A 144,179-nucleotide genomic window follows, 5' to 3' on the forward strand; every position below is an offset into this window, starting at 1 on the left:
TAATTGGTTGCTGTAAATCAGAGACAAAACATTTCAGCCTGTCCATGACTGCTCTATTTATGAAACTGTGTGTGCTACCACTATCTACCAAGACAAATATATCTTTCCCGTAAATCTTGCCTTGAAGACGAAGAGTGTTGGGGGTCTTAGATCCTGTCCAAGCATCCAAGGAGATAGTACAAATAGTGGCAGCAGCACGTGAACCATTCTTATCACCCATATTTACATCTACATGACCACTGGGGTCAAATGGAAAGGTGTCAACCGGGTCAAAGAATTCTTCTTGCCCACATTCCTCTTCAACCTCATTATTTTCGGTCGTGATTGCAAAGGCACTTGCATCCTCATGATCCTCATCAGATTCATCAAAGACTAACATGCTATGTACCCTTGCTTTTGCATTCCTATAAGCATAATTAGATGCATACTCAGCTGTATACTTTCCCCCGCATTTAAAGCAAAGTCCTTTTTCTTTCCTCTCCTTGTAGAGGTCCATCGGGATAGAGCGTTGACCACCAAAAGCTAAAGCATTTTTATCCTTACTGTCATCTTGTCTATTTTTAGCTCTTCCTTGATTTGCAGTCCTGAAATTACTGTTTTGCCTAGAGGCATTAAAGGTGGGGTATGTGGGGATCTTCGGGATGCTGAAAGGCATATTTCCACCACCATAACCTGCCCCAAACTGCCCGGGCCTTACAGGACTTCTTTGCTGCCCAAAATGTGACTGCATAGGCCCTCTTTGCTGCCCAAACAGTGGTGGCTGAGACACCCCTCTTTGTTGTCCATGCTGGAATGAAGCATCTCGGCAGTACTTACAAGAGTACCTCTTAGCCAACTCAATAGCTTTGAAAAAATCTGATGGACTTTGGGCTGAAACATCAGTCGAGAGTTGGGGATCCAAACCATAAATGTACTTGTGAAGCTTTGCATCGTCACTAATGGACTCAACATACATTGTGAGACTGCGGAATTGGTTTGTGTAGTCACGCACCATCATCCCACGTTGCTCTAAGCCATACCATTGCCTTGCAAGCTTCTCCTTCTCAATCGGAGATACAAAGACTTGAATCATAAGAGCTTTGAATGCATCCCAAGTGTCAACAAGCTGTTGATTTTCCCTCTTTATGTACCACCACCATGTGTGGGCAAAGCCCTCTAAGTATATCGTGGCAAAGTGTATCTTTTGATCATCATTTCTTGGCATTATGTCAAAGTAGTCTTCAAGCTTCGAGATCTACTCTTCTAATTCAACCGGGGAGGACGACTGGCCATTGAACTTTGAGAAAATGATTTTTTCTCTCAACTCCCTTTCATGGTTGGGGGGTTGTCCCATATACCCAAAGTGGGGCTGATCCATTGGGCTGCCACCAGTGTTTGAGTGTTCCTTCCAAAAGACGGTTGAGCATGCATAGGTGGCATGGGCGCAGATAGTGGCTTAGAGTTACTTCTCATCCCATTGTTTGTGGGCTCCTCATGCCTTTTTGAGGGCTCTCCTTGCTCAAAGCTGATGTTGCGAATGCCCATTCTTCCCAAAATACCTTGGGTACTTGCATAGGTTGCATTCACGGATGGGATGGTCACTCTTTCAACTTGCATACTTGGTCTATCCTCTTTTTCCTTGCCTTTCATTTGGGAATCCATCCACATTGAGAAATTGGCTAGAAGTGCTTCTATGGTAGAGGTCATTTGGCACATCTCCGTCACCATTTGAGCTTGACCTTCCATTATTTCCCTATGCCTCTCCGCATGTCTAGTCTCGTGTGAACTGAGGGTATGATTGAGTGCACTAAGACTTCCCATGAAGTGAGAGAGGTCTTCCTCTTCAATCTCAAATTTGGTGTCATCCCTCGGGGTGCACGCATCCCTTATCAGTTGTTGCTGAACATCTTCATTTTCTTTGTTTTTCCCCCTGTTACCCGCCATGTCTAGGTGTAGTCCCGTGAGACCACCTGTCACTGTTTTGGCTATAACTAGAGCTAGACAACTCCGAATGTGGGACTGTTCTGTGTAGTCCAGTACCATGTCTACACCTAGGAAAGGCCTGTTTTGGGCTATAGGTATTTGGTATGCTCCAAGTGGGTATCCAAAACTAAGTGGGGTTCTTGGCAAGGCCTAAGGGTACTCTTCAAGGTCAGCACCTCAATTCTTGGGAGTGAAAACACCTCTGCAAATGCAAGTAATTTCTCTACAACACCCTAAAACAGTCACAAGAGGGCTGAAATTGGGTTCCCCTTCTATTGCACTGTGGGATTCACTGTTTGCTTGGCATCATACATCACTTTAGCATCCCTTAGCATGTTTGGCATCACTTCAGCATTACTGAGCATAAGGGTAAGCATTCCCATGACCATATCCAACAAGATAGGCTATATGACTGCATAGGTGTATCCCATAATGCATATATCCATCTTCAATCCAAGTGAAGCAATACATTCCCATAAATCACTGCATACATAGCTGCATGTGTATCTAAAGATACATTTTCTGAAGTACAACCATACATCCCATGCACACAAGAGTTTTTCATGCCATAGTCATCAAAATTTCCATCATGCCAAGTCAATTTCTCAATTTCCCAAGAAATACCTGCACCTGCAAACAAGTTTTGGGCTCCGGATCACCAGGAGGTGGGCAAAATTCCCCCCGGGCCGGGTTGTGCACCCCTTCGGGGTCTTTGATGGCAAGGGGGGGTCACCCCTTTTTTGTCTTGCCACCTCGCCTGTGGTATCGGGCTTTTCCTCACCCGGAATATACATGGTAGACATTTATTAATTAAACACCTAGTATGAGATGCATTTTAGGAATGGAAATTTTGGGCTTTTCATGAAGTGCATGGAATTGGAATTGGAAATAGGGATAGAGAGCTTACCGACAGTGACTCACTGCCAACTCACCCTTATACAATGGATTTATTAATCGATTCTTGGCTGAGGCCAATTCACAAGAAGCCAAACGGGTTATGGGTAAGCAAAAGTATAATCTCAATGAAGCTTCAACATGAATAAAATCCATTCCAATGCCATAAGATCAAATGAGAATGACTGAGATTAATATTCAGCATGCATACAATGTTTGGGACTCCTATTACCTACTTGGACTCATGCATCCTCTCAAACAAGTGGATAGGATTCAACAAGAGGCTTAATGGGAGAGAATGAGAGCCAAGAATCGGTTACCTTGTGTTGTTGGATGAAGATTGCAGCCACTAATGCCACTTCAGTCCTTCATGAGAGCTCCAATTTGATCCCGCATGCTCCATAGCTCCAAAATAGTTGTACTTCGTCAAGAAGAGATTAATTCAAGCTTGGGGAAGAAGGATTCTTCAATGGGGGAAGGGCATTGCTTGCATAGATTGATCAAGGGAAAGATTCCTTCCAAATGAGCACTCCATAATGCCTTCTTGCTTCCAAGAAGCCTTCAAATCTTGAGAATGAGCTCCAAGGTGGCTGTAGCTTGGAGATAGGATGGCTCAGGACCTTCCCATGAAGAGCTCTTGATGAAATTGAAGCTCTACTTCCATAGCCATGGCTGCCCACAAATGCATGTCTTCAAATCTTGCTTTTAATCTTCTTCCCGTGCTTCTTGATGACCAAATCTTGAGCTAGGCTTGAAGAGTGAACTCCCGGGACCAAGAAAAGACCAAAATCTTCAAGATTCTTGAGCTTGATGCCAAGCTTTCATGGCTACCATGGACTGCACATGATCAGGGTTTCTGAGGTGGAAGAGAAGTCCAAGAAGATGAGAAAGGAGGCTTCAATCTTGCCCAAAGGACCTGCAAGAAGCTGGGAATGAGAGCCAAGAAGGAGAGGAAGCCTGTGGTGCTATCATTCTGGCCTGGAATCAGCCCGCATTTTGCACCGAAAAATGCAGGGGGCTCCTTGGAGGGGAGAGGAGGTACCACACAGCACTTCCACCACTTGCCCTATAGCTCAGGGGCTTAAGGAAACCCTGAGAAGGAAGGTAAACTCCATGGAAGAGGGAGAGCAAGGTTTGTGGCTAATTACCTCCATGGGAGCTTGCAAGAAGCTTGAGAAAGGGGGAGAGAGAAGAGTCTCCCTGAAAAGTAACCCCAACTAGACTTTCTTCTAAGTCCTGTGACCACAGTTACTAAGAGTTTACCTTCAAAATGGGCCAAAAATGACCCACAAGCTGCCAAAGTCGGTCTTCCTTCCTCCAAACTTGGTCGAAGCCGCCATTAATGCTCCTGCCTGCAGTCCTTGTGGTCCAGAAATCTTTGGGAACTCCCCTACTACTCCCTGTACCTGTGTATCTGTGACTCAAAATTCCATGTGACTAGAAAGTTGTAACTGGGTAAAATGAAGGACTAACTAGGACCAAGAACCTAGGCTCTGATACCAATTGTCAAGGAGAGGGACTGGGAGAGAGAAAGAAGAGAGAGAAGATTGCAGAGAAGAAGAAGAAGAAGAGCAGAAGAGAGAGAAAGACATGTATGAGGAGAGAGAAAGACCGAAAGAGAGAGAGGGAAGACATGGAAGCTTGGAGAGCAAGGTGAAGGAGAAAGAAGACTTTTATTAATTATCTGATGATCAAAAATTAAGTCTCTCTCACCTTATATACCCAGCCAGTGTAGCTAGTATTTCCCCGTTATTAAGTCCCTCTCTCTTACAAAAATAGGAAAAAATCCTGCAAAACCCCAAACAAAACCACAGCTAAGAAGGATATCATGGAAAAGTCGCAACAGAAAAAAAACAGGACCGGACCAAACTTCCCCAAACAAACCACAGCTTCGTGATATGCATGACAATCAAGCACCCTGATCATTGTAATCAAGTATGCAAAAAGAAATATATAAGTTCCAGTATACTGTAGCCCAGAACTGACTCGGCCGAAAATAGAATGACTGACTTAGACCATCATGGACAAATACAACCGACCTCTGGACTAAGGAATCCCAATCCATGTAATCATTGAGCGTACACCTAAAGTGTGGTGAAGTGAGGGGGTGATCACTATCGCATTCATTTTCATCAATGAAAAATTAGTTTACAATTCATTTTTAATTAAACCCTTAATGTATGGTGGATCGATTTCGTAACCCAATCCCACTCTGACAAAATAACTAACTAGCTGGACTTAGGGTCTCTAAAAATGCAGTTCATTTTTACAATTATATGATGTTTTGCACAAACTGCATGCATGCGTGACTTCAAGGGGTTTATTTTTAATTACAATTTAAATGTATCTATAGCACGTGTGCATATGCACTGTGAATGGATTTTAGAAATTAGGTGGGTTATGGTGTAACATTGCTCATGCCACTATGGGGTTCCTTTTATAATTAACGATAGGGTTCATTTTAATTACAATTTATGATGTGTAGTGTGTTCATTTGGTGGGTGCAACAATCGGTACATTTTAAATTACAATTAATGGTATGTTATGGTCTACGTGGAAGAGGGAAAAAGGAAAGGAACTTGGCAGTGGGTGGACACCCGCAAGGTCTGAAACATACTCCGTGTCCAAAGAATCCACACAAAAGAGAAAATTACAAATCCACAAGTGGTAACAACAAGGCGACTAGGGAACAGTCTGCCTCCTGTCAAGTACAAACCAACACACGAATACCATGATGCACCAAAGAAAAGGATGGGGGACTTGTGCAATGTGGATAATCACATCCTTAGGGAAGGGGGATTGGAAAATTTTGATGGATTTGTTTTAAGATTTATCAGCCATTTAATAGGATTTTGGGTGACATGTTTCGTTTAACATTAAAGTTGTGTGATTGGTTTTGTTTTAGTTTGATGTTTATGTTTTGTTTTTGTTTTTTTAATTGTGGAAATGGGTGGTGGAAATGTGAAAAATGTAGATAAGATTGGTTTTTAGGTTGTGTGTTTGTGGTTGTTGTTTGTTTGTTTCTTTTTTTAAAATAAATTTATGTGTGGAGGCAATAAAGGGTTTGTGTTTGGATCATTTTGTTTTTCAAGTGATGTGTCAAAAGTTCAAAATGAGTGTGAATGAATTAGGTATTGGGTTCGGGGTTTTTTTTGTTTTTGTTTGTTTGTGTGTGTGATGTTTTGTTGGTTTTTTTTTCTTTAAATGAGTTTGGCATTTATATAGGCAATGCAAGCTCATGAAATATTGAAGAACATGTGAAAGAGTGTATGAAATTTTTTTGGAAAAGTTTTCAGATTTTTAGTGATTTTTTTGACTTTTTTTGAATTGTGAAAGGATTTTGAATTTTTAAAATACTTTTTTATTATCTATTCATGTGTGTTCATCAAAGAAAAATGATTCCAAAAATCAACATTGATTAATAATTTTTTAGATATTTTTTTGTACTTTTATTTGAATTTTTTGTAGATTTTTTATGTTTTTCTTTTCTTTTTTTAATTGTTTTATGGTTTTTTTGTGCTTTTAATGGATTTTTTAATGGGTTCCAGTTGGAAAAGTACATGTGAACAGGTGCTAGCACATATGAACTGTGTAGGGATGACTACGACGCGTGAACAACTACTAACGTCTGCACCTCTACACAAACAAGATTGGACGTGCGTCCTCGAGCGTGAACACTCGCGAAATAGGCCATGAGCTAGTCATGGACACAATCTAGGACGCCCACGTGTGCAATAACACCCATGAATGTGGCACGAAGACCCATAAGCTTTCGCAAGCATGTTAGGGGAAAGCGTAAGTGGTGGGGGAAAAGGGGAAATGTTGGCGACAGGGGGGCGGCGGGTGGGGGGAATGGTGGGAAAGGGAGCAAAGGGAGGGGTGGGGAAAAAGGGGGGGATGAGGTGGGAATGGGAAAGCGGGGGGGGGGGGTGTTGGTGGGGGGTTTTGGGACAAGAGGGGTGTAGCAGGGGGTAGGAAAGGGGGACGGGGTGGGAGGGTGGGGATGGCGGGCGTGCGGGAGGATCGGGATGGGTTTGCAGGAGTAGCACAGCAGGCAAGTGCGACGGCGGCGGCAAAGGCAGCGACAACGGCTCGGCAAGGGTAAGGGAGGGCCACAACGGCGGTGTGGGGCAAAGGGGAGAAGAAGAAGAAGAAGAAGAAGAAGAAGAAGAAGAAGAAGAAGAAGAGGAAGGAAGGGAAGAAGGAAGAGGAGAAGAAGGAGGAAGAGAGGAAGGAGGAGGAGGATGAGAGAGAGGAATAAGAAAGAGAGGAGAGAGAGGGGAGAGAGGGGCAATGGGGGAGAGGAGAGGGTATGCAAAGAGGGGGGAAGATAAGAGAAAGAAAAAAAGAAAGAAAGAAGGGAGAGAGAGGAGAGAGGAGGGAAGGAAGGGGAAGGAAGGAACCGTCGGGGAGGGGGGAGGATAAGAGTATTTTTTAAATTTTAAAAATAAATAAATGTAAAGAAAAATCAAAGCTAGCCCCCTGTCCTGCGCACAAGCGCAGGGCGAGGGTAAAAAAATTTGTAGTGGCAGGACTCGTACACGATTGAGACACTGTCAGGGGGGCGAACAATGTGAAAAATGCATCAGCAAACGTGTAAATTGAAAAATGATGATGTTTACGCGCAATGCGAGAGGCACACACACACGTAGAAACACAAAAAAATTAATAAAACGCAAACGGTGCATCAGATTGAAATGCCGTAAAAATGAAAAATGTGCCACATGGAAGGGGGAAGACATGGAAAAATACAACAAGGAGTCTGGTGAGAATGCAGGGCATTCACATGGGAAAAATGAGAAAATCGAGCCCAAAAATGCATATGGGAATTAATATCGAAGAATCTATTCATCGGAACAAAATGTGGGAAGAATGACAGATGTGCCAAGAAGGTGGTTGAAAATCATGTCACTTCAGAACACAATTTCGATCAAGATAAGATGCGTTCACATAGGAAAAATCAAACAATCGTACCCGAAAAGAAATTCAAAAATTAATAGTGAATGATCCGTCGACTAGAATGGAGGGCAGTCAAAAGCAAAAATGTCAGGATATAGATTATCTTCAAGGTTGACACATGGAAACTCAATTCCGATGGGGTTAGGAGGCATTCACATGGAAAAAACAATAAAACGAAGCTTGAAAACACCTATAAAAATTAATAACAAAAAATCCATAGGGTGGAACAAGGCAGTGGAAAAAGGAGAAATAGGAAAGAGGGGGGGTCACTCAAGGAATCCACTGAGAATTGAATTCCGAGGAGAATAGGACAAGTTCACATGGAAAAAGGATGAAAATACGCATGAAAAAGACACAAAAACCCACAAAAATTAGTAACGGACAAATTGTATGTCGGAATGATAGTGTGTAAAAAGAAAAAATGTCATATGGAAGGAGTAGGATAGGGCTATCACATCAGATCAGTGTTATGGAACAATAAAGGAGCATTCACATGGAGAAACATCCAATGTGCGGGAATCATTTCAAAAATTAATAACTTTCAATCTGTTGCTTCAGAACAAGGGGTGTAGAAAGGAAAACGTACAATATAAAGGGATACACCTAGATGTAAGGTTGGATTTGGGTTTTTGTAAATTTAGGGTGCGTTCACATGGAAAAAAGACCAAAACGCCGTGTAAAGAAAATAACAATAGGAATGGTCTCATAGGTAAGGGAGACAAGGGCTAGTGGGTGGGCAAGGGACCCATTAAGGTAAAGTGAAGACATGGGATATACGCAAATTTCGTGAATGACATATGCAAGATGTATGCTCGGTACGCCCAGGGACGCATCCCCACACTTAAAACTTTACTGGGTAGGGTGAAATGACTCTGCAGAAACACAAGACGTGTCACTGGATTGTACATTAACGTGCCCACACTTAAAACATGACCATCACTTGCAAATAGAAGGTGTAGGGTTAGAAAAACTTGGCCCAGTTTACCAAGCATTGCAGTTGACTGTTGGCATCGCGTCCTATGTCGTAGTTACCCCTTCTACAAGACTTTTTATCATCATCCCTCAAATATACAAAAAGGAAATGCAGCCAACAATCAAGTTCATGAAGGTGGAATGTATGATAAGAGAAGATTCGTGACATCCCAAACCAAGAGCATGTTTCAAATGATCAACCCTCATCTTATGGTTTTGGGCCACCTACTTTTAGGCAAAACTCATGGAACAAATATTTATGGAGGCAACATTCTTATGGGCAGTCATCTTACAATGAAAAAGAATAATCTTGAATTGTAATTCACCTTCAAAATGGGAGGAGTGGATTAATAATCTTGAATTGTAATTCACCCTTTATCCTAGAAGTGAAGAAGCCAATATTTATTTTGCGGCTCTTCATCTTGAAGGTTATGCCCATACTTGATGGTGTTACATGCACAAGATTGGGCAAAACTTTGTCACTTGGGAGGAGTTCAAGCAAGCAATGATTGATGACTTTTTTTTCTCATTTGGAAAAAGAAAAGCTCCAAAGAAGATGGTATGCATGTGCTCAAAGAGGAATGTCCCCATTAAAGACTATTCCAACACCTACTTGAATCTCTCCAAGTATGTTGAAGGCATTTCAGATTTTGCTAAGCTGAATAAATGTATTTTTGGTCTTGACCTGCCCTATCATCAGAGATAGGAGCTCAACAACCAAAGAAAGTACATGAGGCCATACAATTGGCTGAAAGATACTCCTTGAAGTACAAGAGAGATGCAAAAAATTTCTAGTAAAGGAGTATGGGCAATAATATTTCCAATCAACCTACACAATATGGGCAAGTTTTCAACCAATCAAGAGACTCTTTTAAGCAAGAAAATAGAGGTTATAACTAAGAAAAAATACGGATCTAGAGCATGGCAGATGCTATGGTGGATGGAAGATGAAGACCAAAGTCATGATGACATAGACAAGTAGAGACAAATTGTTACACAAGTGAATTAGGTTCCAAGATGGCAGCTTGGACTCATAAGCACAATCTTGGGACATGGCACTTAACTGAAAGTTTAAAAAATCATGATATTATATTCATTCCATATAAAAAATGGTAGTCAAGTTCAATGCTTTATAGTTGCTGGATGGGTAGCCGTCTTCCCTCTCTGTGCATATGGGATTCAGTTTACCTACGTGTCCTAAGCCTACTAAACTGCCTCATACAAAGAGGCTACAATAGGTGTGATTGCAAATATCTCAACACCCCTCCTCAATCATAACCAAAAAGTACAAGGTGTGTAGAGGCTTTAGTGAGAGCAATACATGCAAAGTGTGGGCACACCATAAATATGGCAAAACACCAGAGGCTGTTGCAGAAAAGGCTAAGTGTGGGTACCACAAACATGATGGTCATCTAGAGGGTGTAACAGGGGTCTCACAAAGTGTACAGAGGCTGTAGTACAAGGCTACATGAGGAGTTTTACAAGCTTATGTTAGGAGCATTTGGGCTAGGAATTACAAGGCTAAAAAAGTTAGTAAAAAATAAGATCAAGGACCGTGAGACCCTTGCGGATTTTAGCATTTCTTTTGACATAGATATTCTGTTTATTGTAGATGTCGATGTAGTCTAGATTGCTCTTTTGATCATGTATTTGTTCTTCACTTTGCTTGCAGCTTCAGTCTTCGTGTCCATGTCCACCTCAAGCAAATACATCTCATACTTTGGCATGTTGAATAGAGTGCCTGGAGCATCTTCAAGGTCTTCAGATAATAAGATAATTGATTGGTCTTTGGTATGGGCATCTACATTTCTTCTTGCTTTCTCTTCTCCACTTGTTTCGTCTGAAAGTTTCTTCTGGATTAGTGCTACCTCCAAATCTGACAAGCTCATAACTATTGTCCCTTCCATACAAATAAGCATACTCCATAGATTTACCCATGTGAACTTCTCTTGCAGAAATTTTAGGGACATGAGGAACGAGAATAGACTGGAATTTGAACTTAAGATCATGTTGGAGGTTACAGTTTTGTACTTGAGAGATAAATTGAATGTGAATTGTGCAAGGAACCAAAAGGGGCATCTAAACAGGCTAGGGGTTTCCTGTTTGATACCATCTCGCAAGATAGACAAGACAATTTGAAACTCTTGGTTATCAATGGAAGATGGATTTGGTAAGGTACATCCTTTGGCATAAGCCTCCTTAGCCTTCACGCCTTCATGGATCAGCAATGTGGCATCCCTGCCATCATCGACAATCAAGTCTAGGCCGCCACTAGGACCCCAGTCAAGAGCTCTCTCAGTGCACCACCAGTACTCTTGAAGAAACTCACCCTTCCAAGAGAACACATATGCACTGTCTCACGTGATTGCAGCAACTGCATGGTCTTGGGTAGAGAAAATGTTGCAAGAGCACCAGTGGACCTCAAGGCTAACTGCTATGAGGGTCTTGATCAAGACATCAGTCTTTGGATAGTCATGTGTAAAGATCCAGTCATGCAAGCACTACAAGCACCCTTCAGAGGTTGAGAAGGGCCAAGCTCAGTGTGGCAAGCCATAAGCCCAGGCATCTCAGTCTCTGCGAGTTCAATCTCCAGGCAACCAAAGTCAGGTTGAGACATATCCTTTACTTTGAACTCAAAACCCTTAGCACCTTTCTGGACGTTGAGATCCATTGTAGTTGGCATTCATGATCTGGTGATCCCATAACTATGGCAAACTCGAGGTCTTGCAAGCTGCAATGGATAACAAAGAGGAAATCGAGTAGAGAGAGAGAGAGAGAGAGAGAGAGAGAGAGAGAGAAGAGCTAAGCCGAGCTGAGCCATGCCCGACTGAGCTCTGAGACCATGAGAAAAAAATGTGGATCTAGAGCATGGAATATGCTATGGTTAATGGAAGATGAAGACAAAGTCATGATGACATAGACAAGTAGAGACAAACTATTACACAAGTGAATTAGGTTCCAAGATGGCAGCTTGGACTCATAAACACAATCTTGTGTAGGACTAACAAAGGCAAGACACTTAACTGAAAGTACAAAGTATCATGACACTGTATTCATTCCATATAAAAAGTGGTAGTCAAGTTCAATGCTTTATACTTGCTGGATGGGCAACTTTTCAAGCCCTCGTGAATAAAATATTGCATCCCTTCTTGTTCAAAACAATCATTGTTCTTTGATGATATTTTTATCTATAGCAAATCCAAGGATGAGTATTTGAAGCATATTCAAGAGGTTTGACACATTACAAAGACACACACTCTTTGCCAAGACGAGGAAGTGTTCTTTCATGGAAGATAAAGTTGAATACTTAGGTCATGTTGTGGGAGAGCAAGGCATTAGAGTGTATACCAACAAGGTAAAATGTATTAAAGAATGGCCTACTCCTATGAATGCAACCTCTATGAGAGGATTCCTTGGGCTATCATCCTTCTATAGGAGGTTCATCAAGAATTATGCTCATGTGGTGGCTCCATTGATAGATAGACTAAAAAAGGAGGCTTTCTTTTGGGACTCCATTGTCGATCAAAGTTTCAGTGAGCTAAAACCTCTCTTAATTTTAGCACCTATCCTTGTATACCCGAATCTCTCTAAGGAGTTTATCATATGTGCGGATGCCAGTGGAAGAGGAATTAGGGTTGTTTTATGTCAAGAACATGGAGTCATAGCTTACGAGAGCCAAAAGCTTGATGAGACAAGGAGCGTCAATTACATGTTTATGAGCAAGAGATGTTAGCAATATTGCATGCTATTAAAAAGTGGCATCATTACATTTATGGCAACCATTTCAAGGTCAAAAGTGATCATCGTGTGCTGAAATACTTTCTTTCACAACCAAATTTATATCCCAAGCAACAAATATGGTTAGCTACTCTTCAAGGATATAACTTTGAGATATCTTATATGGCTAGAAAAGACAATGTGGTGGCAGATGCCTTATCAAAAATGTGGACATGTTCTATCACTACCATTTCAACTATGTATAAGGATTGGATGCATGGCATTCAAGAAGAGTATTTGCTTGATGTGCAAGCATCCAAAATGGTGAAGGAATTTCAGCAAGGCAAAGGCGAAGAGTATCCAAATTATAAATGGCATAATGGTCTTTTATGGTATCAAGGACAAGTTTTCTTGACTCCTTAATCATCTTTCAAAGACCGCATTTTGCAAGAGATGCACTCTTCACCTTTAGCAAGACATCATGGTTTGTTCAAAACATTTGATAATATTCATAAGAGCTTTTATTGGAAAGGGATTTGGAGAGATGTTAAAGGCTATGTTATGAGTTGTATTTTGTGTCAACAAAATAAGGATTCTACACTTCTACCTGGTGGTTTGCTTCAGCCAACTACCCATTCCTCATGGGAAGTGGATTAATATTAGCATGGATTTCATAACGCGATTTCATGAAACAAAGCATGGGTGGAATAGCAATTATGTGGTGGTAGATCGGTTGACTAAATCAACCTATTTATTCCAACAAAGGCTCAATTTACAACAAAGCAACTGGTTGATCAGTTTATGGAATGTGTATTTAAGCTTCATGGAATGCCAAATGAAGATTGTGTCTGATCATAGCACCAAGTTTATGGGCAACTTTTGGAGGATTTTGTCCTCTTCTATGGGGACTACTTTGACTCCTAGTACAGCTTATCATCCACAAACGGATGAGCAAACTAAAAAGGTCAACAAATGGCTAGAAGTTTATTTGTATCATTTTTGCCATGACAGACAAAGCACATGGGACCATTGGCTTCATCTTGCAGAATTTTGTTATAATAATACTCATCACATGAGTATTGGAATGTCTCCTTTTGAAGCATTACAAGGTTCAAGTGCCTTTCTCATTGTTTCATGATTATGTAAATCCTAATGCTCGTGAAGAGTTAGAGAAGATGGAGGCTCTTATGAAGCAATTAAGAGACAATGAAGGCCTATGCAAATGAGAAAAGAAGACATGTGGATTTTGATAAAGGTGAATGAGTTTTCTTGAAGGTTCCAAAATCCCATTATGCTTCTCTTAAGGGAGGACATAATAAACTTGCTCATAGGTATTATGGTCCATATCAAATAATTAAGAGAATTGGGGATCTTGCCTATCAACTTGATTTACCTTTAACTACATGCATCCACAATGTCTTTCATGTATCTCAGCTCAAGAAGTATGTTGGCCCTGAAATCCAAGTTCTTGAAGAACTACCTCCTCTTGATGAAGATGGTTTGATCATTTATGAACCCAAAAATATTATTGGTAAGCGGGAGAAAGTTCTAAGAAACTAAGTTCTTATGGAGTATATTATTAAGTGGAAGGGTTTACCTATGGAAGAATCTTCCTAACAACATGCTTCCTATTTGAAACAATTTCCTTGGCTTCTTCAAGAGGATAGTTCATTCATTGGCCAGTAATCAACTTGTTGTAATACATTTCTGTTCTAAATTTAAATGCTTTATCTTCATCCAAATTTGATTTTGATAGCATGGATAGATACTGCATATTGTCATCTACATTTCTGTACCTCACACATGGAAATTAGACACTTCTACTTCAAGATATGGCCATATTTGTACTGCAGCCTACAACAATTTGTTCCATTTTATTCGACTTATTTGGTCTCCTTCAGCATGGAATCCTATTTTAACATGACTTCATCTATTTCAAGCTATTCTTATGCTCATCGTTGTATCTTGTTCCTAAATTTAATTTTGAGGACAAAGCTCTTCTAGGCCAGGATGGCTTGTAATAGAGTAAAAGTGCCTAAATGCCTTTGCCAATATTTAGCCTACTAAGGTTAAGTATAAAAGGCTAAGTTGTAACTAGCCTAGGACCTTTTTGCCATTTTATAGCATATTTGAGGTCTCAAAGTCCCACCGTCTAAGAGGGTGCATACTCTTGGCCACCATAGCTTGGGGTGCTTTCTATGCTGCAGCCACTCATCATTTGATTCTCAACCAACATTGGTAATATTATTTCATGCCTAGCCACCTTGGCTATGGTTTCTTGGCATTTTAGTCTGTTTCTTGTATTTTTAGTTTAATGGATTCCTATGGGAATTAAATTCTTTACACCATTGAATCTATTTTTGTTATTCAACAAATTCCTTAGTTTTTCCACTAGAATCCCTTCAGAAAATATCTACTTTTTTTACCTTCTTTCCCATCATCATTATCGCTTCAAATATCTTCATTCTATGATTTATCTTACCCCTCTTTTCAAAGTTCTTCTATTATCCCTTCACCATCTCCATCTAATTATGTTAACCTTCCTCCACAATTAGTGATGAATAGTCCTAGGTACAACAATGATATACTCTGTCAATGGCAGTGGATATTGAATGATTCTTTGATAGGACCAATGTTCAATTGGCCTATCATTCCTAGTTCCTAGGACACTTCTACGCAATGTTTTATTTCTTATATTCAATTTGCTAGAGCACATGCTTCTTTTGAGAATACTTTAGTATGATTGGCATCTTATTTTTGTTGGTATCTTACTTTTTTGCATCACAGTCTCACTTGAATACTAGAAAGAGTATTCCGAACTTGATGATTAATCCAAATGAGGATGTGACTATTTCTCAAATGGATGTTATGTATTATTTTGCACAAGCTTTTTCTACTAGGTTTATTATCTTGTTGGAAAGGATGTGTTGCTTACAATTTCTTCAAAATGTGCCTCTACATTTTGTGTATGAAGTTCAAGAAAAAATATATTCATCCTATATAGCATGTGGACACCCTATTGGACGTATTGATCCTTTTTAATGAGAATATTTCTCCTTGCTCTTCATTTTTGGGAGCATCTGCCATTTAGACTACATTGTCTTGTGTCCATGTGAATTTTTTATATGTTCTATTGTGTATATGTGGTGTTTTATCCCTCTTGCATGGAGTTGAAGATAAAGATGAAGCTGATTGAGAAGTTGACTAATGGTGGTTCATGAATCTATCTAATGGCTGGATGCTCATGGTGGAAGAAAGCAAAACTTTTATATCCTTTCAAAGTTTATCATGCTTTTTTGTCTCAAAGCTATGATAATTGATAAAGGTCTTTTCCTTCCATTGCAATTATTTATTAGATATAGGTTACATGTTAGAGTCATGATTAGAAAGTGTTTCTTGAATATGTTGAAGAAGATTTAAGCTTAAGGAAGCTGTGCGAGGGAGGTATCTGCCACCTGCCTATCGTACACAAAAGATGAATGAATTCTATGAATTGAAGCAGCTAGGATTATCCCTTGAAGCATATTATTCAAAGTTTGTTTCACTCCTAAAGTATGCACCCCAAATGGATATGACACAACCGGTGTCAAAATTCTGTGTTGGGTTGAATCCACCCATAAACACTCGATTGGAATCGATGCGCCCAACGGACCTACAAGATGCACTCATTCGAGCTGCTCCAAGAATACAGGAAGTGCAGACCAAACCAAGGAACAACAGGATTTGGCTTTACAGATATCAGAATAAGGGTATGTTTAAGGCTCAGACCAAGAGAGCGCAGGGTCAGAATCAGGGCCAAAGAAAGAAGGCTAGGGCCAATGCCGTCAACAACTTTGTTCCAACACAAAGTAATGATCGCAACCCACATTGCTTCCATTGCAACGAGCCCGGACACTTCAAGAGGGACTGTCCCAAGCTTAGCAGAGGACATCGCCAAGGGCAATTCCAAGGTCAAAATAGAGTCGCTCATGGCCAACGAACCACCATTATGGCCAGAGGAAGAACCTCCAGTGTTTCCAACAAGGATCTGGACAATGAAGAAGGTCTGTCCATGGATGCTGACATTGAGAGGGCAATGGTTCACACCACTCTTCACAAGAAGGGTCCAAATCACCAATTCTTGGTGATTCAAACTCCATCAGAATATCAAGGTAAAAGCTTCAAAACCCTAATTGACTGTGGCAGTACACATTCCTTCATTTCACCAATCTGTGCAAAAAGATTAGGGATAGCCACAATAGATGCACCTGCTTTACTTGTGGAATTAGCAAATGGTCGTGAGGTCACTTATTCTAGGCAAACTGCTAAGGTGAAATTCCTACTAGGTGGAAAGCCAACTTCTATGAGATTCAGGGTAATGAACCTAAGTGTCCACGAATGTTTACTTGGAATGGATTGGCTAATATCCAATGATACCCACATCCACTGTTGGAAGGGCCAAGTCTCCTTTCGAAATTCTAAAGGGGAACTAGTCATGACTCAAGGTGAGACTGGTAAGCCAAAAATACAGTTGGCAAAAGCAACACGGATAATAAAAGATGTTCAAAAGGGCCTAGTTGTCTATCTAATTAAACTGAATAAGCTAGATCAAAATCAGGAATCTAGAGAAGAACCTTCATGGTTAAAGGAATACGCAGACGTATTTCCTGAAGATCTGATGGAACTTTCTCCCCCAAAGGGAAGTTGACCACAAAATCAAACTTGTGCCAGGAGCTGCACCGGTCGTAAAGACGCCGTATAAGATGTCCATCTCGGAAGCTATCGAACTGAAAGAGCAACTCAAGCAACTATTAGACCAAGGCTACATCCGTCCTAGTAGTTCACCATGGGGAGCTCCACTGTTGTTCCAAAAGAAGAAAGATGGAACCCTTCGCCTATGCATTGACTACAGAGGGTTGAATCAAGCAACCATAAAAAATAAATACCCCATTCCAAGAATAGATGAATTACTTGACCCTCTTCAAGGGGCAAAGTTCTTCTCAAAGATAGATCTCAGATCTGGATATTATCAGATAAGGATCAAGGAAAAAGATATCCCGAAGACTACATTTAGTACAAGGTATGGACACTTCGAATTCCTAGTGATGTCATTCGAGCTGACGAATGCTCCTGCTACCTTCATCAAGTTAATGCAGGATATCTTTAGGCCCTATCTTGGTGACTTCGTACTCGTTTTCTTTGACAATACCCTAGTCTACTCAAAATAGGAAAAGGATCATGAACCCTAGCTTTGCATTGTTCTTGAAACAATGAGAGCACACAAGCTTCATGCCAAGAAGAAGAAGTGCGCATTTTTCAAGCGACAGATTGAATATCTGGGATTTATTGTATTAGTAGAAGGAATTTCACTAGATCTAGCTAAGGTCAAAGACGTTCTGGAATGGCCAACACCAACTTTTGTCAAAGAAATACACAGTTTTCTTGGGTTGACAGGATGGTACAGGATTTTCATCAAAGATTATGCTTTGATTGTAGCATCTCTGACTGATCTACTAAAGAAGCAAGCAGCAATTGTATGGTCACCTGCCGAACAAACCAACTTTGACAAACTAAAGCAAAGCTTAGTATTAGCACCCATCCTGAAACTTTCTGAACTTAGTAAGGATTTTGAAGTGGTAACTGACGCTAGCGCACTTGATTTAGGATGTGTACTTATGCAAGAAAGTCATCCCGTAGCATATTCTTCAAGAAAATTGAAGAGCCATGAAAGGAATTATGCTACCCACGACTTGGAGCTGTTGGCTGTTATCCATGCTCTCAAACTTTGGAGACATTACTTGCTAGGTAACAAATTTTCCTTATTAACGGACCACAAGAATCTTAAATGGATTTTCACTCAGAGTGAGCTCAATATGAGGCAATGTTGATGGATCGAAGTGTTGGAAGAATATGATTTTGAAATCAAATATAGTCCTAGAAAAGAGAATGTGGTTGCCAATGCACTCAGTCGCAAGGCATTTCTAAATTCTCTTATTTTGCAAGATCCATCAACAGCAAGGTCTCTAGCCACAAAGGTATCAATGCCAAACAACCCGATTCTTGAGCTAGCAAAAGAAGAGGCATATCATGACCCAGTCTATCAGAAAATGCTAAGGCAGATCCTCATCAAGGATCAAGATCCGAAGCTAAAGGCGAAGTATCAAGAATTCTCCATCAGTAGTGGGCTTGTCTACTTTAGGACAAGATTATGTATCCCTGCAAGCCAAACTCTCAAGCAGAAGATACTGTGGGAAGCCCATGACTCCCCTTTCTCAGGACATCCTAGTTATACCAAGACCCTTAATGTGGTCAGAAAGAGCTATTATTGGGAAAGGCTCAAGGGAGACGTACTCAAATATGTCATGGAATATTTGTCTTGTCAATGTATCAAGGCAGAATATATTAAAATGCCTGGGAAATTGCAACCACTTGACATTCCACAAATGAAATGGGATTTCATTAGTATGGACTTCATTGTTGGCCTACCCCAAGTTCAGGGAGGATACAACTCTATTATGGTTGCACTAGATATGCTCACCAAGGTCGCACATCTCATCCCTGTCAAGACGAACTATAAAGATTCAGACATCACAAGATTATTCATCAAGGAAATATTCAAACTGCATGGGTTACCCAAAAGAATCATCAGTGATCGTAACTCTCTTTTCACATCACACTTCTGGAGGGCTATCTTTGAGGCTATTGGAACTCAAATCTGTTTCATTACAGCTTACCATCCCCAAACTGATGGTCAAACAGAACGAGTCAATCAAGTCATTGAAGATATGCTTAGGGCATACTGCTGTCGCGAACCCAAAAAGTGGATTCAATACTTACCACTGGTTGAGTTTCCCTATAATGCTTCTTACCAACAGAGTATTCAGATGACCCCTTTCCAAGCATTTTATGGGCATGATTGTTGTACCCTTTTGAACTTCTCAGATCCAACTTTGAGGGTAGAAGCTTCAAGACAGAGCTACCAAGGATAGACAGAAGGCTTACGCTAACTTGAAACGGCAAGATAGATCCTTCATTGAAGATGATATGGTCTTCATCCGTGTACGCCCTAAAAAGAGCTCATTGTCCTTGGGAGAGTACAAGAAGCTAAGTTTGAGGTATTGTGGACCTTATAAGATCATCAAGTGCCTAGGGCCTAATGGTTACAAACTACAGCTGCCCACAACTCTAAAGATTCATAATGTATTCCACGTTAGTCTATTGAAAAAGTATCTACCTAGTTCGAATCATGTACTTGATGATCAACAAATTGTAATGCCTAGCCAAGGAGTCCTTGAGCTGTGGCCTGATAGAGTCCTAGATGTCAGGGAGAGGCATTTGAGATCAAGGACCTTGAGAGAATACCTCATCCAGTAGAAAGATTATCCCGAAGAGGATGACACCTGGATGGATGAAGATACTCTCAACCAACAATATCCCCAGGTCTTCTCGAGATGAGGACATCTCGATTCCTCTAAGGGGGAGAGGATGTAATATCCCCCGTGGTGCCCCGCCCATGAGAATCCCCCCTAAAATTTTTTAATTTAAAACAAATTTTTTAACTCTCCCTCTCTCCCCCTACCGTGTGCATGGCGGGGAGAGAGAGAGAGAGAGTAAGTAAGGAAGATAAGGGGGGCATGCAGTCCCCCAGGTGGGAGGGGTGGCGGCCATACCACCCTCCTCCCCCTCTTTAAAAAGGGGGGGCCTTCCCCTCCCTCCTGCAGCGTAGCCCCCCCCCCCCCCCCTCGTCGACCTGCATAGTGCCCCCTATGTCAACAGGCAGCGGCCTCCCCGTCGTTCGTGAACAGCTCCCCCCCCCTCATCGTCAGAAAACCCCCCCCTCCCTGTGGACTCCAGCAGGCGTGCCCCCCTTGGCCATGAAGAAGAAGAAGAAGAAGAAGAAGAAGAGGGGAGAGGGGAGAGAGAGAAGGAGAAGAAGAGAAGAAGAAGAAGAGGGAGAGAGAGAGAAGGAGAAGAAGAAGAAGAAGAAGAAGAAGAAGAAGAAGAAGGAGAGAGAGAGAGAGAGAAAGGAGTTTGGAAGCTTCCGATGCATCTCCTTTAGGAGGTGTTTCACCCGCAAGACCCGGCTAAATTTTTTCTTAATCCGTGACCACATCAATTCAAGTGCAAAGGCTGTGAGGATTAGTGGGAAGCTATTGTACAATTTGCAGGAAATTCCTGCACATCTAATAGCTATCCCCACACACGAAGGCTACTATATTTCCGCGAAAGATGGTACCCAAGAGGCACGCAACAAGCAACTCTGCAGGTGTTTCTACCCAAGGCGGAGGAGTGGCTGCTAATGGAGTTTCGATGATCAAGAATCAGGTTCATGATCCTGCACTCCTTGTCGATGAACTCAATATGTTAAATGCTTACGTAACCTCGTATATACAAAGCTCATGAAATACGTATCGAATAAATTCATAGGGGATTTTTACATTAGACACTCTCTAAAAATTGTTTCATTGCATTGTTTAAGAAGGTTCTCTTGAATTTAATAAAAAAGTCTAGCGCATGAGTTGCATGAATATTTGCAAACAAGGGGTGATTTCATGGAAGTCAGTTGTACTAATGGAATGACTCAGTATTACCTTCATGTCCCAAATATATTAATTATGCTCCATCGTGTATTGAATTGGAAATGGCATATCCTAGGGTCTTCTCTTGAGATTGATAGTGAAATGCATAAAGTATCACAATCATATTAGATACATGCAAGGAAAACTTCTACATGCATCGGAAAGATTCTCGCATAAACAAGCAACATGTTAAGTCGCATGCATTGAAAGGACCTTCGCATGTGTCGTACAAAACTATTGCTTGTGACTAGTATTTATCATGGGTTTCTTTCATACCTTAATTGCATGATCATGAAAATATAAGTGCATGGAAGGGTAGACATATCTTAAGGGTCTTTCTCTCAAATTGATTAGCGAAATCAAGTGATATGGTTGTCGTATCCATACTAGATGCATACGAAGGAACTATTGCATGCATGGGTAATATCAAGATTTCACGCATAGAAAGATTCCATGAAATTAATGTGCATTAGAGTGCTTGAATTCATGCTTTGTACATTGGCCTTGAAATCGCTGAGTAAATCAATACTTGTCTTAATCAACGTAGTTAGACAAGCTCAAAGAAAGGGTTAGAAAGGGGTAAACATTAGTGCATGTGAGTACTATTGAAAAAGGGGTTAAGATCAGGTATTCTTATATCACCAAAAGTATCCTTGGCAATTAGGGATCGAAGGAAAGATGACATAGATACTTCAAGGGCTCTAGGAGATAACCAGCAAGTTGACCAACCAAGGACAATGGGGTTGTCCATGATCTATTTTTGCCAAGAGACCTGAGGTAAGGATAATTCGGGTCGGCAGGGTACAAACCCTAACCCGAAGATAAAGGGGAAACAAGCAACCTAGCTTGCCAGGCCCTTGGGATCTCACCAAGTCGTGAACGATCCAAGATCGGATACTAGGAGCATCCGGGAAAAAGGAATCACACCTTAGCAGTTGGTCGTACAAACGACCTCTGAAATGATCGTGATTGTATACTTAGGTACATTGTTTGAATTTCTTTGCTCAAGAAACTAACTCAAGGCAAAACACTTAATGCTTCAGGTTAAAATCCTGGAGGGAGAGGCAGGTTCAGTTATCTCTGACTGTTTGCCTGGCCCTATCCAAGGGGGTTGTTAGCCACGCCGGGTATATGGACCTAACCCGCCACGAGAGGTCTCTCTGTGGGTGTTGCTTGGAGCGGGAGGACACTTGGGTGCCAGGGGAGGCTCTGGCTTATAAATTCCTTGCCTCTGGATCCCGCATAAGAGGCTGACGTGACTTGAGATGGGATCTTGAGACCTGTATACTAGTCTACAGGCGGAACTTGGAGCAGCAATCCTGTAGATTGCTGGGATAGCCTTGGGTCATGATACTTGATATATTCCAGGACTATGATAAATAAAGATCAAATATTTGAAAAAGGAACTTGCTTGACATTGTTTTTGTGTCAGTGCCTAAGTTACGTGAAGGAACCTGTGTTTAAATTGACTAATTAAGGAAGCTGCTTTTGCATGTCAAACATAAGGTGGTAGGTAATCAGATAACTAAGCAAATCGAGGAAAGTGGGGTGGACATGACTTGGGTCCGTCCTATGGAAGAGTGGTCCCAGTTAGCTGGGAACTTTTCTCAAAAGACGTGATAACGAGACTATGAAGACCTAGCGTCACTAGAGTTAGGATCCCGATTTATGTTGTTTTAGGGGAACGGAATGGGACTATGCCTTATGGGCAGAGAGGTTGAGCTTCACATCCCTCTCGTTTCCCATTCTCCATGAACCAAGTGCAGCATAAATCCGCTTTGACTCTATTGTTCCTACACAAAGTGGTTCATCATCTAGAGCTCGACGCTAACTACTCCCTAGAGACTTTGCTGATAGGAAGGAAACCCTGATTTCAGGTCGGTTCTAAGTGGGAATGGTCGGACACTTTTGCTCGGGGCAGACTCGGGAAGACCTAGATCACAAACCCTATGACATTCCTTGCGAGTGCCAGGCGGCGCTTTCTAGACTCTCTTCCCGATGGGCTGCTAAGACATGTCCCATAAGTGGACGAGCAGACACGTTATAGAAGTGGACTTCCTGTTATCTACATGTCATGCATAATCAAGTCTATGTATCCCAAAACTCCTATATCTTGGTTGCCATAGCAAATACACATATCTGGTCCAATGGCTATCATGGCATACATCAAACTGTCCAAGCTAATGCATAAGGAATCTTGACCATCTTAGCCCTCTACTCATGTGTCTGTGGACAATCGGCTTGTGAAACCTTCACATAAGAAGGTGATGGACATCCAATAGGCTTCACATCCTACATGCGGAAACTCTCAAGGACTTTATGAATGTACTCCCTCCGTGAGAGGTAGAGTAGTCCCTGATGCATGTCACGCTTAATGCGTATACCAAGAATGTGAGAGTAGCCCTATGACTACATAAAGGTATCAAACTTATGATACCACTTCCTAGGTTCCTACTTCAAGCCATAAAGACTTTTCTTCAACTTGCACACTAGGTGCTCCCTGCCAAGTTCTGCAAAGCCCTTAAGCTGCTCCATGTAAATCTCATCATGCAAATCCCCATGCAAAAATGCAGTCTTGACATCCATCTGATACATGTCCAAGTCCAGCTATGCGACTAAGGCCAAAACCAAGCCTAGGGTGGTCATCTTGACCACAGGAGAAAAGACTTCATCAAAGTCAACTCCATGCTCCTGTTTAAAACCCTTAGCAACAAGTCTTGCCTTAAAAGTTGGTTTGGGATGCCTAGGGATACGTTTCAGCTTGTACACCCATTTGCATGGCAAAGCCTTCTTGCCGTTAGGCAATGCAACCAAATCCCAAGTCATATTCTTATGTAGGGAGTCCATCTCAGATTGCATAGCCCTCTCCCAGGAGTAACTGTCACCCCTGCACATAGACTCATCATAGGTGAGAGGCTCTCCTACATCTATAACCAATACATAATGCATCGAGGACTCAAATCTATCAAGTGGACTTCTAGCTCTAGTAGATCATCTCATTGCAAGCTCTACTGCATGTCTAGCATCCTGTCCAGCACCTTGGCCATGTGTACCAATTGCTGTTGCAGCCTATCCAATTGGCTCTGTGCAGGAGCACGTGGCTCCTCCTAGAATATAACCCTACATATCTCTACCACCTTCTCAGGCTGCATATGCATCTTGTCTTCATAGAATACTACATCATGGCTTCAGATGACTTTCTGCGCTTGTGGATCCCAGAGGTGATAACCCATCTCGCATGCATCTCCATAGCCAAGGAAAATATATTTGACACTCTTAGGATCCAACTTAGTCTACTTGTCCTTGGGCACATGGCAGAATGCCTCACATCCAAAGACATGTAGATGCACATAAGACGAAGGTTTCCCAATCCGTACCTCCTCTGCAACCTAGAAATCCAAACCACTGGAAGGTGACCTATTTATGATATGCACAGCTATAGTGACTGTCTCGTGCCAAAAGCTCTGTGGTAGGCCTGCATGGCTAAGCATATTGCGTACACGCTCCTATAGATGGTCCTATTCATCCGCTTAGTCAAACCATTTTGGGGTGGGATATAGGGGGCGGTAAACTATCGCTTAATACCCCTCTTGTCACATACCTACTCAAAGGCACATGAGACATATTCTCCCCCATTGTCAATCCTAAGGCATTTCAATTTATGCCCAGTAGTCTGGTTCTCAACCAATGCAAGTCATCTCTGAAACACAGCCAAGACATTTGACTTAAGCTTAATGTGGTAAGCCCAAACTTTACAAGAAAAATCATCAATGAACGTCACAAAATACTTTGCACCACCCATTGACTGACAAGGTATGGGCCCATAGACATCCGAATGTACCAATGCCAGAGGTTCACTCATGCATGTCCTATCAGACTTGTTATGCATTGTCGGGACCTAAAATGGGCCCGACACTAGCTCTCTAGCACTAGCCGGACCTCTAAGACACACAAGACACCCACACGGCCAAGAGCATCTAAGGCTCACACTACACTAAACTCTAATATCGATTTTGCGTTTGTAATAGGACACAGTCCAATGTTTGCCTTCCCCTACTCCTCAGAGGGAGATCCCATAACATATAGGTATAATACCTCATATCACATACACAAGAGGCTGAAATACCGCGATGTTTCAATCTCTCGGTTGAAACACCGCGACCTCACTGTAGCTCTTCTACATCAAGGAGATTGGCCCCAAGATGCGCTGCTTCAACATAAAAACAAACATACAAGCTCCACTCTTTGATTTATTGAATGATCCATCATTTGATGTTTCCTCACTAAACTTACCCCAAGGGACTGCTCATCTAATCTATAGTAAGGACTTCCTCACACTCTTAGCGTTGGTAAATGTTTGGCATACAGGTGCTATGCATCCAAGATTTTATACCATGTGGCATGAAAAATGCAAATGTGGATGCTTATTGTGCACAAACATTTTATTAAAACAAACCAGCAAAGTGGAGTGTAAAAATTAGTCCTTCAATGTTTTTCAATCTATCGTTGTTGCATTGCTAGAGACTAACACCAAACTTAATCGTGCTACTAGTCTCTTTAGACTTAAATTTTATCGTCCTATATGACGTACACAACCAAAAGATCATACTTAACTTCATTTTCAGCACTTAAATGCTTCCACAACCCTTTTTTTTCCCTACCGTTTATATGTTGCATCGTTGCATAGGTGTAGGGTTTTGTTTTTTGTCATTTTTGACGTATAAAGCAATAAAAAAGCACTAAGATATACAAAAAAGAATGAGTTGAGTCTATACCTCATGCCTCAACCTTCCTAAACATTCACGAACATTAATCATTATTTTCCTTAATTTTTAAAGCACAAAAACCTATTTTAATCTATTTTTTCCTATTTATTTATTCATATAAATATATTATCTTTTGATCTATGATTATTGAGTGATTATGATGGCTGAAAGATGATTTTTATCAGAATTTTATTCCACATGAATCTCTTTTTCCCACCCGAAACCAACAAAATCTTCATTTTTACTCTAAAAACGCGCTTTTCGAATTGTAATTTAATTATTGTGACCATGTATCATTATGGTTTTGCATTTATTTTATGCATAACTCTCAATCATGATGCAAACAAGATCCAAACACATTTTCGTTCCATATGAAATTCATTTAGGCCAACAAACATAAAAAAGAAGCAATTTTCCTTTGTAAAAATGAGGCATACCACTTATGCGTGTGTTGCGAGTTTTTTCATCATTAATACAGACAGCCCACGGACCACCAACCAGTGATCATTCTTCAGTGCTGAACACCTTCCCTCAGCCTCCTCTTGATCTTGGAGCAATCCGATCACCGTCGGACAAGCATCCTTCAACCCCTCTTCTTCTTGATTTCACCCATATGACCTGCCATTTGGATGAGAGAGAGGGAGGAGAGAGAAATACTAAATCTAGATTGGGCCATCTAGGCAACCATCTCGTGCACGAAGCCAAATGATAGAGAGCGAAGGAATGTGGAAAATCATCGATCTAGTTTGATTGGGGGGTTACTCTCAGCCCCCCATAGCCTCCTCTTGTCAAATCGTCGCATGTCCACCATGGCTTCTCCTTTTTTTTTTGTGCATTAAAAAAAAGCCCCCCCTTCAGTGAAAATATGGGTGAGGGTGCTACCAAAGGGCACCCCCTTTCACCCCAAAAAGGCCCATTCACACCTACTTTCCTTTGGCTTCTACTGTGAGCACCGCCATTCAACTGTCCGACCTCCGATTACTGAGCCGCAAATTTTTTCCTGACCAACTCAGGGTTCCCCACTATGGGCCGCTTCCAAAAGTCCCATTGGACACTTTGAAATTTTATGAAAATTCTCCAACCGTCGCTCGGTGGGTCTTCAAAGCACTTTTGAAACCTGTCTGTTGCTTGCTTCTTAAAATCGACAATTGTCTCTGCCGCCTTCGATGACGAAATCCAATTGTCCCTTGAAATTCAAATTTTTGGCAAATTTTGAGTACTTTTTTGGGGCAAAAACCCACTGCTCATGCGTATTTTTAGTCTATCTGCCATAAAGACAATGCTCACATGAATCAAAACATGCATAGTCAAGGGGCAGTAAGTACTGCAAACCAGAAAGCATTTTCATTCCCTTCAAGGACATATGGCCCAAACGGGCATGCCAAAGAGATACATGTGTGATGGAACTAACTGACAAAACATTGTCAACAGAGGACCCATCAACTACAAGAGGATATAGGCTGCCAGCCTTGGCACCTCTAGCAAGCACAAGTCTACCAAGGGTGATCTTCCAAGCAGAATCCCCAAATGAAACATGAAATCCAAGATCATCAAGCTGCCCTACAGACATAAGATTGCATGTAAGCGTAGGTACATGACGTACATCCTGTAACAGAAAAGTACTGCCAGTAGAGAACGGCAGGCCCACATCCCTAATGCCAACAATAGCAAGTGACCTATCATCACCCAAGCGAACTAAACCAGAGACAGTGCGGTAGGAATGGAACCACTCACGGTATGGTGTAACATGAAATGAAGCACCGGAATCCAAAAGCTAGCACTGCGCATACATCGAGTGAACCTCGGTCAACGGTGTAGCATCACAAGAACTAGCTATAAGTATGTACTTCCCATCTGAGTCATCAATCTGCATGACATTTATCTCCTTGATTTTCACATTGGATTTCACAGGCATGATGCTGCTATCAGAGGACTTTTCCTATACTTTGTCTTTTCCCTTCTCTTCGCACTTCTCATTGCACAACTCATGACATTGTGGGCATATGTGACCCTTCTTGCCAATGATGACATGTCACATTAGCATTTCTTCAACGAGACTTGCTACCTGACTTACCACGCGACTTAGACCTAGATTTCTATGAGTCTCTGCCATGTCCATACCCACGGTCATTGTTTCCATTACCATCTGTGCCTCTAACAGTCAAAGCATGTGGCACACGAGAGACATCCAAGTTCTTATGGTTGATCTCTTCTTGCAAAAGAGCACTCTCTACATCAGGCAAGTTCAAAATAGTAGTAGGAGTACATAAGGCAGTGTGTAATACATCCCATGACTCACTTAGAGTCCCAAGCAAAAACAATGGAGTAACCTCATCATTAAAGGTAATGCCTTGCGAAGTCAAGTTCTTGAGAATAGCATGAAACTGGCTCAAGTAACCAATACATCTGACTTATTGGACTTTTCTTATCATAGAGGTTCTTAATTTTATCCCAAAGCTGCCAAGCACTCTATGCTTCCTCAACCACATTGCAATGCACATGTTCAGTGAGAGACAAGATGAGGGTGGACTTGTATAACTCATCAAGCTCATCCCATTCGTCAATCAGTCAAGCTGCTCGCCATGCATCCTTAGTGGCTTGATCTGAGATTTTTGCACCAATAACTACCAAACTTGGCTCTTCCAGTAGGCATAATTCGTACCATGTCCTCTAAAAGGTCGTAATAAACTGATATGAAAGGTGTTGTGAATTTTCCAGTGTTGTGGTAATTCTAATTTAAATGTATTGTCATTGATTTTGTGAATGATCTTAAAAGGTCCATAAAATCTAGAGGCTAATTTTACAATGGGGTGTTTGTCAACACTTTGTAATCTTCGCTTTTCAATTCGTAACCAAACATAATCATCAACTTTAAAACTCATAGCTTTTCTTTTCTTGTTAGCTTGTTTTGTGTATGATTGCTGGGCTTTGGCAATCATATCTTTAACTTCATCCAAAATAGTAGCAAGCATGTTAGTAATATCATCAGCAGCTTGAAACTTTGTTTGACAATGATGTAACAGGTGTAGGCAATCTATATCCATAAATAATTTCAAATGGTGCTTTCTATGTAGCTATATGTGGTGTGTTATTATATGCAAACTGAAGTAAATGTAAATATGTATCCCATGTTTGCGGTTTTGAAATTGTGTATGCACACAAAAGATCTAAAATGGTACTGTTAGTAGCTTCTGTTTGGCCATTTGTTTCAGGATGAAATGCAGATGAAAAAGCAATCTTTGTTCCTAAGTTAGCAAACAAAGTAATCCAAAAATTATTGAAAATCTAGAATCACGATAAAAAATAATAACTTTTGGCAAACCATGGCTAGTGAAAACAGTTTTCAAGAACAATTGAGCAACTTGAGATGCAGTTAAGGTTTTCTTGCATGGAATAAAATATGCTTGTTTGCTAAACCTATCAACAATAGTCCAAATCATATCATGATTAGCTTTAGTATTAGGTAAACCAGTGATAAAATCCATTGAAATCTGTTTCCAGGGTCGTTCTGGAATTGGTAAAAGCATTAATAAACCATATTGTTTACCATGGTGTCTTTTAACTCTTTGACAAATTAGGCATTCAGATACAAAATTAGATACATCAATGTCCATGTGTGGCCAATAAAAAACTTCAATCAGTGTACGCAAAGTAGATATAATTCCTCTATGACCTTGGTATGGGGGACAATGAATTTCATGTAAAACAAATGATCGAAATGGAACAATCACACATAATCTTTTTTCATAAAACATAAATCCATCAGTGTAAGACAATGAATCAATAGAAATCCAATTATTTACAACTAGTTTATTCCAATCAGCTTGAAAAGTAGGATCTTGGTCATAAGTATCTTTCATAGGGAGAAGAGAGTCAAATGATATCACAGAAATATTGTGAATAGTCGGTCTTCTACTTAAAGTATCGGCAACAACATTCTCTTTTCCGGGTTGATATTGTATAAGTGGATGAAAAATTTGAATAAAAGCAGCCCATTTAATGTGTCGGTCAGATATTTGTGGTTGACTAAGGAGACGTCTAATGCTTTGTTGGCCAGTTTTGATCATGAATTTAGATCCCATTAAATAATGTTTCCATTGACGTAAAGCTTGTACTACAGCTAGCAATTCCTTATCATAGGTAGAGTATTTAAGTTCAGTGGGTTTAAGTTTGCAACTAGAGTAGGCTATGGGATGAGAATCTTGCATAAGGACTGCTCCTATTCCAGATCCACTAGCATCAGTAACTACTAAGAAAAATTGTCTATTGAAGTCAGGTAACTGTAATACAGGAGCATGAGTTAAAGCATGTTTCAATAAATCAAAGGACTTTTGTTGATTGTCAAACCAATTATACACAATGCCTTTCTTTAATAGTTTTGTCAAAGGTAATGCAAGCAATGAGAAATTCTTCACAATTTTTCTATAAAAGCTAGCAATACCTAAGAAAGAACGTAATTCATGCACATTTTTTGGATATTGGCCAATTTAAAATTGCTTCTATCTTTTTAAGGTTAACTTTAATACCTTCAGATGAAATAATATGTCCTAAATATTCAATTTCTGTTTGAAAAAATTCACTCTTTTCTGGATTGGCATATAATTGATTCTCTTTTAATAATTTAAAAACCAAAGACAATGTTCATAATGCTCATTCTCATTCTTACTGAAAACCGATATGTCATCAAAGAAAACAATAACACAATGCTGATGCTTCAAAAATATGCGATTCATCATACGATTGAATGTGGCTGGTGCATTAGTTAAACCAAAAGGCATAACCAGGAATTCATAGTGTCCAAATTGTGTTCTAAATGCAGTTTTGAATATATCAGATGTGTCCAATCTTACTTGATGATATCCAGATTTAAGATCTATCTTGCTGAATATGGGAGATCCTTGTAGCTTGTCCATAAGATCATCTACCCTAGGAATCGAATATCTATTATTAACAGTAATTTTATTTAGGGCACCATAATCAATGCACATGCGATAGGTATTGTTTTTCTTCTTCGCTAATAAAATAGGTGCACCAAATGGAGAACTATTAGGTCTAATAAGTCCTCGGGTTAGCAATTCTTCAATTTGGGCTTGAATTTCTTTCTGTTCAATTTCGTTATGTCTATATGGTGCTTTACATGGTGGTTGTGATCCAGGAATTAAGTCTATCTTGTGATCTTCAGGATATACAGGTGGTAATCCAGGTGGTAAATCAGTAGTAAAACAATCTTAAAATTGGGAAAGAAATTGTGCGTGCCTAGGATGCATCTGGTTTTCTTTAGCTTTGATTTCATTCACCCATATTAAATAGGATTTGCTACTTTTTCGTAATGCACGTTTAGCCTAAGAATGAGTAAGCAATGGAAAATTATTGAGAGTGTGCATACCATGCAATGTGATTTGTTTTCCTTGAGAATGGATTTTCATTGAATGCGTAGAATAATCTATATTAGGATTGTATTGATGTCGCCAAGGCATTCCTAAGATAATGTCACTAGACTGCAAAGGCACAACTAAGAAATTTCTTCGTTCAATATAATCACCAATTTTAATTTCTAAATCATGCACCTCTTGTGTTCCATTGTATCTCGTACCTAGGAATGTAGCCTTGATGCAATAATGTGTAGAAACAGTATGTAAATTCAATTCGTTGACCAATTTTGTAGAAATAAAGTCGTGTGTGCTCCCATCATCATGTAAAATAGTCTTTTCTTTACCATGCACAAGACATTTCATTGTTAATAAGGAATGGGGATTTGGCATACTTGGCAAAGTATCTGTTCTCTCTCTGACATTCTGCCATGAAAGAGAGAGCGTGCTTCTCTCTCTCTCTCTCTCTCTGGCATTCTATCATGAGAGAGAGAGAGAGACGTGTCTCTGTGTGTGAGAGACGACGTGTCTCTGCGTGTGTCTCTGACGTGTGAGAGATGACGTGTCTCTGACGTCTTAGCTTCTCTCTCTCTGACATTCTGCTGTGAGAGAGAGAGAGAGAGACATCAAAGATGCACGCAGAGACGCAGTTTCTTCTCCCTGAAACCCCATCTGAGTATCACGTCCCCCACGATGACTGGATTGTAGCATTCCGTAAAGAGAGTATCACAAAAATAAATTACAAACGATGTCTTGAATAGAGAGTATCACGTCCCCCACGCTTCTGTGTGTGTGTGTGTGTGTGTGTGCCGTGAGAGAGAGAGAGAGAGAGATGTCGTGGGGCTCTCTCTCTCTCTCTCTCTCTCTCTCTCTCTCTCTCTCTCTCTCTCTCTCTCTCTCTCTCTCTCTCTCTCTCTCTCTCTCTCGGCAGAACGTGCGAGCGAAGCTTTTGAAAGAGATCATCATCAAACTTTGGATTTTGGAGGATCGAGTGGGTGAACAAGAAAAAGATTAAGCTGTCGATCATGTTTTGTGTATTTCAGAACGGGACTGGGGAGTTGGTTCAAATGTTATATTAGGATTATTCAGGCATCTGCAAATTTGGCAAGATGGTGAATTCAGAGGAGCTGATTTGATGTCCGCATTGATCATTTTGAAGGGGGATAAATTTGATGGACGGTTGATCAAGAAGAAGATGCCATGTTTGTGAAGTAGTATGACTAAAGCCGTTTAAATTATGGCTTCAATAGCTTCATAGATTATACCTCAAAATCTACTGTCGTTGACGTTGTATTGGTGTCATCTAGGATCATATAATTTTTTTTAGCTTCCCTTCAAAACACACGATATGTATTTGAAAGCTTGGTCAAGATCTCTCTCTCTCTCCCTCTCTCTCTCTCTCTCTCTCTCTCTCTCTCTCTCTCTCTACCATGAGAGAGAGAGAGAGAGGTCTGCGGATATCAAATCAGTTAGTTAGTTGATTAGTTTAGTTTATTTAGTTAGTTTAGTTAAATAGTAAGTTAGTTTAGTTAGTTTATTTAGTTAGTTGATTAGATAAGTTCAATAGTAAGTTATTTTAGATAAGTTAAATAGTAAGTTGCTTTGTTACTTTAGATTGTGTGTGACTAGATAAGTTTATTTAGTTAGTTGATTAGATAAGTTAAATAGTAACTTAGTTTAGTTAGTTTATTTAGTTAGTTGATTAGATAAGTTAAATAGTAAGTTGCTTAGTTACTTTAGATTGTGTGTGTTTGTTTGTTTTAGTTTGTTTTTTTGTTTTAGTTTATATATGTGTTATGGGTTAGTTAGTTAGTAGGTTTTACCTTAGATTAATTGCTTAGTTACTTTAGATTGTATGTTATATATGGATATAGTTCAGGGTTAGTTTGTTTTTTTGTTTTAGTTTATATATGTGTTATGGATTAGTTAGTTAGTAGGTTTTACCTTAGATTAATTGCTTAGTTGCTTTAGATTGTGTGTTACTTACATTAGATTGTGTGTTATATATGGATATAGTTTAGGGTTAGTTTGTTTTTTTGTTTTAGTTTATATATGTGTTATGGAAGAGAGAGAAAGAGAGAGAGAGAGAGAGAGAGAGAGAGAGAGAGAGAGAGAGAGAGAGGTTGGTTTGCTTAGTATGGTTTAATTTATTGGTATTTTGGTTTATTTGGTGGAGTTTGTTTGTGAGGATTGGTTGTCTAGCCAATATTCAGGTCGGTGATCTCTCTCTCTCTCTCTCTCTCTCTCTCGGGTTGTAATTTTTTTTTTGATGTATTTATTGGTTTAAATAGTAAGTTAGTTAGTTAAATAGGTTGTTAGTTTTGTTGGTTTACTTTAGTAAGTTTTTTATTGTTAGTTTGGTTAGCTTATTAGACTAGTTAGTTTAAATTATTTTTGCTTATTATCTATCGAATAGTTTAGTTAGATTGATTGGTTAGTTTAGTTTGGTTAGTTAGTTAACTTTAGTTTAGTTAGTTAGTTTTGCTTACGATCGTGTTTATTTATTTAGATTGGTAAGTTTTTTATGTTAGTTACAATAGATTAATTAGTTTAGTTTAGTTTAATTTACAGTTGGTTTAATTTTGTTGTTTTGGTTTAGTAAGTTAGTAGGTTTTAATTGTTTGTGGTTAGTTGATTGGATTAATAAGTTAGTACATATAGTTGTTTAGGGTTAGTTTGTTTTTTTTGTTTTAGTTTACTTTAAATTATTAGTTAGTTTAGTTGGTTAGTAGATAAAGTTTAGGGTTAGTTTAATCCTTTATTTTAGTTTAGTTTACTTTAAAGTTTAGGGTTAGAGAATGATGAATTAGTTTAGTTTTGTTAGTTTATTTAGTTATTCCAATTTTTTGTTTGATTTGATTAGTAAGTTAGTTAGCTAAATAGTAAGTTAGTTTAGTTGGTTTAGTTTAGTAAGTTAGTAGATAAATTGATGATTGATTAGTAAGTTAGTAGGTTTTGCCTTAGATTAGTTGCTTACCTTACTTTAGTTTGTTGGTTAGTAAGTTTTTTACTGTTAGTTAGTTGGTTAGATATGTTAGCTTATTAGATTAGTTAGTTTAAATTAGTTTAAATTATTTTTATTTATTATCGATCAAATAGTTTAGTTAGATTGATTGGTTAGTTTAGTTTTGTTAGTTAGTTAGCTTTAGTTTAGTTGGTTAGTTTTGTTTACGATCGTGTTTATGTATTTAGATTGGTAAGTTTTTTATGTTAGTTAGTTTAGTTGGTTACATTAGATTAGTTAGTTTAGTTTAGTTTGATTTACGATTGGTTTAATTTAGTTGTTTTGGTTTAGTAAGTTAGTACATATAATTGTTTAGTGTTAGTTTTTTTTTTTTTTTTAGTTTACTTTAAATTATAAGTTAGTTTAATTGGTTAGTAGATAAAACTTAGGGTTAGTTTAATCCTTTGTTTAGTTTAGTTTACTTTAAAGTTTAGGGTTAGAGAATGATAAGTTAGTTTAGTTTAGTTAGTTTATTTAGTTATTCCAATTTTTTGTTTGATTTGATTAGTAAGTTGGTTAGTTAAATAGTAAGTTAGTTTAGTTGGTTTAGTTTTGTAAATTAGTAGATAAATTGATGATTGATTAGTAAGTTAGTAGGCTTTACCTACTAACTTAGTTGCTTACCTTACTTGGTTTAGTTAGTTTAGTTGGTAGGTTACTTTAGTTTAGAGGTTGGTTAGTTAGTGCATTGGTTGGTTGGTTAGGTGTAGAGAGAGGGAGAGGGAGAAGCAGAGAGAGAGGGTTAATTGAACTTTGGGGGTATTAGACATGGGAGTTTTTGTTGTTTCTAAAATTTGAGACTATTTTATATATTTCTCAAGGCTAATGTGTGTTTTTTGTCCAGTATGGAGCCTTCTACAGCAAACAAGAATATGTCTGTAGAAGATATTATACAGTGCACTCCTAACGTGCAAATGAATGTATGCAAAATAAAGGAGGTCACAAGGAAGAAGGCTGTTCATCGTGCACTTAAGCATGTTGCAGTGGCATGATAGTTCCATTGGTTCCTTGAGGTTTATTCATCACTTGGATGGGATTGAAAAGCAAGTGAAGACACTATTTCGGCGTCAAAAAGCTTCGATTTCAATTTCTGAGAACATTGCTGTTCATCGTGCACTTAAGCATGTTGTAGGGGTATGATAGTTCCATTGGTTCCTTGAGGTTTATTCATCGCTTGGATGGGATTGAAAAGCAAGTGAAGACACTATTTCGGCGTCAAAAAGCTTCGATTTCAATTTCTGAGAACATTGGTGACCGTCTACAGAGGATTGAGAGATTGTTGGAAGAGAAATATGAAGGGCACCTTGCTGATGGAGTAATGATACAGGGCAAGTTAGAAGAGATCAGGGATTATATAGGTGACATTTATGAACATATCCAGAAAAATCGGTGGTCGCATGCTAGACCTTCGAACGATCAAGAAGAGAAGTTGAAAGATATTCTTAATAGTGCAGATCGTATAGAGGATGGAGTATGTGAGTTGATTGCACACAAGAACGAGAGCTTAGTTACACCGGAAAACATTGCTCTTGATGTGAGTTGAATTAAACAAAATGGCAATGACATCATCTCTTCGACGCTTGCCAGCTTGGAGCTATTCTCATGGGTATGGAAGATAGTTTCTTTAATTGTGATTGAATCAAAATGCTACTATATATATTTTTTGAGATGATTGTTTATATGTTTCATTGCAGCCAACATATGGGCTCTAATAGAATAAATGTGCGAAAAATGAAAGAGGTGGCAAGGGGACAAGAGATGCATGTTGCTAAATGTACAAGAGCTACAAAGATTCGAAGAAACATGAGTGCTACTTCAGGTGCTTTGGACTTTAAAAAACTTGAGGCCAAGATGAATGAGTTGATGGAAATGCAGACGAGTTTATGTGCGTGTGTTGATAGTGTGCTTGCCATGTACTTAATGGAGTTACATGAACAGGCTAAAGGTCTGTATGGTGTTGTGTGTGAGACAAAGGGCTTGGAGATAACCACGAACCTGTGATCTACCAAAGGGGTTGTCGGTTGCCGTTCTTGCAGTTTCAAATGAATGGTTGTCGGTTGCTGTTCTTGCAGTTTTAATGCTTTGTTGCAACAATTGAGCCGTCAGATGAACGGTCGCATCTAAGGAGACTATGTGTAATAGATGTGTTGCGGAAGGATCTCTTTGTATAACGCAAGAATTGCTTAGGTTGGAGCTTATAGGTTCGGATTGTCTTGCGTATTTTAAAGTGCATGGGCTAGCACTTTTTATGATAATATATGCTTCCTTTTTGTAAAGCCTATGTGGAATGTGCTAAGATGTGTAACACTTTTAATATAACAAAGCATATTTGAGTAAAATGTATTGAGTGTGTATGACGTGATGTCTCTTTTTTTATATTTACATGGAGCAGATTTGATAGTCCAATGATGGTATGTATATTTAGATTTGATATATTGCGTACACTGAATGAATGTACGCAATACATTTAGTTTTGAAATCAAACCATGCCTTTGATAAAGTGTATTGATAGTCGTTTCTGAGGTTGCGTGTTTACTTTCTTTTGTTAGTTAATTGAAATGGATTAATTGTGCATGTGTTTATTACCAAGGTTACTTCTATCTTAGCAACCAGGCTCTCTCTCTCTCTCTCTCTCTCTCTCTCTCTCTCTCTAATGGGCGGGTGCAACGTCTTTGTAGACAGATACATTGATTGGGTTGTAGACACTAACTCAAATACGGTGGTAGTGGTTTTGTGTCTTGATATTTAATCTTAATATTTAAATATTTAAATATTAAATGTATTTATACGTTGATAAAAGGTTTTGTGGCCAACTGATCAATATGGGGCATTCGCATCGAGCAACTAGCAGAGACTGTGTGTTGCGTGTTCGTAGGGACATGCTTACATCCACAAGGTATGAGCTACGTCAGGTTGCTAGACTCAGGGCTCGGAAAGGGATTTTAGATTGTGGTAGATCCATTCATAGAGATATTGAAAACCTGACGTTCCATATGGAGATTCTAAGTGGTCATCATGAACTAGGCCAACCACAGTTTGGTATAGATGTGGCTAATGTTTTGCCATCACCGAATAGAACCATTAGGGGATTTCAAGCCCCGCGACAGTTTGGTGTGGATTTGACGAATGCTTTGCCATCAGTGGGTGGTTGCAATGGTCTTAATCATGTGATTTTCGAGTCACATGTTAATAATGTTTCAATGTCTAAGTGCCAACATGGGAGAATTCTTAGTGGAGTGGTTTGTGAGAATGTGTCTCGCCATGTTGAATTTGTAAATGGGGATAATGAGCCAGCTGAACAACATGTTGGTTTAGATTTTGGAAATCACCACAATGTGAAAAATTCCGTGGCTAATGAGTCACGTGTTCATAATATTGTTGTTTTTGATCCCCATAGTGGTGGATTGTGCTCCATTTTAAATGCTTTGCCTGCAACAGATGTTCACCCAGCAACGTCAATACTACTATTTCAAGAGCCGGATGTGCATTCCATGGGGAGTCTTTGTGTGATGTGTGAAAGGTGTTTAGCTAAGTTGTGGAGATGGGAGACTCGGGTGCAAGGGTCGATTTTGTTTGGAAGGCACTGTTGTCGAAATGGAAAAGTAATGTTGCCACCATTGCAACATCCACCACAGCCATTGCATGATTTGTTGCATGGTATGCACCCTTAGAGTAGGATATTTAAAAACAGCATACGAGCATACAACAGTGCTCTTGCATTTGTATTACTCGGGGCTAATGTTGACAAGCTACTTGTTATTGGGAATGGTTACACCTTTAGAGTGCATGGCTTTGTTTATCATCGTATAAGTACTTTGCTTCCTGATGTGCAGCGTCAAGAAAGGCCAAGATTTGCACAACTCTATGTTTATGATACTGAGCATGAGTTGCTTAATAGGATAGGGGTTATCCATGATTTATTACCAAATTTGTTGGGGGAGCTTCAATGTATGATGCATCAACACAACATATATGCACATGCTTTTAGGTTAGTGGGTTTGCAATTGTAAAATAATCCCGTGCAATAACTAAGAATGAGAAATTTTTGGTGTTCAAAGAACCAGTAAATAATACTCTGCTCCTGCAGCAATTGAGGTTGCAGCTATCATGCCAGGGCAGGGTGACGAGGGTACTCTTGATCGTCGGGATATTCATGTTTACACTCGGGGTGGTTGACATGTTGCTATTTCAAACTTGCATAGAGCATATATGCCAATGCTATATGTCCTCCTTTTTCCTATGGGAGATGATGGTTGGCATATAAAGGTTTATTGACGACTATGCGGAGATGCTAGTTTTGCATACATGTGAATTGCTCTCTGTGCCCTGTTTGGTTGACGTATACTTTCTTGGAAGTATATTTTTTTCATATTTCACTATTTATTTAACTTTTGCAGATGCCTACCCTAGAGTGGCACTATTACCTAGCTTCTGACTATCAAAAGGAGCTACAGTGCACGTTACTCACTCTAGCTCCTGATAATATCATAAGAATGACACTTGCAAGGGTTATCGAGCATTTATATGATGATGTTAATATCGATATCAAGCTCCCAGTTTTTATTGAAGTTGTATATTGTGGATACACGCAATGTTTTTGGGTACATATGTACGAGGTTGACCATAATAAGAGATTTCAATGCTCTCATACTGATAAGATACCGAGGCATTGGTTCAAATATGGGTTCAAGGATTTGAGTTGTTTTGTGACACCGCATCAACGTTTGTCAGTACCTACAGAGTGGTTCACAAATGTTCGACCATGTATTATTATTGTTGGGATGGAATGATCTTTGTTAGTTGTTCCACGTACTTATATTGTAATTTTTGTTCCAATGCAGGTGGTAAAGAGAGAGATATGACTATTGCATAGCCCATGCGATTACCAATGGAAACTGTGGGATCGTTCCCTGCTTCGCCTTCACATATTTTGCTCAAGGAGGAGATTTTGTTAATGATTCCTCAAAGAAAAGGAAGCTTTCTTTTCATTAGGCATATTGGAGACATTGTTTTTTTTTGTTGGCATTGGCCATTTGCCTATGGTACTTAGAAACACGTCGGTGCCTTATGCTTGGCCTTTGTGGCTTCATTTTGACTAGGTCTCTTATAGAAATTCTTTTTGTGGTACTTGATCTTTGTCTCAATTATGTCCCATTTTAGTGTAACGTTATTGTTCCATGTACTTATATTGTGATTTTTGTTCCAATGCAAGTGGTAAAGAGAGAGGTAGGACTACTATATCGCCCATGAGATTACCAATGGAAACTATGGGATCATTCCCGGCTTCGCCTTCGCACGTTTTGCTCAACGAGGAAGATTTTGTTAATGATTACTCAAAGAAGAGGAAGCTTTGTTTCTATTAGGCATATTCGAGACATTGTCTTTTTTTGTTGGCATCGGTAATTTGCCTATGGTGCTTAGAAACAGTTGCGTGCCTTATACTTGGCCTTTGTGGCTTCGTTTTCACTAGGTCTCTTATAGAAATTCTTTTCGTGGTACTTGGTCTTTGTCTTGATTATGGCCTGTTTCAGTATTACGTTGTTGTTTCTAAGTATCGCGTGTGCAAGCATATAATTGCTTACATTGATGTCGAGAGGAAAGTTTGTAAGTATGGTGCATGGAAGAGATTGTTTCTATGTCTGGCATTTTGTGTTACAAGTTTTTTAAACTACTTTTAGTTTTAAGTTTTGTGTGTGTGTGAGACAGAGAGAGAGGGTGCTTAGAGAGAATTGGGGAGAGAGAGAGAGAGAGAGAGAGAGAGAGAGTCTCTTATAGAAATTCTTTTCGTGGTACTTGGTCTTTGTCTCGATTATGACCCGTTTTAGTATTACATTGTTGTTTTTAAGTATCGCGTGTGCAAGCATATGATTGCTTACATTGATGTCGAGAGGAAAGTTTGTAAGTATGGTGCATGGAAGAGATTGTTTCTACGTTTGACATTTTGTGTTAAATTTTTTAAACTACTTTTAGTTTTAAGTTTTGTGTGTGTGTGTGTGTGAGATAAAAAGAGAGGGTGCTTAAAGAGAATTGGGAGGAGAGAGAGAGAGAGAAATAAATCATATTGAAAATGAAGAGGAGAAATAGGAGGGAGAAAGAGGAAAAATGGATTATTGAGAGAAGTTGCCATGTTATCGCTTCGCGTACGAAACTGCCACGAAATGGCCTAGCGTTCTGTACATATATATATATAATGTATTTAGATATTCCTTAACCAATCACACACGAACACGTACTCTCGCTCGCTTGTGCTCTCCCCTTCTCTCTCCCCTCTTAGGACCCAGCATTCGTACCCGTGTTAATCCTATCATTTAACTGTACTTAGTCTCTCAAACTTGTCGTTGAACTGTGTGTCGCTTTCTCTGTGTATGGTGTCTGGCTCCTGGATATGGAGGCTCTATCTTCTTCCATTTTCGCAAGCCGGCTTCGGTCGATTTCATTCACGCCGTCGACCTCCTCTCGTTTCGCTTCCACGCCGTGCCTGCCTGCAGGCCTGAGTGTCCGAATGAGCGCAGTCATAACTGCAAAGAGCATCGCGCAAACATTCTCAGACCTCAAATCGCGCGGCAAGGTCGGAAATTTATCCATTTCATTCTCGAGGTCTCAAGGTTGAGTAGTCCCAAGGTCTCCGAAAGGGGAGAAAAGGTCTCCTTTACTAGATTTTCCTGCTTCTTTTAATTTGCATCAGACAATCATGACGATCCATCATTGCAAACGGATTATGCCAGTTGGTTTAGCTGGATCATTTCCATCATTTATTAATATTGCTGGTGTGGTTGCTTACAATGCCGATGATAGATCGGTGATGAGGTTATTATGCTTAATTTTGCAAAATGATGCCATCTAATGCGTCGAGGGCTAGTTTTCTGTATGGGAAATTAAAGATACATGCAACTTATAAGCTTCTGTGAGGGAGGCATGGGGCTGGCAGCCGCGTGCCCTCAATCGCATCTAGGTAGGTATGCAGTGCCTTCCCAGTAGAGGCTGTTGAACATTACAGGGAAAGAAAGGGGAAAGAGCCCATTTTCCCACATGGCTGCTCGCCCGTGACGCTGAATACTATAGGGGGAAATAAAGTTGAAAGAGCTCCTTTCCTCACATTGGAAAATGTCAAGACCTACTGGTGGGTCAGCAATATGAACTGCTACGCTGTAGTTTTTCATATGGGGAACTTAAGGATAGGTATGGAGGGTCCCTTGAATGCAGAGTACTATCTAGCTATATGAGTGTTATGGTACCTTTCACTTTGACAATTGTTTACACGGCTAAGCAGTGATGTCTCAAAAATGAGTTTAAGGATGTGTTGGGCAGATATGTTGACTAAACAATGCTGACAGCAACAGCTTGTTTTCAGGTTGCTCTCATACCCTATATAACTGCCGGAGATCCAAACTTGTCTACAACTGCTGAAGCGCTCATGGTTCTCGATAAGCATGGAGCTGACATTATAGAGCTTGGAGTTCCATATTCTGATCCGCTTGCAGATGGTTCTGTTATTCAGGTGCTTGAACATGTGAATTTGCAGAGTGAAAAAAATGCAAGAGTGAATTTTGATAGATTACAAATGTGTTGGGCCTTTTTGGCAGGCTGCTGCAACTCGAGCTCTTCAGAATGGCACCAATCTGGAAGCTGTATTGAACATGTTGACTGAGGTAGGTTCAAATTTCATCAGAGGATGTTTCATAAGAGGAAATCTATGTTTGCACCCCTGCACTCTTAGTTAAGATGGTGCATACAGAAGCCAACATTTATCGACTATGCTGTTCAAAGCACTCTTTAGGATGGTGGTTTGTGAGTGTGAGGGTCATCTCTCTCTTTCTTAGTTTTCTTATTTGCTTGGGTGCTGGTGGCAATATTACCAGGTGATACCTCACCTGGGAGCTCCTCTTATGCTGTTCATTTATTACAACCCCATTTTAAAGCGAGGAGTAAATGCTTTTCTAAATTCTATCAAAGCAGCAGGCATCACGGGTAGATGTTTTACCCTTGTTGAGCAGATTTCTAGTACTTGTTTTTTATGTGGCTCAGCTGATTAATCTGATCAACTGTGGCATTTTGGTTGCTTGCTTGGAGGTCTGGTTATACCTGATCTTCCTTTGGAGGAAACTGATGCACTAAGAAAGTTGACAGCTGAGTACAATATTGAATTGGTAACGGTCAATCTTGTTATGTTTGATTTTCAGCATGGTTTGACTTAGTTGTTTAGCATTTCTTATCTCTGGAAGTTGCTTATGCTGAAGGTATTGCTGACAACTCCAACCACGCCAAAGGGGCGAATGACTGAAATTTCTCAAGCATCTCAAGGTTTTGTTTATTTGGTGCGTTGTGAATAGTGGACTTTGTACTAAGTGCATTTCAGATTCTTGAACTTATTGCTGAACCAAGTGCAATTTTGGAACATCTAACTCAGAATAGCTAACTTGCTACCTTGATTGATCTAAGCTTGCCTCCCTACTATCTCCATTGTTGTGCATAGCGGCAGCAAGGTAGGAGTGCAACTTATTTGCAAGTGCGTATGTTGAGCAAGAGAGAAGAGGAGGTCAAGGGATCTGGATTCTGAGATTCAACTGCAAGTTGCTTGATTGATTCATTGTGTTTGCATGTCAATTTCATTTTGAGGGCTTCCCAATGTCTGATGATAAATGAAGCGCGTATAGAATCAGGACAGTCGAAAACAAGGGGTTCACCACTTTCACTATATACAGATGTGGCATGTGCTCTGATGACATGGCACTGCCATGTTGCAGTTTGAGAAGTACTAATTACTGGTGGCTTTAACCAGCGGATCAACTTCTCCTGCTGACTTTGTTTGATTCTGGATAGGCTGTTAGATTTGAACGGAGCTGGTGCGCAGATCGGATGCTGTACGCTCGCGTAGTGAATGCCGGAAGGTCCCCAAGAACAATAGAACTCTACTTTTTGCACAAAATTCAATGTAAAAAGCATGAACAACATGAACAAGAGACCAATTGGGTGCAATCTCCTCCCATGCCTTGTGTGAGCGCTCCACAAAGCATGTATTTTATGTATTATTCATCTTCAAGCTCAAATAATAGCCCAAATTACAAAATAGCAAGCTTTTAGCTTTTGAGTTTGCTTTAACACAAAATAGGAATAAAGCTAATGGGCGGCGCCCAAAGAGTCTAGCATGCCCAATACAATATCCAAGTAGAAATAACATAATTGTGCGCCCATGCGCATACAAAATAATAATAAATATCCAACGCCTCAATAAATAGGCGTGATAAAATATAGGCGCCATGCTTAAGGTATGCGCCCATCAAAATATAATCAATAAATCGAATACTCGCTATCCTCCAATGCTTTTCTCCGCCACTGCTGTTATCTCTACATATCAACTGAAGCATTCACAATCGTTAATAAAATAATACAATTAAATCGACAAAAGTGAATACCTAGCAGTCTTCAGTTACATCAATAAATCAACTGGTTAGAAATAAATCCTAACCTTAATTTATTACGAGTGCGCACTCTAAACTCATAAACGTTTATTAATTTAATATGCATTTTGCGGAATCACCCATGTACACACTAAATTAATGAAACGCCCGAAAAGGACAGGTGTCCCCATCAACTTCTCGCACAAAGAATCCACTTTGTGTATGAGCCCTGGTCATCAAAGTTTACGGAATCCACCGTAAAACCTCACGGAATCCACCGTGGCACGGAATCCACCGTGAAATATGCCTCCTGGCATCGTACCCTCGGGGTGGGATAGCAATTGACCTCAATTGCTATTAGCTTAATGTGGAGCTAACAGAGTGGGAAAAGCATTTAAGTCTCTAGCGTGCATCCATTGTGCTTCCTCTACAGGATGGTTCTTAAATTTAACTAGATATCTAGAATATCTTCGACCAGTTCTAGTGGTCATAAAATCAGTATCTATGATAGCTTCTGGTTCAAGTATTTCAGTCTCTTCCTTTAACAAAGGTGGGTTTTCATAAACAGGGTGTACAGGTAATTGGCCTCTAAAGGGTCTTAATAAACTAATGTGAAATGTGTTGTGAATTTTCCAGTGAGGTGGTAATTTTAACTTGAATGCATTGTCATTAATTTTATGAATGATCCTAAATAATCCATAGAATCTAGGGGCTAATTTCACAACTGGGTGTTTATCTACACTTTGTAGTCTATGTTTTTCTATTCTCAACGAAACATAGTCATCAACTTTGAAATTCATTGCTTGTCTTTTCTTATTGGCTTGTTTGGTATATGATTACTGGGCTTTAGCAATCATGTCTTTAACCTCATAAAAAATAGTATTATGCATACTAGCAATATCATCAGCACTCTGAATTCTATTTGACAAAGATGCAACAGGTGTAGATAATCTATAACCATAAATCACTTCAAAGGGTGTTTTCTTTGTAGATGTGTGTGGTGTATTGTTATATGCAAACTGTAATAAATGCAAATGTGTATTCCATGCCTGAGGTTTAGAAATAGTATAAGTACGTAAAACATCTAAAATAGTGCTATTAGTAGCTTCTGTTTGTCCATTAGTTTTAGGATGAAATGCAGATGAGAAATCAATTTTTGTGCTTAGGTTAGCAAACAGAGTAATCCAAAAGTTGTTACAAAATCTAGAATTACGATCAGAAATAATAACTTTTGGTAATACATGGTTAGTGAAAACAGTTTTAAAAAACAATTGTGCTGCTTGTGATGCTGTTAAAGTTTTCTTACATGGAATGAAATATGCTTGTTTACTAAACCTATCTACTACTGTCCAAATCATATCATGGTTAGATTTAGTATTAGGTAAACCAGTAATAAAATCCATAGAAATTTGTTCCCATGGTCTAGATGAAATAGATAAAGGCATAAGTAATCCATACTGTTTACCATGATGTCTCTTAACTCTTTGACAAATCAAACATTCAGAAACAAAGTTAGATACATCAGTGTCCATATGCGGCCAATAAAAATCTTCAGTTAATGTACGTAAAGTAGATATGATACCTCTATGACCTTGATATGGGAGACAATGAATCTTATTCAAAACAAAAGATCGGAATGGAACTGTAACACACAATCTCTTTTCATAAAGCATAAATCTATCATTATATGATAATGAATCAATAGGAATTAAGTTATTTTGAACTAATTTATTCCAATCAGCATGAAAAGTAATATCCTGATAATAAGTATCTTTCATAGCAATCAAAGAATCAAAAGATATAACAGAAATATTATGAATGACAGGTCTTCTACTTAATGCATCAACCACTACATTTTCTTTCCCGGGTTGGTATTGAATGATAGGATGAAAACTCTGGATAAAAGATGCCTATTTGATATGTCGGTCAGATATTTGGGGTTGGCTAAGTAAATGTCTAATACTTTGCTGATCGGTCTTAATCATAAATTCTGAACCCATTAAGTAGTGTTTCCACTGTCTTAATGCTTGTACAACAGCTAATAATTTTTTATCATATGTGGAATATTTCAGTTCAGAGGGTTTCAGCTTACAACTAGAATAGGCTATAGGATGATTGTCTTGCATAAGTACGGCTCCTATTCCTGATCCACTAGCATCGGTTACTACTAAAAAGAATGGTCTATTAAAATCAGACAACTGTAAGACAGGGGCATGGGTTAATGCATGTTTCAATAAGTCAAAGGATTTCTGTTGATTTTTGGACCAATGATAGACAATACCTTTCTTGAGAAGTTTGGTTAGTGGTAAAGCAAGTAATGAAAAATTACGTACAAACTTCCTATAGAAACTAGCAAGACCAAGGAATGATCGTAACTCATGCACATTTTTAGGTACAGGTCAATTCAATATTGCATCTATTTTCTTAGGGTCAACTTTAATTCCATCAGATGATACAATATGACCTAAATACTCAATTTCTGTTTTAAAGAATTCACTCTTTTCAGGATTTGCATACAGTTGATTATCTTTTAATTATTGAAAAACCAATGATAAATGCTTATAATATTCTTTCTCATTTTGACTAAACACCAAAATATCATCAAAGAAAACAATTACACAATACTGATATTTCAAAAATATACGGTTCATCATTCTACTAAATGTAGCAGGTGCATTAGTCAATTCAAATGGCATCACTAAAAATTCATAATGACCAAACTGTGTCCTAAATGTAGTCTTGAATATGTCTGACTTATCTAGTCTCACCTGATGATAACCAGACTTAAGGTCTATTTTACTAAATATAGCAGATCCTTGCAGTTTATCCATAAGGTCATCGACTCTAGGAATGTGATACCTATTCTTTACAGAATGTGATACCTATTCTTTACAGTGATCTTATTTAAAGCTCGATAGTCAATGCACATACGATAGGTATTATTCTTTTTCTTGACTAATAGAACAGGTGCACCAAATGGAGAACTACTAGGTCTAATCAATCCTCTATTTAGTAATTCCTCAACTTGACTTTGAATTTCTTTTTGCTCTATCTGGTTATGCCTATATGGTGCTTTGCAAGGTAGTTGTGTACCAGGAATCAAATCTATTTTATGGTCTTCCGGACGTGAAGGAGGTAAACCAGGTGGTAAATCTTCGGCAAAACAGTTTTTAAAATGTGCAAGAAATTCTTTATGCCTAGGGTGCATATGATTTTCTTTAACTTGCAGTTCATTTACCCAAATGAGATAAGATTTACTACTCTTGCGTAATACACGTTTAGCTTGAGTATGCGAAAGCAGTGGGAAAGCATTAGATGCATGTGGTATATACCATACAGTGTAATAGGTTTTCCTTGAAATTTAATATTAATTGAATGTATGGAATAATCTATATCTGGATTATGCTGATGACGCCAAGGCATACCTAAAATAATGTCACTCGACTGTAATGGAATAACTAGAAAATTTCTTCTTTCAGTGTATTGACCAATTTGAATCTCTAAGTCATTCACTTCCTGTGTACCATTATACCTAGTGCCTAAGAATGCTGCTTTGATGCGACAATGCGTAGGTACAGTCTGTAACTTCAATTCTTTTACTAGCTTTGTTGAAATAAAATCATGAGTGCTACCGTCATCATGCAAAATAATCTTTTCCTTTTCATGCACTAAACATTTCATAGTCAATAAAGAATGTGGAGTTGGCATACCTGGTAAAGTATTTGAAGGAGTAGTAGTGCCGTCCTCATCTTCCGTGAAATCAAGCATTTTTTCACGTTCTTCATCTTTCATTGCTCCAAGGTAGTTGATATGGGCAGGTGGCTTCTTCGAATGGCAATTTGCTGCTAAATGTCCAGGCTGGTGGCATTTATAGCATACTATTGGCTTGGCTTTGGTTACATTGTTTGCAATGGTAGGAAGTCTAGGGACATTAGGATTTGGCTGTGGAATAGGCTTGGGGTTTTGATTAACATTGGATGGTAAAGCAGGTGGTTTTGCCCAATTTTTACGGAAAGAGGATGAAGTGAAACGACCTTGATTAAATCTTTTTAAGTTTGAGTTGAATTGCTTAGATCCATAGTTACCATTGGCTTGGAATTGCTGTGGAAGTCTGTCTCTACCTCGCAGCTTGTCTTCAGTGTCGTGAGCTAATGAAATTGCGTCTTCAAGAGTAGCAGGCTTGAACATGTTAATTTCAGCGTAGTAATGCCCAAGGAGTCCAGACATATACTTGCGCTTGTGTATCGTGTCAGGTACGTCTTTAAGCATGCGTAGTTGGAGTAGTGCATTCCAAAAACGCTCTGTGGACTGAGGAATAGACTCACGATCTCGTTGCTGAAGAAGATCCCATTGTTTTATAGCTTTCTCATGAAATTGTGGAGGAAGGAAATTCTGCATAAACTTCTTCTTGAAATTCTCACAGGTAGCGGGACAATCTATACTCTTGCGTACTACAGTCCACCATAGAGATGCTCTATCCACTAAATGATTAGTGACACACTTGATTTTATCTTTTTCTGCATAGGTTTCCTCATGAAAATAGTCGTCAAACTGACTAATGAATGCAAGAACAGTTTTTCCCTCTCGAGTGCCATTGAAAGTACGGAATTTGAAATTTCTTTTACTTATCTTTGATTCCTTGCGGATAGTTTGAGCTTCGAGAGTCGCGTCTATGGTACGTCGGATAAGATCTTCAGATTGAGGTTCTTCTTTGTCCGTAGACGATCTTTGTAAATTTGCCAATTGAACTTGTAATGCTTGCTTAGCTCTTCGTTCTTAATCCAATTGCATCATAATTAAGTCCAGCTTTTGCTCCATCGTAGATTAAGGTAGCCTTCAGCCATTAAATCATCCATATGTGGTTCCGTCATCCTGCAAAACTCAAAAGACCTTTCTCACTCAAAATTAAGTTAGCGGGATGAGCGTAGCTCAAGTTCGGGAATACAAGGCTTATGTATGTTCGGGTGTGGCTTTCAAATCTTCGAAAAATCTGCGTTTTATCCTTCTTCGTATGCTGAAAATGCTTCAGCAAACCTGCGTATGCGTAGAGTACCTTCCAATGAACAACTTTGCAGTTCGGAGTTTCTGCGCAAGAGCAACCCTTCTATGAGTTTTGAACAGAAGTTAGTTTCGACTCCAATTGACTTGTCTGACTTGCAGAGTACCAGACTAATGTGACTTGCAGAGTTTGTAGACTTGCAGAACTTAGTTGCTTTATCGAACTTGCAGAACTTGACTTGAAAGAACTTTGAAGACTTGAATGGTTGAATGGCTTTAGGTGACTTATGGGATTAAGAGGCTTAATGCTTCTGACCAATCGTCGTTTTTAAGGACATGAATATGTCCTCGGCTCAATTTTTGGCGCTCAGAACATCCTGACATCCTTCATCACGAATCGTTTTTGAAGCTTTAGTTAAGCTTCTAATTGACTAAGCTTTATAACTTAAAGTTTAAAGCTTTTAAGCTTGGCAAAGAATATGGCTTATCTCTGTTCTTGACGACTTGATGTAGGAGAGATGGAAGTGGTCCTCCGCCTCTGCAAACCGGTCCCTCGCAGTTTGATGATGGAAACAGGGGTTCTTGATCGCCAGGAATCTGCCTGTATCGACCGTTCGCGACGAGATTGACCGTAGAGCCCGATCGTTCCAGGAGCTCCGCTTTCGCACAAGATGGGTAGCGATTAGAAGCTCTTGATCTCAGCTTCGCTCTGATACCATTGGTGCACAGATCGGATGCTGTATGCTCGCATAGTGAATGCCGGAAGGTCCCCAAGAACAATAGAACTCTACTTTTTGCACAAAATTCAATGTAAAAAGCATGAACGACATGAATAAGAGACCAATTGGGTGCAATCTCCCCCCATGCCTTGTGTGAGCGCTCCACAAAGCATGTATTTTATGTATTATTCATCTTCAAGCTTAAATAATAGCCCAAATTACCAAATAGCAAGCTTTTAGCTTTTGAGTTTGCTTTAACACAAAATAGGAATAAAGCTAATGGGCGGTGCCCAAAGAGTCTAGCATGCCCAATACAATATCCAAGTAGAAATAACATAATCGTGCGCCCATGCGCATATAAAATAATAATAAATATCCAACGCCTCAATAAATAGGCGTGACAAAATATAGGCGCCATGCCTAAGGTATGCGCCCATCAAAATATAATTAATAAATCGAATACTCGCTATCCTCCAATGCTTTCTTCCGCCACTGCTGCTATCTTTACACATCAACTGAAGCATTTACAATCGTTAATAAAATAATACAATTAAATCGACAAAAGTGAATACCTAGCAGTCTTCAGCTACATAAATAAATCAATTGGTTAGAAATAAATCCTAACCTTAATTTATTACAAGTGCGCACTCTAAACTCATAAACGTTTATTAATTTAATATGCATTTTGCGGAATCACCCATGTACACACTAAATTAATGAAACGCCCGAAAAAGACAGGCGTCCCCATCAACTTCTCGCACAAAGAATCCACTTTGTGTATGAGCCCCGGTCATCAAAGTTTACGGAATCCACCGCAAAACCTCACGGAATCCACCGTGAAATATGCCTCTTGGCATTAGGAGCTTATGCTTAGAATATCTAGCCTCTTTTTATATCTGGAAGTATGTCAACTGCATCATAAGAACACCGGGTTTTCAATCTTGAGTTGTTGGGAATAGTCTTCTCACTTTATCAGTTGAATTGAAGAGTTTCTTTGCTACATGAGTCCCAAGAAAGCATTCTGTATATTTTGCAGCCGGTAACAGGTTTTCCTGCTAGCTGTGTGAAGTTTCTTCCTCTTCACTGAGCTGGGGATGTTTTGAAGCAGCTGATTTCCATTCATTTACAACAGCATTTTTGTTGATTGTAGCAGCCTAAACTTACTGCCATTGCAGCAGTAGTCTGCATTTTACATCGGGGATCTTGGACTTATAGAAGCAGACAAGCATGCATACTCCTACCTGCAATCACAAACTAACAATCAATTAATTGCACTTCACTTCTTGTCTGCTTTTGTGTTCTGTTTGAGCTAGAATGCCAGCTATGATTAAAAATCCGAGTTAGTCATTTTGACTAACATGATTTTCCTGCTTATTCTACAGTGGTGCTAGGCTGTTCTTGTTGGCATTTCATGTATTGAGGGTGGGGCTCTGACAGCCCTTGCATTTCAGTTTCCGGCCTGTCATTTCTGTTTGAGTGCGTTCGCACTGTTTTTCAGCGATCTGGTTGAGTGCATTTCATTTTGCTATGAGGGGGCATCGGTTTTTTGCAGGTTGGTTGCATGAAACACAGCCACCTGATCAGGTTGGTCAGTTTTTTGGTTGGGGTGCTATAAAGCCTTTGGCTGCTGCCCGTTGTCGGAGCGTTTGGGGTTGAAAGTCTACCATGGGGGCAAGAGACAGTAGGGTGAAGGGAGATTTAGGGAGAGGAGTAGATGAAAGAGAAGGGGTTTAAAGAAATAGAAGATGTGGAAGAAAATTGATAGAGGTGAAGTCTGTTAAAAATTTTCAGCATCCTGTCATATATGGAAGACATCAGCTACGATGCTCATAACCAAATACATCCAAATAAGGTTGGGTTGAAGTCCAAGACACAGAGTCAATAGCCCAGCTCATTCACAAATACATAACATAACCCATGATCCATGCTGCTGCCATCCATTGACTGCTATAGGTATTCGTCGCAAAATTACATGTAAACTTCAATCTAGTAGTGGTAGAAGCCTTTACAATTAAAACATATATCAAATACTTCTTTCAAATCCCTATCAAAGCTAAAGAAGCACTTCAGCCCTGTTAATAACAGTATATTCCAGCCCTCAATCAAAGCTCCAAAATGCATACAAACCCAATCATAAGCCTCTCTAATAAATGCCCAAGGTTCCCTTGCTGTTTAGGGACCGTATTTAATACATACATTCACTTAGATCACTTGCAAGCTCTTCTAAATTGAGTGGACTGTGGGTTGCCCTTTTTATGATAGTTTTGAATAGTTCAAAACAGCCCATAGACCAAGAAAAATCACTTCTTTGGCTTTTCCAAGCGGTACACTAGATCCCGGGAGCAAGAACCAAGCTTTAAACATCAAGATAAGCTTTGAGAATGCAAATGAAGCAAGAAGAGATCTTTCTGGTCATGGATTCCCTGTTCTTCCTTGTTCAAAACAGCACCATAGCCCTTCTCCTCTCTCCCAAAATGCATACAAAGATACACTTTACCTTTCTCCCCCTTATTCTTGACTGTTCCCCTTGATCTTCAGTTGCATGCGTTGGAGGCTCCTCTTGTGGTCCAACACTCTCCCTACAGCCCACTTGTGTGGATTGCGGCGCAAATCTTCCTGAAGGCCCTGTTCTCTTCCACATAACTCCAAAGTTTCACACAGCATACTTAAGTTACCTAAGTCACTAACAAGGGCATATACCATGTCTTGTGCTCAAATCTAGTAGACTTGCTAAACTAAGTGACTTCCAAGAAAAAATGAACTTAAAGAGTCACTGCATTACACTTTACCTTTCTCCCCCTTATTCTTGACTATTCCCCTTGATCTTCAGTTGCATGCTTTGGAGGCTCCTCTTGCGGTCCAACGCTCTCCCTGCAGCCCACTCATGTGAATTGCGGCACAAATCATGCTGAAGGCCGTGTACTCTTCCATATAACTCCAAAGTTTCACACAGTATACTTAAAGTTACCTAAGTCACTAACAAGGGTATATACCATGTCTTGTGCTCAAACCTAGTAGACTTGCTGAACTTAGTGATTTCCAAGCAAAAATGAACTTAAAGAGTCACTGCATTACGTCCTGTAATCTATCGTGAAGCTCTTGTCGACTAAGTATGCAGACCTACATGATCCATAGCATCTCCATTTTTCACATTGTAAACATAAAATCCCATGACATCCATCCCCTCCTAACGTGCACATCCTCCGGCATGTGCCAAAGTCTTATGGATCTGCAGTGTCAGAAGAAGTATCCTCTACCATGTCAATGTCTTCATCTTCTACCTCCTCTTCTTTCATATTCTCATGTTCATGCTTAGTATCCAACTTCGTAAACTCATATGCTGAAGACTCCCTACATTTAAAGAGCTTGATATGTTTTCCAGCCAGTGGAATTCTTAGAGCTGTCCCATCCATCTCATTCAATACATAGGTAGCATTGTCAAAAACAAATCTTACCACATATGGAGCAAACTACCGCTTTGCCATCTTTTGACTGGCAATATGTTGATTTTCCAAATTGTTGTCATAAACCAGCACCCAGCCCCCTTCCTGTATAGCTCCTGGTTGAAGTTTGTGTCGCTTGTCAAACCTCTTCTTGTTCTTGATCCTTGCAGTCTTCAGCTTTTTCATGGTTTTCTCAATGTCTTCAGGTCTTCTTTATAATTGTCTAATGCGTATGACTAGTAACTCTTCTCTATTCAAACCCTCTTCCCATGGTAGCACACTCCAAGTAGCAATAGTCTCCTCAATAGGCATGATTGGTTACTGTCCATACATTAATTCAGTAGGCATATACTCTGTAACTGCACATTGAGTGGTCCTATCAGCCTATAAAGCAAAGGGTAACATTCTTGGTTACTCTTTCATCATTTCCTTGCATAACTTTGCTAATGCCTTAATGATAGGCTGATGACCCTTTCACTTTTGCCATTTGCTTTAGGATTATAGGCTGAAGTTAAAGCTAGCTTGATACCTAATCGTGAAAAGAAGTCAGAGTCTCATCCGCATCCAATTCTCCTCTATTAGCAACCACTTTACCAACACAACCATACCTGCAAAAGACTTCCTCCAATAAGAACCTGCAAACTGCTTGAGTAGTTTTTGTATTAAGAGCTCGACCTTCCACTTGATTTTTCAAGTCTTCTCGTGCAAGCACAAGATATCTCATATTCTATAAACTTGTAGGGATGGTAACCAAATTAACTACCCATTTGTAATGCATAAACAATGGAAAGGTCTGTTGCAACCCATCTCTATGCTTTACCGTGGAATGCATTTGACAGACACTGCATGATTCCGCATAATGCTCCATATCTTTATATATGTTCTGCCCATAAGTGAAAGACACATGTGTGGATCTTTATATCTTGGCAAATGTGTTCCAAACTCCTCTATGTCCAGCCCATAAGCTTTCATGAAACTCCTATATCACCTGTTGTTGAGAAGCCCTATCTCCCAATACACGTATTGGAGCTCCTTTCTTTTTCTTTGCATACTTCCATAAATATCCATCTTTCAAGAAAAACCCATAAGTGTTTCTTTTAATTCTTTTGAATTCAGCTTCAGACCACTCAACTTTCTTTGTCATGAGGTTGAGATATTGGCTTATTTTCAGCCAATCATTATCATACAATTGTTCCAAAAATTGTGTTTTCACTAAGGCATAACACTGTTGATCTCTTCTCCATGGCTGTAAGCTATTTTCTTTCTACTGAAATTCTTGTTACAACAGTTGTACCTGGTGTATTTGCTGAAGTAACAACAGCTGTATACTCGTTCCCTGCTGTCATAAAGTCATTTTCAGCACCTATCATGCTATCCTCTTCATCTTCTAGCAGCTCCTCTTCATCTTCAAACCTTGCTCGTGAAAGCATGTCAACCACGGGGTTTTTTCTACCTACAATATGTTGAAAATGAGAGTTAAGTGACTTTATATATGCAATCCACTGTAACACGGCAATATCGGGAGTCGAGCAATTTATTATCATGCCCAATAGAGGTAGACAATCAGTCTCTACCACTGCATGAGCTCCCATGAAATACTCCCTATCACACTTAAGGGCTGTCACTACACCCCAAAGCTCTTTTTTGACTTGAGAATACCGTCGTTGCCGTTCATTGAGGACCTTTTCTCCAAATAGAATGGCATATTTATTCCCATCAGTATCACCTTGATCTACTACCTAACCAATGCCAATTGGACTTGTATCCACAGTGAGAATAATAAGTTGCTCATTCTCATAATTTGCTCTCTTTAGTGTTGGGGCTGAAATCAATAAGCTCTTTAACTTTTGAACTGCCTTCGTATGCTGTTTACCCCACTAAAACTTTTGCTCTTTTCTCAAGAGCTGATATAAACTTTTAGCCATATGAGTGAAATGTGGAATCTATATTAAGTAAAAGACACATGCACCCAAAAATCTTCTCACCTCGGATACATTCGAACATGTCTCCGCATCTTGCTTATGGCATCAATCTTCACTAGAGAGGGCTTTCTTCTATATGGTCACATACGTGCCCAACAACTAATACTTCCTTCACTCCAAATATTGACTTTTCGCCTGACAGAGTCAAATGCACTTCTTCAAGATGGCTTAAAATTCTGTCACAATTCACAATATGATTAGCCACAAATCTTCTACATCCCTGCTCATTCAACTCTTCATTCTTCTCATGGATATTACACCCTTTGATCGGCACATCATCAAGAAAGGGTAAGGTCAACTGAGGAATATACTCCCTCAAAACTTTATGCATAGCATTCATCATATGCGTCATTGAATTGGTTGCTCCCTGTGAAAGCGTACATATCTTAACCAATCCAAGTGGTGTCTTCATGGTAGTGATAACTTGGCTTTCCAATACAAGCTGAAATTGATCATATCTTGAATATAAATCTCCCATAGAGTAAATTGCCTTGCCTGCAGATGCTTATGTAAATTCATCCACTATCGGGCTTGATCCAACATTCCTTATGGTGACCTTATTAACTGGTTGTAAATCCCATATAAACCTCAAAGCACCATTCTTCTTTGGAACAATAAACCACCAATTCAAATATGGAGCTGAAGAGGGCTCCGAAATCCGCATCCTAATCTTCTCGTTTAAAAGCTCCAGCAGCTTAGGCAAATATGCCCGAGGCACTGGAATAGACTTTAAATTCCATGGCACATGAGATACTGTAAAGATCACTATAGGTGCAACTATGGTTGGATCAACACATCCATTTCATCTGGCTAAAACGCAAAGGCTTTCCCATGCCTTGCCAACATCTACAAGAAACAATCTCTTTTTGCAGGCAAAAGAAAGCTTGTGTAAGCCTTCCTTCTATGGAGGGGTGGTAAATCCCTAATTACAACTTAATTACAGCAAAAAACAATTAATGTAAATCTGAAAATACAAATTTACTTACTGATCTTGGAGAATGCATACGCGATTGGCCCTAAAATTGGCACCCCTTTCGGTATTTCTTTAGCTTTATTGAAGAAAAACCTTTGCAATCCAAACTCCCCTTGTTGTCCAAAGTGAGCAGCAAGTCTTCAATCTATTTTGCCCCTTGATTCGGACACTTAATTGGCCTTCACCCACTTCATAGACGATGAAAATGCCCCAAATTCAATGGCTGGCTAGTCCTCCATTTGAATTTAGCTGAAATTTACCTTCAGTCCTGAAAAATCCAAGTCTTGGAGCTTCCAATTTCTGACACGCTTATCAAGGCTATTGCTAAACCCTAATTTCTATTGTAAATTGGGGTTTACAATAGAGAATTTTGCAATTTCTCAGCCTCTAAGGGTCCAAATGTTGAGATCTTTGGAGCAAGGCTGTGAAATGGCTGGGAGATGAGAGAGAAAGCTATAAAGAGAGAAAATTCAAAGTTTTGTTACGAAGAATGACTGAAAATTAGTCAAATGCAGCTACTGCCCTACCACAACGGCTTATAGATGCAAAGAATTGAAGAAAATCAGTCATTTATTGTTGCTACCCTGCCTCAACATCCTATAGATGCTATCACTTGCTGTTGATTGGTCTTCTCCTGCCCCTGGCTACCTCAGAAGGTCCTCCAATGTCCGCAAATCAGACCAGCAGCATCTCCTCCCTCTCTCTTGCAGGTTAAATATACTAAAAATGTCTCTCTTCAGTCTCTAAAGACGTTTTTCAATCTTGCATGGGCATTTTTGACAAGTGGCAGCCTTTTCAAATGGTTTTTTCAGCATTTTATAATTAAATATTAATTTTTAGTATTTAAATATTAAAAATTATTTTAATAATTATTTCGGTGCCCTGAAAAATAATCTGTCTAGCCAATAATTAAATTGGCTAGGCAACTTCCATTCCCGAGTGTCTTTGTGCCATCGCCAATTAGGTACCATTAAACGCCACTTCTTTGGTGTCACTAACTAACACTTATGGCCAAATGAATGACCTAGGCCAACAACTAGCACCAGATACCACTACCAAGTACCTGTGCGGCATAACTTATAGGCTATAGCAACTTTTGCCTTTGACATCCCGTGATTTCTTTTAATCATGTGATTAAAAATTAATCCACATGTTAAGTGAGGTTTCAAAAATACATGTCCTCATGACAGCTTGTATCACCAATTTTTAGCTTTTGTAAAGTTTCAATTGTAAATTTATGTCATACTCCATGTGGATCCCGTAAATTAGGCTGTTGAAAACACTTTTTTAGCTTACCCATCACTTTCAAGCGGTAAAGGCAAAGCCATAAGCTTAACCTTCTTTGCAACTATTTTGTACTTTATATCCACCCTTGCTTCAGCCATGATTTGCAACCCATATTGCAGCCTATAATATTCATGCTCAACAAACTTTTGAATAGACTTCATACATCTCTAAAGTATCAACATAAATAAACTCTTTTTCAACCGTGTTTTCAGCATTAATTGTTGCAGAAATTTCAGCCATTGTATCAACATCAACGAGCCCTAAAAACAGCCCTGAAATTCCTTCATTTGCAGCCATCAAACCATACGTCTTCAGCTGGGCTTTTTCAGCCCGACCTATATATTTCTTTTCAGCCCTGCACATGGCTGAAATATTCTTAAAACTGCCAAGACCACATGTTGACTATTCCTGCAATCCGAACACAAACATAATTTCCCCCTTTCTTGGAGGCATAATTATCTTCCTAGAGGCACTTCCATAGCCTCCACTTACAATAGTGCTATCTAAAAACCCTTAAACTCTCGTGTATTAGGTGGCATGGGATTATCCCGCAGCCTGCTATCCCGATTGCGGGGATGATTTACACAAACAGTGAGAAATTGTACCGCCTTTGTATTATCTTTACTTCAAACTCGAGCATATAAAAAACCATTATCTAAGGCTTTTGTTTCTAGCCTTGATTCCAAAATATAGGGTTGTTCCAAAATCATCGGATAGCTACATGAATCTTGCACAAAAAAATGATATTCATCCCTAACATCTCCAATAGTCACGAGCACATTTGGACAAGCTGCATAAAGATCCCCTAATGAATTGTTTGTTGGTGCGTATGCGCCAGCCCGGATCTACATCAATTGGCTAACCTCCATTCTCATACAAGCTGCGTGCCTTAACATTGATTTCAGAACTATGATCCAAGAGAGCTATGCAAGGCGTCTCTTTTTCTCCCATTTTAACAATCGTCTATGTTCTAGCACAAGCCTAATGCGTTCGTGAATAATGACAGCTTGGAATAAAATGAGCATATTCTTCTTCATGTACTTGTTGATGGACATCCCCATTATACATAGCCTTCTCTCTATGCTTACTGCTACCCACAATACCATTTTCAGCCATAAGCTTGTTGTCTATGCTCTCATTCAGCCCATTTTCAACATTGGCCAGTTCCAAAACAACATTACATGCATCATTATACTCCCTTTGAAGTTGTTTCTCTATGTCTTTGTCAGCTTGCATTAATGCTTGCAAAACTTTACCATCAAAGTGTCTTTTTCGTTTTAGCATATCAATGATTGTGTCATGAAATTCACGCTTCGCAATTCCAAGAACTTTACTAAGTGTGAATTTCACTCTACTTCCAAGTATGTGTTCTTCCAAGACTTTTTTAAGGTTTGTAGTAGCCTCAAGATCCGATTGTAGCCTATAACCGGGTTGCTTGCTCCTTTTTTTCCCTTTTTGTTTCTTCTCTTGAGATGCATCCTCCATAACATGTTTAGGTATGACCTTTTTAGCCTCTTTTTATTACTCCATTTTACTTCGTGTTTGTTAGAGTGCAGCGATGCGGAAGCGTAGGACAAAGACTGAGAGAGAGAGAACACAGAGAGAAAAGAGAGAGAGAAAATGAGATAGTGTAAACGCAGAAAATCTGCGGTGTAGTATACTGTATAAGAGTGCAAAAATACACAAGGGGGCAGAGGAAATATCTGCGTATGTCTTCGACTTGATAACCTCGATCTCTGTCAGCCCGAGCACAGTCTGTCTCAGCCAACAGATCTTTAAGATCAGAATCTGAATAATGAATGCAGGAGTGAGCCACCAAACAGGCTATAAATAGCCGAAAAAAAGAAAATCCCAGCACCAGGTTGGCTACAGGAAATCTGGCCGACTGCAGGTGCTGATGTGGCACCTGCTAATGTGGCATTGACGTTCGTACTGTCCAGCTGTTCAGGAAATGACCGTCTAACACCCCCTCTCAGATCGTGGATGGGTCAAAAGGCTGAGGGATCTGGAATGCTGTCGAAGAAGAGCCTGAGGAAGCGCCTTCGTGAACAAATCTGCAAGATTATCCGCCGTCTTGCAATACTCCACATCAATGGTTCCATCCAGAAGCTTCTCCCGAATGAAGTGATACTGGATCTCAATGTGCTTTGTCCGGGCGTGGAATACTGGATTCTGGACCAAGGCAATGCAACTCTCATTGTTGCACCGCAGAAGAGTAGGACGAGTCTGGGGGCAGCCAAGCTCCTCCAACAATCTCCGAAGCCACACAACCTCACATGTGGTGGAAGACGCAGCCCGATACTCCACCTCAGTAGAAGAAAGGGTTACTGTGGGCTGCTTCTTGCTACTCCAAGAGATAACAGTTGTACCCAAGATAAAACAGTAGCTTGTAGTAGACTGTCGGTGGTCCACATCTCCAGCCCAATCCGAGTCACTCCAACTTGCAAGAACCAGATCGGAAGCATTTGTACTTGCGGGATAAGAAATCCCTAAGTCAGAGGTCCCCCTCAAATACCGAAGAATCCGCAAGGCAGCCTGCCAATGCACCTGTTTGGGTTCTGTCATGAACCCTGCCAAAAGACCCACAGTAAAACAAAGATCAACACGAGTGTTGAGAAGCCAAATCAAGGATCCAATCAACTGACGGTAGCGTGACGCATCCATCATGGGAGAATTTGAGTGTGAAGTGGCCTTTCAATTCAGATCCATAGGAGTAGTAATGGGCCGACAAGTCTCCATCTCGAAAGTCACCAAGAGCTCCTGGATGTACCTCTGCTAAGAGATGAAAATCCCTCTTTGAGACTGATAAATCTCATGACCCAAGAAGAAATGAAAAAGCCCCGAATCCGTCATCTCGAATGCTTGATGTAAAGCTGTCTTGGTCTCTCGGACCTTCTGTGCATGATCCCCTGTCAAAATCAAATCATCAACATACAACACAAACAACATACAACCAACCTCGGAAGTGTGCACATAAAGCTGCGGATCAGCCTTGGAGCGCCGATATCCCAACTTCAACTGAAGAAACAAGTCAATCTTCTCGTTCCATGCACACGGAGCCTGCTTGAGGCCATACAAGGCCTTCTTCAACCTGTAAACTTTCCCATCCGAGGATCCAAAGCCAGGAGGTTGCTCAACATAGATCTCCTCCTACAACTCACCATTCAGAAAGGCCGACTTCACATCCAACTGATAAACAGGCCATCTCTTATGGCCAGCCAAGGCAAGAACAGCTCGAATAGTCGCCATACGAGCAGTGGGGGCAAAAGTATCATGGAAATCAATGCGTGGGCGCCAAGCAAAACCTTTAGCAACAAGGCGAGCCTTGTGCTTGTCCAAAGAACCATCGCTAAGGTACTTGGTCTTGAAGACCCACTTGACACCAATCACCTTCAAGAGACCAAGTGCCATTGCTCTCAATAGCCTCCAACTCGGCTTCCATGGCCTTCCGCCAATGATCAGACTACAAAGCCTCCTTCACTGAAGTGGGCTCTCGATCTTGCATAACACGGGTCAGTAAACAATAGTTGGAGCAGACAAGCTCTGAAGAATGTGTCTGGTTTCTCCGTGATCTCCGTGGTCCATCCTGCGGTTCCCACTCCTTAGGGACCCCCTCGATCCCTGAATCTCGAAGGGTGTCATGGGCCCAACGAGGAGGAGGACAAGTCTCTTCCCGTTGCTCTCCATTTACTAAAGACTTAGGAACATTCACCGGTGGAAGCTCGTCGGGGGTGGCCAGTGGAAGAGGACTCTGAATTTGAAGAAGAATCTCCATCGAGAGGCTCTTGCTCCAAAGAAACTGTCTCGGGAGTCCAACTCTCCCCTGGATCTCCAAGCACGAGGTGCTCCTCACTCCCCTCTGTGGCGGGTATTTCCAGGAACCGCACATCTCGACTCGTGTAGACATCCTGCTTAACGGGATCAAACAAATGATAACCTTGGGATTGGGAGCTATAGCCAACAAAGACCTGTTGTCGGGAAGCCGCCTCGAACTTATCATGTTGTGTCTTCGGAATGTGCACATAAGCGTCACACCCAAAGATCCTGAAATAAGAGACATCAGGCTTAGCCCCAAAATAAGTCTCAAAAGGTGTCATCCTATCAACGGCCGAAGTGGGAGATCGAGATGTGAACTGCGGTAGCCACGGCCTCGGCCCACAAAAACTGAGGTGTCTTGCAGTGCTCCATCATAGTGCGTGCCATCTCGATCACACTTCGGTTCTTCCACTCCAAAATGCCATTCTCTTGGGGAGTGTTGGTGTTAGTAAACTCCTGGTGAATGCCCCTATTTGCATAAAAATGAGCAAACTCATTAGACATAAATTCACCTCCCTTGTCTGAACGCAAGGTCTTCAGTCGCCGGCCAGAACGATTCTCCTTAAAAAGAAGCCAATCCTTGAAATGAGAGAAAGCCTCCGATTTCAAAGCCAAGAAATAGGCCCAAGTCATCCTGTTGTAGTCATTTACGATCAACATGAAGTACAAGCTCCCCTTCAGGGACTTGGTCCTCATCGGGCCACAAAGATCCGTAGATACAAGCTCCATGGGTGAAGTAGACCGCTTAGAAGCTTTGTTGGGAATCGCATCCCGATGCAGTTTCTCACGAATGCAGGAGACACACGGCTGATGGCTCACCACTATGTCTGGCAAGCCTCGGACAAATGACCCTCGTGACGCCTTCCGAAGGTACTTGTAGTTCAGGTGGCCAAACCGAGCATGCCAGAGCTCGGACTGTGTCTGAGAAGTAAGAAGAAGAGAAGTAAGAGCTGAAGAAGACTTCAATTTGTAGACTCCATTCTCCTCATATCCTGCAAAGAGAATCTTCCTCGATCCATGATCAAGGACTCGAACAGTATCACTGTCAAATTCCACCAAGAGGCCACAAGCACAAATCTTATGAACCGAAAGTAAACGATATCCCAATCCTAGCACATGCAACACCTCAGAGGTGTGGGTACCACCACGTCCATCTGGAATAAGCTGCATCTCACCCGGCGCAGCAATAGACACAGAAGAGTTGTCTCCAATGAGAATTTGCCCACGCGAAGGTCGCAAATGGGCAACACCAACGGAAAAAGGAGTCATGTGCCATGAGGCACTACTGTCCACAATCCACTCTCAAGCCTGGGGAGGTGTCATCGCAGCATCGGAAGTTGTCGGTGTGTAGTCTTCAATGACTGCTAAGTGTAGAAAAGCAGCTGATGAGGGTGCAGCCACCACTCCAGAGTCCTTCGTGTCCGTCTTCTTGGTATCCTTCTTGCCTTTGTCGGGGCAATCCTTCTTCCAGCGACCGGTCTTGCCACAAATATGGCAAGTTGATTCCTTCTCCTTATCCTTCTTGGATTTGTTGTCCTCCTTCTTCTTCTTTTGGTCCTTCCTCTTCTTCTGAGAGGCTTGACCAACCAATGCCTCCGATTTGGAAGCATTCTGTCCCTTCAATTGTTCCTCCTGGTCCAAGACCATAGAAACCAACTCTTCCCACTGAAGAGTGGACTCCCGCCCTGAAGCAATAAGAGCAGAATAAAAAGTACCAAATCGTGGCGGCAACTGGGATAGTAAAGTGATCGCCATGTCTTCGGAAGAAATAGGCTTCCCTGCATTTTGAACCTGCATCTGAAGCTGCCAAAGCTTGTTGATGTGTTCTCGAAGCGAAGAAGACTTATTCATGGACAAAGTCCGCATCTGCACCTCCAAAGAAACCTGCTTCATCAGGGTCATCCGGTTATACATCTGATCGAGCTCTAGCCATATCTCACGAGCCACCGTCAAGTGCTCGATGTGAGCTATCACAGCTGTGGTGCAAGACAGAAACAGAAAAGATCGAATCCTGGCATTCAGTTTGTCCCAATGAGATTGGGCCTTGGTCAACTCCGCACGAGCATTGGAAGAGAGTTTGGATTCATCCCTCATCAAGGGCCTGTTAATCTCCTTCATCACCAATTCCGCCAAATCATAAGACTCTAAGATGGCCAACATCATCACCGGCCAGATGCGGTAATTGTCATCATCAAGCTTTTGATCGGTTGGAAGAGCCGGTAGGATAGGCACCTTCCTGTCCATGATCTCTTGGAACTCCAAATCAGTCTTTGAAGACATTTTAACCTGCAATACCTGCACAAACGCAAAAGCAGCCCCCTCTGACTGTGAAAACGCAGCCTTCTAGGATTGATTCCTCCGTTGCCCAAACCTTCTTCACCTGCTGGAGGCGATGAAAAGGTAAAATCTGCAATGGAAGGCCTCAAAAGCAGCCTTCCTCACCTACGAACAGCAATAACATGCAGCAAATTCACCGATTAGACTCCTTTCCCGCACGCCCATGCTCGCTTCAGCCTTGATTCGATGCGTAGCCCTCCCACTCGCCCTCGAAACCTAGAAATGCAGCCTTGTGTCGCGCTGAAATTTCCTCTTCAGATAGGTTTAGCCCTCAGTCAGTCCATCATCACCGCTTTGATACCATGTCAGAGTGCAGTGATGTGGAAGCGTAGGACAAAGACTGAGAGAGAGAGAACACAGAGAGAAAAGAGAGAGAGAAAAGGAGACAGTGTAAACGCAGAAAATCTGCAGTGTAGTATGCTATATAAGAGTGCAGAAATACACAAGGGGGCAGAGGAAATATCTGTGTATGTCTCCGACTTGATGACATCGATCTCCGTCAGCTCTAGCACAATCTGTCTCAGCCAACAGATCTTCAAGATTAGAATCTGAGTAATGAATGCTGGAGTGAGCCACCAAACAGGCTACAAATAGCCGAAAAAAAGAAAATCCCAGTACCTGGTTGGCTGTTGCATTTAATGCAGCCGACGGCAGGAAATCTGGCTGACTGCACAGCAAATCTGGCCAATTGGAGGTGCTGACGTGGCACCTGCTGATGTGGCACTTACGTCCGTACTGTCCAGCTGTCCAGCTGTCTAGGAAAGGACTGTTTAACAATGTTATGCATTTAGAAGGACCTAAAGTGGAAGGACTAGCAATGCCCTCTTCTCTTCTTCTCTTTTCTTCCACAAGAGCTTCTTGATTATGAACTTCAGCCAAATAAGCATAGGCTGAAAATGAATCCACTGGTGCACTCCATCTTGTTATTCCTCGTATACTCTGACTTGCATCAGCCAATTCAGCCTTTGCTGTTTTGTCCTTTTCCATGCAATCCAATGCTTGCATCCAAACGGGAGATTTTGCTTCAGCTATGCATCCTTTACGAGCTTCATCAGCCCGTTCAATTCTCAAACCATATGTGGCTGCATCTATGGCTACAAATGCTGTCCTTGCATATCACCATTTTCAAAATTTGGCTCTATTGGAAGACCAGTTTTTGTTATATGTATTTTGTTATCTTTTCAAAAGACTAATCTTTTCTCTTCCGCTTTATGGTAGTCTGTATGGTCTCACTTTTCATGTTGTAAACTGTTGCACCAAATGCATCTCCTCTTGTGTCCTTCTCTATACGGCCTTTGGGTTGTTGCCCAACCCTTCTCTTCTACCTTGACATCCAATTTTTTGACCTTTGCATTAATTTTTGTCAAATTTAGCCTCAAATTACGCATGCCCTTGAAAAATTCATCCAGAGCATCACCTTTGAGAGCCGGACCAACAAGTATAGTTAGCTGTTGTGCCATAGCTATAGGCGCCTTGGTTGCAATTTCAGCCCCTTTCTTTACGAGCTTCATCAGCCCGTTTAATTCTCAAACCATATGCGGCTGCATCCATGGCTACAAATGCTGTCCTTGCAGCCTTCTCTTCCAACTTCTTCTGTATACCACAATTTTCAAAATTTGGCTCTATTGGAAGACCGGTTTCTGTTGTATGTATTTTGTCATCTTTTCAAAAGACTAACCTTTTCGCTTCCACTTTACGGTAGGCTGTACAATCTCACTTTTCATGCTGTAAACTGTCGCATCAATTGCATCTTCTCTTGTATCCATCTCTATACGGCCTTTAGGTTGTTGCTCGATCCTTCTCTTCTACCTTGACATCCAATTTTTCGACCTTTGCATTAATTTTTGTCAAATTCAGCCTCAAATCACGCATGCCCTTGAAAAATTAATCCAGAGCATCACCTTTAAGAGCTGGACCAACAGGTATAGCCAGCTGTTTTGCCATAGTTACAGGTGCCTTGGCTGCAATTTCAGCCCCCTTCTGAGCACTGGTAGGTGTGGTGCTTGTACCCCATCTTAATTTCATCCGCTCTCTCTTTACCAACATATGCATTGAGTTACATTAGCCCAATCTGATTTCAGCCTCGTTTCAAAAGAGGCATCTTTTAAACGATCAGTGAGCTTCTCTTGCAAGACAGGATCTGCAGCCTTCAGAAACAAATTAATTTTTTGGCTCTCCAATGATTGCTACTTATCGGCATCCAATTGCGTATACTGACTTTCAAATTCACGGAGCAAAGCTGTAGTAGCCAACCCTTTATTGGGCTTTTCAATCGAGTCTGTAAATGTCTTTTTAGTTACCAATCTTGCATATTCCAAGAAAAACTCTTATCTCAAAGCTTTCTTAAAAGCTGCCCAATCAACATCTCTTCTATGTAACTCATTAATCCGATCATGCAATGTATGTATGGCCAAACAGGAGAAATACCAACTCCATGCATACTGCGGTACCCCATGAAACAACATCTTTTCTTCATACAACCGGATGAAGGCGGAAATATTTTGACCCTTAAACTGCTTCAATTCCTGTCACTGCCTGCAATGCATTCACAGCTAAGGAATCAATTCTTTTTGCTTCCTACTGAGTCTGCATATGTTGTTGTAACAACAACTGTTGATGTTGTTGTTGCTGCAACAAAGCAATCATCTGCTGTAAAGCATCACCACAACTTGAACCTGCAGAATCCCCCATCTTTACGCACCTGCTGCTGCTGACTTTCACGTCGGGTTCACCACTGTTGGAGCGTTTGGGGTCGAAAGTCTACCACGGGGGTAAGAGACAGTAGGGTGAAGGGAGATTTAGGTAGAGGAGTAGATGAAAGAGAAGGGGTCTAAAGAAATAGAAGATGTAGAAGAAAATTGATAGAGGTGAAGCCTGTCCATTTATTTTAGCATCCCGTCATACATGGAAGACATCAGCTCATAATCATAGCTCATAACCAAATACATCCAAATAAGGGTGGGTTGAAGCCAAAGACACACTGAGTCAATACCTCAGCTCATTCACAAATACATAACATAAGCCATGATCCATGCTGTTGCCATCCATTGACTGCCAAAACCAAAGAAGCACTTCAGCCCTGTCAATAATAGTGTTTTCCAGCCCTCAATCAAAGCTCCAAAATGCATACAAATCCAATCATAAGCCTCTCTAATAAATGCCCAAGGTTTCCCTACTGTTTAGGGACCGTATTCAATACATGCGTTCACCTAGATCATTTTCAAGCTCTCCCAAATTGAGTGGACTGTGGGTTGCCCTGTTTATGACAATTTTGAACAGTCCAAAACAGCCCATAGACCAAGAAAAGTCACTGCTTTGGCTTTTCCAAGTGGTACACTAGATCCTGGGAGCAAGAACCAAGCTCTAGGCATCAAGATAAGCTTTGAGACTGAAGATGAAGCAAGAAGAGACCTTGTTGGTCATGGATTCCATGTTCTTCCCTGTTCAGGACAGCACCATAGCCCTCTTCCTCTCTCCCAAAATGCATGCAAAGATACACTGTACCTTTCTTCCCTTTATTCTTGACCATTCCCCTTGATCTTTAGTTGCATACTTTGGAGGCTCCTCCTGTGGTCCAGCACTCTCCCTGCAGCTCACTCCCGTGATTTGCGGCGCAAATCATGCTGAAGGCCCTGTTCTCTCCCACATAACTCCAAAGTTTCACACAACATACTTAAGTTACCTAAGTCACTAACAAGGGCATATACCATATCTTGTGCTCAAATCTAGTAGACTTGCTCAACTAAGTGACTCCGAAGCAAAAATGAACTTAAAAGAGTCATTGCATCATGTCCTGTAACTTGTCCTGAAGCCCATGTAGACCACGTATGTAGACCTACATGATCCATAGCATCTTCATATTTCACACTGTTAACATAAAATCCCATGACACTGCACTCCCGCACTTCAGCCTTCTTCATTTCATACATCAGCCTGATTTGGTGCTCACTAACGCATATCAGCTGTGTGCAGGGATTGATCAGTCTGCCTTGTATTCAACATTCATTTTCAGATTGGTTCAGTCTATTCCTTCCATTCTCTGTGTGCTTTTTGGTTTGTTTCTTCCCTTCTCTCTTTGTGTTCGTCTCACATGGTATTATCGCCAAAGGAGAGGACCGGGAACATCTTCGAAATTTGAGGAGAAGACCACATTCTGTTTGCTGTTTTATGTGGAGGGAACTTGTGTTTGCAGTGCCTGAAGGCTGGCGCTTGTTGCTATGAGCTGGGTGACACCAAAACACAACCTTTCATGCAAGAGATCAATTGTCTTTTGGTGGAGGCCAACCATCTAGAGGCCATCTGCTGTAAAATGCATCTCTATAGTTGATCTCTTCCTTGATCCGGAGCAACCTGATACCAAAATGCAGCATATCTCTTTGTGTGTGTTTATGTAGATACTCCAGAAGGATAGATGGCAACCTGATATAATTGGCATGATGTTTCTGATGAGGACCATGAAGATGAAGAAGCCCAAGTTGTGATAATGATAACGGATGCGAATGTCGGGAAGATTGTTGCAAACACTCTCATAATCAAGAAGATTGCGAGGGTCCAAGCGAAAAGGACTGAAGATTAGATTGCCAATGAAGCAAAGATTGACATTTTGAGAGGAAACGACATCACCCCCCCTTCTTTGTTTTTGTGAAGCTTCGTACTAAAGCACCTCTCTTGGTAATTATGGCACCCTTTGTGTAGGTGCCCATTCTATCTTCACTCCTTGAGAAAGAGTGCTTGGACGGTTCTAACTTCTAACTGTAAAGAAATACTCACAAATGCATTACAAAGTACAGAGCAATAGTAAAACTTAGAGGTGAAGAGTAACTCCGCTACTATGAATCTGGAAGATGAACGAATAATGAACAATACAATGCTTAGGGTAGTGAATGCACTGCAAAGTGAATACAAAACCTTGAACTTCCATGTCTTTGAAGGACCGAGAGAAAGAGATGAGTTGGAGAGTGTGCGGTACTTTGTATGGATCCCCAAATGCATTAGATAACCTCTGAACGTGATCAACAAAGCTACAAATGCAGATTTGTATTTGGATCAGACTAAATATGGTAGTGGAAACTTGGGAACAATGGGTGGTAATCCTTTTTTCAAGACTAGCATTTTTAGACCAATGTGAGGCTTTTAAAATGTAGGGATTTCCTAGAATTTAGGGACCTCCCCTTCCACCCAAAGATAGATGTTATGTGAAAGCTCTTTACAAGTGCATTACAAAAACAATGTTGAAATCTTCATATGAGTTTTCCATGCAAAGATATATGCATTTTAACCTTTCAGCTTACACATACACATTGTACAAACATTTCATGATCATGCCATCTTGTTGATTGTAACTGTCTATTTTGGTGAATCTAGCTAACACTTCAAGACATTAATCCTTTTGTGTGCAAGCTTGACCTTGATATGTTTGAGTTCTAGTCAGCAGTGCCCAATTGGGTCATATAGGTGAAAGTACGTACTAGCTTTTCTTTAGCTCAGTGGATGGGTCTACCATAACCTGTGACCCTAGTTGTCCACATCCGATGGACGGGTCAACTCGTCCAATCCGTCGTGTCCAGTACGACACATCCGATCACGTCTGATGGAAACTGTTCGATTGTTTCAAGTGCTTGTTTGTGACCATTTGGAGTCACTTTTGGGGTAATTTGTAGGTGTTGTTTAGGCTTCCTCTCCACAACACACTTGTACATACCCCAAATCTCTCTCTCTCTCTCTCACCCTTGCCTCCCTTCTAGCAATATACTCTCTCCCTCTCTTTCTCTCTCTAATTTCAAATTCAAATTGCAAGCTCAACTTTCAAGCTCTCTATTCTCACTCTCTCTCTCCTCAAGCTCTTTAACCCCAGTGCTTGAAGATCTCCTTCGCCATATCTCCACCTCGCCTTCACTTTCAAGCTCTCCATTGGCCATCCTCTCTATCCTCAAGCTCTTAATATGTAAACTTCTAGTATAAAGTCTCTAAATGTTTAAAGTATATTACTTTGAGTCCCAACATTTGGTATAGGTATTAAAATTATATGTAGAATTTTTTTCATCAGATGTAGCATCGGACGTAGGTCCAAGATTTATTAGTCCGATTACTACAGTACTAGTATTGAACGGTACTAATCGTACGCCATCTGACGTGACAACCCTACCTGTGACTACTCATCATTGGCTAGCTCTAGTGCACTTTTCTTTATATCTATTAAGTGCAAAGGAAACAAATTTAGTGAGCAATTAAATACGCAAAATAATAGAAAGGATACAAATTCTTTTTTTATTATGTTATGATAGACGTCCATTGGAGATTGATCTCAAGGTCTATAACCACTAGTTAGAGCGACTGAATATTGACTAATGCAGCATTGTATCACCCATTAGAGGCACAAAACAAATGGTGACAGCAGAGAAAGAGAGTGCTGATGTAGGGCGATGTGCACAGCCTGAAGACAGAGGCGCAACAAAGGTGTGATGATGATGTCAGTAGCTCGCAATGACCTATAGGCTGAAATAGAGATGTTTGACACCTCCTAGTAGCATGGTCTCAAAAGGAAACTGGGTGCCAAGGGTTGGTGAAACCAGTCTTCCTTCATGAAAAGGGTCGTAAATTCCCTGATTAAGCACTTTGTTATAGCAATCAACAAATGAACATAACTTGAAATGCACAAATTACCTTAATAGTCTTGGACATTGGACACCTTGTTGGCCCCAAAATTGGTGCCCCTTTCAGTCTTTCTTATAACTTCATTGCTAAGGAAATGAGCACAAACTAAGATTCACAATCTCCTTTGTTGTCCCAAAAGCCCCTTGCTGAAGCAACAATCAGTAATCAATTCGGGCCAATTTTCCCTTGATTTTTCGCCTAGAATTGTATAAATGGAAATTAGCCAAATGTTTCCCCAATTTACAATGGATGGCCTAACATTTGAAATCCTTGTCAAATCCCCGAATTAGGTGTTGATTTCAGTGTACGATGCCCTTTCTTGTTGGCAGAGGTCCCAAGGTGGTTGATAAACCCGGTTTACAATAGAGATCTCTTTGTCGTCCACCAAATTTGGCTGAGATCTACTCAAAATGGCTGAGAAATGCTGAGATTTCCTGAGAATGGGTTGGAGAATGTGAAAGAAAGCCAATATGAAAGAGAGATTTGATTTTCTTCTTGAGAAAACCCTAAATTCTGCCTGTTGCCTACAATGCAGTCACCTACTACTAGGTTCCTCCAAAATGCTATCACTTGATCAGCAATGCTGTTGCCAGTCATTGGAAGGTGATTCCTTGTTGTTTCCTACCTGTTGAGGTCCCCGAATGGCTGTCTTTTGCAGCAAATTGCCATTCTCTGATCAGAAAATGGACCAACAGCTCTCTCTCTCTCTCTCTCTCACACACACACACACATCCTTTCCCAAGTTGTAAAGTGATTGAATGGTTGAGACCCAACCCCCAAAATCATTTTCTCTGTTTGCATGGGCATTTTTGCCAAGCAGTCTTCTAAACCCATTTTTCAGCATTATCCAGCCATTTAATTAATTTTTAGAATTAAATAATCCTAAATATTAATTTCAATCCTTTTGATTGTGCCTAAAATTAGATGTGTCCATCCATAATTAAATTGGCTAGGCCATTTGCAACCTGGAGTGGTCCCCAACCTTTGCTGACCCTTAGATTGATATTAATTAATTAATTAATGCTAGTCCTTGGTGTCACCATTGACACTTATTGGCCAGATAACTGTCCTAGGGTCAAAGCTAACTCCAACTGACCCCTGAAGCCTAGCTGGCATAACTTGTCACAACTTTGCCTTTGACACCCATTGCATCCTTTGGGTCCTTGGCCTGTTGCCATGAAATAACTTCCTTGTGTATCACATGTGCTAAATAACCTTGCACATAATGTTATCTGCAAGATTAAAGCATCTCAAAATTTCATGTCCTCGTGACAGACATCCCCCTTGGAATCCTTGCAATTGTCCTCGATTGCACTGCATTGTTCCAAAGAAAAAGTATATTGCATTGAAATTTCTAGAAGGCATCGCAGTCACAACATTGTGCATTGTTGTCCAACCATGTTACATGTCCCAAACCTATAGAAAATTTTTAGCCAGCATATGCACAACATAAAACTGAAAATCAGTCCAGAACTATCTCTAGAAACTCATTGGATGCATCCATAACTCATTTTCTCAACCGTTTTGACTATTGACCATAGAAAAACATTAATTCAGCATAAAGCATGGCTGAAACTATCAATGGCATTTACTAACATGTTGCTGTCTGCGGAATCAGCTGTAAACCATTGAAAATTGATGATAATATGATCATTTACTGATCTAAGAATAGATTGCAAAAACTGGCCAGCAATCAATGCTAAAATAGATCGCAAAGGTGACTATAAATGGTTCTCAAACTGATAAAAAATTGAGCTGAAATTGATCAGAATTTTTATCTCAAAATCGAGGCAAAATTCATGCCAAACTAATCATAAGCTGATGCAAAAGGATGTAACTCATACTCATCTGTATATATCTCACAATGACTAATACACTAAGTAGTGACCTCATGGTAAACATAGTGTCAGCATAGTACCTTGGATGTATACTAGATACATTCAAGATCCACTACATACGAGAGTTGTCCACAATTGGCGAAGTGGAAGTGCTACCTCTCCCTTGAGCATCGGATAATACCCGTGACCCTTGCTCTGTTGAACCTAATCGAGCTTGAACTAAAGTCAGCACTAATAGAAAGGCATCTAGGTAAAGCTACAACAATTGAGAATGGTCAGCCAATTCATCCTCTTGCATCTATTTGGCATCCATTGGTGAATAATTCTAAAATTTTGCCCAAGTATCTCTTGGAAACTTTACCTTTGACCTTTCTTTTCTTATGCCAAAATTTGCTCGGGTACCAAAATCTCATCCAGCTCCTCAACCTTAGGCTGAATTTCAGGAGACATATCCTCTGGCACATCATTATGAAAAGGCCTTAACAAACTGATATGAAAGGCATTGTGTATCTGCCAATGTGGAGGTAATTTCAGCCAATATGCCACATCACTGATCTTCTCCAACTCCTAGAAGGGCCCATAGTAGCTCATATTTAACTTTGGATATAGTCTTTTCTTCCTTTTATATTTTTCAGCCTTGCCTTTTCAAAACGCAGCAATACATAGTCGCCCTCTACAAATTGCAAAGCATGTCTATGACGATTAGTTGCTCTCTTTTGCTTCTCGTGTGATCTTTGAAGTGCATACTATATCTTTGCGTAGGCTACATCCAAGTTTTTTACATAATGGTCAGCCTCAAAGATCTTATCCTTAGTTTGCAAGATAGGTGGTATCTTCTTGCCTTCCTCAACCACCTCAAATGGAGCTTTGCTAGTGGAAATATGCATTGTGTTATTGTAAGCAAACTCAACCAAGGGAAAATACTACGCCCATTGTGTCTTGTAGTTTGAAACATAGCACCTCAAAAGATCTAACACTATGGAATTTGCTTCCTTAGATCGACCATTTGTCTGCGAATGGAAGGAGGATGAGAATTTCAGTGTGGTATTCATATTCTCAAACAACCCCTTCCAAAATAGACTGGTCATTTGAGGGTCTTGATAACTAACGATTGACTTTTTTTTTTGGCAAATAAGGTGTGGCTAATTATATTACTTCAGAAAAAACCGGAATTTAAAGAAGTGCTCATGCTCAACAGACCAAGCTATAGCTGGTGAAAGTCACAGATACATGATATATACAAGCCTCTCAAGGCGGTGTGGGGGGGATAGGGGCAAGAAGCCATGGAAGGGGGGGGGGGGTGTATCGCCATCTGGGGCTGCCTGCCTGCATCACGAAGAACAGGTCCTGGCCGCCCCAAGTGCGCATGAAATGACCTTGGAGCTCCTGACAAGCCCTGGACTCGCCCTGCACCTGATCCCATCGGCCTCAAAGGGAGTGGATGATGGAGGTCTAGAGCTCCGCTAGGGTCGCTTGTACTGAAAGTCTCTCTCCACCGAAAGCCACCTGACACCGCGCCTTTCAGATATGCCAACCAGTAAGACTCCCTATGATTTCCCATACCTCAGAGCGGTCTGCTGTGGGCTCCAGTACTTGGGGGATGGGTAGAGCCTCTAAACCCACCATTGCGCACGACCTTGCCTTGATCATGAAAATCGTGTCTTGTATCCCGGCCTCGTACAGAAGGTGATGGCCCTGGCTGACCGCCTGCCAACAGAAAGCACCCCAAGAGATACATCCAAGGCTGGGTGCCATGCGGTGCAAGATGCGGCATACTTCTCTCCACACGAGCTGTGCCGTCTCACAAGACTAAAGGTAGTGCTTTGGGGTTTCCATCGACTGTTGTGTGCAGCACTTACAAACTCCCTCCTTTTGCATCTGGGCAAGCCAGCTTCCCACCGCCAAGCCTCCATATGCCACCAGCCATAAAAAATACGATACCCTCCTCGGCCTCTAGCTGTCCCATAGGCAGTGCGCCAGAAGGTCCGTCGGAACGGCTCCGTGATGCTGTGCTCCGCCCAGTGCCTGCTATGTGACAGCGCCCAATCCATGTTCTCCTGCATCACTACGTGTTTGCCAATCCTGGCGGTGTACTCCAAAAACCTTGGTGGCTTCTTGGCGACCATAGTGGCCGGCCAAAGCCACTCTCCCGCATCCCACTCCAGCTCCTCAAGTGGCCTTCCTTCCCAGATCCAGAGGCACCACTCCGTGAGTTCCTGCCAAAAGACCAACGGGTCCAGCCGCCATGTCTTCCCCTGAAGGCCAACCACCCGGATCCTCTTCCATGAAAAGACAGCTAACCCCTCATCCTGGTGCTCTCTGTCAAGAGCCAGACGCCCCCCCTCTTGCATTGTGAAAAAGGTCCCAAGTGGAGTGCCACCCACTCTTCCTGCCACCTATAGGGGGATGCCTGCTGGTGAAAACCTAGCGGCCCATACCTCCCCGGGCTCTATCGGCTCTCGAATCGGGGGAGTTAGCCACTCTTGAGGTATCGCTACGTCTATCTCCCTTCTCCTTAGCTCCACTTCTCGCTGGCAGCCTGATGCTTGCTTCAGCATCTCCTCGTCTGCCATCGTGTACACCTTCCACCATGTCCTGATGGTACGAGCCGGGCTAGCCTCCCAACCAGCCCACTGGATGTGGGGGCGCTAACTATTGACTTTGGCATACCATAATGCTTAAAGATGTGCTGCATAAACAATCGTGCCATACGATTAGCCTTTATTTTCTTCTTCATTGGAATGAAATGGGCTTGTTTGCTAAACGTGCAAATGATAGAGTCCATATCCCATCATTCCTTCTAAGTGTCCCAGGAAGCTTAAAAACAAAATTCATTGTAATGCTTTCAAGGTCTATCCGGAATAAGTAAGGGTTGCAATAAACCTGGCATCTCTTGTCTATCATGCTTTACCTTTTGACATATGATGCATGTCCTGACAAATTGCTGTACATCATGCCTTGGCCAATAAAAGAAATGTTCCATTGCCTTGACCGTGGCATCAATACCTCTGTGTCGTGCATACGGAGGAGCATGACTTTTAGTAATAACTTTGGACCTTAATTGCTTTGTGACACACATTTGTCCATGCATCTTTAGAAATTCATCTCTTAGCAAAAAGTACTTATGTCTTTAGACATTGCAAAGCTGATTATAAACATTAGCAAAGTTTGAATCAGCAACATATTGCTCTTTCATGACATCCAACTTAGTGTGATAAACCATATTGGCGGCTGAAATTTGTGGCTTACATGACAACACATTAGCCACAATATTCTTTTTACCATCAATATGTATTATCTGAAAATGAAACATAGAGAGAAAATTTGCCCATCTCATATGCTTCTTTAATAACTTTGTTTGTGTCAAAAAGTACCTCAAAGTCTGATGGTTTATCCGTACTGTAAAACCAGTCCCCAACAAATAATGTTTTTCATAGATAGTGTATGAATTACAACCAAGAGCTCTTTCTCATAGACTTGCAAATTCTTTTCTACATTGTGGAGAATTCAGCGCTCATAAGCCACAACTCGGCTATCGTACATAAGAATAGCCCCAATGTTGTTACCACATGCATCACATTGAACTATGAATGACTTCCTTAGATCAGGCAACACCAACACAATATTTGAAGTCATCTTTTTCTTCAACTTTTCAAATGCTGAAATTTCTAGTATCACTTCTGCAAAGTATGCAATGGAGATGTAGTTTCAGCAAACCCGCATGCATACTTTCTGTAGTAAGGACATAAATCCAAGAAGCTATGGATCTCATGTAGATTTGTCAAAGGTGGCCATGATTGTATTGCCTCAACCTTTGCAGCATCCAGTCTAATGCGTATCTAATGGTACCCACTTTTCAAATCTATACGGTTGAATATGGTTGCCCCTTGCAATCTATACATAACATCATTGATCCGAGGAATTGGAAAGCGATTCTTTATCATGATCTTGTTTAGAGCATGATAATCAATGCACATAGGCCATGAATCATTCCTTTTTTGCACCAAAAGCACTTGAAAACAAAAAGAGGACGAGCTGGGATAAATCAGCCCTTTTTCTAACATCTCATTTACTTGACTCATAATCTCCTCTTATTGGGCTGCATTGACTCTGTAAGGTGGCTTATTAGGTGGGCTACTTCTAGGGATCTGATCTATGCCATGATCTTTCGGCCTTTTATGCGGTAGTTGCCTTGGAAGTGATTGACAAAAGCAATTAGCATATATTTTCAGAAATGACATTTGATCTTTCTCTAACTTAGACGTGTTTCCAACATTCTCACTATTATCTTTATCCTTAGTAAAAACCAAGTATGCTGAAAGATGATTTTTCATCACTTTAGAAATGGCAACTGCAGATATTGCAAAGGCGAAGCGGAAGCAGATAGAGAGAGAGAGCTGTGAGCTGAGAGTAGACACAGTGATCAAGAAGTTCAATGACCCAGAGCTGAAGAGTGTTTAACAGTGATAGAGTGAGAGTGAGTCGTCGGATGGGTGTGTACCAGTTTGGTACACACAAAGAATGAAAGAATGTATTTATACTTAGGGTACGGTACACTTACACCCGTTAGGGTGGGTTCACATATGTGAAATAATATATACACGGGAGAGTGCGTAAAGGGCCTTTACACCCAACAACCTCCCACTTAAAGGTCCTAAGCGAACCTTTAACCGACTCCCACAAGTCTAATGCAATGCTCATGTGGAGCCTTTGCAAGACTTTTAGTGAGAACATTTGCAGGGTTATCTTGTGATTTGATCTTAGTCAGGGTGACTAGACCATCATCCAGAACCTGTCTGATAAAATGATACTGAACATCAATATGTTTGATACGTATATGAAACATGGCATTTTTAGCCAGGCATACAACGCTTTGGCTATCACATCTAAGTATAGGTGTTTTGGTGGGCAGCCCAAAATCCTTGACCAAATGACCAAGCCAAACTGTTTCTTTTGAAGCCTCAGTGGCTGAAATATATTTAGTGAAGGGGAGCTACAAGCTCTACCCCGAGACCTACGGACCACTTATTGCTCAAGTGTTTCGAACAGAGCGGCCATGGCTACCTCTCACATAGCCGACGCGCAATGCCTACCTTACGGGTGTAGTGAGCTTACCTTGATGCTCGATCGAGTACCCTCCTCTTTCTTGCACACCGGTAGCTCCACGATCCTTGAGGCAAGCTCAAGCAACCTCAATCCCTCTTCCATGAGCTTCATCCTCCATAGCCACGCGCGAGACAACAGAAGAGAAGAGAGGAGGGGAAGATGAAGAGAGAAGATGGAGAGCTTCTTCTCCAAGATCCCTCACTCTTGCACAATCACTCCCTTACTCTCTCACACTCTCTCAATCCCTCTCTCAAGCACAAGCAAGAAGGCAAGAAACAAGGGAAGAAGAAGAAGAAGCTTTGGCCACACACAAGAATGATCTTCTCATTCACTTTTTGAACTTTATATACATGCCTTGCTTTTCATGGGCGGTCATCCCCTTTTTTACATGGCCGGCCATTAGCCTAGGCCCATTTATCATTTCCCACCGTTCTAATCTATTCTATTACAACTAATGCATACAATTTGCACAGGAGTGAGCCGGGCGCTCTTTTACAAGGATTCAGGAGTGCTTTCACACTTAATGGTGCGCCTTTTACTCTTTTACTTTCCTTGGGTGACTCTAAGACTTCTTGAGGGTCGTGCCCGTGCTTTTAATTTTTTCAGGGTCTGGTTACCGGTTAAGGCGTCTTTTTCTTCCTTTTGTCATGCGCCTTTTGCTATTTCCTTTTTTCCATTTCCCGCTCCTCTGTGCTGCGGTAAACATTACCCCCCTCCTAGCCAAGTGCCAGTCCCATGGCACTGTGGTGGGAAGTAGTGGGATAGATGATCTGTTTCTAGGTGGAACTGGTGGGTAGATGACACTGATGCTTGTGAATGAGAGGTGATGGAGTTTGATGACGATGACCAGGAGAGATTCCGACGTGCTTTAGACTTCATGAAAATGCTCGGGATTTCACACACAGTTGTGGCTCCCATTCTGCGAACGGCTGATAGAGGTTCCAATTGGTTGGTGGAAAATAGGTAGCCGGTTATCCTTTGGTCAACAGAAACGCTTGATCAATAAGCAATCCCTTAGGAGAATGGTGTTGGAGGGATTTATCCTGGAGAAACCTCCCTGAACTCTGTCTTGACAAAGGTTTGCTTTGTCTTCGCATGGAAGATCTTTGTCTTTGTTTTGAAGATCTTGTTATCCTGAGGATCCTTGTCTTCGATTTGAAGATCTTCAGCTTTGATTTCAAGATCTTCAGGTTTGATTTCAAGATGTTTAGTGCTGAGCTGAAGATCTTGAACCTTGCATTGAAAATCTTCAGGCTTGTGGAATCAATAAGCGATCCGTAGATCTTGAGGCGGTAGGCATGCATCTTTGGAAGATGAGGTTCCAAAATCTAAGCAGTTCATTAGCCAGATCCTTGATCTTGGCTAAGACTCCTAGAGGCAGGGCCCGGTTCAGAGAGCATGGGAAAGCAAATGAGAGCTCAAACGGCCTTTTCTGGAACTCTTGCTGACGCCAGATGACCAACTCCTGGGGCCAGTCTACAGGACGTGCATCATCTCTCAGTGGCATGGGCTCTTCAGGAAGTTGTCTTGGAATTGTGCATGCTCGGCGTTGGGCCTCCTCAACTAATTCTTGTCTTCTCCTCCTTGCTGCAACTATACGCTCAGACAGATGGGCATCTGCAGGTTCTTCCTGTGGGAGATTGGGTTGAGGCGGACTCGGCATTCTTTGTTGCTTTTCTTCATGACCTTGCTCAAAATCCAGACCCTCTTCGACATATTGCTCAACCACAGATGGGATGACTGGCGGTGGTGGTGGCGGGTGTTCATGCTCCTCAAAACCTAGCTCCTTGAGCTCAGCAGTGGAAAGGCCCTTACAACGTAAGTAGTGGAATTGTTGCTCCTTAGTGATCCCTGTACTCGTTGGGAGTTCCCGCTCTTGAAGACCATATCTTAGAGCTCGGGTGGTCAGCTCCAACTTTCTTTTCACCTTTTCCACTGGATCATCGCCCTCAGCTTGTGTGATATGGAGTACCGTGTTGAGGAAGGCCTGCCGCTGTGTTTTAGTACTTATTTCGGCAGCTTCAACCCTGGCTTCTGCAAGCATCCTTTCGCATTCTGCCACTGCCAAGCGTTCGGTCAAGTCTCTCACCCAGTCAAAATTATTCCTTTCCCAATCCATAGCTCTTTCTTCCATCCTTTTTCTCTCTTCCTCCAATTGGCTCGCCAGGGTGGTCACTACCTGTTGCTGCTCATTTGTTAAAAACCACAACTGATTCCTTTCTCTTGACTTTTGAGCCAGCTGCTCTTCAGCAATCCCTTTGGCTTGATCTACAATGCTGAGCCTTTGTTGCACCTCGGCCAGTACTTCTGATTTTTCTTGCACCAGCTGCTCTTGGATTTGGATCTCAATAGCCTTTTTTGATTGAAAGCCATGGCCATGAGGGCCTCTATATCTTCCTGGGAGGTCTCCAACGCATCTTGTAATCTTTGCGCTTCATCTTGTAGCCGTTTTGCTTCTGCTGCTGAGACTCCTGGCCCTTCACTCTTCAGAAACTCGATTTCACTTATTAATCTGTTTTGTTCTTCTAGCTCCTGCCACAAACAGAGCTCCATGGTATGTTCTTGTGGTGTACTGGCTTCGCCTTCCTGAACCTCTTGTCTTAGCATTTCCACTCGAGCGACCTTTGCTGTAGATCATTGTATTGCTGCACTAGTAGCTTTAGACTCCTTTGCTCTGCTACCAGGTTCTGCTCTTCGTCTTCCAGCCTTTGTCTAAGGCGGCTTTCGTTGTCTTGGGCTTCCTTTGCTTTTGCTACTAGCTGGTCCTGCAGGGCCTTCATTTCTCTTCGTCGATCGGCTCCCTGCCTTGAGACTTCTAGCCTAAGAGCAGCTGACGTTTCTTTTTCTTTTTCTAGCTCCATCAAGGCTACTTCTTCTCTTCCTTCGCCTTGTCTAGTTGTGCTAGTAGCTCAGCCACATATGCGTCATAGTCAGTGTCGGCAGGCATGGGAGTATGGGCTGTGGTGGTTGATGCCTCCAGCCTTTGTATTTTAGGGTCTTGCCGTGACTCTGCATCTGCGGCAGCGGGCCTTTTCAATCCGGTTTCTGGCACGATCTCGGCCACTTTGCTCACTAGCATTTGCATCATGTTCATTAGCTGTGCCGTGTCGAGGGGAGGTGTGGGTTGTGTGGTGGTTGTAGTCGTGGTTTCAGTCGTTGCAGGCACAAAAGAGGAAGGAAGTGGATGTAGTAGGGACTTGTCATTGCCTACAGCCACTGGAGCTGCTTCCACACTTGAACTAGCTTTGGCTTTATGACAGGGGCTCACAGGTTCGAGCTCTCCACCCCCGTGGGTCTCTTCCACAGATCTTCGTGTAGCCTCTGCCAACTCGGCCAGCTCCTTCAGTCTCTGCTCTTTAGCTTCTTCTTCCGCCCTTCTTTTCCTGTCCTCTTCTGCCTTCTTTGATTCTTCTCTTATCTCTGCAAGCTCTTCCTCCTCTTTCCTCCTTCTTTCTTCCTTAGCCCTCCTAGACTCTCTTTGAGCCCTCTTGATTTCAGCTCGTTCTTCTTTGCTTAATTCCTCTTTCCTTTCCTTCTGTCTCTTGTCCTCTTTCTTTTGTCCTTTTGGTTTGCTTGCTTGTGTAGGCGGCACCTCCTGTTCTCCCTTGTCACTTATCGTTCTTTCACTTGATTCTTCCCCTTTGTGGTGAGGTGGGCTTTGATGTGCAGCTTGCTCTTCCATGACTCTAGCATCCTTCATTGCTTCATTTATGATGGCTGTCAAAACACCACCATATCTAATTGTGGCCACCTTTGAGGCAGGTTTCTTCCTTGTGGAGCGTGCTGTTGAGGCAGGGGATTCTCCTCCTGCTGGTGCTTCCGCTGGAGTGAGAAGGGCAGCTGAGCTTTGAATGGTTTTCTGCACGAACCCATTCCAGTCTACCTCCTCAGGGACTCCTGCTGTGATGCTTTCTAACAACGGGACCTTGATCCTGTTCATCAATGCGTTGTACCTTTGGCCCGAGAAGAGTGTGTGGATCATCTTTGCTTGCACCTTCACTATTGGATCCGGGATGTTAGCCAAGCTAATTCCATCCACTGTGTGCACCTCTTCTTTCTTTACCCCCAGCATGGCGTAAACATCTCTTCTCGGCCGCCTCTCTTTCTTGGGTATGAGCCCCAAGGCCTTCTCTACGATTGCCGCATTGAGGGGGATTTCAACTCTTCTTTCCTGCTCCCCTGTCCTCACTGTGATAGTGCCATAGTTCCTGCCCTTGTCAAAGTTCCTTAGAAATTCAGCACACATGCCGTAATCTACGGCCTGCCCCACCTTTTCCACATACTTGTGGAGGTGGCATCTGTCCACCAATTCTTTGACTGCAGGTTCCTCCAAGTTGGCCTCATCCAGGTTCAGCGTGTGCTTGAAGGTGAATTGACTGAATCGTCGTGTCTCGACGCTGATGCCGACCTTGGTCATCTCTTCTTCAGAAAATGGGAGTTTGCCCCCTTTGTCTTGTCCTGCCATGGTGGTTACCTGTCAACATACCATGCCAACATTAATGCTTAAAAATCGGCTTATTTCTAACAAAACTCAATTTTGAGAGAAAAATGTATGTGTCAAAAATTGGTATACTTGCTTAGAGGCTTGAATTTTAGAGACAGGCTCACAGCAGCAATTGCTATTGTATTCCCTTTGCAGTATCTTCCATTGAAACTCAATTAATCATAACATTCTGCTAGATAGCATGACTCTCATTTTGCTGACTCTCATATTGCTCTGCTCTTGCTCACATTGCTCCCTCCCTGTCTTGGATCTTTCAAGGAATCCTTCCTAGGATTAGCACACGAAGTACGAGGCAAATGCTGTTTTTCGTGGATTGACTTACTTAGCCAATAACCAATCATAGAAGCTTGGATTGTATTCGAGTTAGGCATGATAATCAAGAGCAGATGGTTGGATGGAGACTTGGGAGATGTAGGTCAAGACATTGTTAAAGAGATCTCCAGTATTAAGGCGGCTTGCAACATGTAATTCCTCTTCCGTAAGGAATTGGTTAATGTAAGGGTGAGCGAGTACATGGTCGTCTAAATGCTGGTTGCGGATGATGGCCAAAACCCTAAACGAGATAGGTGCCACATAAGTAGGGTCATATTCGATGGTTTTAACTGCCCTGCGTTGCTCAGCATTGGTCATTATTCGGCAACCTTTTTTCTCCCATTGGATTCTCAGAGCAAACCACTGCTGCAAGAACGTGGAAGGCGAGCTTGCTATATGCGTGAGCTCTTGTAACTCGTGCTCAGGAACAGAACGAGGAGGCTTACGATATGAAGTGATTAGTCTTTTGAGGGCAGCTTGCTCCTTTGAGATTTCGTCGTTTGCTATCAGTTCAGCAGCAATTTTGGGGAATTTACCGGTCATAAGTTCGTATTCTTCCCAAGTGCATGGTAATGCACGAACATCCGAAGCAAGTGTTTTGTCAAGAAGACCTAGGTCTAGTCTCTCATAACTTCTAGCGAATGTAGTGAAAGTTTTGTCCAACATCTTGATGCAGGTTACTAAGTCATCCCCAAAAGTCGCGGCGAGGTCTTTAGCCAAGGAAAGGAAAGGTCGTACCGCGTAGGAAGGTTTAAGACCTGCTGGTGGGAATGGTGCAAATGGACTGGATAGTGGTGACTCCATCATTGGTGTCACAGGTGTGGCTTTGCACTTCGAAGCACTTTGAGGTGCTGTAGAAAGCTCTGGGGGCATGGGAGTTGTGCTGGGTTTTGAGTGAGCAGTCATGGGGTTATTTAAGTTCTTTGGATTAGGTAAGTCTAAGGCTTGTGGTGTTTGCTTTGGTCGATAGATGAGCTGGGGCTTACTAGCCACAACGGGCAATGGTTTGCTGACTATGCCCTGGGCACCATGTGTGCAAGCCTCCCTCAATGGGGTGAGATTGCTTGTAGATGAGCTTTTAAACTTGCTATTTTTAGGCACCCAAATCCAGGGGTTGCTCTCGTAGTATCCTTGTGCTCGCAAGAGATCTTTGGGGATCCATCGCGGTGTGGTTGTGTGTCTACGTCGATAGCGGCTAGATTGCCTCTTAGGCCGTGATGGCTGATTATTTTGGCGTTTAGAATCACGTTTGGGTGGTCTACCCGGATGTTTTTGCCGTTTTGGCACCCATATAAGCTTGGACTCCTTGGCCTTGTGAGCACTCTTGGTGGGTTTGGGCCTAGGATCGAGAGCCTGGCATGAGGCCTTAGTTTTCTTCTGTTTAGACTTGGGCTGAAGCGTGGTCGTAGGGGTTTCTACCGGTGGCTTCGTAATGGTGGAGGAATAAGGACAGCCCTTACTGAAAGTCGTCACTATACGCACATTGCCTATAGTAAGATGAATGCGATTTAGGTTGTAATCCACATTACAGTTCGTTTGCTTCTTGAAAGTACGACCTAATAGTGACATATTACCGGCTCCTTTAGTGTCAGGCAACACATCGAAGAAAGCTGGTAAACTTTCAGACTCAATAGAAACGACTACCTTGCACTTCCCTAGGAGTGAATAAGCATTACCCCCAAACGGGGTGAGTTTGGCATTAGTGGGCTGTAGTTTCGGTTGACCAATGCGTGTCCAATGGTCATGCGTCAAGATGTTGTAGTCGGCACCTTCATCAATCAAGGCATCGAAAGAATACGTCGCTCCTGCTGTGACTGTGATTCGTAGATACGCCGGTGCCATTGCTTCTTCGTCCTGATCTGTAAGGTCGGTTATAGTAGCCATGCAGACGTTCATGGGGGGTTCTAGCATGGGTGGCTCATGTAATGAATGGGAAGGAGGATAGTACTTTATGCGGCTGCCATTAAAAAAGCCTATTCCTTCGCCTTCAAGTGTCTCTAACTCAACATTCCCTGTTCTACCAATCATGCGTACTCTGAAAGGCCCTAGCCTCCGAAACTTCATCTTCTGTTTATGTCCTTTTACAGAGTATAGCAGAACAAGGTCCCCTTGTTCAAAGTCTTGCTGTTTGACATGCTTGTCAAACCACATCTTTCGTCGAGCCTTCTCACAAATGAGAGAGTGAGTGGCGAGGAGCCGGGTCTCCGTTAGGCACTCTAACTCCACTAAGCGATAGTCCAAGCCTCTCTTCCCTCCCAATGCTCCTGGACTGCTATCCTTAAGCTAGGGATGAAGAATTCTAAGGGTAAAATGGCTTTAGTTCCGTTCGTCAGCCTAAAAGGCGTCTGTCCTACAGCCGTTTTATAAGCTGTGCGATAGGCCCACAAGGCCGCCATTATCTTGTTGTCCCAGTCACTTCTTGAAGTAGACACTACCTTTGTAAGCACGTTGACTAATATTTTATTCGTAGATTCGGCTTGGCCATTAGTCTGAGGGTAATAGGGAGAGGACTTTCGATGAATTATTAGGAAGGTAGAGAGCAGGTGGGAAATCACCTCATTAATGAAGTGTGTGCCTTGGTCACTTACAAGTTCGATTGGACAGCCAAACCGTGAAATGACCTGCTCCCACAAGAACTTTGCAGTGGTTCTAGCATCATTATTCCTCGTGGCTCGTGCCTCTACACACTTCGTTAGATAATCTGTTGCCACTATGATGTAGCGAGCTTGGGAATATTGTGCCGCAGAACTGATAGGTCCAATAAAATTGATGCCCCATTTTTCAAAGGGTTGTTGGGCTATGACAGGGGTCAACTCCATCTTGTCTTTCCGCACATGCACTTTGGTTCTTTGGCACTCATCGCAGTGCTTTACGAATTTAGCTGCATCGCGGAAAAGGGTGGGCCACCATAGTTGGGATTGTAGCACCTTTCGGGCTGTTGTGTCCCCGCTAAAGTGTCCTCCAGCGATTCCGCCATGTGCTTCTTTCAATGCATCGTGCATCTCGTGCTCACATACGCATCTGCGCAATAAACGTCTTGTCCCAACCTATAGAGTTGGCCGGCTATCAGTTGGTATGGTTGAATTTTCAGGATAAGTCTTCTCAGCCTGGCCTTCTCAATGGGTCTCTCAGTTAGTCCGCTCTCTAGCACTTGCACTATGTCATCGGCCCAATACGGCGTCAGATCAGCTTTAAACAATTCTCTCTCGCTAGACAGGTTAAAGAGATGAGCATCCGGTAAATCGTCAGGTATGCCTTGTCCAACGGCTTCTCCGGTGGGTATGCGGGACATGTGGTCAGCCATGTAATGCTGCTTTCCTTTGCGTACAACCACAGAGAAGTCAAACTCCAGTAGAAGGAGTAACCATCTAGCTATGCGTCCCGTAGCGCAAGGCTTGTTCACAAGATATAGCAAGGCTTAATGGTCAACAAAGAAGACAAAGGGAGTGGCCAACAGGTAATGCCTAAATTTCTATACCACAAATACCATGGCCAACCCCTCCCTTTCTGTCGTGGAATAGTTCATCTTGGTCTCTGTGAGCTGCCTGCTGGCAAAACTCACTGGGTAATCTAAGTTATGTTCACCAGGCTGGCATAGCACGGCTCCAATAGCGAACTTAGAGGCGTCTATGTGTACATGAAATGTTATATTCCAGTCTGGGGCTCGTAAGATTGGTGCAGTAGTAAGAGTATTTTTCAACTCCTCATATGCGCGCTGGCATTCCTCAGTCCACTCGAACACTATCAACAGCTTGTACAATGGTCTAGCAATTAGTGCGTAATTTAGTACAAAGCGTTGATAATATCTAGTGTGTCCTAAGAAGCACTGAACTCCCTTGTAGTTATCGGGTGGCGGTAAGTCAACAATGACTCTGACTTTAGAAAAGTCAGTGGCAATGCCGTTTCTTGACACTATGTGCCCTAAGATGCATCCGTGTTTCACCCAGAACTGACACTTTAAGGGGTTCAACGAGAGGTGGTACAACCTACACCTTTCAAAGACAGCTCTCAATTTCTCTAAGTGTTTGGCCCAACTAGAGTGTACGCATAAGTCGTCTACAAACACTTCCAGCTCATGCCTAAGCATGCCCTTAAAGATAGTGCACATTAGGCGTTGTAAAGTCGCAGGTGCGTTCATCAGCCCAAAAGGCATGACAATGTAGGCGAATACACCCCATTCCGTGGCAAAGGCAATCTTGTGCCTGTCGTCGGGGTGCACTTGCACTTGATTATAGCCTGAGAAACCATCCAGAAAACTGTAGGCTTCTTTACCTGCTACCCTCTCAAGCATGTGCTCGGTGTAAGGTAAAGGATAGTTATCCCTCTTTGTAGCGGCATTCACTTTCTTGTAGTTTACGCACACTCGGATTTTTCCATTTTTCTTCATGACAATCACGATAGGTGATACCCAGTCCGTGTGCTCGATCTCATATATGAATCCTGCCCTCATGAGTTTATCAATCTCCTCTTTTACTGTATGGGCGTGTTTGGGATTCATGGGGTAAGGTCGTTGTTTCGTTGGCACTACATCAGGGACCATTGGGATATTGTGAGTCACAACCCTAGAGTCGACTCCCTTAAGTTTATCGAATGTCCAGGCAAATACGTCAATGTACTCTTGCAAGAGTGCAACAAGTTTGGTCTCCTCATCCTCCGTCAAGCCATCTGCAATGAATACAGGTCTTGGCTTTTCACCTTCCCCAGCCAAGTTAACTTCCTTGACTTTGGCAGGTCCCTCGATTGGTTCACTAGTTTGGCCTTGTCTTTTCGCACCTAGCAGAATCACCATTCTGTCACTCTTTTTAAATTTTGTAAACCGTTTGGGTAGATCCTGCGGTTTCTTTTGCCTTTCTGCTTTTGAGTCCTTTGCTTGCTTCCTGGCCTTCTCCTTTAGCCTCTTGCGCCTTAGGTGGACTGGCAAGTCTCCCTTGGTGCGTTTGACTTTAGAAGGTTGTGGTATCTCGGGATCACTCTCAGTGCTGACTTCCGACTCTGAGTTAAACTCGCATCCCTCACTTAAGGAAGGTGTTTCCCCAGGGGGTCGTAGTTCAGTAGGTGCATCCGTCTTGAGCACTGGGATTACCCATGGTCGTGCCACTCCGGCTTGCTCGTAATCCACGGCTCCTATGTGTTCTAGCCAGGATCTGTTACACTCCATTCGCATGACTCCTTTTTCGTTCTGACTGGTCCTTCCTCTCCTAGGCCTCGAGTCTGCCCTGATTTGTTCTATCGCTTTTCCTTCCGTGTCGTACTCTATTGTATCTATCTCTTCTTCACTCTCCTCTCCCGTAGAGCGACAGTCCTCATACTCCTCGTCATCAGAGTCCTGTCCTTCTGACTGCTCATCATCACCTAAGCTTTCCTCTCTAGTCTCCTTGTCATCAGTAACTAAAGCCCAGTTATATAACAAATTCAGGTCGTGGACCTTGGTGAATTTCCATTCTAGCTTAGCTAATAGATCACGTAGAGGTTTTAAGTGAGCAGCCAAGTTGCCTTCCAGTTTATTGGTCAGATACTCTACGATTTCCTGAAGCTCTAGTTTGTTGTTGGGGATATGGAACGAGGCTGGTTTACCTGGGTTGAGTGAGCTTCCTGCCATCATGCAGAGTGGCACAATTGGCTCCTCAATTGGCATGGTTGCGGCTTTAGCAGCCTGCCGATATAGTTCTTCCTCATCCGAGAATGGTAGGTCAATGGTTGCCAAAACGTGCATCCAATCCCTCTCATCCTCAGGGCAAGGAATATATTTAGTGAGTGATCCATAGGGTTTGGTCGTTTGAGTATCACCTTTCAGTATAGCTGAGATGGCATCTGGGTCAACAGGGGTCATCTTCCAAGTGTCCATCTCTATCCTTACTGCACTAGTTCTGTTCCGTAGGAAAATCAAACCATTGCCCCAGTCCTCAATGACACGCGCATTCCTCATCCAAGGTCAGCCTAATAGTATGTTGTAATCCACTCCCTTTATGACAATGAAGTTTACGGAAAACTGCACACCGGTAATCTTTACTGGCCAATTCTTTAAGACCCCGAATGGTCTTACCTTTATTCCATTTGCTAACGTGACGTTAAACCTAGCAGTCTCTACAGGAGGGTTTCCCCATGCCTCTAAGACTGCATGGCTTAGTATACTAACACCTGCGCCTGTGTCTACAATTCCTTTTTGCGTCATATCTCCTAAGGCTAGGACGGGTAAAATTGCATGTATTTCAGTGCCTTCCCAAAAAGCATTGATGTGAAAATACTTGGGAGTTGAGTGTAGAGTTAGACTTGGAATCTGTGTAACCGCATCATGATCTTGCGGATCAGCTCCCGCAAGTCCTGTGTGTCCCTCCATCAAGTCTTTTAACTCCTGCCATAAGGAATGATTCTGCCTAAGTAGGTCTTCCAAGCTTAGAGTTACTGGAGTAGACAACAAGGTTGTGAGGAGGCTACTGGGCTCTTGTCTTTCCCTGAGGCTAGCATTTCTAGGCTATGCGTTTTGTCTGCCCTGGCAAGTTTCCCCTTGGCCTTGCTGCTGAGTTGCCCCCAGTGGTGCAGGTATGCTCGCAGCTTGTGGTTTTGAAGGTGAGATTGGTATGCTCACGCTGAAGAAATCGTCAGTAGGATCTTCTAATATGGGTTCAGCATCATTGAGGTGCTTTTGGGCGTCCTTGACCCACTCCTTGACCTTAGCTATAGCCTTGAGCTGCCGTTTGGGATAGGGATATTCCCCTACCTTGGCACTCCCTAGCTCGGCTGTCTTAGGAGCTGAGGTCTCCGCCTCTGCGTCTGTGACCCTCTTTCTTGTTACTAACGTAGTCGCTTCCTTGGTTTTAAGAGTTATCTTTGCATCGGTTCTCTTTTTCCGTCTCCTTCGGCTTTTCTTTCCTATTGAGGTGGCGTCAAGGTTACTTGGCCCTGGCAAAGAGATGCCTGCCTGTTTTGTTTGAGCTCGCGTCATAACATGTAGTGGGATGGGTGTATCCTCACTGTCAAAGATTTTCACTCCAAAAAGCCCCAAAGGCACGGATGGCATGTTGGCAGAGTTGGTTGATGGCTTCAGCCTAGGACAGTCAAGAAATAGATGTGTGATTTCACATTTTGTGCATCGGAGATCCGCTTTGTTCTTGTTAGCTTGCTCTCGTTCTGGGTAGCGTGATGAAATGTGGCCTGGGGCCGCAAGTCCAGCATGTGACTGGATCTTGGCTTGGCCCTTCAAAGCCTCTTCCTCTTCCTCTTCCTAAAGCCGTCATCGGCACCGGCCGATAGTCCATCAGGACTGGGTTTCCCTCCTCGTCATAGGATATGTACGGGTTGACATATGTTTTTTTCTCATTAGGCTCCTCCACAAAGTGAACAGGAGCATCGCTAGATGGGTGGGTTACAAAAGGCCCTGGTGGTCTGGGTATACCAGTTGGGTTCATCTTCAACCTAGGTACGGCAGATCTTGAGTCAGTCGGTGCTGAGAGAGCTAATTGGGCTCCCCTCCCAAAGAAATTGGGTGACCTATTACCTAAGTATGGAGGGTTGTACTGCTGCGCGTATGGGAATCTCCTTGGCATTCTGCAATGCACTGCATCATGCCCAAATATACCGCAATTTGAGCACGTCCGAGATCTAGGATCTTGGCACTCAACTGGGAGGTGATTGCTGCCGCAGTATATACATTGTATATGCGATCTCACAGGCTTCCTTACCAGCTCTTGCAACCGTGCAATCTCCATTCTCATTTCTGCTATCCCCTGGTCGTGGTCTATACTCTTTTCCTTATCCTGCACACTAGCAGTTGCTTTTTCCCCCGAAGTAGTTGATCTCTCAGGGTCCCTCTGGCTTGCACTCTCTCGGTTGGTAGTCCTCATGCTGCGTTCCCTGAGTTGATCATCTACGCGTATTGCCTTCTCGAAAACTCTAGCTAGCACGTCTCGTTGCAAGATGGAGTTACTGGCCAAAGCCTTGTAGAGCTCCTCACTCCGAATCCCATTCATGAACACTGTAGACACTGCCCTCTCGGTAGGTTGCTCATTGGCAGGGATTCTCTTGTAGAGGCTACGCATTTGAGTGACGTAATCCCTAACGTCTTCCTTCTCCCTTTGACTGATATTCATCAACCTAACGATGAGGTTATCCGAATACCCTGTCTCCAAAAACCTCTTGATGAAGAGGCCCTTAAGGCGAACAAAGTTCGTACGTCCTGTGTCATCTAGACTAGAATACCAGGTCCTCCCCTTATTGCCTAAGCACAGGCCGAAAGCTTGAGCTCGCTGCGCAGGGTTAGTAAGACCGTTTGCCTCATATACTTGCTCGAACTGTTCCATCAAGCTGTACGAGTCACTGCTAGGTTCGTATCTAGCTAGTTTTTTTGCTACGATGGGGATTCTAGCCTGCCCTTTAGCCCCTTGCGTGACTCCCAATCTCGATAGTAGCGTGGTGGCTAGGGTAGTAGCGCTTTGTTCAACGGACGTATTGTCCAAGAGCCGCTTTGCTACCAGTTTGCTCAATGTCATGTCAGTCTCTGCTGCCCGTTCCCTCTCTACATTCGGTCCAGATTTGGCCGCTCCAGCTAGGTCTAGCACTCGTCTAGCCCTGTACATATCCACGTCTTGCTGTAGCCTTCTAGCCCTTTGCTCATGGTTGTAGGCAATTATGCCTTCTAGCGCTCTCTTGATTGCTCTTCTCTCTTCTTCTAGGTTTGCTACCACTTCCTCTACAGGTCTGCCCTGGATCACGGTCCTAGTGAGTAGATCGTAGTTGTGGACGAGTTCCTGGACTGAGGTTGGAAATTCTCCTAAGTCTAATTGGTTCTCTCCTCGTTCGCCTCTTGATCCTGACATTGTTTCTGCTTCCAGCTCCACGAGGTTGTCAATAAATCCAAGCAGCTCCGAAAGCGTCCAATCCTCTATATTGTTGCTTTCCGTGTCTTCGTGTCTTCTCCAGGTCCTACTAGTAGGGCACTTAGTCACCTATCTAAGTCTTGGGGTCTTCTCCTACTAGTGGGTTCCTTAATGTTATTAGATATCCTGATGTGTTCCTTGTTATTTGAAAGCAGCTGCAATCCTTATTCACACGTTATGCTTAGTGCTTTCGTGGTGCTTGGTGCGAAAACAGGCTTTTCTCTTTTCTTGCAGTGCAAACTTAGTGGAACACAAGAGTGAATTGCTGATGCAGAAAGCGTTTAATGCGAACTCCACTCTGTTTCTCTCCACATTCTTAGCCTGATTTGAGTTCTAAGCTCGGTTACCGGCTATTCTATGGTCTTTCTGAAGGTCTGTGCTGCGTTTTCTATTCTGCTCTAAGTTCGATTGGTCTCTGAGGTTCCAATGGTCAAACTGGGTCTTGGGGGTGTTCAGGGTTGTGTCCTGGGGGTCAGGTTTGTGGCAGGGGTCAACTAAAGATCCTTATTTTTCCTTCTGGCAGGATGGTCCGATTCCCAAAATTGGACTGTCCGATTCTGGGAATCGGACAGAGCTGGTCCGACTCTAGTAGTTGGACGGTCCGATTCTTGCAGTTGGACAGAGTGGTCCGACTCCAGCAGTAGGATAGGTCGGGTCCGATTTCTAAAGTTTGATGGTCCGACTATGATGGGCGGTCTGAGTGCCACGTGGCACGTCCGATCGGACTGTCCGATCCGGTAGTGGGGTCCGATTCTAAAATTGTTTGGTTCGATCCGAATGTTGGATGGTCCAACTAGCATGCAGTCCGACTCCCTCAGTCGGACGGTCCGATTCTTGGAATTGGACGGTCCGACTCCAGGACTCGGGTGGTCCGATTCTGGGAATCGGACCACTGAGACCTGGTCCGACTGCGTTTGGCGGCAGGCGCAGTTTCGACGCGTTTCAATCCCACTTGACGCCTGCTACACACAATCACAAGAGACTTTCCAGATATGATTAGGGCACTACTAAGAAGCACCAGACTCACCTGGAGTAGCACAAATCGATGGCACCCAGAATCGTGATAGCGCTTCCTCTTCCTGGCAACCAGAAGCTCTCTCTCTCTCTCTCTCTCACAAAGCTAACCAGTGAAATGAGGTTTGCCCTGGCCTCCCAAGCCTCTTAAAGTCCTTTCCTAGCACTACAAAACCTTAAAGCCAGTTCCCTTTTCCCTGTTTTACCCAGAAATTTGAATCTGGTTCCCTGTTTCCCTCTTTCCAGCAGCCAAAACCTTATGTTTTCTCTTTTCTTAACCTAATCAAACCTTAATCTAGTGCAGCCAAAATGCAAAACAGAGATGCAAAATGGTAGTCCTACACTAATGCTTCCAACAAATCAAAATACTTACTTGTTTCACGGATTAAAACCTCATAAATCTCCTAGCTATCTCGAGCACCGGTTCGGGCTGCAAACCCTACTTATATGCTCGATTTGATGCGCGCGGCGCTCAAGGCTCGATTCCGTCTGTCCCGGCAACGGAACCAAAATGAAGGGGAGCTACAAGCTCTATCCCGAGACCTACGGACCACTTATTGCTCAAGTGTTTCGAACCGAGCGGCCATGGCTACCTCTCACATAGCCAACGCGCAATGCCTACCTTACGGGTGTAGTGAGCTTACCTTGATGCTTGATCGAGTACCCTCCTCTTTCTTGCACACGGTAGCTCCACGATCCTTGAGGCAAGCTCAAGCAACCTCAATCCCTCTCCCATGAGCTTCATCCTCCATAGCCACGCGCGAGACAAGAGAAGAGAAGAGAGGAGGGGAAGATGAAGAGAGAAGATGGAGAGCTTCTTCTCCAAGATCCCTCACTTTTGCACAATCACTCCCTCACTCTCTCACACTCTCTCAATCCCTCTCTCAAGCACAAGCAAGAAGGCAAGAAACAAGAGAAGAAGAAGAAGAAGCTTTGGCCACACATAAGAATGATATTCTCATTCACTTTTTGAACTTTATATACATGCCCTGCTTTTCATGGGCGGTCATCCCCTTTTTTACATGGCCGGCCATTAGCCTAGGCCCATTTCTCATTTCCCACCGTTCTAATCTATTCTATTACCAACTAATGCATACAATTTGCACAGGAGTGAGCCGGGCGCTCTTTTACAAGGATTTGGGAGTGCTTTCACACTTAATGGTGCGCTTTTTACTCTTTTACTTTCCTTGGGCGACTCTAAGACTTCTTGAGGGCCGTGCCCGTGCTTTTAATTTTTTCAGGGTCTGGTTATCGGTTAAGGCGCCTTTTTCTTCATTTCGTCCTGCGCCTTTTGCTATTTCCTTTTTTCCATTTCCCGCTCCTCTGTGCTGCGGTAAACATTCAGCGTCAGTGGTAGAGAGTGCTACTATTTTTTGCAATCTAGAGTACCAAGAACCTGCCCCACCCGTCAAGGTAAAGATATACCCGCTAGTAGATTTGCGAGTATCCAAGTCACTTGCCATAGTGCATCACAATACCCTTGCAGATCCAACGTACCCTTGCCATAGCAAATACATTTGCTTTGTGTGCCCTTAAGGTACCGTAAGATACATTTCACTGCTTCCCAATGTGCTTTGCCAGGATTTGACATGAACTTGCTTACAACTCCCACTGCATAAGCAATGTCAGGTCTAGTAGCAACCATAGCATACATGAGTGAACCACAAGTTGAAGCATAAGAAACACCCTTCATGGTATTGACTGCCTTGTTATCTTTTCGGCAATCTGCTTTGCTAAGCTTAAGGTAGGGTGGAAAAGGTACACCAAGAGGCTTAGCATCAGATATAGAAAAACGATCAAGTACTTTGCTGATGAACTTTTCTTGTGAGAGAAATAAGAGTTGTTGCTCTCTATCTCATGTGACACGCATGCCCAAAATATGATCAGCTGTACCCAAATCCTTCATAGAAAAGGCTGAATTCAATTGCCTTTTCAATGCATTAATCTGGCTTTTATGCTTACCAGCAATAAGCATATCATCCATATAAAGCACAAGTATAATAAGGCTTCCATCATCAGCCGTCTTAATATATAAGCAGTGATTTGCACTACTCCTTTTAAAACCATGTGAGAGCATGAAGGCATCAAACTTTTTATACCATTGTCTAGGAACCTGTTTCAAACCATACAAGCTTCTCTTAAGCTTACATACCAAATGCTCCTTTCCATGTATAACAAAGCCTTCAGGTTGTTTCATGTACAACTCTTCTTCTAGATCACCATGCAGAAATGCAGTTCTAACATCCATTTGATCAAGTTCAAGATCCATAGATGCTACAATGGCAAATTACACTCAGAAAGTGGTCATTTTGACAACAGGAGAAAAGACTTCTTGAAAATCAATGCCCTCTTTTTGTGTATAGCCCTTAGCCACAAGTTTGGCTTTGTATTTGGGTTTGCCATCCACACATTTGATTTTATAGACCCATTTGTTAGGAATGGCTTTTCTATCCTTTGGACAATGTAACCAAATCCCAAGTATCATTCTGATACAATGACTTCATGTTCTTCCTGCATAGCTAGCTCCCACTTTTTCTTCAATTCACATGATAAGGTCTCTTTATACGTAAGAGGCTCACCTTCATCTACGAGCAAAATGCAGTCTAAAGAAGGATCAAACCTTTCTATAGGTCTTCTAACACATGTAGACCTTCTTACCCAATGATCTATGTTATCAAGTAGTGGATCTACATCCAAGGGAATGTCAATGACCCCATTGTTTGGCTGCTGAACTGCATGTGCAGGTTAATGTAATACAATTTCAGGCTGCTATAATTCATTTTCAGCATGCTGATTTTGGTGTTGAAGCTAATGTTCAGCCTCCTCTTGCTGCCCATTTTCAGCATGCTGATTTTGGTGCTCAAGCTGATGTTCAACCTCCCCTTGCTGCCCATTTTCATCTGGTTCAATGATGATACGTTGATTGTCATAGTCAGCATCAAAAGGAGCTGAATTTTTAGTGGCTGATGGCTGCTCTAGTAACTGATCATGCTGAAATTTAACTTTTATTTTTGTTTGAGTCATTGGATGTGACATTTTTCAGCAGCTTTGACTCATTGAATATCACATCCCGGTTGCGTAGCACCTTTTTTATGCTTGGAACCCAAACTCGATAGCCCATTTCACCTTCATCTCCATAACCCATGAAGATGCCTTTGTGAGATTTCATGTCAAGTTTGGTTCTGCTATCAACAGGTACATGTACATAGCATTCGTAGCCAAAGACTCTTAAGTGGTCATATGAAGCAGGTTTGCTAGACCAAACCTCTTCACTCAGGAATGCCACTGTCAAGTGCACAATGTGGAGATCGGTTGTAAATATGCACCGTGGTTTTAAGTGCCTCTCCCCAAAACGATTGTGAGAGATTAGCTATGGATAGTATGCACCGAATCTTCTCACATAACGTGCGATTCATTCGCTCAGTCATACCATTAGAAGATGGATTGTAAGGAGCTGTAAGCTCTCGTTTGATCCCATTGTCATTACAAAACTTATTGGATTCTTTAGATACATACCCTTCCCCATTATCTGTTCTTATGCATTTTAACTTTAGGCCTTTTTGAGTATTAACCAATGCATAAAACCTTTTAAAAGCATCCAATGCCTCACTTTTCTGCTTCAGCAAGTAGACCCATAGCTTCCTAGAGTGGCCATCAATAAAAGACACAAAATAATGGAAACCACTTGAGTTTTTATTGGCATGGTGCAAACATCAGAATGAACTAAATCCAAGATACATGCTTTCCTAGAGGCTCCATGAGAGTAGGGACTCTTTACATGTTTACCAAAAATACAATCATCACAAAAGTCAAGCTTTGAGTTTTTCACATAAACTCTTCCAAGTGAAGAGAGTGCCTGCAAACCCTTTTGACTCATATGTCCAAGACGCTTATGCCATAACTCTATGTGTGACTGTACTTCAGCAACCACAACAAACTTTCCAAGAAGTGTCTTGCAGTAGAGATAATACAAAGTCTCCTTTTTACCACCTCTAGTGACTAGCATAGATCCTTTCTGTATTTTCCACATACCACCACCAAAAGTAGTGAAATAGCCTTTACTGTCTAGTTGCCCAACAGAAAGCAAGCTCTTCTTGATGCGTGGAATATACCTAACATCATGAAGAATCAATTCCTGACCATTTTCTAGAGCTAGGTGTATGGTGCCCATTCCTTCAATATCACATGCATGATTGTTGCCAAGGTAGACTTTTCCAAGTTTACCTTTTGCATAAGGAGAAAAACACTCCAGAGATGGAGTTACATGAAAGGAAGCACCGCTATCAACAATCCACGATTGTGACAAATCATCATGAGCTGACAACAAGGCATCTATCACATCTGTTATAGTGATATACATGTCCTCCACTGTCATAGCAAGCCGATCTGAAAATGCAACCAGCAAATCAACATCTTTATCATCTTCTATCTCCTCAATAACAACACTAGATACCACATTTGCTTCTTCTAACTCTTTAGGGGTAGAGTTGCCATCCTTGTCATTCTTTTTGCCTTTTGCATTAGCCTGCTTCTTACGTTCTTGTTTCTTTTTAAAGTACCTGTAATTGGGCATTTTATGCTCTTTGCGACCACATTGATAACAATTTATATCTTGCTGTTTTTCCTTGCTTTTGCTGCGATTTTTGTTTTTATTTGTAGCATTATACATTTTTTCAGGTCTTCTTCTTACATTGTAGGTTGATCCAGTGTTTTCCTTACTTGCCTTGCGTTTAATCTCTTCATTTAGAATAGAACCACACACACAATCAAATGTCAAGTTGGGATTATTGCTCAATGACACAACCAATGCTTCCCATGAATCGGGCAAGGTTATGAGCAAGAAGATAGCCCTCAATTTAGGATCAAAAGCTGGCAAACTTGCATCCTGTAATTGACTCAAAATACCAGTGAAAGCATTCAAATGCTTTGAGGCAGGTTTGGACTCATCAAGCTTTAAGTTGACCAACTTTTGCATGAGATGTATTTGATTGATAGGAGTTGTATTCTCATAAGTAGCCTTAAGCTTTTCCCAAACTACATAGGCAGTATCAAGGCCCTTTATATCAACCAAGATATCATCTGTGACAACCATTTTAATGTAAGTAATGACCTTTTTATTCATTTTAGCCCAATCCTCATCTGACAAAGCAACAGGCTTATGTTCTTCTAAAGCATCATCACTGTCCTTTAGAAAGAGTATACCTTGCATACGATCTTTCCAAAGATTAAAACCATTTCTGTCAAATTTACGAATCTTAAAGAGATTCTTTGTTTCAAATGTAGATGCACTATCAGCCATCTTCAGCAATACACAACTGCAATAAAGGGCTGAATGCTTTCAGCCAATAGCAAAGTTTCTGAATTATAACAGCAAATACACACTTTCATACTTCCAAGGTGTCCAAGAAGCAGATGTTTAGCTGCAAATTTCAGTCTCAAGTACTGATTACAGCATATGCACGAATCAAATCTGATACATTTGCATTAAGGATGGCTCCCACTTCAGTAGTACATCACCAAAATTCTCAAATGCAATGACCCAAATGCTGTATTTACCACTATTTCAGTGCATAATGAGTATTCAGCAATGCATGTACCAAGAGAAGCTGCCCTTTTTCAACATTTGAAGCATCCAAAACTCCAAAGACTCCCACTCAGCAGTGAATCTGTTGCAAATTTCACTGTCTAGTCTCAAAATGACTCAAAAATACATCAATGTGAAAAGCCCCAAAATTTCTGTAGTGAATCTGCTCCAATTGCATAAATACATTATCCTGAGCATCAAGTGCGGGCTAATGTTGCAGAAATTTTTATGATTTTTGCAAAAGCCCCAAATTTCGGTGTCCAACAGTGCACAATTTCCAAGAAATTGGCTCATCCAAGCAAAAATTTTACTTGCATTTGAAAATCCCCAAAAATTTCTGAGGCTTGTGGACTCAAATGTCTGCAATTTATGGCCCAGAGATCATTGCAATATGTGTCAGGTACCAAATTTGGGAAAAGCCCCAAATTTTAAGACACAGATTTACACAGATTTGCACACTGTGCTTGTATGTGTGAACACCCGGTATAAAGGGGAAAATAGGATGAAGTAAATCAAGGAAAAAAAAAGGCCGTTGACCTTTTGCCTCTGCACGTCACATGGAAGCCTTCCTGTACTGTCATGTAGAGGTCGTCGTGCAGCCTTGTCGGTCGTCGTGCGGCCCTGTCGCGTTCAGTTCGCCTCGTCACCTGTCACGGAGCCGGTCTAACGTCGCGTTCAGGTCACCTGTCATGCAACGCAACCTCATTACTTGTCACGGAGCGCGACCGTCAATCGTTCTTTGCTTATCTATTCGTCTACTCTCCACGTGTCGCCTGCTCCTCGACAGTGCGCGAGACTGTTACGCCTGTTGGTTTACCCCTCAACAGCTTGCGTGAGCCATTGGCTCTGATACCAGTTTGCAGAGGCAAAGTGGGAGCAGATAGAGAGAGAGAGCTATGAACTGAGAGCAGACACAGTGATTGAGAAGTTCAATGACCTAGAGCTGAAGAGTGTTTGACAGTGATAGAGTGAGAGTGAGTCGTCGGATGGGTGTGTACTAGTGTGGTACACACAAAGAATGAAAAAATGTATTTATACTCAGGGTACTGTACACTTGCACCCATTAGGGTGGGTTCACATGTGTGAAATATACACGGGAGAGCGCGTAAAGGGTCTTTACACCCAATACATACAACATGGTTAGATTTACCTTTTAACTTTTCATCAAGTGTGAGTGTCTTTTCCTTATGCTGAATAGTGATCTCTTTTGCACGAGAATCAATCATTGGATGCATACATTGACACCAAGGTATACCAAGCAATTCATCACAACCCTTAAGTGGAGCAATAAAGAACTCTTCATTGTCTATGTATCCTTGTATATGCAACCCAAGCATTTGCTTGAATTGTACCTATGTTGACAGTACTCTACCTTGCATTAAAAGATTGAATGTGACATTAAAAGTGATATTTAATGTCACGTTAAGGTCATAAATATGGAATGTGACATTAAAAGTGACATTTAATGTGACATTAAGGTAAATCTAGGGGAACATGCACGAGAATGACCGTCCGGGCTCTTGGGCGCCCGAACGGGGTTAAGGAGAGCCTAGAGAGTAAGAGAGTCCAAGAATAGTAGGACTCCAGAGAAGTGGACGGCTGGCAAAGGAATATGAGTGAGAGGTGCCAGCACTTATCTAGGCGTGGTTGGGAGGAGAAGAATCACTTGTGCTCAGAGGTTCATCGTTTTTTCCTGTCTTTCCCGAAGTCATCTTTCATTGGTATCAGAGCCTACGGTTCAACGGCCAGATCGTCAGTCGTTTGTCAGATCGTCAGTCGTTCGTCAGATCGTCAGTCGTCCGCCAGGTGGCGGTCGTCAGTCGTCCGCCAGGTCGTCAGTCCTTCGCAAGGTCGCGTGAGTACTGGCCGAAAAGAGGCGCCGTGAAAACGCGACGGGCCGTGAAGAAAAAAAAAGTGAGACGTGCCACGTCACATAAATGTGACACGTTACGGGCAGGAAAAGGTTCAGGCGAAACGACCAGGCGTGGGGTCGCGAGGACCAAGCGTGGGGTCGCGAGGAAACGTGACACGACTGTAGTAGACGGAGGCGAAATGTGAAACGTGACTTTGTCACGACTGCTGTTGACGGGTGACTGCGACTGCTGTGAGATGGACATGACACGACTGTTGTCATGACTGCTGTGAGAGGGACAGAAGAATGTCATACACGAGTGAAGTTAGGAAATTGAATTTCCAGCATGACTGCTTTACTGCTCTAATTTGGGAAGATAAAATTTGTTCATTGCTCTTCGGGCTTCTTTCCAAACCAGCAACCACCGCCTGCCATTAAAAATCAGGGAAGTACTTTACTTTGTATGCAAATTTCTTATTTTTGCTTTCCAATTCCAGTGTATTAATGGCAGAAAAAGGGAAAGAAAGGGTAATGGAAAGCTCTAGTTCTGGGGACCAACCTATGGTAGATCCCCATGAACCAGAAATACAAGAAGAACAATGGGAAGAATTTTTTGCTACGCGAGAGCAATTCGATGATCTTACTGCTCGTGTGCAAACTCAGGGGGTTCAAATGGAATTTTTAACTCGAACACTTACTGAAATAAAATCTCAATTAACTTTATTGTTGGAAAGAGATAAAAATAAGATAGAAATCTCAGATGTCCCATCTTCATCGAAAGATTTAGATGTGACTATGCGAGATCCTAAGGAACCCCAACTTTACCATAAATTGAGGGATAATCCAGTTCTAAAGGATATGAAACCACCTCAATTTTACGGGGAGGAAAAAGATAGGAATAAAGACACAATCTTTAATTTTCTCAAAAAATGGGAAGATTTACATAAATTAAAAAATACCCCACCACATCTCCAAGCACTGGAGGCTAGTTTAACTTTGGGGCCCAAAGCATATAAGTGGTGGCGAACTTTAAAGGAGGCGAATAAAATACCTGAAACCTGGGCTCAATTTGAATCTGTCTTTTTGAAAGAATTTCTTCCTGAAAATGAAATGGAAAGAAATTGGGAAGATTGGGATTATGTCAGACAAAAGGAAAGACCCCTGCTGACATATCTGGAGGAATATCGTGAGATAATCCTCAAACTAGAAGGAATAGATGAATTTCAAAAAACAAGAGGATTCATTAGGGGACTAGATAAAGCCTGTAAAAAGGAAGTAAAACGGAGTTTACCTAAGACGCTGGAACATACAATTAAATTTGCATTAATTTATGAAGATAGTATGCGTCCAGGTACACTCACTAGTCTCATTGATACGGAGCCCAAGTCTAAGGAATTGGAAACCTCAAAATTTGTGGGCAAATTTAAAAGGAAAATGCCATTTTTTAAGGGTAAAAAACAACCTTTTGAAAAGAAACCATATATGAGGCCAAAGTTAAGTCCTGATGACTTTGATAAGGCCAAAAAAGAAAAGTTGTGTTTCAATTGCCTATCCCCTAACCATGCTGCTTGGAATTGCCCTCAAAAGAAAAAGGGGGAAGACAAAGGAAAGGATAAGGACAAGGGCAAGGGAAAAGAAAAACAAATCCATGTAGTGCAGACCTTAGAATTAAAAGGCCATGAAAAGTATAAATCTTTAGAGGTCTTGCACATGGATGTACAACATAAGTGTTGTATGTCAACTTCTATGTGGCAGCCTACTTTTGGGCCACATGATTTACTTACAGTACATGGATTGATAGCTGGAAAAAGGGTTAGAATCATGATTGATGACTCTGCCACACATAATTTTATAAATTATGCACTTGTCAAAAAATTGAAACTTCCCCAACAAAACAATGAGCATCAATATGCTGTTCGTATGATGCAAGGCAAGACAATAAAATATGGGATACAATGGTATCCAATTTGGAAATTGAGATTCAAGGATATAAAGATAAGCTTGATTTCCAAATAATGAACATGGAAAGAGCTGATATTGCTCTAGGGAGGGAGTGGCTATGGGGATTGGAACCATCCTTAAAACGTAGCTATCACCATAATACACTGGAATTTGAAAGGGATGGTAAGACTTTTGTCATTCAAGGTGAACATGAAGTATCTGATAATCCTTTGCTGTGTTCTACTGAAGTTCAGAAGCTGATAAAGAAGGAAGTTTGTCAGGTATATATGCTATGGTCTCTTCCTGTACAGAATACTTTTACTTTCTGTAATATAAAGTAACAATTTTCTTATGTTTGTGAGTTGAATGTTAATAATGAATTGAATAGTTTGTTAGATGATTTTAAAGATGTGTTTCCTTCTGATTTACCAGGTGGCCTTCCACCAGATAGGGGTGATATAAATCACCCAATTGATATAAATAAGGATACACACCCAATTTCAAAACCACCGTATAGGTTAAGTGAAACACAGCATCAATAAGTTGAAAGACAAATTAAGAATTACCTGGATAAAGGGTTTATTCAACCCAGTAATTCACCTTGGGCTTCACCAATTTTATTGGTAAAGAAAAAAGATGGTTCTATGCGACTTTGTGTTGATTATAGAGCACTTAATAAAATAACGGTGAAGAATAAATTTCCTATGCCCAGAATGGAAGATCTTTTTGATCAATTGCAAGGGGCAAAATTCTTCACAAAGATAGATTTAAGATCAGGCTATCACCAAATAAGAATTAAGGCACAAGATGTTTCCAAGACGGCATTTCGTACTAGATACGGGCATTATGATTTTTTGGTGATGCCTTTTGGCCTCACTAATGCACCAGCTACCTTTACGAAGCTGATGAATAGTGTTTTACGGCCCTATCTAGGACATTTTGTAGTAGTCTTCTTGGATGATATCTTGATCTTTAGTAAATCAAGAGAAGAATATTTGGAACACTTACAATTAGTATTCCAACTATTAAGAACACATTCCCTTTATGCGAAGAAAACTAAATGTGAATTCTTTGCACAAGAGATCAAATATTTGGGGCATATTATCTCGAAAGAGGGAATTAACATGGATCCAGAAAAAGTAAGGGCAATTATTGAATGGCCACTTCCAAGCAACCTGGAAGAGCTGCAGATCTTCCTAGGTTTATCTGGATTTTATCGTAGATTCATTCGAGATTATGCCAAAATAGCTGTTTCAATGACAGACCAACTTAAAGGGAAAGGGAAAAGTTTTAATTGGGGAACAGATCAAAATGAAAGTTTTCAAAAACTTAAGGTAGCTATTGCTACAGCTCCAATATTATTAATAGTGGATCCCAATAAACCATTTGTGGTTGAAGCTGATGCCAGTGATAAGGCGATAGGTGCGGTCTTATTACAAGAAGGTCGACCAGTTGCTTTTGAAAGCAAGAAATTAGATCGTGCAAAACAGAATTATTCTGTTTATGAGAGGGAGCTGTATGCAATAGTACATGCAATGAAGAAATGGAGGCACTATTTGTATGGTGCCAAACTTTTGATTTTATCGGATCAAGAAAGCATTAAGTGGCTTAATGATCAACCAGATTTACACGGGCGTAATGTCAGAGATCATAGCCTGTCTGGTAGGGCAGTACCAGCTGCAGCAGTCGGACCAGCAGCAGTCGGACCTGCTGCACAGTCGGACTGTGCAGTCGGACTGCCATGTGGCAGTCGGACTGTGCAGTCGGACTGCCATGTGGCAGTCCGACTGCCTGCAGCCATTTTATTCCTGGCTGCGCCCTATTTTGGCGCCCCGTTCTAGGTGATTTTTCGCCTATTTTTTGCTGACGTTTTCAGCAGTCTGGCCACTATTCTCTGTCGCAGATTACAGACCGGTGCCGTGCAGATTTCTGTCTCTGTTCGCAGATTTCAGACAGCAGATAGTGCAGACTGCAGCAGACTTCGAGGTGGACAGCAGGTCGCATCGTCGAGGTGGAGACACGCAGTCCAGCGCACTGCGCCCGTGTATATCTTTGTATTCAGCATTCTTTATACAGCAGATCTTCAGTGTACACTGTCTCTTTCTCTCCCTTCTCTCTCTGCGTTCTCTCTCTCTCAGTCCTACGCTTCCGCACCACTGCACTCTGACATGGTATCAGAGCAGTGTTTGAGGGCTGACTGAGCGCAGAATCAACCTGAAGAGGAGTTTCCATCGCGACACAAATTTGCGTTTTTTGCGTTTAAGGGCAGACAGGAGGGCTGCGCCTTGGAACAAGGCTGAAACGAGTGTGGGCGCACAGGAAAGGAGTACAGGTGGTGGATTTGCTGCTGTTTACTGCTGTTTTACGCGGAGAAAGTTTGAGTTTTTAACCTAAAAGTGCAGGTTTTGCTTTTTCATCGCCTCCGGCGGGTGAAGGAGCTTCGGGACGCTGAAGAGCCTTAGCAGGCTGAGTTTACTCAATCAGAGGGGGCTGCTTTTGCGTTTGAGAAGGCATTGCAGGTGAAGATGTCTACAGAGATGGACTTGGAGTTCCAGGTGATTATGGACCGGAAGGTGCCTGTCCTACCGGCTCTTCCTACAGATCAGAAGCTCGACGGCGACAACTACCGCATATGGCGCGTTATGATGTTGGCCATTCTGGAGTCCTATGATTTGGCGGAGTTGGTACAGGAAGATATTGACCGGCCTTCGGTAAGAGATGAGTCCAAACTCTCTTCCGATGCTCGTGCGGAGTTGGCCAGGGCCCAGTCTCATTGGGACAAACTGAATGCCAGGATTCGATCCTTTCTCTTTCTATCATGCACTACAGCCGTGATCGCTCACATCGAGCACTTGACGGTGGCTCGTGAGATATGGCTGGAGCTTGATCAAATGTACAATCGGATGACCCTGATGAAGAGGGTTTCTTTGGAGGTACAGATGCGGACCTTGTCCGTCAATAAGTCTTCTTCGCTAAGGGAACACATTAACAAGCTAAGGCAGCTACAGATGCAGGTTCAGAATGCGGGGAAGCCGATCTCCTCCGAAGACATGGCGATCACACTTTTGTCCCAGTTGCCGCCACGATTCGGTACATTTTACTCTGCCCTTATTGCTTCGGGGCGAGAGTCTACTCTTCGGTGGGAGGAGTTGGTTCCTATGGTCTTGGACCAAGAGGAACAGTTAAAGGGACAGAATGCTTCCAAGACGGAGGCGTTGACAGGTCAAGCCTCTCAGAAGAAGGGGAAGGACCAAAAGAAGAAGAAGGGGGATAACAAGTCCAAGAAGGACAAGGAGAAGGACAAGGACAAAGACTCCACATGCCATATTTGTGGCAAGACTGGCCATTGGAAGAAGGATTGCCCTGATAAAGACTCGAAGGACACCAAGAAGAAGGAAACCAAGGATTCTGGAGCGGTGGCTGCACCCTCATCAGCTGCATTTCTACACTTAGTTGTCATTGAGGACGCTTCACCGAATGCTTCTGATGCTGCGATGGCGGCTTCCCAATCTCGAGAGTGGATTATTGATAGTGGTGCCTCACGGCACATGACTCCTTCATCAGATGGTGTTGCCCAGCTGCGACCTTCGCGTGGGCAGGTTCTCATTGGAGACAGCTCTTCTGTTTCTATTGCAGGTCGGGGTAAGATGCAGCTTATTCCGGATGGACGAGGTGGCACCCATACCTCAGAGGTTTTGCATGTACCAGGATTAGGGTACCATCTCCTTTCAGTTCATAAGATTTGCTCCCTTGGTCTTTTGGTGGAGTTTGACAGTTCTACAGTGCGAGTCCTTGATCGTGAATCGAGGAAGGTTCTATCATCTGGATATGAGGAGAACGGCATTTACAAACTGAAGTCTTCCATTGCCCTTTCTACTCTTCTTCTTACCTCACAGTCTCAGTCAGAGTTATGGCATGCTAGGTTTGGTCACCTAAACTATGGCTATCTTCGGAAGGCGTCACGGGGACAGCTTGTTCGAGGGTTGCCAGATATAGTGGTGAGCCAGCAGCCATGTGTCTCCTGCATACGGGGGAAGCAGCATAGAGATGCCATTCCCCACACCGCTTCGTGGCGGTCTACTTCACCGATGGAGTTAGTATCTACGGATCTATGTGGCCCTATGAGGAATGAGTCCCTGCGTGGGAGCTTGTACTTCATGCTGATCGTGGATGACTATAGCAGGATGACATGGGCCTACTTTTTGGCACTAAAGTCAGAAGCTTTCTCGCACTTCAAGGATTGGCTTCTCTTTGAGGAGAACCGATCAGGCCGGAAGTTGAAGACCTTGCGATCCGACAAGGGAGGTGAATTTGTGTCTAATGAATTTGCTCGGTTTTGTGCAGATAGGGGAATTCACCAGGAGTTTGCCAATACCAATACTCCACAAGAAAATGGTATTCTCGAACGGAAGAACCGCAGTGTGATCAAGATGGCGCGCACCATGATGGAGCACCGACAGACCCCCCAGGTTCTGTGGGCCGAGGCTGTGGCTACTGCAGTCCACATCCTTAATCGATCTCCTACTTCGGCCGTGGAAGGGATGACTCCATTTGAGGCGTATTTTGGGTCGAAGCCAGATGTTTCTTACTTTCGGGTCTTTGGGTGTGATGCCTATGTTCACATTCCCAAAGCTCACCGTGACAAATTTGAAGCGGCTTCCCGAAAATAGGTATTTGTTGGCTACAGCTCCCAGTCCCAAGGCTACCGACTGTATGATCCCGTCAAGCGGGATGTATATACTAGCCGTGATGTGCGGTTTGTGGAGGTTCCGGCTTCTTCAACGGGTGAGGAGCATCCCGTTCTTGGAGATCCAGGGGAGAGTTTGGCTCCTTCTACAGTTCCGCTGGAGCCTGTGCCGTTTGATTATGATTCTGTTTCTGACACAGAGTCTACTGTTCCACCGGATCCTTCTGAGGAGTTACCACCGGTGGACATTCCAGAGTCTTCTACTGATGGAGAACGACGAGGGGAGGTTCGGCCTCCTCCTCGCTGGGCCCGTGACACACTCCGTGATTCAGGGATCGAGGGGGTTCTTGAGGAGTGGGGACCGCAGGATGGTCCGCGGCGGTCACGGAGGCACCAGGCGCATTCTTCGGAGCTTGTTTGCTCCAATTATTGTTTGATGTCCCGAGTTATGCAGGATCGAGAGCCCACCTCCGTGAAGGAGGCTTTACAGTCCGCCCCATGGAAGAAAGCTATGGAAGCTGAGTTGGAGGCTATTGAGAGGAATGGCACTTGGTCACTTGTGCCACGCCCCCCGAAGAAGAAGGTGATTGGAGTCAAGTGGGTCTTTAAGACCAAATATCTCAGTGATGGTACTTTGGATAAGCACAAGGCTCGCCTTGTTGCTAAGGGTTTTGCCCAGCGCCCAGGGATTGACTGTCATGACACCTTTGCCCCTACAGCTCGTATGGCAACCATTAGAGCTGTTCTTGCTTTGGGTGGCCATAGGAGATGGCCTGTTTATCAGCTGGATGTGAAGTCGGCCTTCCTGAATGGTGATTTGAAGGAGGAGATCTACGCTGAGCAGCCTCCTGGCTTTGGTTCTTCAGATGGGAAAGTCTACAGGTTGAAGAAGGCCCTGTATGGTCTCAAGCAGGCCCCGCGAGCTTGGAACGAGAAGATTGATTTGTTCCTCCAGACTCAGTTGGGATATCGGCGGTCCAAGGCCGATCCGCAGCTGTATGTTCACACTTCCGAGGATGGTTGTGTGCTGTTTGTATTATATGTTGATGATTTGATTGTCACAGGTGATGATGCACAGTAGGTCCAGGAGACAAAGTCAGCTTTACATCGGACGTTCGAGATGACGGATTTGGGGCTACTCCATTTCTTTTTAGGACATGAGATTTTTCAGTCTCAGAGGGGGATCTTTCTCTCCCAACAGAGATATGTTCAGGAGCTCTTGGTGTCTTTTGAGATGGAAGATTGTCGGGCCCTCTCTACTCCTATGGATCCGAACTGGAAGGCCACTTCCCACTCAGCTTCTCCTTTGGCGGATGCTTCCCGCTATCGACAGTTGATAGGGTCTTTGATTTGGCTTCTCAACACCAGGGTTGATCTATGTTTTGCTGTTGGGCTCTTGGCAGGGTTCATGAGTGAACCTAAGACGGTGCATTGGCAGGCTGCTCAGAGGATACTTCGGTATCTGAGGGGGACGTCTGATTTGGGGATTCATTACCCCGCAGGGACAGATGGGTCAGATCTTGTACTTGCAGGTTGGAGCGACTCGGATTGGGCCGGTGACGTGGACCACAGGCGGTCTACAACAGGTTACTGCTTTACTTTGGGTGCAGGTGTTATTTCATGGAGTAGCAAGAAGCAGCCCACGGTAGCCCTTTCGTCTACTGAGGCGGAGTATCGGGCCGCATCTTCCACCACATGCGAGGTTGTGTGGCTTCGGAGATTGTTGGAGGAGCTTGGGTGCCCCCAGACTCGTCCTACATTGCTGCGATGTGACAATGAGAGTTGCATTGCCTTGGCAAGGAACCCTGTTTTTCATGTCCGGACGAAGCACATTGAGATCCAGTACCACTTCATCCGAGAAAAGCTTTTGGATGAGACCATCACTGTGGAGTATTGCAAGACGGAGGATAATCTTGCGGATTTGTTTATGAAGGCGCTTCCTCAGGCTCTACTTCGGCAACATTCCAGATCCCTCAGGCTTCTGCCCTGTCTAGGCTCTGAGAGGGGGTGTCAGAGATCATAGCCTGTCTGGTAGGGCAGTACCAGCTGCAGCAGTCGGACCAGCAGCAGTCGGACCTGCTGCACAGTCGGACTGTGCAGTCGGACTGCCACGTGGCAGTCCGACTGCCTGCAGCCATTTTATTCCTGGCTGCGCCCTATTTTGGCGCCCCGTTCTAGGTGATTTTTCGCCTATTTATTGCTGACGTTTTCAGCAGTCTGGCCACTATTCTCTGTCGCAGATTACAGACCGGTGCCGTGCAGATTTCTGTCTCTGTTCGCAGATTTCAGACAGCAGACAGTGCAGACTGCAGCAGACTTCGAGGTGGACAGCAGGTCGCATCGTCGAGGTGGAGACACGCAGTCCAGCGCACTGCGCCCGTGTATATCTTTGTATTCAGCATTCTTTATACAGCAGATCTTCAGTGTACACTGTCTCTTTCTCTCCCTTCTCTCTCTGCGTTCTCTCTCTCTCAGTCCTACGCTTCCGCACCGCTGCACTCTGACACGTAAAGCCAGATGGGCCGAACTCCTCCAAGAGTTCGACTATGAGATAAGATATAGAAAAGGAAAGTATAATATAGTAGCTGATGCACTCAGCAGAATGCTCATCATTAATGAATTGAGCTTTACTCAGTTCACTTCCAACTTGCTTGAATCTTTAAAAGGGAAATGCTAGGTTGATCCGGTATATTCCAACATATGGGAAGCAATAAAAAATGGGGATCCAAATGAAAGTGCTTCTACTGAGGAAGGAATATCTGAGGATGTTCAACAAGGAAATGGAGCATCAGGGGTTGCTCAAATTGGATTCAAGTGGAAGAATTTTACCATTGATAATGGTTATTTACTCTACAAGGGTAGGGTATGTGTCCCGAATGATATAGAAATAAGGCGCCAGATACTCTCTGAGTGTCATGATACCCCTAGTGCGGGACATCCAGGAGTTAATAAGACTTATAGTCTTATTAAAAGGCAGTTCTATTGGCCTGGAATGAATAAGGACGTCCTTGACTATGTGGTCAAATGTAATAAACGCCAGGTTAATAAAGCTGAAAGATTAAAAATGGGAGGATTTCTCCATCCATTAGAAATTCCTTCGGGAAAATGGGAGAGTATCTCCATGGACTTTATTGTTGCTTTACCTAGAACACAGAGGGGGCACGACTCTGTGTGGGTGATTGCGGATAGGTTAACCAAAATGGCTAGGTTTATTCCAACTTCAACTGATGTTAAAACACCAGAATTGGCTAGATTGTTCGTAGACAACATATACCGATTGTATGGCCTTTCGGCAAATATAGTTTCTGATCGGGATAGAAAATTTGATAGCCATCTTTGGCGTGCGGTATTTAGGAAATTGGATACTAAACTTAGCATGAGTACGGCGGATCATCCGCAAACAGATGGGCAAACTGAAAGGGTTAACCAAATTCTTGAAGATATGCTTAAAGCATATGTAAGTAAAAGGCAAACTAATTGGGAAGAGTATTTACCGATAGCAGAGTTTGCATATAACAGTGCCAAGCACTCTTCCACTGGATATAGTCCATTTATGTTAATGTATGGGTTTCAGCCCAGAGCTCCTTTTGCAGTAGGACTGCATAAGGAAAAGATTCTGGCAGCTAAAGACTTTTTGGAGGATATGAATAGTATGTTAAAATTTGCTCAAGAAAATATTAAAAAAGCTCAAAATCGAGCTAGAGCATATGCAGATCCTCACCGAAGAGACATCTCCTTTGAAGGAGTATTGGTCTATCTTAAGGTGCCTGAACAAACTAAAACTATGAAAAAGAGACAATGTCCAAAGCTTTCACCAAGGTATTGTGGTCCTTTCATAATACTTAAAAGGGTAGGAGAACTCCAACTACCTGTTGGTAGTAAAATACATCCAGTTTTTCATGTAAGTAAATTAAGGAAGAAGCTGGGTGATTTGGATAATCTAAATCTTAAATGATGCTATTGAGGAGCTATTCTATGACCAATCTAATCCACATGAACCAGAAAAAATATTAAATGTTCGTAATCGACGAACAAGGAATACTATTTATCAGGAATGTTTGGTTAAGTGGAAAGATTGTTCAGAAGAAAGCTCAACATGGGAGCGAGTAAGTACTTTAAAGAAAGGGTTTCCCGATTTACAGTTAGACCTTCCAAGTATCGTTTTCGAGGACGAAATCGATTCTTCAGGGGAAGGAAATGTGACATTAATGTGACATTAAAAGTGATATTTAATGTCACGTTAAGGTCATAAATATGGAATGTGACATTAAAAGTGACATTTAATGTGACATTAAGGTAAATCTAGGGGAACATGCACGAGAATGACCGTCCGGGCTCTTGGGCGCCCGAACAGGGTTAAGAGGAGCCTAGAGATTAAGAGAGTCCAAGAATAGTAGGACTCCAGAGAAGTGGACGGCTGGCAAAGGAATACGAGTGAGAGGTGCCAGCACTTATCTAGGCGTGGTTGGGAGGAGAAGAATCACTCGTGCTCAGAGGTTCATCGTTTTTTCCTATCTTTCCCGAAGTCATCTTTCAGTGAACCACCACTACAATGCATTCCCTTTTAAGTAGTGGTTGCCTTTTGAATCTTCAAGGACTCGTTGAAGTTCCCCCTTGAATAGGTTGCATCAAATTGCTGAATGAAAGTCAAAGCTTTTAGCCTATCTTGTGTACTGCTAAAGGACTCAAGCTTCATTACTTTTCCATCCTCACCATTGAAGCTTCTCCTTGAATAGGTTGTATCAAACTGCTGAATGAAAGTCAAAGCTTTTAGCTTATCTTGTGCACTGCTAAGGAACTCAAACTTGACCACTTTTCCACCCTTATCAAGTGTCAAGTTGTCATACTATCATGAGGATGTCAAAATTTGAGATGCTTTAATCTTGCTGTTAATCTTGCCGATGATATTTGATTGAGTTATTAATCAAATGTGCAAGGTTGTGTAAGCACATGTATTGCACATGGCAGATATTCCATAGTAACAAGTCAAAGACCCTGAGGATGTAGTGGATGTTAAAGGCAAAAGTTGTGATAAGTTATGCAGACTGGGCTCTGTTGGCCAATTGGTATGAGATTGGACCCTAGGGCAGTGGTTTGGCCAATAAGTGTTGATGGAAACACTAGGGACTAGCATTAATTAATTAAATAATGCCAGTCTAAGGGTCCCCAGAGGTTGGGGACCACTCTAGGTTGCAAATGGCCTAGCCACTTTAATTATGGATGAGCACATTTAATTTTGGGCAAGATCAAAAGGCTGAAATTAAATTTTGGGATTATTTAATTCTAAAAATTAATTAAATGGTTGGATAATGCTGAAAAATGGATTTAGAAGTTGCCACTTGGCAAAAATGCCCATGCAAATTGAGAAACATTTATGGGGGTTGAGTCTCAGCCACTGTAGCTTGAGAGAGAGAGAGAGGAGAGAGGGAGAGTTGCTGGTCCATTTTTTGATCAGAGAACAACAATATGCTGCAGAAGACAACCATCTGGGGCCCTCAATAGGCAGGGGATAGTAGGGAGTCACCTTCCAGCGGTTGGCAACAGCATTGTTGATCAAGTGATAGCGATGTGCTTGAAGTAGGTGACTGCATTAAATGTAAGCTGGAGCAGGCAGAAGACAGAATCATAGCATGCATGCCCGGCTGTCCAAAATCCATTGGATTGGCACTTCCATAATGGCCTTGCATTTGCATTCCTTGCCCCATAGGTACCAACTGTTTAGCTTCATTGGCCTCTTTAGGAGCTTCAAGTGAAGGATTTGGCTACCTTCAGTGCACGTTGCTGTCCCGAAGGTGTAGAAGTTGACTTCTTCTTCTTGCCCTTGCTGTCCTTCTTCGGAGCATTAAAAAATCGGGTGAATTGAGGATCCTTTGCCAATTCAACAAAGAGATTTGCTGCTGTCCTCATCCGATTCTTGAACTGGTCATCCAATTCCTCTTCACTTTGCTGGTCATCTACCTCATGACGGCTCGAAGGCCCTGCATCTTGCCCAACAGCAACATTTTCAGCTTGTTGTCCATCATGAGAGCCTTGTCCAAGATTAGGCATTGCATTTCCTTCATTCCCATGAGAATGTCCATACTGAAAGGCATCATCATTGCTTGATTCCATCTCACTGTATGAAGACATGTTGCTGTAATTTCTCAGCTGAGCACAAAAATCAGCACTAGCACAAAGCTTTTGCTTGCAATCAAGTGTCTCGGGCTCACCAAACCAAGAGATTGAGTGATTATCCCGGCAATGGAACCATGAAACCAGCCTTCCTTCTTGGACAAGATGGTTGAACCTGATTAAGCACTTAATTACAGCAATCAGCAACAATGAACATAAACTGAAATGCTCACTTTACCTTCATAATCTTGTACAGTTGACACCTTGTTGGCCCCAAAATTGGTGCCCCTTTCGATATTTCTTTAATTTCAATTGCTAATGGATAAATTACAAGCCGAGATTTCACGATCTCCTTGGCTGATCCAAAAGCCCCTTGCTATTCCAAAAATCAGCAAAGCATTCGGGGAAATTGCCCCTTGATTTTCACCCAGGGCTTGCTCTAATGGAACCCCATCTGGTCAAGTGCTGCCTCAAATTCACAATAGATGGGCTGGCATATGAAATCCTCACAATTCCACGAATTTCCGGTGTTGATTTCAGTGTACAATGCCTTTGACTGATGGCACGGGTCCCAAGGTGGCTGCTAAACCCTAATTACTACTGTAATTTAGGGTTTACAGCAGTAAACTCTCTGTTGTCCACCAAAATTGGCTGTACTCTGCTACCAATGGCTGAGAATTACTGAGAATGCTTGAGCATAGACTGGAGGAGATGAGAGAATGCTGTAGAGAGAGAGAAAATCAGCTGAAATGTATCTTTTGATTCGTAGCTCTGATGACAAATGTGATGGCACCAACAACTTTAAAAGGGGGGTAAAACAGTAGCTCGGCTGGCGAGTCCTCCTCTTTTACCGCCGCCTCTTGTGAGGCGGAAGAGAAAACCTGCTGCCCCCTGTCTTGTTGCGGCGTGCGATCAGTCGTCCTCGCCTCTGAGAGCCAAATCTGACCATCTTCTCTCCCTCCACCAAGCTCCAGAATGGCTGCAATCAGCTTCCACCACCCTCCAACAGCCTTCTCCCTAGTTGCATGGGAAAGTTTCGTAAGTAGCAACCTTTCTAATGCATTTTTAGCCATTAAATTAAATTATTAAAATTAATTAATTCTGAAAATTAATTTCAGCCCAAATTAATTTCAGCCCTTTTGACCCTGCCCAAAATTAAACATGCCCATCTGTAATGAAATTGGCTTGGCCATTTGCAACTTGGAGTGGTTCCCAACCTCTTTTGACCCTTAGACTAGCATTAATTAATTAATTAATGCTAGTCCCGAGTGTCACCACTGACACTTAATGGCCAAACAATTGTCCTAGGGTCCAACTTGGCACCAATTGACCACCAAAACCCAATTGGCATAACTTAACACAACTTTTGCCTTTAACACCCATTGCATCCTCGGGGTCCTTGGCCCGTTCCCATGAAATAATTGCCATGTGCATCACATGTGCTAAACAACCTTGCACATTTGATTAATAACTTAATCAAATGTTACTAGCAAGATTAAAGCATCTCAAAATTTCACGTCCCCGTGACACCTTCTTGTGGCTCAAATGATCCATCAAAGTCCCAAGTTCTATTTTTGTCAATGCTCTTAAGCTACTTTTTCCATAGTCTCTTGCCATTGGGGATATTGCAGAGCCGGGTACTAGTTGTTCAACTTCGAATCTGCTATTTAGTTTGTTGTAAAGATAGTCATAAATGAAGCAATAGGTGCAAGCCTAGCAGATATTCTAGGTCCTTTTGGGATGGAATCCGGCGAAAGGATCCTCAAATCTTAAATGGTCTATTCTTACCAATGAGGTAACGAGTCCTTGGAAGGGGGCTTGGGGGTTGGAGTCTTTGTAGATGGATCAAAAGTGAGTTAGTGGACCAAGATTAGACGATGCAATCGCAGTAATGTAGACTGAGGAATCGGCTTGGTAGGACAAAGGCCTAGAACCTATTGGAGGATTTGAGGCAAGTGCAGTTCAAGGTAAGGTTTCCATGTGCTACTTGGTGAAATTTTAGTATTGTGACCGTTAGCCGTTAGCTCATTCATATTCAATAGAGTGTAGAGGGTCCAAAGTATTGCTTGATGCTCAAGGGGATATTGCATCTCCACTTCTCTAGTGATGGACAACTACAGTTTTGTAGCGAATCTTGGTTGCACTAAGTTTTCATCCAATTTACTGCATGAGTATCATGTGGTACAACACTGTTATGAGGCATTATTTGTGCTCAACTTATGCATTACTTTGCCTTGGTGGTCGGAACAATGTTGGTTTTGGCATGTGGATGCATTTATTATGGTTTAGATAGTGATGATGATTCATGTGGGAGGACCATAATTAGTGTAAGCAATTGGAAACCCAGATATGCAGAGGGCACGAGCAGGGTTAAGCAATAGGTGCACGTGTTGTTGGAATCTGATGTCGGCATGCATTTCCATTAGTAATTGATGCCTTTGTGTCACAGTGCAGTGTAATTTAGGGCAATCGCAAGGATTTGAAGGGGAGGTTTGTCACGAGGATGTAATTTTTTAACTTAATACTCGTTGGATTCCTAAGTTGGGATACTTAAGTTGTGCACATGTGAGGTGCAAATGTGAGATTAAGTTGTGAGTCACAGTGATAGATTATCCTAGCTTGAGTGGTGGGGGACATTGATAGAAGTTGTTGTGTACAGGTGCCAATGGGTTACCTAGGACAGATCTTGGTCAAGGATATTGAATTTCCCCTTGGAAAAGATTTTTGGAGTCATGGGGGTTTGAGTTTTAAATGATATAATGTCATAAACTAAGGTTTGTGGAAAGTTTTAACACTTTTAAGTTCAAATAGATTAAGCATTTAAAATTGAGATTGGGAATCATTTAATGTTAAATAAAGATGAGGGTAGGGCCAAAGGGCTAGGTGGCTCGTTTTTGCATGTGGAGACCCCAGTGAAAACGAAAATTGCCAAAGGTCAAGTTTAGGACAGTTTTGAGCTGCATGCAAGTGTGTCTTCCATGTGGGGCCTATTTTCTCCCATTTTGGGATGTTTGGGCCAGACGCAAGACCATTCTCAGTTTTGATCAATTGTTTGAAGGTGGACGATATTATTTATGATGTCAAAACCTTAGTTTAGAGCAGAAATTAGGGCTTCTCAGCCACCTTGAAGTGCGTCTTTATTAAATAGAAGCCCAAAGATCAGGGAGGTTGCTGGAAATGAAGTGTTTACAGCAGATCTAGTGAAGATTGGACATCCACAGCAAAGTGGCCCCATATGCTAGATTCAATTTCTGCCCAAATTGTGTCAAGATCAAGGGGCAAATTGGATCTTGATGCAGCTGGTCATTGGTGAAAGCCAAATGTATGGGAATTTGTAGAGAGATCAGTATGTATTTGTGAACTACGAATTCAAGCAATACAAGTTAAAGATATACCACAAGGGGTGCCCATTTTGGGCTAATTAAGTGTGGATTGTCTAAGATTAATGTGGTAATGAATTTTTTATCTGTTAATTTATTTGTTGTTTGCTGTGATTATTGTATAATCAAGTAATTCACCATGCTTTTAGAGAAGGAAGGTTGCTTTCAAATCCCTTATTTGATGTCGCCTATTACAAGTGCCTTGTTGGCTCTCTTATCTGGCTCATTCATATGAGGCCAGATATCTTTTATGTGGTGGCTCCATTCTCTTTCTTTACGAAGATTCCAGATCAGTTCAGTCTGTTCCTTCTAAGCATGCTTCTTAGTCTCACTCTTCCCTTCTCTCTCTGCGTTTGTGTCTCTTTGATTGTGCACTCTCATAGTTCTATCTAGCATCTACTTATTCCTTGTGTGTTATTCCTAGCTTTGTTAGTAATTCAAGGAAGTCTTTGAACTCTTGAGAATAATTCCAATCTTGATTTTGATTGCAAGAAGTTGTTATCTTCATTTCTCCCAACTTGTCTAGGACCTCCTACTGCAACTGACTTGGTTGTTGGCTAGACCTTATTCAAATTTTGCAACTATTACATTTCAATTATTTTTGAGCAAGGCTCAGGATTGGCCAGAGAAGGTGCCTGCATATTGTATTTTTTTGGATCCATACAAAATCCATAGACCAAGAGCAAGGGACTTGAACCAAAGATTCAGTAATTGGCATAGGTCTTCTGCTGTATTTATGGTTTGCCAGACCACATCATTGGAATATATAGTTTTCTCTGCAATTTTTTCTTTTTAGTAGTCACCAATTACCACGGTGAGAGGTTATTATAAGACATGCTTTGTCATCAGGTGGTGATACTTTTTGCAGTTGCTTTTCTTATTTACTTATATAAATATTTTATTTTTCTTTTCTTTAGTTACTGTTGCTTTTTACCCCTAGAGTTCCCTTGGATTAAGCCGGGATCTTTGCATGGCCAGAAGAGACAGCTATTGGGACAAATTGGACTAATGGTTTGTCTGAGTCTTAGGACTGGTTCCATATTGAATGGGCACTGAAGAATAGAATGCCAGTGGTTTGGGACTGTGTGCTTAGCCATTGGAGGTGCAGGACAATGAGCCTGGCCAAGAGAAAAGATGCACATGTAAGAATGCTCACGGAATAAAAGTTACCGTAATTGAGCCATATTATACTTTTTGATGTGGTTGCAATGATAAAAGTTGATCAGAATAACTTGAGGAATGTAGGGGTCACCATCCCTAAAATTTAGGGAGTTACTATTTTTGGACCCCAAAATCTGTTTGCGTCATTATCTTCGTTTTTGCACGAGGATTAATTCTCTGGTCTGTGTTGAGGTCAAATTTTACACGGATCATGGAGAATTTTGGACTGGAAGGCTTAAATGGGAAAATTGTTACATCTATGCCATGTGGCACAAATTCCCAAAAGAGAGAGAGAGAGCTTTAAAAAAAACGTAATAGGCATGAGGGTAGATCTGAGAGTGAAGTTTTGAGGAGTTGAGGGCAGATTGCTGCAAGAACATCAGCTATGGGGAGTACTTCGTCTCTGACTCATGTATGGAGGTAGAGCTTGCTCCCTCTGGTCAACTCTCTCTCTATTCTTAGAGGAAATGCTTTGCATGATGGACTGATTCCATTGAAGGTACAGTTCTGTGTTTTCTTTGCACTACGTGAGGCAAGAGCCTCAGTGTCCAGGTTCAGGAGCAGCTGTTGGCTTCTCCAATGCAGGAACTAAAAAAAGTGATGACCATGCCACACAGGAATAGGGTTTTTCAGCTCAAATTTAGTGTCGTTTGTGGGACTGTATTTTTACTGTTGGAATGATGCCAGGATAAAAGGGATGTTGTTCTGGATATGCTGGACAATAAGAACAGTAAATACACATGAATCATTGAGTTATGGTCATAGAAAATGGTTTCCTAAAAGGGATGTTGTTTTGGTCATGCTGTACTGTCCTTATGCAGCTGGGACTTACTCTGATAAGATGAAAACCAACTGTTCACAGGTTATGTATTTTGGAACATTTCATTTTTGTAAATTTCCATCTTTTAATCGATAAAGAAATACTGAGAGAGGCGCTGGTCTTCGGGGCCAATCTGGTGTTGAGTAAGGGAGTGAGGTCTTTGTTTGTGTGTGTGTGTGAAAAGACCTAGTGTTAATTGAAGGAACTACCGCTTTATGTGAGTCATAGACCGGTTTCATGCTTCTATAGAAATGCCTTGATTGCTTGATAATATGGTCTTCTCTGTAGTTTTTTCTTTTCAGTAGTCATCAACTACCAGTGTGAGAGGCTATTATAAGAGAGGCTTCTAGAGCAGTGCCTCGTTTATATACAATAGACAGATGATGGGATTTTTGTGACTTTTCTGGTGTTTTCTCTGAAGTCTTGCTAAACTTCTTGGCATGTTTGGACAGGTTAGTGTAACTGGTGTCACGGGAGCACGGACATCCATTGAATCACGGGTTGAATCTCTTTTGAAGGACCTAAAGATGGTGCTTGCTCTTTCTTTCTTCTGTTATTCTGTTGGGGTTATGGGTGTCTGTTCATATGATTCCTTGGTGTGTGTGGCAACTATGCTGTCTGAGTACATTTTTACGATATTTTGAGATGCTCACTTTGGCTGACATACACCTTTAATATGTAAACAGTTGACAGACAAGCCAGTTGCAGTTGGTTTTGGGATCTCTACGCCAGCACATGCATCTCAGGTGTATATTTATTTTATGCAATGAAGTTTTCTGGAGCCTGTTCCTAAATTCAATATTATCACTTTTTTCAACTTTCCTGCTTTAATTGAACCTGTCATAGATTGCTGGCTGGGGAGCAGATGGTGTCATTGTGGGCAGTGCCATGGTGAAGGTTCTTGGTGAGGCATCTTCGCCAGAAGAAGGGCTTGCTGCTTTGAGAAATCTGACCCAGAGTCTGAGGGAGGTGCTATTGTAACCATGGGATGGGAAAGGTGGCATGTTTCTTGGGCTCAACAAATTTTGTGAAAGTCAGCTGCCAGTTCAAAGACATGGAGAAAATTGTCCGGCATTGCTCCTTTGTGTCTGCTGGCCGAAGGTTAAAGCATCACTTATAGAATCTTGTTGCTGATGTTTTAGTTGACTAACCTGCACCTGCTAAGTGGGTACTCCCACTCCCTGCGGATCCATCCAGTTGCAACAACAATTTTGTTCTTTGATTTTGCTTCCACAAAATTCTAATATGAAAATTGTTTTGCCATTACCCAACTTTAGAATGTGATGAACAATGAAACAGAATGCCTTACCTCCCAAGTCCATAAGCTCATAAGATTACTCTAGAGACTCACCATCCCCCTTGTAAAACATTCGTGTTGAAATCTTACAGATCTAACATGTTCCATTGAGTTTTGTAGATGCTTTCAGTTTGGTTGGATGTGAATGTGGGAGTGTGTAAGACGGACGTGACAGTGAGGGCATGAAGGATATGGCAGGAGTGAGGCATGACATGTTGTATAATGACATGCACAAACACACGCAGACGTGTGTGTGCAAAGCATATGTTAGTGACAATAGATCTAGTTACATCAAGTACCATCTTTACTATTAGTGTTGCTGTGGCTTTGTTAAGATTGCATCTGTAGCTACCTGTGGAAAAGGTGGATCTCTTGGACGCAACTCCTTGACCTTCTAGTTCACTTGGAATGTATGTCACTTGTGTTGAAAGTGTAGATGGTTATGCGTGGTTGATCTAGATCACTTTGGAATATATGTCAGTTGTGTATTGAAAGTCAAGATGGTTGTGCATGGTTGGTGGAATCTTTTGTAGATTATTTGGTAACCTCTTCCATCCAAACACTGTTTGATGATCCATTCTTCATAGCAGCTAAGAAACATGTTTCTTTGAATTTGAAACTTATGAAATGTTTCTTAAAGTATGAAATGTTTCTGAAAGTAAAAAACGTGGGTGTTTTTTTTTTAAATAAAATTTTTTGGTGAGTTGGAACCCAAAATATGGTTTTTTTGACAAAAACTGTTGGGCAATGTTAACCATGATGATGATGATGTGTAATGACTCCGAGGGCTCAAGATTTTGGATGACAGATTAATTTTCTTGTGATTTTGTTTGGGTATTGGACTTTGTCAATCTAGTATCTATTCTTGTCTTTAGATTTGAATATTATACAACTTTAGTCTCATTTATGAGTCATTTATGATATATTAGGATTCATTTTCGATTTTGATATTTTGTCAATTTGTTTTTAAATGAGAATCATGATGTTGTAACTTAGACTCAATCCATATTATAGATAGGTTATTTACATATTAGTTTCGAATTTCTTTATACAATATGTATGAATCATAATGTTTGAGTTCTAAACCATAGTATAGCTTGTTCAAAGACTAACTTTGACATAAGTGACAAGTCAATAATAGATCGTGGATATGTAATGTATAATGTATTTTTCTCAATTGACTTTATAATCACTTAAGCTCAATTAGCCATTCTTTGTTTAAGAGAGTTTTATAGAGGTTTTGAATCTCTTTTCGCAAGTCAAAACTATTAACAATCTCTATATAAAAAAACTTGCATTTCTTATTTGATCTCTGTTTGAAAGAAACTCACGAAACATGTTTTTAACGTTTCGTTTCTAAGTGTTTTTAACATTTTTGACTACTATGCCATCTTTTGTGCTGGTCTTGTAGTCTAGTAATCTTCAGAGGAAGATGTCTTCTATGTATATATATGGAGAATAATATCAAATACATGGTCTTTGTTATACCTTGTTTCAGGGTGGGGAAAACATGTTTCATTGTTGCCATTTGCTGTGGAGATCTAATTAAAGCATTATCAATCCTCATACAAAGTCCATGGTATAATCGATGCCTAACATTGAGAAACATGGCCATTAAGAGTACTCCTTTGCCACAAGATATCGAAAAGGGCATAATGAGAGCGTTTGCCTAGATGTTTAAGTTTGCAAGGAACCCTTGTATGGAGATTTATGTTTTCTTTTGCATTGAATTCTTTGGCTTTTCAACATGTAATCACTATCTTCAAAGCTTTGTTCTAAGCAAATTGCTTCTTGGGACTTTAATGTTTTAGGCTTGCCTACTAGCTCTCTTTAGCTTATTTGTTAACGATAATGATGTTTTCTTTTGTGATGAATCTTTGGGCCTTTCAACATGTAATCACTGTCTTCAATGCGTTGTCCTAAGCAAATTGCTTCTTGGGACTTACATGTTTTAGACTTATTTACTAGCTCCCTTAAGCTTATTCAATAATGATAGTGTCATACTTAAATTTTTCTAAGATGTAAGTGGCAATGCTCTTTTCAGACTTACTGAGCTTTCAAGTGATTGTGGGTGTATTGCTAGAAATACAATCTCTTTTGTGCGCAGAATGCACATATCAAATGTACTTCTTTAATATGCATGTGTGTATGTGTGTATACACAAGCTGTGTGTGTGTGTGCCCTAAGACTGGGTTCAGATCTCCACAAGCAGCACTAGTGGAAATTTGTGACAGGGGTCACAGTGTGTATATATTATAAGGAAGCCAACCCACTCTAAGGGATATAGATAGGTTGCCAACTGGCTCCTCTCCATTGGTGAAACATTTAAGTGTCTTTGCATACATGCACATATGCACAAAGACACTCTTATCTAGATAGCTCATTCTTATGTGCTGATATCATTCCTACTACCTAATGCTTTGTAAACATGTTGCATTACTCCCTATTGGCTATCGATGAGGGTTATACTTGTCAACCCTTATTCTTTTCATGGAATAAGGTCATTCTATCATGCCCTTCATTTCTTTTGAGGGGTTCCCATCAAGTTTCAACAAGGTTTTGAGCTGTGCAGGATCCTTAGAATTGGTTTGCATGGGCTAATTGAAGAGGATTCTTAGTCAAGATGGGACAATTATGGTAAATGAGGGTTGCATCGTTGGGAAATAGTAATTGTAAAATTTTACCAGTCAACATCCATCGTGGACTATGGTATGAACATTGTTTCCCACTTATCCTTGCCTTGGTATTTTAATTAGGCCTTGAAAATATGATTGTGTAGAGTCTTTGAAGTGAAAGGTATGTTGAGTAGTTTTGGTGGTAATTCTTCCAATTTAAGGGCATGACTTGGTTAGACAATAACGACCTATTGCTTAAGGGAAGATTTACATATAATGAATCAATGCTATAGCAACATGACTATATAGAGTTTGATAGCTTGACTACTTGTTTGCATTGAAGTAGATATGGTAAATGTTAACATGGCTATTTAAGCATGATCATTTGACACCTACGTTTTGTTAACCCTCCTCCTCACTAGTACAACTCTTTGCATAGACTTGAATGGATATGATGGTTAGGTATTTCAAATGCTCAAGGTCAACATGCATACTTAGATGGAACTACCTATTGTTCAAGGGTGCCTCCACACACTATGGCAACCTAGCTCTCACCTAGGCTACTCTATTGTCCTATTCTCTCACTCTTTCTTTGCCTACGCTACACTTATTATCATGAGAATGTTAGTAGGCTATGAGAAAGCTCAAAACTAATACAAAAATCATTAATGCTGTCATCTCCATTGTCGTAGCTAGATAGATAGAAGCCCCAATAGCCTTTCATCCATATTGCATATTTTGTTCATCTCTTCTTGACAAGTTGACCTTGAATCTCACCATGTATTGTAGGCGAGCAAGTCATATTATATTGAAGAAGAAGAGGAACACTCAAGCTATGGCTATGGAGGTGAAGTGAGAAAGAGATGGAGAAGCATTAGCATTGGTTTGCCCAAATAAGAACTAGTAGTGTAGTAGTATTTTTGAACTTTGTGTTCCAAGGTAGCAAGATAGAACTACAAGGCACATTAGAAAGAGGTTGATGAAGGGGGGGGGGGGGGGGGTATATAGGGCAAACAAATTTTGGAAGGAAGGCTTTATGAGGAGGTAGTTGTGGATGACATGGGAGGGAAGTGCTTGGGAGAAATGGATGGGAGTAGGTGAAGAATGGTATCTCATTCATGCTATTGAGGACTTCAATGTGGTGATTGGGTAGGAGAAGTGCATGGCGATAGAGTTGCACCATTGCAACCACTAATATATTGCACAACATCGATGTTAAACAAAGGGGAGGGAGGAGATTCTTTGTGGGGTGCTAAGGTTTCAATGAGGATGATCAGAAGCATAAGGGCATTGATAGTGGTTATGAAGGTGAGATCTTGGCAAATAGAGAATTAATGGATGAACCTTTAAAGAAAGAGACAAGAGTATTGTGAATGGGAGTGATAGGTGGAATTAGGGCTAAAGACAAAAACTTTAGGAATCTTACAATATTTGATACCTATCTTTTTTAGGTCAAAAAAGTTTCTATGTTAGTGTAAAGAAGGTTGCCACTTCAATGGAAATTAATACAAAGACTAACATGAAATGCTAGACAACAAGAAATGCTGGAAACCATAGGTTGCCATTTCTTAATTCAAGATGTCTTATAACCAAGAATTACAAGAGATGTTGAAGCCATGGAAGCTTGAGAATCATTAGATGACAGTTGTTGCAAGGAACTCACCCCTTACAATGGTGGGGAAGGAAATACCTTCAAGCTCCAAGAAGTGGAGATGTGAAAAATGATTAAAAGATGATTTACATTGGCACCATCTTGCCTTTTATACTCTAGCTTAAAATAGGCTAATTGTCTAACTAAGGTAGCATGAAAAAATTGCTTTATTACAATCCATCCCTGCCCAAAAGTTTTGTCCTCAAAACTTTGAAGACTGAAAGGACAAATGGATGGTAAATGTGAAGAAATGAGAGGCCAATGCTGAATATCCTTGTTGACTTTGTCCATTGAAGAAGATAATCTTCCATTAAAAGAATCTCCAAAATAACCTCAAAACAATGGAAATCAGGAATGCTGTCTTGAATAGGGTAGTGATAGTAAATGATCCATAACTTTGGATAGAAATGTTAGAATGACGTATGTGAGATATAGAAATGAAGTATACTTCATAAGGTTTCCATCCATATCATCAAAATCCAATTTTGATGTTGATAGGTCAATTAATTTCATGACAAAAAATTATAACATCAAGCTCTCCACTGTGCAATGAACTAATTATCTTCTTGAAGAAGCCACGGATACTGATCTAAATATGAAGCATGTTGGCAAGATGATTCTTCCATTGGCAATCCTTTCCACTTGACAAGATATTCAATAACAATACGGTTCCTTAGAACCTTCTCTCTCTTGCCAATAATCCTTTAGGGCTCATAGATGATTAAACCATCTTCATCAAGAGGAGGTGGTTCTTCGAGTACTTGTATGTCAAGACTAATGCATTTCTTGAGTTGAGACACATGAAAAACATTGTGAATGCATGCGGTTGAAGGAAAATCAAGTTGGTAAGCAAGATCTCCAACTTTCCTTGTGATTTAATATGGACCATAATAGCGATGAACAAGCTTATTATGTCCACCCTTGAGAGAAGCATAATGAGCCTTAAGTACCTTCAAAAATACCCATTCTCCTTCTTCAAAATCCACATGCCTTCTTTTATCATCCGTATATAATTTCATTGTCTCTTGTGCTTTCCTGATGTTTTCATTGCACTACTTCATCAAGGCTTTCATCTTTTCCAACTCTTCTCGAGCAAGAGTATTCACTTCGTCATGAAACAATGTTGAAGGTACTTGGACTTTATATCCATACAATACCTCAAATGGTGACATACGAATACTCATGTGATGAGTATTGTTGTAATAGAACTCCGCAAGATGAATCCAATGATCCCACGCATTCTGTGTATCATGGCAAAAATGTCTGAGGTAGATTTCTAACCATTTATTGACTCTTTCAGTTTGGCTATTTGTTTGTGGATGATAGGCAGTACTTGGAGTTAGTTCAGTGCGCATGGAAGTAAAAAGGCTTTTCCAAAAATTCCCCATGAACTTGGAATCCCTATTAGAAACAATCTTCATAGGTTATCCATAAAGTTTGAAAATCTCTTTCATGAACTGATCTGGCATCTGTTTGGTTGAATATTGGACTTTGGTAGGTAAAAAGTGGACTGATTTTGTAAGACGATCAACCACAAAAAAAATGCTATCCATGAACATCTGATTTAGGTCTAGAGAAAAATTTCCAAGTTGTTTAAGTCAATTGCAGCTAATGATGATGTCAATAGGACCCATATCTAGGACAATCAAGTCAATCATACTAGTGCATGACTGTGATAATTCAATAGGAGTTTGTAAGCATATCTCTTTGCTCAACTCTTGAGCACCATTAGCCACTTGTACCTTCAGTGGAGCATCTATCTTTTGAGGTAGTAACTTCATCTCTACAATGATTTGGCATTGACAAAACTATGTGTGCTGCCCATATCAATGAGAATATGAGCAATCTTTGAATTCACAGTACCCTTGAGCCGAAGTGTATTTTCACCTTTACAACCCATCCATGCATCCTGAGATATGGAACATAACATGGTCAGACAAGAAACCATAGAAGGATCATCAATCTTTGATCCACGAGGATTAGATGGACCACCTGGATCACAAGGAAAATTACCAATCGGCTCTAATTGCTCCTGTGTGTCATGATCATCATGCTCATGCATCTCATCACAAGTAGGAACTGCCTCTACTTGCAAAAGATTTCCTTCTTGTGTCTCCTTGTCATCAAAGTCTTCAATATTCAGCATATTAGACTTTGCCATATATCCTTTGCACTTCTGCTTGTGCTTAGGAGATCATTTCTCCCCACATTTATAGCATAAACCCTTGGATTTGTCATTGAGACAATTTCTCCCCACATTTATAGCATAAACCCTTGGCTTTGTCATTGGGAAGTGCCTTGTTGTTGTTGTTATTGGGATATTGCTTAATTACACCTTCAGCCCTCTCAAATTCACCTTTTGGATCAGCATTATATCTGAAATTATTGCCCTGTTTTGAAGCATATGCTGTAGGGTAAGTTGAAATCTTGCTGAAATTATTTTGAAACATGTTTTTAGCTCTAAATCCCTCTCTTTGTTGGCTGAACTATTGAACTATTGTCCAAATCCCATAGGCTGATTCGGTTGATAATTCATTCCTGTTTTGGGCTGAAATGAAGTCAAATTTCTTCTATATTTTTGGCTGTACCTTTCAGCATATTGAATGGTTGCATGGACATTTTTAGGCTTGGCTGCCCCAACTTTAGCTGAAAGGTTTGGATTAAGACCAAAAATATATTTGTTCAATTTGGTTGAACCGGAAATGCCTTCCACATACATGGAAAGGTTTAAGAACTGGTTGGAATACTCCCTCACAGTAGAACCCCTTTGCCTACGATCATACCATTTCCTTTCAAGCCTTTCCTTCTCCATGGGTGACACGAACACTTGAGTCATGGCTGATTTGAAGTCCTCCCAAGACTAAAAATTCTCTCCAATATTGCTCATGTATATCCACCATGTATGCGCATATCGCTCTAAGTGTAGGGGTGCATAACAAATCTTTGCTTGATCATTGCGTGGGTAAAGGGTGAAATACATTTCCAATTTGTTGATCTATTCCTCAAAATTAGTCTCGGTGAAGGGTTATCTCCTTTGAAATTGGATATGTTGATCTTGTCCTTGTATTCCTTGTCATAATGATAGTGTTGCCCATTATGATTGGTATATCCAAAAGTTTGTTGCCTATTAAAATGATCACTCATTGCTTGTTGTCCATGATTAGGGGTAGATGAATGCTGCCCATTTCGATTATTTCCAAAAGATTGATGACCAAAAAATGAGTTCCCATGTGATTGTTGGTTATGACTGGATATCCCGTGCGGCAACCTATCATCATGATCTTCAGCATACTGGAAATTGTCTCCATTCCTTGCTTTATCATGTGCATACTACCCTTGATCATCTCTTACATGATGAACTTGAGTATGTTCAGAACCAAACTCTTTATAAAAGGGATAACATCCATGTACAAACTCATTTCTGTCATCATGTAGGGAATAATCTTGCTGTCATTTATCTCTTGAATTAGTGAACTTTGGTTAGTTTCTATTCCAAGAGTTGGTATGAGGCTGAACTATTTCATTCACTTTAGAAGGTCCTCCATGTTCAAAAGTGGATGGTATATGCTGATGGGCTGTTGTGAACCTCACATTGCTATGAACAATAGGTATATCTTCAGAATGGGAAGGTGGATTACTTTGCAATTTGTTACCCAAGTTGAATACTGTAACGAGCTGTTCAAAATTTGACATCCAACCTATGGTTTTGCTGCTCCATGTGTGTAATAATCTTGCCAAACTTGTCATCCATTGAATGGATAAGTTGGATTAGACCTTCATTCATGTTACCAACTTGCTTTGATAGCTGTTGGAAATCATTGGAATCATGAGGAACATTTGCTTCGGTTCTAGGCTCATTGTCATGAGGAACCCTTGGCCATTGGATCTCCTCATTAGTTATACTATTGCCCATAAATTCTTGTTTCTGATTTGTGACCCCTATGGTAGGATTAGCTTCAGCATGGTAATCTTCTAAGCCCTCATTAATGTGTTTCAATACTTGCTCCTTCTTCTTGTTCCTGTCAAGAATCGCGTGGTGGGGGGATTTGCTTGAGCTGCGGCACCAAACACACTCTGTATACACAAGAGGAAGCTCACTCAAGAACACAAGAAGAGAGATGGAGGCCAAAATGTTTTCTTGTTGGTTTCTTCTTCTTCTTCCACACACTATACAATGTACAGAAAGTATAGATAAGATACAACATAAAGGAAAGTGGCCTACTAAGTCAAACAATGCATAACTGACTACACTAATCGATTGGTGCTATGTCTTTGCCAGCTGTAGGTAGGTGTAACAAACTAAATATAATAAGTGATAAGTTAGTGGCCATGTGAGTATCATAATGACCACCAATGTGCTAAGTGTAGACATGCGGATCCATCATCAACGTCTGCACTTGTTGAGCTTGCCATCTCAACAGTTCCTTGCCATCATGGAAATTGTAGTAATTCAGGACTGCCAGCCAAAGAATGATCAATAACCAGAGCTATACTTCTCCAATCTAAGTATTTGATAGCTCCAAACAAAGCTAATAACACGTAGATATACCAAATTTACTGAGGTTACTATCAAGAATCATGTGATAGGGGGATTTGCTTGAGCTACTGTACCAAACACACACTGTATACACAAGAGGAAGCTCACTCAAGAACACAAGAAGAGAGATGGAGACCAAAACGTTTTCTTGCTGAATTTTTCTTCTTCTTCCAAACACTATACAATGTACACAAATTATAGATAATATATAACATAAAGGAAAATGGCATTCTAAGTCAAATAGTGCATAACCGACTACACTAATTGACTGGCACTATATCTTTGCCAGATGTAGGTAGGTGTAACAAACTAAATATAATAAGTGATAAGTCAGTGGCCATGTGAGTGTCATAATGACCACCAACGTGCTAAGTGTAGACATGCAGACCCATCTAGCCAGGCGGTCCATCATCAATATCCACACGTGTTGAGCTTGCCATCTCAACACTCCCCCTCAAGCTCAACTCTATCTCTGTAACTCCAAGTAAGCTTTGGAACTTTCGAAGCTTCTCTGCATCCAATGACTTTGTGAAAATGTCAGCTATATAATCCTGTGTACTGACATATACCAATTCAATCTCTCCTCCAAGTACCTTCTCTCTCACAAAGTGGTAGTGCACCTCAATGTGTTTTATCCTAGCATGGAACACTGGATTCCTAGTTAGCTATATGCTGCTCATGTTGTTACAATGAATGACAACTGGACCATCTCCCTACACATCCAAATCACCTAATAACTTTTGGAGCCATACCACCTCACATGCTGCCATAGCAGCACCTCTATACTCGGCCTCTGTACTCGATAAAGCAACTGTAGGTTGCTTTTTGCTACTCCATGTAATTGCTGCACTACCAAGGGAAAACATGAATCCACTAGTAGATCTTCTGTCTGATATGCTACCAACCCAATCTGCATCTGTGTATCCAAAGTCCTGTACATCCTTACCTTTCTTATAAAAAAGTCCATAATGTAAAGTGGACTTCACATATCTCAATACACATCTAACTGCATCCAAATGAGTCTTTCTAGGCATCTGCATAAACTGACTGACAAGGCCAACAACATAGGTCAAGTTTGGCCTTGTGATAGTCATGTAAATCAAGCTCCCTACTATTCTCCTGAACATAGTAGGGTCTTCTATCTCATCCCCAAATTCAGCACTCAACTTCACATTTTGCTCCAATGGTACTGAAAGAGGCTTACATGTTGTCATACCATACTTGGATAACATATCCAAGCCATATTGCCTTTGGGATAGGCATATACCATCATCACATCTGATCACCTCAATACCAAGAAAGTATCTCAGCTCACCCAAATCTTTCATCTCAAACTTCTTCTTCAAGAAGTCCTTAACTTTAGCAATCCCATTGTCACTGTGACCTGTAATAATCAAGTCATCCACATAGATGACTATGATGACCAAACTTGCATCTCCCTTTCTCACATAAAGTGAGTGATCAATATCAGAAATACAAAATCCAATATTGACAAGATACTCTCCAATCTTGTCAGACCATGCTCTAGGTGCTTGCTTCAGCCCATAGAGCGCCTTCTTTAACCTGCACACATATGTGGGATGCTTTAAATCCTCATAAGATGTTGGCTACTCCATATACACTTCTTCTTACAATTCACCATGCAAGAAAACATTCTTAACATCCATTTGCTGCAAACTCCAACCTTTGGCTGCTGCCAAGGCAATCACACATCTAACAGTTGCCATCCTAGCAACTAGAATGAATGTGTCTTTATAATCTATGCCATATGTTTGAGCATAGCCTTTTGCAACTAGCCTAGCTTTATACCTGCTAAAACTGAACCATCTGCATTATGCTTGACTTTGTAAACCCACTTACAGCCAATAGCTTTCTTACCCTTAGGTAAAGATACCAAATCCCAAGTCTTATTGACTTCTAATGTAGCCATCTCCTCATCCATTGCTATATCCCAATGAGCATGACCAACAACATCCTCAAAACAAGTGGGCTCAAAATCCTCAACTAGTTTCACAATATAAGCATAATGGTGAGCTGCATAACCTTCAAAACCAAATCTTTTAACAGGGTATGCGATCCTGCTAGATCTGGGTACCACTAGATCACTCAATGGAGCCTTTACATTACTATGAGCTCTCTGTACACCTGGTGTCCTGACTGAAGGAATACCAAGCTCATCATCCAAACTCTCTGAACCATTAGAATCTCCGTCAAATCCCAAATGACTGGTAGATGCATCATTACCATCCAGTACTTTCTTCTTTCCTTTGTCCTTCCCTGCAACACTTATAGATCCACTTGAAGATGTGGGGCTATTCCTTAGTCTCCCAGACCAAGGGCTCACTGTAGGTATAGTACCAGATGATGTTTCTGGTCCACTAAGCCTCTGTGATTCTTGTTTTTCTTTTTGCACATAGCTGTCCTGATCATTATCATCATCTAATACATCACCATCAAGTGCATACCAACTGCCCATCTCATCAAAGATAGCATCACTGCTCACTTTGAACTCACCTGTGACAGGGTTATAACAGCGATACCCTTTCTGCTCTAAAGAGTATCCAATAAAAATACATTTTTTTGCCTTTGGATCAAGCTTCTTCTGTAGCTCATTCGGCACATTAACATATGCAACACATCCAAATACCTTCAAGTGAGATACATCGGGCTTCTTGCTAGTAAAGCATTCTTCAGGAGTCATCCCATGAACTGCAGCTGTGGGGGTTTTGTTCATAATATAGTTAGCAGTATGGACATCCTTAGACCAAAATTTTTTGGGCATATTCTTTTCAGCCATTAAAGCCATGCGAGTTCTGCAATATGCCTATTTTTTCTTTCTGCAATCCCATTTTGCTGTGGGGTATACCTGTAAGTAAATTGCCTCTTTATCCCATGAGTCCTGAAGAAGACACTAAACTCATTAGAGAGGTACTCTCCCCTTCCATCAGATCTCAAGCACTTCACTTTTAAGCCTGTTTCTGTTTCAACAGCTGCCTTAAAAGATTTGAAGTGCTCAAACACATCACTCTTTTTCTTCATGAAGTATACCCATAACGTTCTTGAACATTCATCGATAAATGCGACAAAGTATTTGCTGCCACCAAGAGATACATTCTGTATGGGCCCCCAAACATCTGTATGCACTACATCAAGCATTTTTCCACTCACTTCTTTGTCACATGCGAGAAGGGTTGTCTTGCCTACTTAGCAAACTGGCATGCTTCACAGACTTTATGCAATTTTGCAACTCTAAAAGAAGGCAACCCTGTAACCAATCCTCTGGATTGCAATAATTTCAGCCTTTGCACATTTGTATGTCCAATACGTTTATGCCATATTTCAATATCTGCAACTACTTTTCCTTTAGCATACATAGCAGCATCCATTACTGAAATTCCAGCATCTAAAGTGAACATACAGCCAACTCTACCTCCTTTTGCGACCAACCTGTACTTATCATTAAAGTCTTCTATAAAACAACCTTTTGCATTGAATCGGACTTGCAATTCTTGCTCTACCATTTGGCCAACAGAAACTAGATTCTTTGTGATTGATGGCACATGTAATACATCTGCTAGACTCTTTGTCTGGCCATCATACAATGACAAGGGAACCTTTCCAATGTGTGAAATCAGGTGGTATGAATCATCACCCGTCTGCACATAACTTGAATTTTGTAAGTCCTGTATCTCTCCAAACCATTCAATATGACTGGTCATATGATTAGATGCACCTGAATTGACATACCATACATCATCATGTGCCCTTTCCTGTAACTGCATTCATCAGATGCTGCATAACAAACAGATGCTGATTTTTGTCTTCATTCAGTCGTGAAGACGATGCATAGTTTCCTTACTGCAATTTACCACAATGAATATCATTCTTCTAGCATAATAATTGGCTGCAATATGACATGTTTTGCTACAATAATGGAAAACAATAGCATAATTTCCAGAACCTCTATTCTGCCATCTACCTCTTACTCTAGAGCTCCGCTTGCCTCTAAAGTTTCATCGGCCTCCCGAAACTTGCATTTCCAAAATTGTTGATTGAACCTTTTTTGCTGGTTATCGCCAGCATATCCCACACCACGGCCTCTCGAAGAGGATCTACCATGTCCCCTTCCTGAATTTGAGTAAAATTCTTGGACCTGTTCACCATTTCTTTCAGACGAAACACCCTGTATATTGATCTCTTCGGTAATCATGAGAGAGATCAACTCATCAAAAGTTGGAAATGGCTTCTGCATATATATTGAAGTAAGAAGTAACAAATGATTTCCATGCCTTCTCATTGTTAAGGCCACTGAAAGTGGATGAAAACAAATCATCATCATCAAGCATTTCATCAATCGCTGCTAAAGCATCTACAATGCTCCTCACCTTCAACACATACTCATTGACATACATTTTTCCTTTCTTCAAGGCATTCAACTCTTGCTTGAGTTGAATCTTTCGTGCCTTTGTATTTACTGAAAACATGTTCTAAAAAATTGTCCAAGCTGCATATGAGGTTTCTGCATTTTTGATATGTCCCAACATTGTATTATCAATGACTGTAGATAGCCAATACATCACCTTTTTGTCTTTCGCATTCCATTCTTTTCAAGCTTTTAATTCATCTGCAGTCACGAGGGATACCCAGCTCTGGCTCCTTTTCTTCACCTAAAACAAACTCATAAAGGCCCTTTCCAATGAGGAAGTTTGTCACACAGAACTTCCATGAAGGGTAGTTATTCTTCTCAAGCTTCTCAATAATGGGATTTCCACTATTCTCTGCCATTATTACAAACAAGGATACAACATAGCAAGCTAATCTTCTACAATCTTTCACAATATGTGCACAATAATACACCAAGCAACCTTTTCACTATTGTTCAATAGTACATGTAATCTATAACTTGTTTGCAGATAAACCTTGTGTTTGCTTCCTGCAAACACCTAAAAAATTATAGATTCAAAATCTGTAACGTGTGCACCCACTTTCAGTCAATACAGTCGAAATCACAGTGTACCCTGAAACTGCTATCTACAACCTTGTCTGCAACCTTGTGGCTCTAAAATGGGGCCTGAAACGGCCTCAGACGCCCAAAATAACTGCGGAAGGGCCCTAAAGGACTTATTGGTAGAATATATAGTGGTTTGCTCACACACCAAATCTCACAACAATCTGATATTTTCACTCTACCTTGCTTCCGGTGCATCCATAGGCACTATCCAAGAGAGAGAGTGGAAGAATGGGAGAGTTTCTTATACATTGCTTGCTTGCTCGAACCTTGCTTTTTCTTCTTCACTTCAACCTTGAAAATTATCCTCTCTCAGTGGCGCGCCTTTGATACCATGTCAAGAATCATGTGATGGGGGGATTTGCTTGAGCTATTGCGCCAAACACACACTATATACACAAGAGGAAGCTCACTCAAGAACAGAAGAAGAGAGATGGAGGCCAAAACATTTTCTTGCTGATTTTTTCTTCTTTTTCCACACACTATACAATGTACACAAAGTATAGATAAGATACAACATAAAGGAAAGTGGCCTTCTAAGTCAAACAATGCATAACCAACTATACTAATAGATTGGCACTATATCTTTGCTAGCTGTAGGTAGGTGTAACAAACTAAATATAATAAGTGATAAGTCAGTGGCCATGTGAGTGTCATAATGACCACCAACATGCTAAGTGTAGATGTGCGGATCCATCTAGCTAGGCGGTCCATCACCAATGTCTGTACGTGTTGAGCTTGCCATCTCAACAGTTACAAGTTTGGAAGAGGTATATGGTTGCTTTAGATCAAAATAGTATACCTTGTTAACCTGTCTAGGTGTTGTCTACAATGACCACTTGTCACTAAAATGGCAAAAAATTTTGAACTGTACGTCCAAATGAGTTGCTCTATAGCTAAGATCAAAGATGACTTTGTCCTCTAAGCATAGAGTATTATAATCAATTTTTTAGAATGAAATATCCCATTTTTCGTAATTGATTCGTTATGACTGTCCAGGATGAGACATCAATCTGTAACAACCTATATACTCACTGTTTGGACCCTGTTTCAACCCATTTGGTGATAGGTCATTAAGAATCCTTTGTGGCCATTGTAGTATAACCTGTAGGCTCTATCACCAACCTGTGATCACCTTCAAAGTACCAATCAATACATGCTTGGGATTTAAGATTCAATGCCTCAATACATGAGTATTATGGTTCATTTAATCAATGCTGAGATTGAAGCTCAATGCAAGAGTACCCTACTTAACCTCTCCTTCAACAATAGGAAATGCAACAACAATTGAATGAAGAAATGGAGAGATTAAAGAAGAGTAATAGAAGTACCTCTTTCAATGATTGAAGAATAAGATGTTGCTAAAGTCAAACTTCAGCCATAAAGGTTGATAGACCGTCTTCATGAATCCATAGAATGATCAAGAGAGGAATAGACTCCATAATCCCATACATTAGCTCCAAATATGATCCAAGAGTGATGTCTAGATTAAGTCTTCAGCTCCAAAGAGTAGCATATATAAAAATCCCATGGATTTGAAGCCTCTTTGTTGGAGAATTCAATGAAATTCATCAATCCCTGTCATACTTGTAGTTCAAGAGAAGATTGTGTTGGGGTAAAAGGCCATTGGGCCTACCCATGTACATAGATCAACCATTCTTTATTCATATATAATATGAAAGTGCAATAAGGCTGTCATATCATTCTTGATAGCACCTACATTCTCTATGCTCTTCTCTCCCACATTTTCCTCTTCTCCTTCTCCACTGCCATTGCATCCCCTTCAACTGGTATCAGAGCAGGTCCTTCGCGAGCGCTTCTCGGCCTCTTCTTGACCTTTCCCACATGAGGTATGAGATCTTCACTTCAGCCATTTTCATGGACAACAAGGTTTTGAAGAGGACAACCATTATTGAGCTTGGCCGTGAAGCTTGAAGCTTCCCCTCCACCTTTGGCTTGATTAGTGGCCTTCTTTGGCCCCTTGGGGACTCCCCCCACCACTTGCAACCTTCGTAGTAGCCCCCCAACCCCATATCTATAGCTGGCACAATCATGCCATGTTGGCAGACGTTTTTTCCATCATGACAAAGATCTATAGCAGCTCCTCACCCTCGTGGCACTTGTTTATGGTCTATTGAGACCCCTCGGCAAAGGTATTGAGCTTGGGCACTTACACATGACTTGGAGCTTTGATCTTGAGCTCCTCTTGGCTGTACAAATAGTAACAGACCTAATTTCAGCCTGTCCCAGACATTTACAGTAGCCCCCAGCTCATTTACTTTATCTGGCACTTATGGCATGTTGAAGCCTCCTGACACTTGGCTTTGGGTTTGGGCACTGATATTTATGATTGACATTGAGCTTGGATCTAATTTAACTCAGCCATGGACTATTTGAATAGTCCCAGGATCTATCCAGAATAGGGCAGTAACCTACATTTCATGCCTATGCTTATTTACCCATATCATTTGATACCCGATCATGCTCAGATGCTACCTACATATTAGGAAATGTATGCCTATAATGTGAGATGCTTTTGGGGCTGAATTTGCTTAGCCATTGATTGTTTTACACAGTTCACAGGTAGCCCAAAATGGGGCAACCCCATGTCATTACATTTTATGCTTATGTTGCATGGTCATTTGATGCCCGATTATGCCCGGTTGGTGCCTATACATATGGGAAAGTATGCATGAGGTGCTCCTAGCTATTTGGGGTTATGTACTAATGTGTTTGGATGATACCACATGGTTCTTTTTGCTCCTGGAATGCTTTTGAGCAAGAAATAGAGCTCAATTTTATGGTTCATTGTCATTTTTTATTTGCAGCTGGCATTCCACTTATGTCTGCTTATGCCTAGGCTACCCATGTGGGTTTATGTCTTGGTGGATGCTTTTCACAGATGTTTGGGCTTGACAAGACTTGCATTTGAGGACTTTCGTAGAGTAATTGGACATTGATTTCAATTTTTTCATTACGACCTTGGATGCTACTTGGCCTTATGCTCTGATATTATGGATCCATGGTTGTTTAATTGATGCAGACATGTATTGAGCATAGTTGCTTCATAGTCTTGACAGAGTTTTATTGAGCTTTGTATGCTCATTGGTGCTTGGATTTATTGCGGGGTATTTGGTCGATTAGTAGACTTTATAGTGCTTGGGATGCAGTTATGGATTTCTTGCTTCTTTGTTGCCTAGCCTCTATGCTAGTTGGGTTGTTGTTGCCCGTGCATGTCGAAGAGTAGATGCTATGCATGCTTGACCGGCTATGCACTTTGTCTACTATCTTGTACCTTACAAAGCCGCTTATTTGGATGTTGTTGTACAGATGTTTGGGCTTCTCCAGGATCTTGGCTCTTGTAGGATGCTTTGCCACTTGTCGATCTTTACTTGACTTGGATGTTTCTAGGTGACATGATGTACTGCAGAGCTATGCATATGCATATGGTTATGGGCTGATTTCATGGCTGAATATTGTATGCTCTTATGATAGACGTCTTATGCTTTACCGTACTGTGGTTGGTTATGTCATGCGATTGGCTACGACTCTTCTTCATGTGGCAGCTTTTGCATCCTTGGTTGATGCCTTTATGTCCTCCCGTCTGTTGAGGTTTCATGAGTCTTTGTAGCATGCTTCTACCACTGATGTACTTGCAGATGATTGTCTTTATGAGCAGGTTCCCTTTGTTGGAACAACCCTAAACTCCTTGAGCTTCATGGATGCTATGGATAGCCCTATTCATGATGACTTGGATTCCTTGTCATCTTCTACAGGTTCTTCAGTTACATATGTTGTATGCTTCCATTGTGGAAAGCTTGGGCATGTTAAAAGAAAATGTTTTAGATGGATTAGAGAGTAGCAGAGACAGAGATAGACTCGACATGAGCAGAGAGTCAGCGATGCAATAGGTGTTACCACTCTTTCTAGTGGTGAGGTACATGTGGTTACCCATGACGATGCAGTAGAGCATGCACTCTTGTCATCTTGTTTCCCTACAACTTACTTGCTCTCCGTGTTCAGGCCTATGCCTTTGATTGGCTTGTGGACTCTATGGCATCTTGTCATGTTACCCCTCATAGAGCATGGTTCTCTTCTTATAGGGAGGTTGACGAATGTATTGATTTGGGCCTTGAGCAGACTTATGCTATTGGTGGTACAGGGGACATATACCTAGCTTTGCCTAATGGGACTTCTCTTATGATTAGGGATATTTTACATGTTCCCATGCTCAGTAAGAGCTTGATTTCTGTCACTCAGTTGGATGATGCAGGTTACTCTGTTTCTCTTCAGGATAGGTCATGGAAGATCTGCTCGTGGTTGCTTGGTTTTGGCAAGAGGTTCTAGATTTGGTTCTCATTACCCAGTGCATGTCTCTCATGTGGGAGATTCTATGGTTGTAGTAATCTGGATACCACATGCATTGTTATGGCATTATCGCCTAGGCCATATGCACCACAAAGAGATGGAGATCTTGTCTCATTCAGACTCCATGCTGCCTCCTTTGTTACATGCAGATCTTGGTGCATGCCTTGATTGTACTTATGGTCCTTGTAGAGACCCTTTCGCTCATGGCGATCGTGAGAGGCATGATCCTCTAGATCTTTTCCATTGTGCAGTATATGGACCTATGCCTTCCTAGTCACTTGGTGGAGCATTGTAATTTATGACCTTCGTTGATCATGCTACCTACTGTGTTTGGGATTTTTCCTTGGTACGGATTGAGGATGTTGTAGTTATGCTTGACAGGTTTATGGATTTTGTTGGTTGCATGCCTAGGTGCTTGCAGATGGATTATGAGAATCATGCTATCTCTCCTAGCTTTTAGTCCTATTGTCAATAGTCTGGCATTGATTTCCTATGTCCACGATATTACGGGATTGCTCATGGCATGTGCCTGACTCTACAGGCAAAGGTTGTTTCTATGCTTACCACAACTGGGTTATCTTATGGCTTTTGGGTTGAGGCCCTTATGACGGTAGTCTATTTGCTTAATAGGACACTGTGTTTGACTTTGGATGGTATTACACCACACGAGGCATGGAGTGGCATGAGACCCTCCTATGATTACTTGAGGATGTTTTGCTGCGAGACATTTGTATGTATGCTAGATATGCCTATGTCACGCAGATGTATTCTCCTTGGTTGTGGAGATGGTGACTTTCAGGAAGCTTACAGGTTATGGGATTTGGATGCCCAACAAGTTATATGCAGTTGTCATGCTGTCTTTTATGAGACACAAACATCTCTCAAGTCTCTTGATACGCGTTCAGTTCGCTTTATGGTTGATGCTACACCAGTATGTCAGTCTTCCACTTCATTAGGCTGCATACTATCTTGAGACCCAGTTCGGGATGGTGGCCCTTCTTCTATGATTGACTTTGAAGAGTCTATGTGCTCTCAGCTGTCTCCTATGCACCACACTGATGCTATGCACTACTCTGATGCTTATGCATTACAACCTTGTACTCATGAGTTGTGCTTGCTTCATGAGAAGCATTCTTGGACTGTTCCGCTGTATGGAGATATGGGATTGCTTGTCTCCTGGATGTCATGGACTTGGGGATGCTTCACTCTTCTACAGAGGTTCCCGATGCTTATTGCATAGCTCACTTTTCGATTGGGCGTTGGGTGAGATGTCATGATTCCTCACCTTGTCTCTTTTCCTTTTTCTTTGTTTTTTCACTCCCTGGCCCATTGGCCTTTTAGTGGGAGGTTGTTGGGGTAAAAGGCCATTGGGCCTACCCATGTACATAGACCGCCCATTCTTTATTCATATATAATATGAAAGTGCAATAAGTCTGTCATATCATTCTTGACAACACCTACATTCTGTGTGCTCTTCTCTCCCACATTTTCCTCTTTTCCTTCTCCACTACCATCGCATCCCCTTTAGATTGGCCTTAAATCTTGAATGCATTGCTTGGACTCTTCAAAATCTTAAATGCTTGAAGTAGAAGGGAAGTCCCTGGAGTGATTTGGAGCAAAAGCCCTATGAAATGGAAGAAAATAATCCAAGAATTTGATACCTAAAGCTTACTGCCTTGTTTTGACTCCATAGCCAACTATCCTTGAAGATTGAAGTCTAAGATTGGTTCAATGTCGGTCCCTTGAGTGTTGAGGAAGCTCCAGGAAGCTTGATAGAGTAAAAGCCCCTTGATCTCTTCAAGAAATTTCACTGCTATAAAATCTGCCATAGCCAGGGTTTGGGAGATCAAGAATGATCATGAGAATGAGAAATGGCTCTGAGTAATTGTTGAAAAGCTTGAGTAATCTCTATTGAATCTTGCAATACCCATAGCCAAGCTTAAATGACTCAAATAGCTGGAATTTTTCGTGAGGTAGGGGAGTATGTGTTAAGCACAAACAACACAAACACATCCTCCCTTACTCTAAAATGAGAAGTAAGTAAGACAAGCACCAAGCTACTCTATAGAGAGCTTACTCAATGAAGATTTCAATCTTGGAGGTTATTTGAGCCATTGAAAGTCCTGGGAGAAGGGAGAAGCCAAGATCCACCATGAAAGGTTGGAGAAATAAGAGAGAGAAGCTGGCCCCAAAAATAACCAAGGTTTAACTCATGTAATCCCTGTTTAGACTCCAACCTTCAAAATGGGCCTCCATTTGATCACGACCTGCTATTTTGGCCAAGAACCTCCATCTTCCTCAAGATATCTTTCAAGAAACCTCCAAAATTAATCCCAACTTGTTGCAGAGAACTCTAACTAGTCATAGTTTGAACGGTACCAAACCTTGTGACCAAATCTTGGTACTCTAGTTACCTGCTACCTGTCAGTGTGACTAGATTCTCCATGAAAATGACTCTTCCCATGGATCAAAGTCCATGCTTTGATACCAATGTAAAGAAGGTTGCCACTTCAATGGAAATTAACACAGAGACTAACATGAAATGCTAGACAACAAGAAATGCTGGAAACCATAGCTTGCCATTTCTTCATTCAAGATGTCTTACAACAAAGAATTACAAGAGATGTTGAAGCCATGGAAGCTTGAGAATCATTTGATGACAGCTATTGCAAGGAACTCACCCCTTACAATGGTGGGGAAGGAAATACCTTCAAGCTCCAAGAAGTGGAGATGTGAAAAAATGATTAAAAGATGATTTACATTGGCACCCTCTTGCCTTTTATACTCCAACTTAAAATAGGCTAATTCTCTAACTAAGGTAGCATGGAAAAATTGCTTTATTACAGTTAGTAAAGGAAGGGGATAAAGGGGCTTTTCATTAAGCAATAGATGTGGGACCAATAGGCATACCATACTTCATCAATGATTTGAAGAAGTAGGTGACATTATACATAATAGTTTTTTCTATTTGCAGGATTGGTTTTATACGCGTCTAACTACTTTCTAGAGTATTTAGATTGTCTTGTCTATCTTGACCTAAATATTTACATGATATTATAACCCTAATTTGAGATGATGAATAAGAAAAAGGGGGAGAACTTTGCACAGCTTGGGAGAGATCTTGAAATCAAAGGCGACATAGACATCATCCTTAGACTTTGAGGCCTCAAAATCTTCGTAAGTAGGTTGCAAGTATTCAACTATGGTGTATGGTTTGGTAGCTTGATGTGAAGAAGGTGTTTGGTGAAGGTGGTGAATAGCCAACGTACTTCATGGATCAACCTATGTTTGAACCTATGTTTGGAATGAAAAACCAAGGAAGCAATGGTTGTTGGGCGGTTGATGAGCCCTTGGGTTTTTCTTGTTGTGGTGATGGTGCTCATATTGGGGTCGATCTTGAGAATAGGCATGTTGGTTGTGTTGTTGATTAGAGACTAGGATTGGTGCCATGACTTACAAGGTCCTTGATTGTCATTCCCAGATTTGGGGAGCATTGAGCCTAGCCCAGTCAATGTTCTTACTCTTATTCCTTATTTTTGAGAGCGGAATTTAGGTGCCTGGAAGTGCTTAAAAATAGCTAAAAATTATGAATATCAAGGGAAAAATATTCAACGTCGAAGGCGGCGGCTCGATCTAGGACGATTTTAAGCGCCAAAGTGCTTTAAAGGCGCCCGAGAGACGCTTGTTGATTTTTCATAAATTTTCAATCTGCCTTGCGGGTTGACAAGAGTTACCGGCCAATGCAGGATGCCAAGCCGGACGCCCAGGATTTTTCAGAGCTCAATTCGGAGTCCGGACGGGGAAATGGCCACAAAATGGTTAAGATATGAAAAGGTGGACACTTGGGAGGCCAAAATTGGGCATGCCTTTTGAGTTTGGACCCTCCCTCCCAAAATTTTATGCACCTCTTGATCAAAAAACGTGGAGAGAGAAGGAAGATATGGCGTGATCAAGAAATGGCGCATTTTTAGCTCTCTCTCCTCTCTCATCATGATTGTGGGCTGTGAGTACCCCATGGAATAGACATTGGGGCTGATCTTCTCCTTCTTGGCCGATCTTATCGCCGCCCTTCGCCCGTAGAATGGTGGACTGAATGAAGAGAACTAGATCTAGTCTTTCTCTCTCCTCCCTCTCTCTCTTCTAAGGGGGAATTCATGTGGGAAGAAGAAGGAAGAAGAAAGAAGGGTGGAGGCTTGTCCGGCATGGATCGGATTGCTTCCCGGGCTGGAAATGGTAATTTGTGATTGTGCTGGACATGAAGTGCTACTGATTTTCAGATTTGCAGCCATGGACATGAAACCCGAAACATGCAAATAAGCGGTAATTCAAATTTTTTCAAAGGAAATTTGAGATTTCATGGCTTTTGATTGATAAAATGTTGTTCATGTGGGCTAAAAATTATTCATGTTGCTGTTTTCCATGAGTACTTGTTGATCATAATCAAAAAATCAGAAAAATATGCATCTTGTGGCTCAAAATAATACACTAAAACACGTAAAATATGGAAAATCAAGGAAAAATGATGTTTTTGGGCATAAAAATGGAAAAATGAATAGGAACACCAACTAAATTTTCATTTTTGTTACAAGAAGGAACTAAGGGCCACAGCCCATAATCTATTTTGAATTTTTAGTAATTAAATAATGCAGAAAATAAGGAAAAATACAAGAAAAATAGAGAAAAATCACTAAAAATAGGGGAAAAATGCATTTTGGATGTGGAAAATTAATGAAAATTAAGAACAATGTTTGTGAATGTTTGTGGGGACTGAAGCATGAGGATTTGCCTCAGTTCATCCCCACCTTCTTGTTCTAGTGTGTTTTTTCCGCTTTTTACACATAAAATGATGGCAAAATGCCCTATAAATCCATACAACAATGCAACATTTGATCGATGGGAGGGTAGAGCGGTCAAAATGTGTCTAAATGCGGAGTAAAATGATGAAAATATTGCTGGTTTTTTTTTGCATGCCATATAGGTCGGTGAATAATTATAAAATAAGAGCCTAGTAGCACGAGGATGTCCTCGGTGCTAGGTTCGTGCAACGCTGCATAAGAACGGTAGTTGAAAATCATTGAAGGGATGTTTTCCACATGTGTACCATATTGATTTCATAATTGTTTGAGCACTTGGCATCCACAATATGCATAAATCATGGAAATATTTAAAGGTATCAGAAATCTTGGATGCAGAGCAATTGTTTTCATTAGGACCTTGACCCACGTTGAGTGAGAGACAGGACACCCTAAGCCATAGGCTAGTCGTGGGGTCTAGGGGAAAGAGGAGTAAGGACAATGGTACATTCCTGTATACGATTAAATGGTACCTTGAGTGGATTTTGTGCGAAATGTTTATATGTTGAGCGATGCATCGAGGGGCCAATCCCCAAGGTGTAGGAGAGTCGCAGAGGGGTGGCGGCACTCAGCCGTTGGAGGACCCCCTATGTCTGTGCTTCGTGCCATTAGGCAATGTGTAAGGGACTCCCTCTGAGGAGTAGTGGGTGAGAGAAAAGTGGACTACAAACGACGTAATACAAACACAAGACATTTAGGAAGGCAGTGTATGTGTCATCAACGCTCCTGGCTGCGAGGTCGTGGGGTTGTTGAGCGTGCGTGATAGAGGTCCAGCTAGTGCACGAGCCAGTGCCAGCTCGTTCTAGGTTCCATCAATTTTCTTAATTCTCCTAGCCTTCCACCTCCCAATCCTCATTTGGAAAAGTCAGTTATGTGAGGTGGAACAAGGAGGGTCTTCATGTGGCACTTGCTATTGTTGTTTGATGAAATCTCTTGCGATGGCAAATGTCAATGATTGGTGTTAACCACAAATGGCAAAGGAGAATGTAAGTTGAGGAGAAGCACCGTTATGCATAAGCACCAACAATTTGGATTGTGATATTATTCTAATACCACTGGGACTTGGGCTCACTCTTGTGCAAATTGTAAAGTGCCCCATAGTTAGTTAGGAAGGCTCACAATAAGTGAGGTTATGGGCACTCATTTTCTATGCACTTTTAAGCAGCAGGAAGGTCCAATTAACATAATATATTTACATGTATTAAAAAAAACCAATCAAGAGACTAAAAGGTGGAATGGATACCCACTTATGGAGGGATCCTAGATACCAAGAACCCATGTATAAAGCTAAAAAGTAAATAGAGGAGCTCATTCTTGTGTTTGTAAATTTGAGAGCTTTTTCCTTCTTACTTTGATTTAATCTTCTTGTGCATCATGTTGAGAGCGAGGGAGAATGGGAGTGTGAGAGTGAAGGAGTGAGAGTCAAGGAGTCAGCGAGGAACTTGGAGAGTGATACTCCTCTCCTGCCTTGCATTCTTCTCTTCTTCCCCTTCTTCTTCCATAGCTTGGAGCGTGAGAGGTGAAGTTGAGGTTGAGTCTTCCATATCTCCTTCTTCTCTATGTTTCTTCTCTTTGTTGGAGTGCTCAAGGAGTGGATCAATTGCAAGGGAGTAGTAGAGTGGATCAAAGGAGCCATGCTTGAATCACAAAGCCACCATCAAGCCTGCAAAGCAATCAGACTACAATGATGAAGGCACAAAAGTGAGTCTACTACAAGCTATTAGTTGTTTGCTTTGTTTCTTGCTTGGGATAGTGAGAGGAGAGAGAATGCCTTCAAGAACGAATTGTGAACTAGTTGTGTGAGAGGCGATTGACCACTAGTGTTTCCATGACAAACTCGCATGCAACATTGCATATTTTTAGTATGAAGTATCCTTTACTTTTCATGTAAAATTAGGTGTCTTTTCATATGTGTGCACATAGTAGTTATGCTAGTTGTATCTCTCATTGTTACAATGATGAATGTGATGGAGAGAGTCGTGTTTTGCACCATATTTTGTATTTTGTTTGGATTATGAACTATTTCTAGTTTATTCTTTATTAATCACAATGTACATGCATCCTTTGTTGTGTTGTGAGTTTACAGGCTTGTTTTGTGAGTACTTGTGTAGTAGGGCCAAAAACACTTGGCAATCTTGCCTTGATTTGTCAAATTGAACAAATGTAGGTTGAACATGGACATTGATGTTATAAAATGCAATCATGATGCGGTTGCAAGAGGAGCATTATAACACTCACCTTGCATTGGCAGTTATGGGAGTTACAAATTACAGGGCTGCGTGCATGTAGTGCATGCATGATAGAGTGGTTTTTGTTCATGGTGGATTTAATCCTTACGTGCTCTAGGTCTAGGTGTTTGCGAGCTTAGGCCTACAAAAGATGGGATGAACTCTAGTGCATGCGCATATATGCTCAAGCATGAATTATGGGTTCATCAAAGCAGGCTGCTTCAGGCTTTGGTACAATCATAAATTCTTTTATGCAAATGCCACCTGATGTTTTGTAGTAAGCAGCAACTTGTTTTAGATAATGACAATTTTAATGAGATTGCTCAGACCAGGAGACAATTATACTTTAATCCCTTACCATCTAAACCCTCTAAGAAACCTTGTACAATGGTCCAATCTCCACTCAACCCTATAGTTAAGAAAACTAAGTTTTATAGTGGGAAAAAGCAGGATCCAAATTGGCATGTAGCCCAGTTTGAAATTCATTGGATTATAAGTGGCCATGATGCATTTGTTGCTACTTTGCATCGTAAGGTGATGGACTAGCTCAATGCTTATAGGTTAGCCATGTTTGCTACTTATAATGACATGAATAATACTTTCTTCTTGAGGTTTCATAAGGATAAAACTC

At 41.5% G+C, this 144,179-nt stretch overlaps 1 protein-coding gene and 1 pseudogene across 1 annotated transcript; one reads left to right on the top strand and one right to left on the bottom strand.

Annotated features, from left to right (window-relative positions):
* Window positions 1–10,412: 10,412 nt before the first annotated feature.
* Window positions 10,413–11,458, bottom strand: LOC148030572 (adenosylhomocysteinase pseudogene; annotated as a pseudogene).
* Window positions 11,459–40,482: 29,024 nt separating this feature from the next.
* Window positions 40,483–118,688, top strand: LOC148030573 (tryptophan synthase alpha chain-like). Its single transcript, XM_087686930.1, has 9 exons — window positions 40,483–40,769; window positions 41,553–41,699; window positions 41,785–41,850; window positions 42,061–42,169; window positions 42,272–42,348; window positions 42,439–42,516; window positions 117,444–117,521; window positions 117,678–117,737; window positions 117,838–118,688. The coding sequence occupies exons 1-9, from the start codon at window positions 40,587–40,589 to the stop codon at window positions 117,970–117,972; spliced, it is 933 nt and encodes a 310-aa protein (XP_087543056.1). The 5' UTR covers window positions 40,483–40,586; the 3' UTR covers window positions 117,973–118,688.
* The last annotated feature ends 25,491 nt before the right edge of the window (window positions 118,689–144,179 follow it).

Source organism: Lygodium microphyllum, chromosome 10 (assembly GCF_053477565.2).
Source record: "Lygodium microphyllum isolate KBCC chromosome 10, Lygodium_microphyllum_v1.1.10, whole genome shotgun sequence".
Lineage (NCBI taxonomy): Eukaryota > Viridiplantae > Streptophyta > Polypodiopsida > Schizaeales > Lygodiaceae > Lygodium > Lygodium microphyllum.

Bases quoted from the DNA above. Each gene is read 5' to 3' on its own strand.
- LOC148030573 (XM_087686930.1), top strand. From the start codon at position 40,587: ATGGAGGCTCTATCTTCTTCCATTTTCGCAAGCCGGCTTCGGTCGATT. The intron at 41,700-41,784 runs GTGCTTGAACAT...CCTTTTTGGCAG, and splicing joins CAGATGGTTCTGTTATTCAG to GCTGCTGCAACTCGAGCTCT. The intron at 42,349-42,438 runs GTAACGGTCAAT...CTTATGCTGAAG, and splicing joins CTGAGTACAATATTGAATTG to GTATTGCTGACAACTCCAAC.